This window comes from Cricetulus griseus (assembly GCF_003668045.3).
Source record: "Cricetulus griseus strain 17A/GY chromosome 1 unlocalized genomic scaffold, alternate assembly CriGri-PICRH-1.0 chr1_1, whole genome shotgun sequence".
Classification (NCBI taxonomy): domain Eukaryota; kingdom Metazoa; phylum Chordata; class Mammalia; order Rodentia; family Cricetidae; genus Cricetulus; species Cricetulus griseus.
In genome coordinates this window covers 148,045,505-148,189,683 of record NW_023276807.1, presented here as the reverse complement: position 1 = coordinate 148,189,683, position 144,179 = coordinate 148,045,505, and the positions used below count along the sequence as shown (strand labels likewise).

At 36.0% G+C, this 144,179-nt stretch overlaps 1 long non-coding RNA gene and 2 pseudogenes across 1 annotated transcript; all 3 read left to right on the top strand.

Annotated features, from left to right (window-relative positions):
• The first annotated feature begins 29,549 nt into the window (after nt 1-29,549).
• Nucleotides 29,550-103,620, top strand: LOC107977384. The gene is made up of 4 exons (XR_003480227.2): nt 29,550-36,393; nt 93,581-93,699; nt 98,878-98,964; nt 103,554-103,620. It is a non-coding gene; the product is annotated as an uncharacterized LOC107977384 (long non-coding RNA).
• LOC100767220 lies at nt 46,314-48,663 on the top strand (annotated as a pseudogene).
• A 14,651-nt stretch (nt 103,621-118,271) lies between the features above and the next one.
• LOC100772036 lies at nt 118,272-118,827 on the top strand (annotated as a pseudogene).
• Nucleotides 118,828-144,179: the final 25,352 nt, after the last annotated feature.

The following is a 144,179-nucleotide window of genomic DNA, read 5'->3' as shown; positions in this document are numbered from 1 at the left end:
AAGCTGAAATAGACACAATAAGAAAAAGAGAGTATGAGGGGATGCTGGAAATAGAAAAGCTGGATAAATGATGAGGAATTAAAGATGTGAGTATAACCAATAGAATTCAAGAGATGGAAGAGAGAATCTCAGTTGTTGAAGACTCGCTAGAGGATATACAGTCAGCGACCAAAGAAAATCTCAATTCCAACAAATCCCTAACACAAAATATCCAGGAAATATGGGACACCATGAAAAGGCCAAACCTAAGAATAATATGTATAGAAGAAGGTGAAGAAACCCTGCATAAAGTTACAGAAAACATATTCAACAAAATCATAGAAGAAAACTTCCCAAACCTACAGAAGTATATGCCTAAGAAAGAACAAGAACCTTACAGAACACCAAAGAGACTGGACCACAAAAAGAAGTCCCCTCAACATATAATAATCAAAACACCAAGCATACAGAATAAAGAGAAAATATTAAGAGCAGAAAAGGAAAAAAACCAAGTAACATATAAAGGCAGACCTAGCGGAATCACACACAAATTCTTAATGGAAACTTTGAAAGCCAGAAGGTCCTGTATAGATACTCTACAAACACTAAGGGAGCATAGATGCCAACCCAGTCTACTATACCCAGCAAAACTTTCAATCACTATAGATGGAGAAAAAAGAGATATTCCATGAAAAAAATACTTAAACAATACATATCCACAAATACACCACTACAGAAAGTCCTAGATGGAAAACTCCAACCCAACGAAGATAACTACACTCACAAAAACATAGGCAATAGATAATCCAATTTACCAAACACGAAAAGAAACAGGAGGGTGAAATACACACACAATGACACCACCAACAATAAATCCAAAACAAACAAGAACCAACAATCATTAGTCATTAATATCCCTCAATGTCAATGTTCTTAACCTGCCCATAAAAAGATACAGGGTAACAGAATGGATATGAAGACCTTCCTTCTGCTGTGTAAAGAAACACACCTCAACTTCAAAGACAGGTGTTACCTCAGAGTAAAATTTGGGAAAAGATTCTCCAATCAAATGGGCCAAAGGAACAAGCTGGTACAGCAATCCTAGTATCTAACAAATTAAACTTCAAATTAATCAATCAAAAGAGATGAAGAAGGGCATTTCATACTTGATGGAAAAGTCCATCAAGATGAAGTCTCAATCCTGAACATCTATGCCCCAAATGCAAAGGCACCCACATTTGTAAAAGAAACATTACTAAAGGTCAAACCACACATAAAACCACACACACTCATAGTAGATTATTTCAACACCACCCTTTCACCAATAGACAGGACCACCAGACAGAAAATTAACAAAGAAACAAAGGATCTGACAGAAGTTATGACCCAACTTGGTTTAACAGATATCTATAGAACATTCTATCCAAACACAAAAGAATATACCTTCTTCTCAGAGCCACATGGAACTTTCTCTAAATTGAGCACATAGTTGGCAACAAAGCAAACCTCCACAGATACAAAAGAAATGAAGTAACAACTTGTATCAGGTGGTTAATTTTGTAGCAGTATGCAAAATTAACTCAAAAAATCAGCAGACCTACTATATATAGATGACAAATCCAATGTGAAAGAAATCAGAGAAACACCACCTGTCACAATATCCACAAGTAACATAAAATATATTGGGGTAACACTAACTAAAAAAGTGAAAGACCTGTACAGTATGAACTTTGAGTCATTAAAGAAAGAAATTAAAGAAGATACCAGAAAATGGAAAGATCTCCCAGGCTCTTGGATAGGTAGGATCAACATAGTAAAAATGGCAATCTTGATAAAAGTAATCTATACATTAAATGCAATACACATCAAAATCCCAATACAGGTCTTCACAGACCTTGAAAGAACAAAACTCAACTTTATATGGAAAAACAACAAACCCAAGATAGCCAAAATAACTCTGTACAATAAAGGATTCTTCTGAAGGCATCACCATCCCTGACTTCAAGCTCCATTATAGAGCCATAGTTCTGAAAACAGCTTGGTATTGGCACAAAAATAGACAGACCAATGGAATCAAACTGAAAACCCTGATATTAACCCACACACCTATGAACACCTTATTTTTGACAAAGATGCTAAATCTACACAATGGAAAAAGATACCATCTTCAACAAATGGTGCTGGCACAATTGGATTCAGACATGCAGAAGACTGCAGATAGATCTATATATTTCACAATGCACAAAACTTAACTGTAAAGTGATCAAAGATCTCAACATAAATCCAGCCCCATGAAATATTCTAGAAGAGAAAGTGGGAGATACCCTCAAATGAATTGGCACAGAAGACCACTTCCTGAACATTACACCAGAAGCAGTCATTGAGGCCTGCAATTAATAAATGGGACTTCCAGAAACTGAGAAGTTTCTCTAATATAAACGACACAGTCAGTAAGACAAAAACGACAGCCCACAGAATGGGAAAAGAACTTCACCAACCCCACATCTGACAGAGGGCTGATTTCCAAAATATACAATGAACTCAAGAAGCTAGCCACTAAAACACCAAACAATGAAATTAAAAAGTGGGGTGCAGAACTAAATAGAAAATTCTCAACAAATGAATCTGAAATGGCTGAAAGACACTAAAGAAAGTGCTCAAAATCCTTGGCCATCAGAGAAATGCAACTCAAAATAACTCTGAGTTACCATATTACACTGGCCAGAATGGCTAAAATCAAAAACACCAATGACAATCTATGTTGGAGAGGATTTGGAGAAAAAGGAACACTCTTCCATTGCTCATGGGAGTGCAAACTTGTAAGACCACTTTGGAAATAAGTATGGCAGTTGCTCAGAAAAATGGGAGTCAGTCTACCTCAAGATATAGCAATCCTTTTCTTGAGCACATACCCAAATAATGCACGTTCATACAAGGACATATGTTCAACCATGTTCAGAGCAGCATTGGTTGTAATAGCCAGAACCCAGAAGGAACATAAATGCCCCTCAAGGGAAGAATGGATGGAGCAAATGTGGTACATTTATACCATTTATACAATGGATTACTACTCAGCCAAAAAAAAAAAAAAAAAAAAAAAAAAAAAAAACAATGGAATCTTGAAATTCGCAGGCAAATGGATGGAACTAGAAGAAACCATCCTGAGTGAGGTAACCCAGTCACAAAAAGACAAATATGGTATGTACTCACTCATACTTGAATTTACACATAGAGCAAAGGATTACCAGCCTACTGTCCTCTTCATCATAGAAACTATGAAACAAGACTAACTCTAAGGGAAAAATGCATGGACCCCAGAGAATGGGAAGGTCCAGGAACTCCTGAGCTAATTGGGAGCATGAGGGTAGGGGAGAGAGAGCTGCCAGAATGAGAGGAGGAGAAGAGGAGGGGTGAGGAGGAAATGGAAAAGCAGAAATGTTGAGTTGGGGGAAGAATAGAGGAGAGCAGGATGAGAGATATCATATCAGAGGGAGACATTATAGGTCTAAGGAAAGATATGGCACTAGGGAGATTTCCAGAGATCTACAAGGATGACATGGACTGACAAGCTAGGCAATGGTTGAGAGGATAACCTAAATGCCCTTCCCTTATAATAAGACTGATGGTTACTTTTTATGCCATCCTAGAGCCCTCATCCAGTGGCTGACAGAAGTAGAGGCAGACACCCCCAGATATATACTGAACTGATCTCTGGAACCTAGTTGCAGAGAGGGAGGAATGTAGATCAAAGGTACCAGGCTGGTGAAACCCACAGAAACACCTGGCCTGAACAAGGGAGAGCACATGGACCCCAGACTGCTGTCTGGGAGGCCAGCACAGGACTGATCCAGACCCCTGAACATGGATGTCAATTAGGAGGCCTTGGCACTCTAGGGGGCTCCTAGTAGTGGATCAGTATTTTTCCATGATGTAAGAAGAGACTTTGAGAGCCCATCCCATGTGAAGGGATGCACCCTTGGCCTGGACACATGCAGGAGGGCCTAGGCCCGGCCCAGGATGATGTGGTGGACTTTGGGGAGCCCCCTTCAAGGGCCCACCTGCCTTGGGAGTGGAGGGTGGATTGGGGTGGGGGTCTGGTGAGGGGCTGGGGGAGGGAAGGGAGAGGGAGAAAGGATTACCATGTGAAGCAAGCTTGTTCCTAATATGAACTAATAAAAAAATTAAGAAAAAAAAACAAGAAAGTATAGTTTTATTATTGAAAGTACAGTGACAATGAAAGGGAGAAATCAGCACAGCAGACGCTATGCCACAATCACTTAGCAATTAATATAAGTCTTATCTCTTGCTATAATTAATAGGAGTATCTATGATGTAAGAGAACATGCTTGAATGTACAGTCCAGATAACACTGAAATGTACATACATGGAGGAATAACAACATATTTTAAGGAAAGAGTAAAATTATTAATTTCACAAAAGAAAATTTAGTAAGAAGGGAGACAAATGAGTAAAGTAAAATTAGAGTACTTCAGGGATGTTTCATCCACTTTTTCTCCTTTCATATGCCTATTTAACATCAAACCTGTTAAAATGGGCATTAACATGTAAAGATTGAAGAATATGTGAATATATAATGCTGGTGAGATACTGAAATGGATCAACATTATTTAGAAGGAATGTTGGCATAACATTAGACAGAGAAAAGGTCAAGAATATTCCTTCCTGTATTTGGATATTAAATCATTTCATTCTATTATTTACATTTCTTCCATGTACTAAAATAAGAACACTATTGTAAATAAGGGAATGGGAAACTGACTACATGCATGAAAAAAGGACAAAATTTTACAAATTTATTTTATGGGATATTGTATAGAGTATTCTCTATATAGAAAAGAAAATCGTAAAAACAGACCATGTGTGAGACAGCCATGAGAGGATGTTCAATGCTGGAAAAAAATGTGTGCTGTACAGTGCTAGACAGAGTCCACTGAGAAGTGGCAGTCAACCAGAATAATGACAGAACTTAGAGTGGAAATGACCCATTTATTCCATGTACTGAACTCTTCAATAAATGAGAGGGAGTTGTAATAAACTTGATAAAATACTAGTGACTGAAATTGAGTAGTTGAAAGAATAGGTACAGCCAGATGGCACAATTTCCAAAGGAACAGATGCTTTTAACATGAAGCTAGGATAGAAATGATCCTGAAACTGCATTAGAAAAGGAATTGGACGTAATCACAGTCTGCCAGCACTAATGTAGGTGGGATAGAGGGTCTGGGGAAGTTGTAGCTTTTCTAGCAGATAGCCAGCTTTTAGACAGTTCAGTGAGATAAAGCAAAATACTATGAAAAATGTTCAGATGCAGATGTTTGTAGTTGAGATTTTAGTTGAGATTACAAGTTCTCAAGGCAGCAACTGAGCAATGCAAGTGGTGGAATAATGGAAGGAAACCATAGAAAAATATGTGATTCTTGAGTCTATTTTAATTTGCCATTACTAAGGGAGAGAATTATTAATACTCTTAAAATTATCTGGACACAGTTTGTCAAAACCATTTAGTTCCACCCACATCCTAGAAAAAGTGGTTGAATAAGCTCTCCTTGGAAAGAGCCAGAAGCAAATAGTGAAAAGAAAGGTGTTTACATACTTGAAGAAGAGTATGACCTGCCTCATGGCTAATTCATTCCACTTACAAGGCAGCTTTGACATTAGTAAGCACATCAATATCAAACATGCAATAAACTATTGCAGAATTGGGAGGAATCACACACTGAAATTAAGTAACAAAAATGTTACCATTCATGGACATTTTCATTTTTATTGATATTTTAAAATCATGAAATGAACCAACATGATCTGTGAAGATTGATAGACAATACAGAGGACACACACAATATTATTCAAAACTGCAGATAAATGTGTTATCAAACCAGGAAATGACATGAAGGAAATTAAATATATACAAGTAATTGAAAGAAGCTGATCTTAAAGGTAACTGTATTTTTTGATTCAAATTAAAGGGTACTCTATAAAAAGAAAAAAAACACAGAGATTGTAGAAAAGACAACAAGATATGGATTGACAGTTATAGCAGGTAAGGCAGAGAAAGATGTCTGTGATAATCACAGGAGAATTTTAAGGAAATGAAAATATTTTTATGTGCTACTTTAGCCAGTAAGTGGCATTGTATGTTTCTCGAAATCCATCAAATATGATTCAGACAACAAACATGTATGGATTTTAGGTGACAGAGATACATCAACTTGGGTTCATCAATGGTTATGAATGTACCATAAAGCAAAGAAATGATGTTGTCAGTGAGAGAGAGAATACCTGTGTTGGCAACAAGTAGATGTGGCTTATTTCTGTCTTCCTTTTGATTTTGCTGGACCTAAAACTGCTGTAAAAATACTATCAAAACATTTTTACTGGCATAACACTGGTATCTCCCCAAGGGTATGTAAGCTCTCACTCTTGAAAATCAGAGAAGTAGATATTGTACATCCTATGAAATACATAAACTGTTTCTTTTCTTTTGTGTGTGTTATAGATTGTTACTATCCCACAGGACTTCTCCATCCACAGACAGATTTCAAGTAGGAAAAAGTAACATGAAACAAAAATATAAGGATTTCAGTGTTATTTTTTTATATATCATCATTTATTAGCAGAAGAAAAACATCTGTTGTCTTCTGGGGTTACAGCTGGATTTTTAATGGAAGATAAAAACAGAAAATCAAGGCAGCCCTCACTGACAAATGCTGCACAAAGTAAATCAGAGATGTTACAGTATGGAAATTGCATTGACATAATACGCAACCAAGTCCATGCAATAATTCCCAGTGCCACAAGGAGGAAACAAGCACGCTGCATTTAGGAATTTACTTAATGTGAATCTTACTGAGGATTATTAGACATAAATTGAGATTTTGCTGTTATTTTCTATATCTAGGCAATGTTAAATAGTCATATTAAGGGTATTCATTACATGTTTGCTATGAACCCAAGAGAAGATACTAAAAGAATTTACCTTGGACAAAATAATAATCACCGGTGTCAGAGTTTGAGAAGCTGTTGAGAAATTTGATTTGCGTAAGCTCAATGTATATTGAAGTTACTTAGTGTTATTTCTGTGAGACTGAAAATGTCTGGACTGAATAGAAAAGCAACAAGTATTAAAACATAGGAGATAACAGCATTACCATATGCTGAGATCCCAAGTTCAATCACCAGAGAGAGAGAGAGAGGGAAAGAGAGAGAGGGAGGAAGGGAGGGAGGGAGGGATGGAGGGAGGGAGGGAAGTATAAAATTATATACAGGAAAAAGTATGCAGAAAAATTATGATATTTATAATGTTTCTTACTTCACACCCATTAATATAAGTCAATAATTGATTCATAAAAAGGAAGCATTTGTCTTTCTTAGCTAAAAACACATTTGTTCTGTGAATGGAGACTTTCTGGCAACTTCTTGGGATTTGTTACAAGGCACTAGAAAACTCACAGTAAGTTTGTTTGTGGACCCATTCTGTAACATATTGTTTGGGAAGCTTTCATATTTATTGTGCTCTTGTGACACTAAAGCTTCTGTCTTATTTTAGCTCACCCTTTTAAAGTCTCATATAGCCAGGTGTTGGTGGCCCATGCCTTTAATCCCAGCACTCGGGAGGCAGAGGCATTCAGATCTCTGAGTTCGAGGCCAGCCTGGTCTCCAGAGCGAGTGCCAGGATAGGCTCCAAAGCTACACAGAGAAACCCTGTCTCGTAACAAAAAATAAAGTCTCATATACTATATGCAATTATATTTATTCCATTAATTAATTTTTGACCTTGACCTTTTCTATCTTATTCTAAAATTGTTTGGCCCAAAGTTCTGATATACCACAGACACTAATTTCAGTTGATCTCTCTCTCTCTCTCTCTCTCTCTCTCTCTCTCTCTCTCTCTCTCTCATTATTATTATTATTATTATTATTATTATTATTATTATTATTAAATTGCAGTGACTTTAGTGAATGCTCAAACTCTAATCTTTATCCTAGTATTGGTCAATTGCAATATGTTGTTGTACTTGAATTAATGCATAATATACTACTTGCACATATTTTTTGTGAAGGTGGATATTTAGCCTCCTGGCTAACTTCATTTTTCTTCTCTGTGATTCTCTTTATTATTATTTCATCATCCTTTTTCTAATCCTATGAAAAAACAAGAAAGGGGGATTGCATAGTGGAGACAAAAAAGGAAAGTATAAAGCAATGTCTTAATTAATTACAGATTATCCTGGTCTTATGATTGTTCAGCATAATACATTTTTGAGCATATGAAGCATCCTGCAATTAGTATGAAGGATAAAGAGTTTTCTTCATTTCCTAGAAAAGTAATATACAGCTGCTGGGCCTACTGCTACATCAGCTGTGTGACCATAGGCTGAGTGGCAGAGATTTAGCAGTGTGCTCCATTGCTAAGTTATGAGTTACAGTAGGTTAGATGCATTCCTTATACTTTATATTTTATAGAAATAATGTATACTTAATAGTAGGTTTATCAAAATGTAGTTTATTGGTTAAGTGTAAGGGCACTTGTACAGCCCAATAGACTCCTAGAGAAAGTTGTCTTACCCTAATTTCTTGCTAAATTTTAACCATGCTACTTTCCAAACCTACTTATTTGATTATTGATTTTTAACTGGTTTTCATTCCTGGAACAGCAGAGTCATGTACAGAAAAGACAGGCACGCAGGCAGACAGACAGACAGACACAGACACAGACACAGACACAGACACACACACACACACACACACACACACACACAGGGAAAGAGAGAGAGACAGAGAGACAGAGAGACAGAGAGATGGAGAGACAGAGAGTGACACAGAGAGAGAACAAGAAATCATACCCTCAAACAGAACCAATCATCTAGAAACTTGATTGCTTGAAAAACATCTCAGACTTCTTAGGATCACCACATACAGCCCCAAAATGAGGTAATACCTAAGATTACTAATTATGCATTCCTCCTGGCCCCAGTTCTTGCTCCATTTGAACACAGATAGCACGTCAACTTTGAAAATTGAGAGTTGGAATCACTGGACTTCCCAATATGACAACATTGATTGAAAGCTTTTTTTCTTAGCCCATCACCACTGCTAGTCTCTTTACAGGATATGTTGAGGAATGCAGACTAAGCTCCTTTACAATAAACACCACTGATCTGTAGTTTTGTCTTAAAACTTCAGCAGTACAATGGTATAAAAATAATAATTGGTGTAAAACACAAGACACTGTTTAAAAAGCATGAAATGAAACCAAAAAAGTCAATTCATTAGTAAGAAAATATCCTAGTTAATAGTTCCATAAATATTGATATACATAATTAAACATACCTTGAAAATCACAGCCTGAAATTTTTCTATTAGATCTATGTCTGATGTAGCTGACAGCCACACTATGTGTGGATACTTTATGCATTACAAGTTAAATTTCATATTTCAACAGATATTACTGTATTTTTTTCACTGTCTGTGTTTCTGTCTGTCTGTCCATGACTCTGCTGTTCCAGGAATGAAAACCAGTTAAAATCAATAGTCAAATAAGAAGTAGGTTTGGAAAGTAGCATGGTTAAAATTTAGCAAGAAATTAGGGTAAGACAACTTTCCCTAGGAGTCTAGTGGGCTGAATACATGCCCTTCCACTTAACCAACAATTGTAAGTGAAGGGACAATACAGCATGTTTTCCCTGAACTATGGTGTTTTCATTATATAGAGTAAAATTAAAAAAAAAAAAAAACAGAGGTTTCATTAGCATTAAAATACAAGCAATTCTAGTCAAAAGTTCACAATAAAAGAAGTTAGAATAAAAGATTCGAACCAAATGCCTGTAGTCATTAATCTCTGACAAACCGAAAGGACAGAAATTATCTTGCCTCAAAACATACTTTATTTATCCAGATGCCCAGCCATTCTAAATCAGATAGGCTCAGCAGGCCTACTCAAATCCTCTATTTGAATGCAGATTATTACATGTCACATTTCGAATATCTCTTGGATGCTAATTTTCTCTATTTAAATATCATTTTACTTTCTGAAGTCATCTTGTAATTTTACAACTTCCTTGGAGGGAAGTCTCTATACCGTGACTTTGAAAAGTGTTCCTTGAATAAACGTTCTAAAGCTGGATACAAAAACTCTCATTTTAAGTGGGCCACTTAGTGTATGTGTGTGAATGTGTGTTTATGTGAGTGTGAGTGGTTGAGTGTGTATGTGTGTGTGTGTGTGTGTGTGTGTGTGTGTGTACTTTGAAAAACATTTTTGAAACATAATATTCCTTATTTTAAAATACTTGTTTTCTGGGAATAGTAAATAATCAAAATAACAACCAAAAAAAAAAAAAACCCTATAATTTCTTCTGTAACTGTGTTTGGCAGCTTTCCCTTTCAAAGAATTTTTTCCTTCTCTATAATTTTGCAAGTCAATACCTGAAACTACTTTAAAGGAAAAAAAGTTTCTTTTTAAAGGTAGAGTGTTGCTTGTAAATTCTATCACAAAACCATGTGACTAAATGTGTAGTACTCAGTCTCAGTAAGGGAGTATTTAGTGAAGTGCATGCTTTCTTCAAATGCCCTACAGAAATGGCAAGAAGTCAGAGCACCTAAATTCTTAAATTTGTGCTTGTTTGATTTAGAGTTGTGTTTGTTTCATATATAGATCTGAGTCCCAGAACACTTAACAATGTGTCAAGGTTATTTTGTCTCAGGGAAAAAGATGGAACCAGGGACAGAAGTTTAGAAATAGAAACAGAGAGAGTTTATTTAGAATGAGCAAGCACTCCAGAGAATAGAAGTAGGATAGGGACCCCACGAGAAAACTAAAGGGTCAAGGGTACATGACAGTTAGAGGTCATTTATGTAGTACTCCTCTGTTCCACTGTCATATACCAAGGGTTTATTTGAGCATATTCTGTTCTGTTACTCTTATGAAAACCAATCTGATCTACTTCTGGTCATCCCTACTGATTGCCTTTGTCCATTTATTAGTCTTGATTTCTTTTTCCTGTGTCTCTTCTGCCACAGTCTCAGATGGCTTCAAGTCATTTGAATTATTCTGTTGTCCTCATGGGCTACATTTACTGTTTCCTTTCTAGTATGAAATATTACAATCAACAAGGAAGGTACATATTTTGGTAATTAATCAATACAATTATTGCTGATAAACATTCAGCAGGGTTGTTATAAGCAGTAACTATTTATATATTAATGTATACTTTCAAAAGGGTAAGGATTTGCACAAAGTTATATCTACATGCACCCCATTTCCCCAAAAAAGCTTATTTGTTAATTTTTTATTTCCAGCTGATAGGGCCATTGAGAGGTGATTGGATAATAACGTGCCAATTTTATAAATAGGTTATTCCTTTGAAGAATTCGTAATGAATGGACTATTAGGAGGTTTGTTTAGTTTGGAGGAATGGAGAAATATAGAAAGTAGGTCAGTATATATAGCCTCCGATCAATTCTCTCTCTAGCTATTTTATCTTTCCTCTCTGTTTATTGACCACCTTAAGGTGAGGAGTAGCTTCCTCTGACGCATGAATTTCACCATAATAGTCTATTTTACTTCAACCTATAAACAACAGAGTCAATCATGATCTAAGATTTCTGAAACCATATGGCAAAATAAATCTCTCTTTCATATGTTGTTTATTTCAGACATTTTGTTAGAGTGAAAAAGATCTAACTCATATTGATCTCATGAGGAACCATTAATTTACCAAGAAATTAATACTAATTGTGAAGTTTCAAACAGAAATCAGAATATTGACATTAAAATGACTGTGATCTTATTAGGAAACAAGGTCTTTGTAGGTATAATCAAGATGAGATGAAGTCATGCTTGCTGAACTAAAGTATATAATAATTAAATATGGCTGATACCCTCATGAAAAAAATGGAAACAAAAATTCACATAGCAGAATGCCCTGGGAAAACAAAGATCAAAATGCTGTATTTGTTAAGTGAAAAATTTGGGTAATCTTCAGAGTTTAGGAGAGATATGAGGAACAGACTCTTCAAAAATTCACCAAATTGTGACAGAAAAGCGTGAATGTTTACCATACGCAGTTCATGATAATTGGTCAGAGCAGCTCCAATAATATAATGACATTTCCCAGTTGTCCGTATTGAGTACACATAAAAATAACTATTTGATATATACTCTTGCTTCATAGAAGATGCCTAGAAAATAGAAAATATATAAAATGACTAGAAAAAAGTATTTCTTTTATTTTTATGAGAAGAAATAAAATTATGAAAAACAAATACTTAACACAATTCAAATATAGCACAAGATGCATATACATCGACTTATATAATATGTAATACATAAATTTTATAGAATATCTAAGTTAAAATTATTTTTTAATTAAATAACAATTTTTATTTATTTTACATACCAACCAATTTCCACTCCCGTTCCCCATCTACCCCCTCCTCTCCATTTACTCCTCCTCCATCTCCATTCATGAGCTAGCACAAAGCATGGCACATCAAGTTGAGGCAGGACAGAACTCCTCCTCTTATGTCAAGACTGGACCAGATAATTGTCCATGGGGAATATGTTACCCAAAACCAGCTAAGCACCAGGGAGAAGTCCTACTCTCACTGTTAGAAGCCTTACTAAGAGACCAAGCTAGATGATTGTCTCACACATGCAGAGGACCTACGTCGCTCACATGCAGGCTCCTTAACTATTGGTCCAGCTTCCATTAGCTCCTATGAGCTCAGATCAGATGTCTCTGTGGGTTCCCCCATCATGTACACCTCTGGCTGATACAATTTCTCCTCCCTTTCTTTTGTACGACGTTCAGAGCTCAGTGCAGTGCTTGTCTGTGGATCTCTGCCTCTGCTTCCATCAGTTACTGGATAGAGTATCTCTGATGGCAATTAGGGAAGTCACCAATCTGCTTACAGTAGATGCTCAGTTCAGGCACCCTCTCTAGCATTCATAAGAGTCTTATCTGGAGTCATCCTTGTGGGTTCCTGGGGGTTTCTGTTGCATCAGGTATCTCCCTAATTCTGAAATAGACCCCCTCTCCTACCAAAATACCTCTTTTGTTACTCTCCCCTTCATTCTGTTTCCAACCTACCTCTGCACCCAGACCACCCAACCTGCTTCCTCTAGTTCCCATCCCTGCATTCTCCTAACCCTCACTCCCACCAATTTTCCAGGTTATCTTTTCTATTTCTTCCCAGGAAAATTCATGTATCTCTCTGTGGGTTGTCCTTGTTATGTAGCTTCTCTAGAGCTATGGATTGTATCATGGTTCTCCTTTACATTACATCTAATATACACTTATAAGTGAGTATATAACGTGTTTGTCTTTGTGGGTCTGGGTTACCTCACTCAGGATGATTTTTCTTCTAGTTCCTTCCATTTGCCTATAAATTTCATGATGCCATTGTATTTTTTCAGCTGAGTAATACTCCACATTTTCTTTAGTCATTCTTTCTTTGAGGGGTATCTAGGTTGTTTTTAGGTTCTGGCTATTATGTATAATTCTGATGTGAACATAGTTGAGCAAGTATCCTTATGGTATGATTGAGCATTCTTGGGGTTTATGTCCAAGAATGGTATTGCTGAGTCTTGAAGTACATTGATTCACAATTTTCTGAGAAACCAGTATAATCATTTCCAAAGTGGCTGTACAAATTTGTACTTCCACCAGGAATGGAGGAGTGTTCCCCTTACTTTACAGCCTCTCCAAAATAAGGTATCATCAATGTTTTTGATTTTAGCTATTCTGACAGTTGTAAGATGCTATCTCAGAGTCATTAAACTTGCATTTCCTGGATGACTAAGGGTATTGAGCAATTCTTCCTGTCTTTCAGCCATTTGAGATAATTCTGTTAAGATCTCTATTTAGATCTGTATGCCATTTTAAATTGGATTATTTGGTATTTTGTTGTATAACTTCTTGAATTCTTTATAAATTTTGTAGATCAGCTCTCTGTCAGATGTGGGGTTGGTAAGGATTTCTTTCCATTCTGTAGGTTGAGATTTTGTCTTATTGACAGTGTCATTTGCCTGACAGAAGCTTTTCAGTGTAAAAATAGCAGCTTTTCAACATAATAAAATGGAATACTGATTAAATTCAGGTGTCATGAATGAAGAAGAATACATATACTAATGGACTATATCATAAGGTATTTTCTACATACTCATTCTGTCTTCATGTGATAATTCAACCCAAAGACAGTCTTACATCTCTTATTTTCTCATCATGTGAAATTTTTATTACATTATCTTAGAGGAAATATATCCTAACTTGAAGAGACCTAACATCTCCATTTGATCAGTACAAAGATTAACTGTCTTTAAACAAATCAATAGAGTAGCCATCTAAGAATTCTTTGAGCAAAGCAACTTGTAGTAACTGAAAGCATACAAATATTTCAAATTCCTGAACCACAGGGTTTCTAACCTGTAAAATGAAAAGTGTGTATTGAGTTTCTACATACTTTCTAAACCATTGATGTGAACAGACTACCATTTTATACCATCTTCACCTTTCAATGCACAAAGACAGGAAAGAAGTTAGCTTTGTATAACTGTCAACTTCTCCTTGTCCATCTTTAGAAATACAGACTCTTGAAACTTTTTTAAACAAAATTTAAGAAAATTTCTTGAAACTGCTTTAAGATAATGACTTCAACCTTGGCATTTCCATTGAGCCTCAATGTCTATTTCTATATAATAATTTTCTAAAATTTTTACTCCTTTAATTTTTTTGCTAATTCTTAGTGTAATTTTTACTTTTTATTTTACTTTTTTTACTTTACCAAAGTTAAAATTTCTCTAAAGGGACAAGAGAATTTCAGTCTTCTTTTCAGACAGTGCAAGTTTATATTTTGTGTCACTTCTACATAAGACCACCTTCCATACTCTTAATTCTACTTTTCAAACATGTTATTTAATTTTCCTGATGACACCAGCAAACAGATTTTGTGTGAATGTTAGGTATTCTTCTAGAAAATATTATAATTGCTTCTAGAAGTACAGCATCCACTTCAAGTAAATACTGACTTTCTACTTAACATTGTTTTCAGAGAGTTGGAAAAGATACTCCAAAGTCCACTGAATATCAAATATTATTATTGCTCATATGAATTTCTTGACATTTCAAATTAAAAGTGAATGAGCAAGCACTCAACAATTGTCCTGTTTATAAATACTTTAACAGATTGCTCTGAATCAGTTTTTCACTTTAACTCAAGGTGTTTACTGAACATTTTTTTTTGTACATGGGCCTCTTGGAAGATTTTACTAAGGTTTCGAATATTTTTATTTTTTTTCATATCACTAACCAACTCTGGACAAAGTGTTATATCTCTATCAAACTTAGAAAAATTTTGGGTGTAGAATGTAGCTACCCCTCTGACCACTGGCCCATTAAGGTTCTGAAAAAACAAAAAACACTCTACTTATCTTAACCAAACCATAAGCTAAAAGTGTTAAACCAACCAGAAAAGGCTTTCTAATATTATAGAAACAAAACTTAACTTTCCACACACTTTTTACTGAACACTTTTAAGAAGAGGCTCCTTAAGGCATTCTTGCATCTGCTGGGAATTTCCAGCAGGAGGATTCATTTGCTTTTAACCTTGTTCACTTGCCTCAAGTTCAAGTTCTCTGTTCGATTTCCTTATTCAAACTTCATTACAATTTATTTGTAAGACTTCTTTTGGGAATTGTGCTTCACTCCTAATTCAATATTGTGTCTTGAGGTATCATAATGAGTGCAGACTTTTTTTTATCTGATACAACCAAGTTTACCACAGTTGTTTTCTCTTGTGCAGAGGACATGGTTCTACTTCCAAATGCAAACATTAATAAGTCATTCTGTGTTTATTTTTAAAAATACTTCATCTAGGAAATCAGCTTAATTTCCAGTTCTCTCATCAAACTATCACTAATATAAACAACAACCAACCTACCTGGGTCAAATAAGATAGTTTCACTATTCCATTAGGGACAGAGCCTGGAACAAAGTCATTCATAAAATAAGTGCACACTTATCCAACAGGAAATCCAGTGGCAGACAGTTCATAATTGATTCAGTGACTTAATGATGCCATTAAAGACACAATCCTTTACATTGTCTTGTTTCATCATACACCATTTTATTTGTGTTCTTTTGTGTTGAGCAGTTCCATACATGATAAATTCTAAGGCAGACAAAATATCTTGTGTCATATAGAAGATTATTAAAGGTGATTCTGGTGACTTGTTAACCATAGATAAGACTCATGCCCTGTTCTGAACCAAACACAAAAAAAGAGTCTTGACTTTTGTTCACCAAACTAGATCTGAGGTAGGTTGGGAGAATCAGCTTTTGTTTGACGTACCAGTTCAATGTTAAGAGGATAGGAATCGTTCTTAGATTAATTTATGCTATGACCTGAAGAGGTTTTCTGTTCTATTAAAATAAATAATGGTCATTTCTGAACTCAAACAGACAAAGCGTCACTTTTGCAAGTTGTCCTCACATTAGTCATAGCATTATCTTCCCCTTGTTGAGCAGTCTGTCTTTCTACTACTATCCCTTCCTCAGGCTCTTCACTCCACTCCTCTAACCCATACTTCAGTAGCCTCCTGGCTTGTTCATTGCACTTCCCACTAGTCACCAGAAACTTTATCTACATTAATGTCTCTCCATTTTAATAATGGTGAAATTTAATTCTTCTTAAAATAGCTAGCTTGAATTTCACTATACAAAAGATTCCTCCCCAGAACACTAACATGTGTAGACTTCTCAAACCATTAATTTCTGCTCACAACTCCTTATTCTACTTTTATGTTTTTGAGATGATATCGATAATTGTAAAACACATCAGTGAATGAAAGCTTCTTCTTGATTGCTGGTTTGACATTTTCCTAACCCATCTTATATGTAAACTACTCAGAGAAAATAATGTTCCAGTCTCATTTACAATTTGTACAGGGACTAGAAACAGAAAATAAAGAGAAACGCTAGCTTGTATACGTGCTATGCAGCCAAACAGATACCCGAATTTTAATGAAGGCCTCAGAAAAATCATTTCTCTCAGGTTTCCAACCCCTTCTCTGCTGTCTTCTTGTAAATCACCACTAAGGTTTAGAGGCAGGGAGGATCATGCTCATGGCTTGTGTATTTGTTGTGGAAACATTACCTGTTTGCTGCAGTATCCAAATGCTGCACAGCTTCCCACTGATTTTCACTGTCTTTCCATTAGAAACAGAACAATGGAATTTATAGAAATAATATAAAATTCTTCTAAATTCTGAAAATGTGCAATTTTAAAGAATTGCTATTATGAAGAAGTAAAATCATTTGTTTCATAAATTCATATTTTTCCTTCTAGAAGATTAAAGCGCTGTGATCAAATATGTTAAAGTAACACTCAGTAATACCTAATATAGGGGTATAAAAGAGATGATCTTTGTGAATGGACCAGATGAGTGTATAGCCAGGAAAATGTCTAGCCTACAGCTGGATTCAGAAATAGAGAATTGGATAGAAACTCCAACCCCTAACCCAGAAGTTATCTTCAACTGATAACTACTTCTAAATGAAAAATTTGGTTTCTCCTTCAGAATCTCACTGGGAACAAACCACTCTGAGGGGAAGACCAACACCAAACAAAAAAACAAAAACAAAAAACTTATTGACTTCTACAGAGTTTCTTTGGCTTAAATGTTCAGTTAGGGAATTTTAATTCTTTCTTATTTTTCTATTTTATATCTTCCCTCTCCTCTTCCTTCCTTCCTTCCTTCCTTTCCCCTTCCTTCCTTCCTTTTTTCCTTCCTTCATTATTTACTTTTAACTTAAAGTTCTTTGTGGATATAATATAGCCTGTGGCTTTTTGTTTTTATGGATTTGCTGTGTTTTGCAAACTTGTCTCTGCATCTGCATGTGTGCCTTGTGCTTTTTCTTCTTTTTGCTTATTTTGTCCAATGTTAGTTTAATTATTTTGTTTTATCTTATTTTATTATTACTCTTTAGTTGTCTGCTTATTTTCTAATGAGATACAGAAAGGGCATGGATTCTGTTGGGAGGAAAAGTGTCAGGGGAACTTTCAATCAGAATATAAAGGTGGAAATGTATTTTTAATAAAAGAAAAATAGAAAAAACTTGCAAAGAGTACCTAAGGAATGACATTGTGGCCTGCAAATGTGCATGTAGACATACATAGACATCTCACACACATTGTTTCTTTCACAAAGATCTGGACACATGAAATCTATTAGGTTGATTTTCAATAGATATTTAACAATAATGTGACTGGATAATTTGCAAAATAGCTAAACTATCAGATTTTTATTATATTTGATATAAACTATTTGTCACAAAACACACCATCAATAATGGTAGTTACTAATGAATTAGGAAGAAATCACTCAAGTGAATGATTAGTTGTGATTTCATCATGAATATATTTGGTTCTCCCCCCTTTACATCTAGATATAAAGCATCAGGAAACAATGTAGGCTTAAGAACAGAACTGAATTTATTATCAATGATGTATGCAAAACCTTTGATATATTAAATGAGCCTCAAAGTGGAGTAGAGTCTTTCTTGTTTAAAATAGCATTCACTGTATATTGAGTTCAGATATAAAGAACATTGCTTTTAATTTAATGTATATTAATTTTTCTTCTTCTCCTCTTCTTTTCCTTCTCCTTCTTCTTCACTGGATTTTTTGAGACAGTTTTTCTCTTTGAATCCCTGAAAGACATGGAACTCCCAAGTGCTAGGATTAAAGGCTTGATGCAATATTCCAGGATATAAATTTTAAGCAATAAAGAAAGGAGTGAGTCAAGCCCAAAATTTTAACAGCTGTCCAATTCCCTGGTCCAAAAATACACAATAATGTTACTTAAGACTGACCAGATAGTTGTACTTGGATACAGATAAGGAAGAGATGTGCAGCACCAACCTATAGTATAAAACTTTCACAATACTTAGACAGTTTCACATGCATAGAACAAGCAAAAGTAAATTTCCTTGAAATATTTCTGATTAATGATGAACAATAATATATGCAGTATTTTATTAATATGATCAAAGCTACTTCTGTAGATAATTATTCTAGATGCAGCTATGCCAAACAACAGAAACAAATCTAAATGTAACAGTTGGCACTCGTGAGCCAGCTCTCATGTCAACTATGGAAAGCACAACTTAATTAAAAAATTTACAATAAAATATCCATTTACTGAAAACAGGGCATAAGCCATGCATATTATAAGTTTACACAATAATCAGTCTTCCCAGATTTTTACCAGAGCAGCACAGAGGTACATATTCAGTATACAATATTAACTCAGATGGCTTAAGAAAGATCATAAAATACATAAAAGAGACTGAAATTTATTTTATCATAAAACTGGGATCCTTTATTTAATCATACAAGTGATTTTTAATTATGTTAGGAAAACAGCATATATTATATTGAACTGTCAAATAAATAATGACTAATATTTGCAAATTGTGTTCTGAGGGAAAATATATAAAAATTGGATGAGACAATGAATTTAAACAATATCATTTTATATGACCAGAAACATTAGCTATGAAATATAAAACATGATAGCAAATGTATTAGGAAAGCATAGATATATTAGAAATGAGATTATAACTATATGGTTGTCTTCTGTGATATAGAGGACATATACTAGCTGCTAAAAAAGAAAATCCACTGGGTTAAAAGTGTCTATCAGGACTTATTTAGGCCCTCTACATATTTGTGACACTTGTGTAGCTTGATCTACTTGTGGGACTCCCAGAGATGGAAGCAGGGCCTGTCCATAATGCTTTGGCTGGCTTCCAGGAACATTCTCTTCATACTGAATTGCTTTGCCCAGCCTTAATACTTGGGGAAGAAATGAGTCTCACCTCAATTTATATGCCATGCTTTGTTGACACCAATGGGAGGTCTTCCCTTTTCTGACCATGAACAGAGGAGAGATGGATGGGGGGATGGGAGTAAAGGAGGGAGTGTTGTATTTTTTTTAAGTGGCTCAAGAGAGAAAGACACCAAGTGACAGAGTTCAAGAGGAGGGGATTTTTATTAAGGGTAAAGGATTGTAAAAAGGGAAAGGGGAGTAGGGAGACAAGCCTCAGGGGACAGGAGCAGAGAGAAAGAAGAGAGAAAGGCAGAGAGCGAGAGCGAGAGCAAGAGAGAGAGAGAGAGAGAGAGAGAGAGAGAGAGAGAGATGAAGAGTCAAACAGAGAGAAAGAGATGGGAGATAGGCGGTGTCCTTCTAAAAGGAACATAATGAATAGACACAGGTAGTGCTGCTATTTTGTTATTGGCACAGTATCCTTTAAGAACTCCAAATGCAGGCCAGTACATGCCTAAATACTAACAGGGAAGGGAAACTGTGGTCAGGTTCCAAAAAGTGTAAATTTCATTAATAATAAAAATTTATATGGCTACATTATGTTATATGTAGATAAATAATATATAAGTATCATTTATATATTATGAATGCACTTAGTGTGTATGTACATAGTGTAGACACATAGTGTAGTATATGTTTCTGTCTTCAGAGAAAAGGTAAAGTATACGTATAACTTCTACAAGGGTTTTTAAAATGTATTTTCTCTTAAATCCATACCATGCTAATTATTCATTTTAAAATATATAGTAAGTTGAAATAAAATTGAGCAACCAATATATGAATGCATGCACATACTTTCAAACTGTGACTCAAGAAATCTCTTAAATGGTTTCATCAAATATTTTGTCACAGCTTGGAGAAAATAACTAATACAGCATTTTGCAACTATAAATCTATGAAAAACCATTTGACTAGATGAATCATAGGTCCCACTTAGGAGGCTAATACTATTGTTCTGTTCAATGGATATAATGTGCTTGCCATCTTGTCATTTTAATATTGGGGCTCCTGCCTATTGATTTATAAGCTGTAAGAAGCTTTTATATGTAAAGAATTCCAATGGATATGTGCAGTGAATTCTAAGAAACTTATAATTATCTGAACATCAGTTATGTCTGTTGTAGTCTTTACTGTTGTTCTGACAGAGGAACCCACTTATAAGCCATAAATAGTAGCAAATATGCCCCTACCTAAATTATTCCCATTCTATGGCTAAGAGCACTCATGGAATGGGGGAGTATATGATAAAACAGTAGAAAATAGCTATGTAGATGTAGCTACCTTAAGAGAATATAAGAGAATCATAGCATCAGTCCTATTAATATAATTTGTTCCTCAGTGGTTTCACAGGCCTTCTTGAGATTCTTATGGGTTATCACATCTCCATGAAGTTACACAAAGAAAAATTCTGGTGACTTAGTTTTACATCATTTGCCCACAAAGGACTTAACAGTTGTGAGTTGTGCATGAGGCAAGAGGAACTTTTCAATGGTATGGTTATCTGTTAGTGAGACCAATGATGTCCATGTTAGTAAATTACTCTCATAAATCAGCCAATTCATCTCCCTTGTTCTGCAAATTGGGCTTTGAATTCTTCCTTTGTTCAGTTAGTTCTCTCTTGAGTTGTGGTTAATAGACATTTCTTCCCATCTTCCCAGGAAAAATCACCATACTCTCAAACATGTCAGAGTGAGTTCAGGGAAAACTGCCTTTTCTTCACATAGGAAAAATGTCCATTGGTATATATGAATAATAAGTGTATATATGTAATATTTTGAGTCTAGTTATGGAAAACTACATATAAATGTCAGAGTAGCTAAATCCATGAAGTATCATCAAAAGGATGTACAAGCAAGACCCAAAGAAGGAAAACACAGTCCCCTGGAGAAGGGGAGAGGGTCAAGATCTGCTGAGCAAATTGGGAGCACAGGAAGAGGGGAGAGGGAGCTAGGAGAATGAGAAGGGGATTAGAAGAGGGATGCTGAGGACATGAGGGAGCAGAAAGGTTGAGTCAGGGGAAGAAGAGATGATAACAAGAATGGAGATATCATAATAGAGGCAATATTTACAGAGAAATCAGGCACTAGGGAAATGTCTGGAGATCTACAAAGATGACACCAGCTAACAATCTAAGCAACATAGGAGAGGCTACCTTAAATGCCCTTCCATGATTATGAGATTGATGACTGACTTATATGCTGTCCTATAGCCTTCATCCAGCAGCTGGTGGAAGTAGAAGCAGACACCCACAACTAATCACCAAACTGAACTGGAACCCAGATGCAGAGAATGATGAGTGAAGAGCACATGGGTCCAGACCAGGCTGGTGAAACCCACAGAAACAGCTGACCTGAACATCCGGGAACTCTTGCTCCCCAGTCTGATAGCTGGAGTACCAGCATGGGACTGATCTAGACCCCAGGAACATGGGTTTCTATGAGGAAACCTCATAAATCTATGGGACCTCCTGTAGAAGTTCAGTACTTATCCCTAGCATAGGTGCAGACTTTGGGAGCCCATTCCATATAGAGGAATACTCCCTAAGCCAAGACACATGGGGGTGGGCCTAGGCCCTATCCCAAAGGATACAATAGACACTGATGACTCCCTATGGAAGGCCTCACCATCCAGGGGAAGCAGAAAGGATATGTGACAGATAGGGTTTTAGTTGGGGGGGGGCGGAAGGGGAGGACAGGTGGGAGAAGGGAACAGGGGTTGTCTTGTAAAACAATGCTGTTTCTATTTCAAATAAAAAAACTGGAAAAAAAAAGAAGGAAAACACTGGTAGACTGGTAGACTTTCTAATATGAATTGATGAGGATTTAAGGAGTCTCAAATCTAGAAAAATAATTATAGATAAATAACAAATGCTGAAATGGGGAAAATCAGTTTTCCCTAGGAAGAGTTCTTCAATTGGTTATAAAATACCAAGTGGTCAACCCTGAATCACATACATCAAAGCCATACTAAACAGACTCAGCAAGTTGTGTGTGTGTGTGGTGTGTGTGTGTGTGTGTGTGTGTGTGTGTGTGTGAGAGAGAGAGAGAGAGAGAGACAGAGACAGAGACAGAGACAGAGACAGAGACAGAGAGACAGAGAGAGGAATTAACATGCTTGAATTAGAGAGTAATGAGTGAGTGTACATAGGTACATGGTATAGATTTGAATAACAGGAGAGAATAGGGAAATAATAATATTTTAACAGCAAAAATTCATTAATCAAAAGAATTTGATAATAATCCCATAGGCCCTTTAATCCTTATGTTCAGACAAAAGGCAACATTTTTATACAAGGCATTTCTAGTAAATTATAATGTTTTAAAAATATTTATTTTATGTGTGTGTCCCTGAGCATATATATATATATATATATATATATATTATATATATGTGTGTGTGTGTGTGTGTGTGTGTGTGTGTGTGTGTGTGTGTGTGTGTACTACACATGTATAAGATAGAAGAGATCATTGGATCTCCTGGAATTGAATTGGTATTATGGATATTGTGTGCTACCATGTGGATGCTGGGAATCAAACCCTAGTTCCTATCAAGAGCAGTGTGATCTCTTATCAGCTTAGCCATCTCAAAGGCTATGCATGAGTAAAGCCCTAATAGGTTTTTAATCTATACAGTCATAGAGATATTACTTCATGTAGTATAAGGTGATTTTAATAGATTCTTTAAAGTAACTAGAGTGAAATGTTCACAAGGGAATGTATACAGCCTGGTATGTTATTGAATTGTGCATATGCTATGTACTAATAGAAATTGCCTTCAGATCTTCAGTAGCAATAAACAGGCACCTAGTGTGCTATGTATTACCAGAATTCTGGATTTTTGAATGCTTTCCCTGCCATGCTTCTGGATGATGCAACATGTTAAGATGTTATTGTCATCAAATTGGCTAAGGTGAACCATGTAAGGTAAAAAGACAAAAATTGAAGCTATATACACATACATTATTGGGCAGCTTCATCTTAGAAGTCTTTCACAGATAAGAAAACATATAATTGATGGGGAATGTATTGTGTATGTTTATCTTATTGATTGCTAAATAAAATACTGTTTGGCCAATGAGACAGCAAGTAGACAGGACTAGGAGTCAAAGAGGATTCTGGGAAATGTAGTAGCGAAGTGGTGATCCAGGCAGGAAGTGACATAGCAAGGAGACTCATATTTAAGCTGAAGAGAAACAGGAAGGATCCCTCTTTTCCCTTCCGCTCCTGCTCCAGCTGCACAATGTGAACCACCAGCAAGGAGGGACGCCAATAAGACGTCCGATAAGATAAGTCTTAAAATATATAGATTTATGATAATTAAGACTGAGCTAACAGATGAGAACTCCTAGTCATTGGCCAAGCATCTTTGAACCTAATATAAGTTTCTGTGTATTCATTTTGGCTTACCTCAGCAGGCGGCTGACATAAGCACACACATGGTGGTGGGGCTCAGGCAGCTTTTGGCAGAAAGATTTATTGTAACATATAATAGCCACTTTAACCTAGATTCCTGATTTTACTTTCCAATTTTCATTTCAATGCTACCAATTAATTGAAATCATTAGACTGAGAATATTAGAAAAGTATGTAAATTTGGTCTTCAATGAGTGTATGTTTACAGGTGTGACCTAGAATAACACTGAGAAAAAGAATAAAATGAGAAATAACTTCTGTTTCAAATTCAGGCTCAAATAATTGTATGTTGTTATTATCTAAGAGATATAATACCCATAATGAAATGCTCTCCACAGTAATAATGAAATTCTGCTAGTAAACTTTGATGTATATATGATTCTGTTTTATGTGGATCTGTGATGTATTTCAGTGATTTAGTAAGTAGAAATACTCAAAACATTGCACACATTCTTGAAGTGTATAAATCTTTTCCTTTAGATAAAGTGTTTTTAAACATATCAGATGGGGTTTCTCAGGGTGAACTTCTGACAACCCAAACACTAAATTGGATTTTATAATGTAATTGTGTTGAAAATATGCTTGCTTTATCAGAATTTCAAAATGTCAGGATGAAAACAATAAATGAATAAATAGTGCATATTTTCAAGTTTTGTCAGCACCCAAGGAATCTTTATGTTTTATTAATCCTCCTTATCCTCTAATCATATTAGGTATAATATTGTTGAGTTTCCATATTGATGGCTTACTTAGATTTTTTAAAATATCTTAACATAGACTCAGGGAGCTACAACATTTCTCATGTTTTCCTTATGTGAGCTGTCAGATAGATAAGATAACACTGTGGTAAGGAGAGCAAAATGCTACTGAATATATCTACAGAAACTGCTGTAAGTAATGCTTTAGAGGGCACTTGATGGCTTTAGAACTCTACAGTATCCACATTTCAATTTAGCCAGATACAGAGGTGGCAAGAACAGAGAGTTTATTTTCATGTGTACGTTGTCTGTACTGCAGGAAGGAGGCAGAACACTTACATTTTTCCTCATTTATAACTCTGTCATTCCCACTAGAAATGTATTATAATTCTTCCACCGTCTTATTTTCTACTATTTTTATCCATTCTGCTTACATATTTCTAAAGAGACTCAATTTATATTTTACCTTCTTTGGTGGATATCTCCATTCTCACATGTCCCCTCTGTAAATATCTGCCTGTCTTAGTATAATAATTGTAATTTTACTAACTAATAATGCTTGTGAATTTTCTCCATTTTACTATTATCCGTGATGGATATTTTATTTTGGATTTTGAGTTATAATTTAAAAATGCAGAGTCTTTCTATACAGCCATTTCCTATTCATTGTTGTTAATAAATGTTTTATATGCAAGGAATTACTAGTAAAGGTGATAAATTAATATTAATAAGAATGTGAATGAAATTTTTCTAGAAGTTGAAACCAAACTCAGAGACTTGCACATGCTCTGACAGTGCTCCAACCCAGAGCCATCTCTCTAGTGTTGATAAGGTGTCTTCAATGTCATTATTTAGGAGCTGGTAATACAAAGAAAATCTTACTACAAATAATACAAAATAATCATGGCTTTTCTCAGACAGATGTATTCCATTCATTGAGCAGAAAGAGAGATTTGCTTTTTAGATAATGCCTCTTTTCCTTTTTAAAATTAAATCAGAAACAATCTTATTTTATATATCAATCCCAGTTCCCTCTCCCTTCCTTTCTCCCATGCCCTCCACCAACCTCAACCCCATCTCTCTTCTGCTTCATAGAAAGGGTGAGGCCTTCTATAGGGCATCAAAGTCTATTCATACACTGGGGATAAATATTGTTCCACTACCAGAGGTCCCATAGATTGCCCAGGTCTCTGAACTGATACTCACGTTCTGAGAGCCTGGTTCGGTCCTATGCTGGTTTCCAAACTGTCATTGTGGGGTCCATGAGCTCCACTTTTTCAGGTCAGCTGTTTCTGTGGGTTTCCCCAGCCTGGTCTTGACCCTTTTGCTCATCACTCTTCCCTCTCTAAAACTGGATTCCAGGAATTCAGCTCAGTGCTTAGCTGTGGGTCTCTGCCTCTGTTTCTATCAGCTACTAGATGAAGGCTCTATGATGGCATATAAGGTAGCCATTGATCTCATTATAGGAGAAGGGCATTTAAGATAACCTCTCCCCTATTGCTTAGATTGTCAGTTTGAGTCATCCTAGTATATCTCTGGATATTTCCCTAGTGGCAGATTTCTCTTTAAACCTATAATGGCTCCCTATATTAAGGTATCTCTTTTCTTGCTCTTCTCTATTTTTCCCCTGACTGAATCTTCCTGGTCCCTCATGTCTTCCTCCCTGATGCTCTTCTCCCCTTCTCTTTCTCCTAACTCTCCCCTTGCTCCCCCAATGCTCCCAAATTTCTCAGGAGATCTTGTCCCATTCCCCTTCTCTGGGGGGCTATGTATGTCTCTCTTAGGGTCCTCTTTGTTTCCTAATTCTCTGGAGATGTGGATTGTAGGCTGGTAATCCTTTGCTAAATGTTTAGCATCTATACATGCATTTTTATCTAGGCCTTGCATCTCCCATATTTCTCTTTCTTTCTCTATCTGTTCCTCTCTCTCTCTCTAAGTATCTCTTTCTCACTGTCTCTGTCTCTCTGCCTTTCTCTCTCTCTTCCCCCTTCTCTCTCTCTGACTCTCTTTTCTCTTCTACTGCTCCTGTCCCCGGATGGTGGTCTTCCTCCTCTTCTCCCCTTCTTTCTATTCTCTTTCCCCTAATAAAAAAATCCCTTTATGTGAGCTCTATCTCATGGCATCTTTTTCTCTCAGGCTGCTTGCTAAATTACAACAATTGCTACTTCTCCACATCCCACTTCTATCAAATATACACAAACTATGATTCCTTATTCATCTTCATTCCATGTTTTCTTGAATTCCCTCTGTGTGTGTGTGTTCTCTCTGTGTGTGTTCTTCTCCATTTTATATAAATATGAAAATACACCATTTCTTGCTCACTATATTAAATTAAAAGTTCATGACTATACCAGGCACATTCAGGGTGGTATGGGAACTAGAAGAAACCATCCTCAGTGAGGTAACCTAATCACAAAAAGATAAACATGGTATGTACTCATGCATTTTTGATTTTTAGACATAGAGCAAAGGATCACTAGCCTACATCCCACACTGCAAGAGGAGCTAGGAAACAAGGAGGACCCAAGAGAAGATTGCATAGTCCCTCAAAGAAGGGGATAGGTACAAGAACCCCTGACCAAATTGGAGCCCGGGGACAGGGAGAGGAAGGAGAGTCTTCATCCAGTTGCTGTTCAAAGCAGAAACAGACACCCATAGCTAAGCACTGAACCATACTACTGGAATTCAGTTGTGGAGAGGGAGGAGGGTTGAGCAAAGGAGCCAAGACAGGGATGGAGAGACCGCAGAAACTGTGGACCTGACCTACTGATAGAATGGAGATCCTGGTCATAAAGCCATGGAAACAGCATTGGACCAAATCAAACCCTCTGAATGTGGGTACCAGCTAGGAGCCCAAGACAGTCTATGGCTCCTCTGGCAGTGGAGCCAGTCTTTTTATCCCTAGAGCACAAATGGACTTTGGGAGCCCATTGCCTATGGAGGGATACTATTGCAGCCCAGATACAGGAAGGAAGGTCTAGACCCTCCCCCAAACAATATGACAGACTTTGAGGGTCCTTGGTAGAGGGCCTCACTATCCCTGGAGAGGAGTCGGGGGTGGGTTGGGGTGGGGAACATGGGAGGAGGGGATGATGAGGGAATGGGGGGATGGATATGTAAATGTAATTAAAAATAATAAAATTTTTTAAAAATCTCATGACTTGCTCACATTTAAATCCAAAGCCTTCATATGGGGTAGAAAGATATGTTTAATTTAAATATTCTCACTAATAAGTTTTGGAATTCCTGATTATGAATACAAAAACAAAAATGTTCCTTATTTACTACATCTGCAACAATTAAGAATAATATATCAGTTTCTTAGATTTCCATTATTCTTACATCAGGAACAATATTAAGTCATATTTTCTTACTCATTTACATTTTTATAAATTGTTTGATTGTATTAACAACTATTTTATGTCATGTGAATATGGAATAAAAATTAAAATTTTGACTTGTCACAATTTGCTGGATAAATTATGCACAACTTTAAATTATTTCATCATTTGAAACAAAATAAAGGTTATACATTCTATAATTACAGAAAGAAATTTTCTACTATTTATAAACACAGCAAAAGAAGCTTTTTTTTTGCAGTAATACACACTAAGCTTTGACAAGTTCAATGTACAATTTTCCTGGTTATCCAAGCACATAAAGTAAAGAAACCCTGAACTTCACATTCTGGAGACTTTACAAAACTCTAGACGATAATGATGTATTTTTAAAGCCATCTAATAAGCATCGGGCCACATTCCTTTTGTAAAATAAGCTTCTTCCAATTAAACTAGAGAACTGAAAATGGTTTACACTTTCATCTGATGTGATAACCCCATATGTCAGAGTTATGGCATACAATTCCAGCTCACAGAAAGAATTAAAGACTAGCTAGAGGGCAATTTTTATATACAATTTTATGATTATAATATCTATTCCTTCAGTAAAATCTAGTGTTGTCTGTTTGTTTGCAGTCCACTAGCAAACAACTGGGCACCAGAAAAATCTTCTGCAGATGCTCAATTGGTTAGTTACAGATTCTCCACTGAGGCAAATTCTGGGAGTATATCTAGCAGCTGTTGGATGCTGAAGCAGGCACACATAGCTAAACACTGAGCTGAAATCTGGAATCCAGTTGCAGAGACAGAGGTGTGATGAGCAAAAGGGTAAACACCAGGCTTGAGAAACCCACAGAAACAGCTGACGTGAACAAGGTATTGTTCGTGGACCCCAGACTGATAGCTGGGAAACCAGCATAGGACTGTTACAGACCTCCTGAATGTGGATATCAGTTTGGAGGTCTGGACAGTCTATGGTGTCTCTGGTAATGGATCAGTATTTATCCCTACTACATGAATGGACTTTGGGAGCACAATCCACATAGAAGAATACTCCGTCAGCCTAGATACACAGGGGAGGGTCTAGGTCCTGCTCCAAATGATGTGACAGACCTTGAAGATTCCCTATGGAAGTCCTCACCCTCCCTGGAGAGCAGAAAGGGGATGGGATGGTGGTCGGTGTGGGGCAGGGAAGGAAGGGAAGTTGAGGGAATGGGGATTGACATGAAAAACAATCTCATTTCAAATTTAAATTTAAAAAAAGGAAAAAACATTAAAGGAAACTAAATTTATAAACATAAATACTACTTTGTTCTTTGGTACAACTTTCACTTTTTGGTTAAATATTTTCGTAACTGAAGGCATTATTGTTTGTTGACTTTTTCTTTCCTAGGCCAATAACAAACATTTTGATAAAGAAAACCTAAGAATATAAATGGAAGGTTATGTCTCAAAATTAGATTATTCTTTGTCTAGGTTATCAAAATTGTTATTTGGGCAGGAGGAAGTCAATAATTTTTCAACATGAGCACACACACTGTTTCTGAACCATACTGGTGATAGTGATAATATGAATGATACCCCAATAATGGATCGAAAATATACTTGAGCTACCTTATATTGGCATTCAAAATCTACTAATGAATTTCCATAGATATTTTAATCAAGCATAGTATTACTTAAAAGTTGATTCATACATTGAAATGAAATATATTCTATTAAGGTGATTACAGTGAGTAGTCAAATCTCTCCACTTCCAAATTTTGTCATTGCATTTCACCAAAAACTCTACACTCAAAATTACTATAATATTTATAGGGTATAAATTTGATGCACTCATTCTCTGTTATAGTTGCATGACTGCTATGTAAATTTCTAACAATGTGGCATAAAATCAATCCTACTGGACACATTTACTTCATATAATTTGACAAGTACTGTAAACCATGATTTGGTACAAATGTTTTGTTTTTGTCTTCTATGTCCCTAGTTGTTAAGCAATAGTACCTCTGTTGATCTGTGGGGTCTTTTGAACCATTCTCAAAAAAAAATTTGCAAAAATTATTTTCATAAGCTACATAGATCTTTAATTGCATAAATTTTATACCATTAGTTAATAATAAATATGAGCTCTTTTAAGAAAAGAACAGCATTTCTTTTATAGAAAATTTAGGAAGTATTTTATTTGAAATTATATGTGTGAAATATTGAGCAATAGTAAACATCAAGAGTGATTTGGCTCATAATATTCTGCACTGAAAGTATACAAATTTTCCTGGACAAAGTAAAGGTATGTGCTGATTATTTTTCTGTCAACTTGACTCATGTTAGGATCATCTGAGAAGACAACTTCAATTGAGAAAATTCCTTCAGCAAATTGCCATATAGGCAAGTCTGTGAGAAATTTTCTTTATTAATGGTTGATAAAGGAAGAAGTCAGCCCACTGTATGAGAGAAATAAACCTTGGGCAGGCGGGCCAGCAATGGAAATCTAAGAAATTTGGTTGAACAGGCTATGAGCAGTAAGCCTGTAGGAATGTTTCTCCATACTCTCTGCTTCAGTTCCTTTTGTGACTTTCCTTCAAGAACAACTACAAGCTGAAAGCTGAAATAAGCAAATTGGTTTTGGTCAAACCATGTGTCATGGTTTGAATGAGGAGGACTCCATAGGCTCATATATTTGAATGTTTGTTTTGTCAGTTGGTCAGACTGTTTTAGGAAGGATTAGAATATGTAGCCTTGTTAGAGGAAGTAAATACTGAGAGTAGGCTTTGAAGTTTCAAAAGCCCATGAGCTCTTTTACTCTGCCTCATTTTTACAAATGAGATGCAAGTTATCAGTTACTACATCAGTTCCATGCCTGCCTGCCTACTGCCAATCTCCCTGCCATGATGGTCCTTGCCATTACAGTTATTTGAAACCTATGTTTCCAATCCAATGTTCCCTATGTTCATTAATAAACATACTATGTACAATGTGCACTTTCTATTCCTTCATCCTGGAATGTGCTTTCCTGATATATACTCAAGGAGTTCTGAACACCAAGTTTAACCTCATCATACAGCCTATAAATTAGTCCATTAGTCTTTATCATGCTATTCACTCTAAAAATTTCATATGACCACCAGCCATAGCTTCCAATAATCATTTTTCTCCAACCAAAACACAATTAGCACTGGAAGTGATCTTTTCATTATTTGATTCATTGTGCAACTTCAAGACCTATATAGGTATTTGATGCTTAAGTTGTTATTATTTTGGAGGGAATTAGAAATAAAAATGTCAAGTCTAACTAAAGATCCAAGTTCTTCAGTTCACTTCTAAATTCAGGTTATTTTTGTTTTCTCTATTGTAAAATCTTAGAAATCTGCCTTACCATATAGTTCAAAAATAATGTTTCTTTTATATTTATTTATTCTTTTTTTCAAGTGGAGGGGTCTCTTATGAGGGGAAAAGGAATGTGAAAAGAAGGGAGGGGAGTGGGAAGAAGGGCCTCTGGGGCAGGAGTGGCAAAACAGAAGCAAGGAGACAGGCAGGAAGGAAAGGCAGAGAAGCAGAGAGACAGAGCGTGGGGGGATGGGAGCTGGGCAAGTCTCTTTTAAAAGGGAACATAATGAAAGTGCACAGGTGGCTGCAGCTGAAAGAGTATCCTGTCAGAACCCCAAGGGCAGGCCAGTAAAGATGCCTGAATACTAACACACACAGGTGGCCTTCAGTACTAAGTCTTCAACCATATTTCTAGGTCCTTTATCCAGGAAATTGTAGACTTTGCCCAGGCACCTGAAAGTCTGAGGAAGGATGATCACTTGAGTCCAGCAATTCAAGAATTCCTAGGAAACAACAAAGAGACAAAAACCCTCTTAAAGTCAGCTCCTCAGAGAGTACTCAACCTTCATCAGAGCGAGGAACAGCCAGAGCAGACAGGATAACAACTGCCTGGCACTCCAGGAGCTGAAACACTTGGTGTCACAGGGGGCTCACACACTCAAGTCTTCTACAAGAGAAGGCTCAAGGGAGAGAAGATCTGAAAGAATGCCCACCAATATGACTCGCCACATTCTCCCGACAAACAGAGGGAAACAATTTCTACATGCTCTTCGATGCTGTCCTGATGAAACAATAAAGAACTAATACCCTGGGATGACTGTACCCTGAACACACCCATCTAGAATGCCTCGTCCTGCATTCCCTACACACTGAGCAGTGAGTCTGGCCCGCCCGGGATTATGCTCTCCTCCAGGCCCTGGCCGTGTTTTTCTGACCAGTTTTGTTCTGTGCATGTTGAGAACTATCAGCCTGCAGCATCATTGCGCCCAGGTGTGACTGTTCAATTTACCGGCATTCCTATAGGGAGGCTTTCCGTTTTCATTTGCAATTTGGGAAGGCTTCCTTTACAATTCACCTTTCAGTCTCAGGAAAAAAAGTACCCAGAAAGCCTTAATTAATTAAACCACTCAGCTCTTTGGAGAGATTTGCATCTCTGACAATGGAGCAGTGCCTGGGCGACAGGGATATTTGCTCATGTTCTAAATCATGCTTCAAAGGAGGTTTATCTTCAGCCATTTGGACTCTAGGTCTCCACTGAGGGGTATCAGAGGATCAAGTGACTGTGAGGATGACAAAGAAACCCCCACTCTGAGTATCCTCCAGGCTGTCCCTACTTTAAAGCATTAACCCCACATTAACTGCAGCACACAGGCACATACAAAGCAGTCTGGACATTGTTAGTGGGCATCTTGTGACTGCATCTCAGTACCTCCCAGGTGACCTTTGCCGGTATGAGATTGGTAGTAGCAACTCCAATTTAAGAGATGAGAGGTCTCTGAAAGACTATAACTTCTACCACTAATAAAAGATTTAAAAACAGTGTGGATTTAGGTTTAGTTTTCCCTACTGAAGGATATCTCAGTGGCCATTGCACAGAATCCAGGCATGGAAACATTGTCAGGAGATGGGGGCCTGTAAAGGACCATAGGAGGGAACTGTGGCTTACCCGGGCATGGTGGTATATACACTTGTAAACTCAACACTCGCTGGCAAAGGCAGGAAGACCAAAAGTGTGACAGGTCTCAAGTCATTGAGTACCATTATTACCCTGAAGGATCTTTTTTATATAGTGTGTCTAAAGTTTAAGGGGAAAAAAGAATAGGCTAATAATCTTCAAAGTGGTTTTGTTTTATTTCTTAGTTCCTATATGTGTGCAAGTCTTCTGACTTAAATTGCAAGTCTCTAACATGAAAAGTTTGACTTAGGAGACAAACTGGAATAACAGCTCAGAAAATTGCTTAATTTTAAGAAAAAATATTATGCAAGTTCACTAGATATCTGTGAAATGAACAACTGTTTTGTGTTTTGTCATTACTCTTAGATTAAGGTTGAAAAGTAGTTCAGGCCTAGAGTGGCCTATGGTACTTTGTGCCTGCAGAGATATATACTGATACTCTAGAGTTCTTCAACATCACATTTATTGTCATCTCAATTGGATCTTGAAATCCACTCCAATAGTATTTACACCAAAGGAATTATACAGTAGTGCTAAATAAGTTGTGAATAAGAATGAAATTAGAAGAAAAATATCAATGTTAATTTGTTTCCTAAAAAACAATCTGCAAAATACTGATAAACCTCTCCAATTTGGTTTTAATACAATAATCTTTAACTAAGATTATGTTTTAAATTTGCTTGTGTTTTAATTTAGATTATGAATTTAAGGTCAATAAGGGACAAACATAAAGAGATGCAAAAAAAGGAGAAATTATTTGCTAGCTTTATATTACCATGGAAATATTTGATTTTCCCTACAAATTACCACTAAGTAAAAATGATTCCAATAATTTAAAGTATAACCCATTTTCAAATCTAAATAATGCATATGAATAATAAAGTCATTATTTTCCAAACTAATAAGAAAAAGTCGATTCAATAATCCTGGTACTAGTAAAGTACTAGAATAAGAGTAAATATTCTTGTTTTATGGGAATGGATAAAGTGTTATCTGAACAAGCATGGGTTTCTGAGATTGGAATCCCAGCACCCACATAAAACCTAAACAAGGAAACTGGAGCCTATATGTCCAGTGCTGTAGAGGAGAAAGACACATAGATCCCAGGAGTTGGCTGATCAGACTGGTCAACATGAAAATCTCCAAGTTCCATAAAGTCCCTGTATCAAAATTAAGATGAAGAATTAAAGAGGAAGACATCCAGAGCCTAGATCTGTACATGCCACATACAGGTGAGCACATGCTCACACACATACACACACACAGAAAATCAAACCCACATATACACACAAACACTAACACACAGACTATTCCCCCATAAGTGTTTACATGATCATATCACAATGAAACCCATTTATTTGTATAATTGTATAGTATATAAAGGTAAAATTGTTACAATAAAAATAAAATAACATTTTATTTTTTAATAATTTTTACATTTTTTATTTAAATGAAAAACATTTTCATTGTATATTAGTAAATAGAAAGTGACTATATGGGATCAATTGGAAAATATAAAAGAAGTACAATATAAAATTTTAAAATGCAGTGAAGGAAAAGTAGTAGTAATTTTGTGTATGACTCCTACCCAAGCATCCCAAATTGATTTCCAAAGTTTAACCTATTAATAAGAATCTCTCCAATATTACATTAGTTCATCACACCTGTTGGCTGTGGGCACACTACCACTTTCTCACAGACAACACTTCTTGGGTCTTGGCAGTATATACAGGAAATATTAGCATTATTTGTTGTCTCTAACTACACATTTAGAAACTACAAATTGATACAAACAATTTCTGCCTCACTTAATGAATCAGGCTCATGAGGATTAATAATTATAAGTAAGGTAGCAGCGTATGGTATGTCCTGTACATAAGAAAATGTTTTATTGTTTTAAAAAATAAAAGAAAATATTTTATATCACAGAAATTTTATTCTTAGAGAGCAGTGTGTCAAATTCTATCACTCTGACTGGGAAATTCAATAATAAATGGAAAAAAAACCAGACATTGAATCCTTCATGAAATCAAGGCAAATAATATTTGATTTGTAATCTCTCTATACAAGAATACCTAAAGATAACTTATCCTAAAGGAATTTGTGTTTTTGTACAAAATACTAATTAATATTTTGCTGTATTAAAGTGAATTTCTTTTGTATAGAAATGTAATTGCTTTCTCTGTTTCTCCAGTTATAGTCATTTTGAATTTAAGGATACCATTAAGTATTTGGTGTATCCCAATGATCTCTTTCTTTGAATTTATTAAAATACAAGTATCTAAAAGAACCATAACATATCTGGGAATTAAAAGGCCCTATTGCAAAATGCATAAAGAATAAGTTAAAAAGAAGAGTAATATTCTTCATGGTACCTGTAAGGAAAGTAGTTCACAGTCCAGTATGCTATAAGCATGACAAACACATTCTACAATTAGGAATGTCTTCACTTTTTTTTATAACCATAGCCAAATGGCAATTGATTCAAGTCTATACTGAAATGGTGACATGACCAAAAATATTAATAATATTCTCTACCATAAAACTAAAAATGAACAAAGACTTTACAGTAGGTTTTTCTTTCAATATTGTGACATTTTAATTTAGATACATGTAGAAATAAAGATAGACAGGAACTCCAATTATTTCAAAGAATAGTTTCTCATTTAATTTGAAAACAGTGAGAATGGGGTCTGAATTTTCCATGTAAGTTTACCATCTGTATTTAGAAAAACAATTTCTGCTTATGAGGCTTGTCTATTATGCATGGATAAATGTTGGAGGAAGTCCTTCTGTGTATGTTTATCTTCTTACTGGTTGTTGAATAAAGCACTGTTGGCCAATGAAGAAGCAAGTTGGGCAGGACTAGGAGTCAAGAATGATTCTGGGAAATGTAGTAAAGGAAGTCTTGTGATACAGGTATGAAGTGACATAACAGACAGACTCATATATAAGCAAAAGAAGGAAGTCATTCCTTTTTCTCTTCCTCCTGCTCTCTGCTCTGAAGCTGCTGTTTGATCCCAGAAAGAGAAGACACCAACAGCTGGTGTACGATAAGGTAAGTCTTTATGGTTGATAATTAAGACTGAGCTAGCATATAAGAATTCCTAGTCTTTGACCAAGAAGCATTTGAAACTAATATAAATCTCTGTGTGTTTTTTGGGCCCTTAATATGGTGGCGGGCATAACTCAGGCAGCCTGGAAGAAAGCACCCTCGTGTAGGCGGGGCTTGGGCAGCTTGGTGGAAAGACTTATTTTTACAGTTAAATAATGAAAAGATCTAATTAAACACACACACACACACATACACACACACACACACAAATTTGTATATCAAAGAACCCTTGACCTACCACTAGTTATGTCTCATTAAACTAACTTTTAATTCTTTATGAAAATCATGTGATATGTTAGAAACTAAAAATGCCAGCCTCAACAGATTGAATTGTAATTATAAAAATATCCCACTAAGGAAATGCCTTGCTACTGAAACTCTCAAACAAGAACTGAAATTTCAGAGATTGACCACAGAGTTTTGCTTTGTAATTCAAAGCTTTCCCATCAAACAATTCAGAAACTCCAAGGTAGGCACATGGTATGTTCACTTTACCTATCAGGCTTATCCCACAATTTCCTGTATGACAAACTCCCTTGCAAATTGACTTTCCTAATACCCTGAATCTCAAATTTACTTAAATATTTCAATATTTGATGACCAAAAATCTTTCCTCTTTATGTAGTCTATGAATATTTTTCCTTTTTCATGGCATTTATTTCCATTTCACACAGTATATTTTATCTATTTAATATATTCATTTCTATCTGCAATTTCTAGATTATATACCTCAAATATCAGAGTCTTTTTGCCATTTTGTTCACTGATAACATCACAATCAGTATGAAGCCAGCTCTGCATTATAGACTAAAAATAGTTAATTTTTGCTTAAGATAAATAATTAGGCGACCTATGCTTCTGAGCTAAAGAATGTAAAGAAGTCATTTTCTAGGAATATTGTCTTTTTATGTTCCTTGGACTTTCTGCCCTATAGCTTTTAATAGTCTTTCTTTGTTCTAGATGTTTAGTGTTTTGGTCATAATTTTTCTGTCAAGGGGACTCTATTTTCTGGTCCAATCTATTTGGTGTTCTGTGAGCTACCTGTGCTTTTATATTTAGGCATATCCTTTTTTAGGTTAGGAAATGTTTGTTTTGGGCTGGAGAGATGGCTCAGCAGTTAAAGCCTGGACTCACAACTGAAAATATAAGGAAATGTTTCTTCAATGGTTGTGTTAAAAATATTTTCTGGGTCTTTAAGCTGAGAATTTTCTCCTTCTTTTCCTATTATTCTTAGGTTTGGTCTTTTCATAGTGTTCCAGAATTCCTGCATGATTTGTGTCAGGAATTTTTTTTTTTAGTTTGTTTATTTATTTATTTATTTATTTATTTATTTATTTATTTATTTATTTATTTATCATAGCAATACCCCATTGCCTTGTCCACCCATCTTCCCACGTCCCCCACCAAGCCCCCAACCCACCTCCCACCCACTCCCCAAGGATAGTGAGGCCTTCCACAAGGGATTATCAAAACATGTCACATAATTTGGGGGAGGGCCTAGGCCCTCTTTCTTGTATCTGGGCTGCAATAGTATCCCTCCATAGGGAGTGGGTTCCCAAAGTTCATTTGTACACTAGAGATAAACACTGGTTCCACTGTTAGAGGTACCATAGACTGCCCAGGCCTCACATTTTCTTTGACCTAAGAATCAATTTTATCTATTGTATCTTAAACCCCTGATATTCTCTATTCCATCTCTTACATTGTGTTGGTTATTCTTGTGTCTGTGATTCCTGTTTGTTTACCTAGAATTCCCATCTCTAGAATCCCCTCAGTTTGTGTATTCTTTATTGCTTCTATTTCTATTTGTAGGTCTTAAAGAGTCTAATTTATTTCTTTCAACTGGTTTTATTTCTTAGCTTTCTTTAAGGGGCTTATTCATTAACTCCAATTTTTTGTTTGTCTTTTTCTCAATTTCTTTAAGATAGTTATTCATTTCCACTTTAAGGACCTCTATCATCTTCATAAAATTGTTTTTAAGGTTCCTTTCTCATGTTTCAGCTATATTGGAATATTTAGGACTTGCTGTATTTGGATAGCTAGGCTCTTTTGGTGACCTACTCTTCTGTCTGTTGTTGATTGTCTTCTTACACTGGCATCTAGGCATCTGGGTTTGGGGTAATTATAGATCTAGGTGACTAAGACTGAGTTTGTCTTTGTTGGGTGGTGTTTTCATTCGTTGTTTTGTGTCCTCTATGATCTGTCTAGAGTGGCCATTGTTTGAGTGGAGGTTTGGGGCTGAAGTTCTTGCCAGCCTGGCCTCTGGTTCCATTAAGGATCCTCAGCAGGAGTTGGGAATCAGGATATGGTGAAATGGATGGGGAGGGCCATTTGGGCTGGTGGTGCAAACAGTGAGAAAGTGGGGGCTATCTGCTAGCAAGATGCCTACCTGGAATTGTGGCTGCTGGTCTGACCTGTGGTGGGGCAGAGTGCTTCCAAGAGAGTTGTGGTGTTGGAATTTGTTACAAGGGAAGAATGAGCAGTGGTGGTAGTTTTAGCATTCAGGCATTACATTGCCTTGCCCTAGGGTCCTCAACTGAGAGCACTCCTTGTGCTCATGTGCCTGCTAGTACTTAGGTGTTTGTATTGGCCATCGCTAAGGGTCCAGACAGGATACATCATTAGCTGCAGCCACTCCTTGTGCACATTCTCTACATCCCTTCATAAAAGCTGAGACCCTCTCCCATGTGAGCTCTGTAGTATGGTGTTGCTTTCCTTCCTAACACCATCAAACAACAATAGGTAGGCTGGGTAATTTGGCAAGTCTGTAGGGAAGGAGCTTACTTGGGCTTATACTATATTAACTAAAGGAGGGGAAAATTGACCTCATTTAAGCAATTAGAGAAAACAGTAGAATGGCAAGTTCCTAAAAATAAAAATACAGTAATCCAAAGTGGAATTGCCTTTTATTCCCCTGTCTTCCAATGTAATTAACAACAGCAACCTAGGCTGTATTTTTCCCTCAATTAATTGATGGATTTTCAACCATATTCTTTACTTCTTTCTATGTGGAGAGTCTATTTAACATATTACCTGTCATCAATGCAGTTGTTCAGAGTACTTGTTCAATAAAATACTGGAAATATTTTTATGCCAAGAACTGTGTGCTTGAGAGCAAGACACAATTTAAAAGTCTTTAGATTCTCAAACTCAGAAATTCATATTCATCTATTTTTATAATCTATGAGATGTAAGACTACTATTCTCTTTGGATTGCATATACCTTATTTTATGTCCTTTTACACAGTGCTGTATCTCAGTTATAATATCTCTTTGAAAGAGAGCACAGTGGGTTCAACCTCATATTTCCCCATGTGAGAAGACAAACACCTAGAGTTTCTGGAGATGTTTACATTTAGAATTCTCCATAAAATATTTTGCTTAGGATGGCTATTCTTCTTACCCCTTACCCTTTCAAATTAGTTTGCTATATTTTATAGCCTGAAGGAAATATTAGCTTCAAATAAATTTTAGACAGATTTTTTAGTGAAACATATGTCATAGAAGTCCCAGAATGGGCTGATTCAGAATCTCTTTAGTCTCTGAATCTGACAGAACCCAAGTTCAAATAAATGAGAATACAGGCATGGATTGCTTTATAGAGAATAACATAGAAGCTGACCTCTGTCTACAGCTTCTCTGATAACTATGAACAATGAAGTATAAAATAGTTACTTGAACATTTCACTTTTTATAGTTCAGTTAAGTATACCAAACAAGTTTATAAATAAATGCATTTTATATGCATTAAAGTACAATATTGAATGAACAGTAATTGTCTATTGTACATAGGGACTCATTCTATTCACACACTGGGGAAAGGAAGTAAGAAACAATCCTGGTCTTGGAAGAACATAATAGTTTGTATAAACAAAAACAAAATTAGATGCAAGGAAAACACAAAGAAGTGATTTTATAATATTAATAGTAGAAATGAATGATGGAATATTGAACTCAACCACCTATTGAAAATCTTAGAAATTATTAAATCAAAGGAAATTGCTATAACCAAAGAAAATAGTAAGCAAGACCAAGCTAGAACATAAACACTAGCACCATCCTCCTTTAAAATTCATATGAGGAAACTAATTCATATTAGTGTGAAAACGTTTTGTCTTGTGAAATATGTAAGTCGTGATGGTGCTATAGTCATGGATGTCATTAATACTGCAACAGAAGAAGTCCAAGGGATCTCATTGTCATCTCTGAAATGTGAGTAAACATAGTTAATATCATTTATTATGAAAGCAAAGAATTTACTGGTTCCTTGATTTTGGATAGAGTAGCTTCTAGGATTCTGTTGTCTTCTACATTTATATAGTTGAATAATACAACTGTGATATGATGTCACCTGTAAATGGAGGTATTTCTCCTGCCTGCCAGATCCTGAATAAACACTTAGAGGTTTAATATTTGTCCCAACTGAGGGAAATCAGCCTGGGGCAAGAGAATAAGGGATAGGGAATGGGGACAAGATACGCAGAAAGAACAATCACAAGACAGTGTTCTGATCAAGTGGCAAACATTATTTTTCTCAGGCTAGCTTATATAGTCAGCAGAGCAGGATATGGGGAGGGATAGAATGGGTTGTTTGTGCGCCAGGTGTTAGTGAAGCAGGATATTAGGAAACCACAAAGAGAAGATGTTTGGCAGGGTAGAGAGTTCATGAGTAAGAGGTCTACGAAGGGTTTCCTAGGTGACTGAGCCTGTAGGTAGAACATAGGGTGGAGGACTGGGTCAAGTTGTTTCTTTTCTTGAGCTGAGGTTCTAAAGAGTTCTATGTAAATGTTAATATATAACTATGTGGCCTGCCAAGCATGGTCTAGGATCTTGTGCCATGCCCTGAAGTATTTGTCTCCCAAAAAATATTAATTATAAATATTTGGCCAAGGATAATTCATATTAATGAGTAACTCTCCCAATTAAATTAAGCCATTCAGTGTATGATTTAGTATGATGCTTGTGGCTTATTATCTCACATATTGCTCCTCCTGCAAGTATAGGTTGTCTACCTGATTCTGCCTATTTTATCTCCATATCTTTGTTTGGATGTCCTCCTTGGTTCTATTCTGCCCTCCATTTTCCAAATCAGTTTATTTATTAACCAATAAAAGCAGCATACAGAAAGCTATCCCATATTAGTCACCACAGTGGATGGGCCTTTCCATTCAAATTAATATGATATAGTTCCTCAATGGTCAGGACAGAAGTTCTGTCTCCCACATTCTTCCACATCTGTCAAGTTAACAGCAAACAATAACCATCACATGGTTACCTCTTGTCAGATAAAATGCTAGCAAACAGTGTTTTCTTTTTATTCTAAGAACAGACTCTTCATTGTGTTAATTGTTTCCTCTGCTGGGTGGAGTTTGTTAAATTCATTATAAATTAATCTATGTATTTAGTGCAATCCCTATCTAACTTTCTAAATACCCCTAAAATTCATATCAAAACTCCAAAACTTAAACAAAAAGGGCAATATTATAAAAATTTTAATACTTGATTTCAAATTATATTATGGAGTCATAGTAATCAAAACAGCATAACACTGTATCAAATATATAAACTACTGGAACTGAACAGAGCACTCAAAAGTAAATCCACATTGCTGTGGCCAAAAGATACCTTGTAGAAAAAAAAGTGTCTCCAAACAACAATAGTAGAAAACTTGAAATCCCCATAACAGAAAGGAATATAATTCTATCTCTCACTCTGCATATATATCAATTCTAACTTAAAAAGTATCATCAGGGCTGGGCTTTGGTGGTCCACTCCTTTAATCCCAGCACTCGGGAGGCTGAGGCAGGTGGATCTCTGTGAGTTCAAGGCCAAACTGTTCTCCAGTGTAAGTGCCAGGATAGGCTCCAAAGCTACACAGAGAAACCCTATCTCGAAAAACAACAAAAAAGTATTAACAGTTTAATAACTCAAAGTTGAAACTAATATAGAAAAGAAAATGAAAAATATTTTAAGATACAGACCTGAAAAATGATTTTCAGAATAGGACCCCCAATAAGCAAAGAAATGATTACATTGGTTGATGAACAGGATTAAATGAAGTGAACACCCTTCTACACAGCAGGGGAAACAAATCACACAATAAGAGACAATCTTCAGAGTCAATAGGAAAACACAGACACACAGACACACAGACACAGACACACACACACACACACACACACACACATTTCTCTGACAAGAGGTAAGGTCCATAAAATGCAAATAATTTGAAAATTCAATAATATAAAAACAAATAATTTGATCAGCAAGTGGAAAAATTAAAAATACAGTTTTAAAAGAAGGTAAGTAGCCAATAAACATATTGAAAATATCAACATCATTAGCCATCATGAAATTGCAACCAAACTGCAAGGAGATTCATCCCAGCCATTTACAATTGCTTTCAAATAAATCATGCAAAACAAAATGGTAACAATGACACATTTTAAAAGGTATTATTAAACACTGTTTGGGAAATATAAATTAGTTCATACACTATAGAAATCATTTGGAGATTCTTAAAAGACCCATAAAATAGAATCAGTTTATGATCTAGCTATCTCACATCAGATACAAGCCTGAGAAATTTCAATGTAATAGCACAGATCCTTACACTTTGTAGTTTGTTGTCTTTCCTTTCATAATAAAGACATATAGAATTAGCCCAGGTATCCATTAACAGTCAAACAGATGTTTTTTTTTTTTTTTTTTTTAATGTGGGATATATAAAGTATGTAGTGTTTGGCCAATAAATAAAAAGAAAATCACATTTCCAGGAAAATGCATGGAATTATTAAGGAATATAAGTTCGACTCGAAAGACAACCATTGCATATATTTTGCATATGTACCATCCAGGCATGAAATATAAAACTGGAAATCAGAAGGGGGATTATTTGAGAGGCTGAGACCAGTGGGAGAGGACGTGAAGAGAAAGAAAATGAAACATGTGATACACAGTGTGGCCACGACTCATTGGCCAACATAAAACTAACTCAATTGTATTTTTTGTAGGCATTTTGTCTGCTTTTGCTTTTGTTTAAATAGCTTTTGTCTAAGATCTTTTGCTTGTAGATTTTAATTTTCATGTTTTTGTGCATATGCGGAAGGGTTATGTGCAATTTTTTTTGTTAGTTTGGTCTTGTTTGTACTTTCGGTGAGACAGGGAGAAGGGGCCTGTAATCGAAAGTATGTGGAGGTGGAAAGAATCTTAGCAGAGGTAAGGGAGGGGGAAGAGAATGATCACAGGGCACTTGAAAATGCTTTTCAAAAAAGAACAATGAAATAATCTAATTAAAATTAGGTAATATAAGAATAAAATATATTTTATGAATCAACAAACTTTTCAAATAATTTTATTAGCATATGCTAATTTTTTAAAAAATCATATTTTATCCTCACATATTACCATACATACAATGTACTTTGATCATAGTAACCTTCTTCTTTGCTTTTGTTATCTAACTCAGTCCACCTTTTGGCTCCCTATTCTACTTCTACATCATTTAAAATTTCTTATAACTATATTTCAAGCATAAGTAAAAACTGACCATAATTTTTGTTCTTGTGCTGTATAAGAGTTTCCTCTAAGAATCAAACATTCTAACTGCCAGGAAAGCTCCTTAATATAGAAATTAAACAACTTAAAATTTCTTCAAGGAATTTTTGAAACTGATAAGAATCACTAGCTTTTCCCTACTAAGAGTAACCAATAAGGATTCCTGAGACCCACTTTTAGACAAGCCAACCTGCAAAGAAAAGTCTGAAACCAGGCCAGGAAGAACTAGAAATCATCCAGACCAACAGCACCACCCGAAAAGGACACCTCCAGGCCTGATAAGTTGCCTGCAGGCTTTTCAGTGTGATTCAGTCCCCAGCTTTGTGGGGTGGACTTTGGTGATGCAGCTGTCTTTGAATCATTTCTGCTTCTATAAGCAACTTTTTACTGATATTCCCATAAGAAATCATGATAAAACCCATTGATTTACCAGTTGGACTTTGGTGGGATCCATGATTTATTCTGTTATGGGCTTCTGATCTAGGGTGAGTAGATGTATGTGTTGTATCTCCCCAGGAAATATCTTGTCACACAGCTTTTTTAATAACCGAGAAATGTTTTCTCCCACTCTGTGACTCTTAACTCTGGTAATTGTTGCATGTGCTGTGTGTAATCTTCTTGACCTGATGCAAACTTTTCATGAATTCTTGCAATTTATTTTCCTATGAATTATTAAATTTCTACTCAGAAAGTAATTTTGGAGTGTATATTTTAAAATGTTTTTCTTACTTTTTATTCTAGTAGTTTCAAAGTTTTAGTTCTTAGATTGAGATAATAAAAAAAAACGTAATAAACTATCTACAAGCTACTGCTTTGTGGAGGAAGATGGACATTGAAAGAGAGTGTAGCTTTAGAACTGTATAAAACAATGAGAGTATTGAATTAGAAATTTTATGTAGAGAGCCACAGTAAAGAACTGAGCCAAACTCCTGGAATCCAGTTGTAGAGAGGGTTGAGTGATGAGCAAAGGAATCAAGACCATGCTGGAGAAACCCACAGAAGCAGCAGACCTGAGTAAGTGGGAGCTCACGGACCTCAGCCAGATACCTGGGGAAATAGCATAAGACAGAACCAGGACCCCTGAACGTGGGTGACTGCTAGGAGGCCTGGGCAGTCTATGGAGCCTCTTGCGGTGGAAACCATATTTATTCTTATTGCATGAATGGACTTGGGGAGCCCATTGCCCCATAGACAGATATTCACTCAGCCTAGATACACAGGGGAGGGTCTAGGTCCTGCCCCAAATGATGTGACAGAATTTGATGATCCCAATCACTCTCCCTGGGGAGTGGATGGTGAGTGGGACAGGAAGGTTTGCATGGGAGTATGGGAGGGAGAGAGAGGGAACTGGGATTGATTTATGAAATAAGATTGTTTCTCAATTAAATGAATTAAAAAATAAATGAGAACATAAAAACAAATAAATAAAAATTTAAAAAAGAAATTTATATAGATTTAAAAGCTAGTACATTTTTATATTATTAAAAGACATATGCTTTATAACTATATGGAAAGAAGAGTGACATAAAACTAATGTAAAATGTAACTCTACAAAGGTTAATCATATAAAAGAATCATCAATGGGTAGCTGGTAAATTCTTTGGTGTTTGTGCAGACATTTGCTCTGTAATAAAACATGTATTTCATAGGTGTCTGTATGTGTTTAAAGTACTCGACTGTATGTGTATTACCCTCCAGGGTAAAAGTCCGAAACATTCTGAAATTACATCCCTCAACTTTGGAAAGCCTATAATTACCCGGTATCTTATTGTCAGTTAAGTTCAAAGTATTGACAATAGTTTTCATGAACTGAAGTATCAACACTTACTTTCCTGCTTCTTATGCAAACTTCTACTGTACCATTATTCTTCCTCTACTGTTAAATATTCACTTCTACCCCTTAGTCCATGTTTCTTTTGGTTATTTTACCTACTAAATACCTATTTTGTATGTGGACACTGCTGTATCCATATGCATGTTGGCTTTAAACATCTGATATAAGAACAGATGCCACTTTATAGCAGAGAATTAATATTAAATCAGCAAATAAATAATAGTCAATATTTATGACACTTTTCATGTCTTTTAAATCTTTTGCTAAGATTTATGAACATAAATCTAATGATCACCATGCATTTATTCTCAAGTGCTTGCAAATTCTGTTCAGTAGTAATTTTTAGGGATGTGTTTTTATATAAGGTTATTCTATAATCAGTCCATTATGCTTATATTACAAAGCAGCTCAGTCATTAGTATTCTAAGCCAAGATTACTAATTGAAAATTTCTCCTTTCTTGTTGCCGTGAGAAAAATATTTCTGTGGCATGATTGTGTTGCTGCTCCACAACATACACTATCTCTGTTTACCAGGGCAATAGTTACAATAGATTCCTTCATCCATAGAAGGCAGTTAGAACATGAATTTAATGTGACACTCATAAACAACAAGGGCTGGAAACTTTTGAACAAAAAGTACTCTGCTGACTTTCCTGCTGAAGGAAACCAACTTTGACAGCTTGACACATTTTAATTGGCTGAATACTACAGAAACTGAATCAAGTGAAAGACAATGTAAGAATAAGAGGAAATTGAAAATATAAGAGGAAAGCTCATTCAAAGAAACATTCTCACAAAAGTTGGAATGATGTATGTGTTCTGCCAAATGTTGAAATGATGAGCATGCACTTGGAAAAGGAAAGATGTTACAAAGTAGAAGTTCTAAAGGTTAAAAGGAACCAAAGAAGCTGGCAATCAGCAAATATGCATATTCAAAAGGATAAACAAGATTATGTTTAAAAGTATTAGTTTAGGTCAAAAACACTAAACAATTCAATTGAAAATAAAGACTGACCTCTTAAGAACAAATTAATCAGCCTCAGTCATTTCCCTTTGTTTAGGATGCTATTTGAAAATAATGGCAATAAGGATAGTAACAGAGAATTTCCTTATGTGCCGAGGTAGAGATAAATATCTGCAATACAAGCTAGTCAGATAAATTGTGGTAAAGTCAAGTGGGAAAAATGAGGCAGAGAAATGTTACGAATTGCTGTTTATACTGACATCTTGATGCATTGCAATTTCTAGTAGAAAATTAAGAAATAAGATCTGCCAATGAGAATACAGATATGTGAAAGTCTATGAGCATGTGGAATTCATTCACATAAGTGTGTAAGAAAGGTGAAGATGGGTTGTACACATAGACATATGCACAAAGATATACATACAAAAAGCATACACATGTTTACAAATATATACATACAAATGCACTCAGACTTAACATAAATTCGGAATTGTCCTTTTCTCTCAGTTACTGTTTTGACTGAGTGATACATATCCTATAGAGTGCAGAAGAAAAGAGTGTGAGATTACAGCAGCCTAGAAAGTCAGAGATCATTCTTATCACTATATGTCAGATAAAATATCAATAAAATGGTCAGCCATTAAAACTTAAATATAAAGAACATTTCAGAGACTGAAAGGTTGTATTTATATACATAGGAATTTAACAGAGAAAATGAGGCCACAAATTTGAATGAAACCCGGCTAAGTAAGTAAGAGCATTTGGATAGAAGAAAGGGACAGGGATGTAACAAAATTTATAATATAATATATTTAAGGAGGGTCTCTTTTTATTTCTGATTGGATCAATGGAGACTATGCCAGAAAAGAAAGAAAAGGTTCCTGCTGTGCCAGAAACCCTTAAGAAAAGGCAAAGGATATGACAGACTCTGAAATTCCCCCGTGGAAGGCCTCACCCTCCGTAGGGAGCAGAAAGGGTATGGGATAGGTAGGTTGTTAGTGGAGCACAGTGGAGGAGGGGAGAGGGAGGGAACTGGGATTGACATGTAAAACAATCTTGTTCCTAATTTAAATAAAAAATGGAAAACTAAAACAGGCAAAGGAATTTCACAGATTTGAAAGTGAAGAGCCTGCAGAAGTTTGCCCTCAAGACACTTCGAACTGTAAGTAGGAAGGTTATTTATGAAAAGGCAAATAACTATCACAAGGAATATAGGCAGAGATATACAAGACTCAGATTCTGATGGATAGGAACGCAAGGAAAGCTGGAAACGTCTACATGTCTGCAGAACTGAAGTTGGCATATGTCAACAGAATCCAAATAATCAATGGTGTAAACTCCAAAGTCTGAAAGGTATTCCAGCATCTCTGTCTTCATGTCATCTTTAAGATCATCAATGACACCTATGTTAAGCTCAACAAGGCTTTAATTAACATGCTGATAACTGAGGAACCATACACACCATAGAGATACCCCAACTTGAAGTCAGTACATGAACTCATCTACAAGCATGGCTATGGAAAAATTAGTAAGAAGAGAATTGCCTTGAGAGACAATTGCTTGATTGCTCAGTCTCTTGGTAAATACAACATCATCTGCATGGAGGATAAAACTCGTGAGATCTATACAGTTAGACAACACTTGCAGGAAGTGAATAGCTTCTTAAAACTCTTCAAATTAATATCTCCACGAGGTGTAATGAAGGAAAATACAACTCATTTTGTGGAAAGTCGTGATGCTGGCAACAGGGAAGACCAGATAAACACGCTTATTAGACAAACTAAGGTTTTGCTCATGGTATTTTTGTAATCTGGTCAGTTAATAAACAGTCACAGCTTGGCTAAATAAATACATATAAATGTTAATATAAAGGTGAAAATAAAACCTAGGAAATTGTATTTTTCAAAAAAATTCTCCATGGGAGTCATAACATTCTTTATTCATACATACTGCTAGTAAAATAGTAGAACAATTTATATCAAAGAATACTATCAAGCTCTCAATAAATTTTGTTTTGTTGTACAACAAATAATAAAAAGCCAGAGTCAAATATTGGGGTTCAGCTAAAGATCAAAAAAGCAAGGCAGCCAGACAGTTGTTCTAACCTCTACCATGGCTGAAATGGAGGTCCTGTCTTCCCTGTGACTAGAAACTTCATCTCACATGAGACCCTTTGCTTCTTCCTTATATATCTCCCTAATGCTTGTATTAAAAGTGTAAGCACTGTTACTCTTTTAGAATGATTCATTCCGGTGTAACCCAGGGTAGTCTTGGACTCACAGACATCCATTTGCCTCTTTCTTTTGAGTTATGGGATTAAAGATGTGTACCACCATTGTATGACATCTATAGCTAACTAGTGTGGCTACCTTTGCATTCTGACCCCCAGGACAGCTTTATTAAATCATAAACAATATATCACCAAATTTCATTTTGTTTCATTTTGCTGAGACAGAAGAACTCACTCTAGTCCTGGCTAGTCTGGAACTCTCTATGAAGACCAAGCTAGCCTCACATTGACAAAAATGACCTATCGCAGTGTTCCCAGTGCTAAAACTAATAAAAGTGTACATTATTACACCATTATGTCAAATTACATGCTTAAGAATATTTAAAATGAAATTATTCTCATCTATGATATTATGTCTTACTTTATTTCTATTAAATACCTAAAAGTAGATATTTCAATGACTATTGCTTTATTAGCAAATGTAATAGATGCTCTAGAAAAATATGTGTATAGGTATTTGACATAACATTATGGAATTAAAAAAACTACTGCCCAATATACTAAGAGTGCATGCATATGTGCACATGCAGAAGAATTCACTGAGTTATGAGTATCTGTAATTCAATTCAGAACATTATTTAGGTTCTCTCATGCAGGTAAAATTACACTACAAAAGTTAAAGTTAAAATTATACTACAAAAAAAAATACTGCTTCCCAAACCCATACACACACATATACATACAGAGAGAGAAAAAAATCTTTGAGAATTCAACATAGGAAAAGGCATCTGAAAAGGGTAAGCTATGATGAATTATTGTTTACACTTGAAGAGGAGATGCATGAGCCAAAAAATAAAGCATCTCATTAGATTTAATATACAATATTCTCAGCAAATATAAAAATGGCTCAACAGAAGGTAGGGAGAGAAGAGGAAGAGGAAGAGAGAGAAAGACACACACATAGAGGGGAGAGAGAGAGAGAGAGAGAGAGAGAGAGAGAGAGAGAGAGAGATGGTCAATATGGATATCAAAAATTAAAAATAAAAATGAAGACTTTAGACTGTTTCAAATTTGTCATATTCAATATTTGAAGCCATGGAATTGTATTTTTTAACTTTTCTTGTCCTCTTTTTTTATAGTGCGCTGAAGTGCATAATCCAGAATGTAAAGTTTTTTCCCATTATTTAAACTATCAGGTGTAAATATAGTCAAAACCATATATTCATTAATTCTTTGTATATCTGTAAAAATGCACAACTATATGCAAAGATATGTGTGTCAAACTGACCTTCTTTTGTTTTATTTCTGCTTTACAAGATGGTTTTTAATTACTATTGATAACAAACCCATGGATTTTCAATTGAAGAATACAATCCATAAGGACTTTTGTTTTCAGAATCCTATTTCATCAAATAGTAGTCTTTCTTCATGTAGCTAAAATGGATATTCTCTGGTAATCATAGGAACTCAAAGTTCACACAAAGTTCTTTCCCCTTGAGTGACAATACAAACAGACTTGTTATTAACCAACAGAATAAAGCAAAGGTGAAAACATTTTGCAGATATAACTATGATCCTGAGTTACTAAATTTTGAATTCATCAAAGGAACATTATCCTAGTTGAGCCTGACTACCAGGTGGAAGCTCTTACAAGACAAACCAGTGCCTTCCCTGAGATCAAAGACTCACTCTTCTGTGGGTCTCATGGACTATAGCACAAGGGAATAAATTACTACAGCAACCCAAGGTAGTTTATAAGCTATTTTTCCCCATGATAAACTTTTGATGGGAATCTAGCCTTTCTGACACAATCATGGCAGCTGTGTGAATTCTGAGAATAGGACCATGCATTTTCACCCCTAAGTAACTTTGAAATTATCAGTCTGCTTTTTGTATCTTGTGAATGCCTTTGCAGCCTTTCTGATTTGTAAAGATGATCACTTCCTCTCAGGTTATTCTACATCTAATTCTGATCCCCACTTCTGAAACTCCCTGAAAGTGAGGAAGAGGAAGAGACAACTCACAGTAATAGAACCATCTCTTCATTCTTCACATTTCTTGTTTAGTGTTTTCTTTAAGGCTTTATTTTATAATTCATAGTTTATATATCCACTTGTTTAGATATTTGATTTATATGTCAAATAATTTTATATTTAAGGATCTACTCATCTAAATGTTTAATCAAGATGTAAGTAAGTAAAGAGCAAGGACACACTAACTGTATTAGAATCCTTAAAGGAACAGAACTTACAGAATAAATCTCTTTGTATATTTATAGAATTGGGATTTATTAGAATGGCTTACAGACTCTGTCCAGCTAATCCCCCAATGTCTGACTATGAATTCAAGTTTCAAAAATCCAGTAGTCATTCACTTCACAAGGCTGGATGTTTCAGCTGGTCTCCAGTACACTGTAATCCAAAGAAGTAGGCTCTAATGCCAGTGAAGGAACGGACTTGTTAGCAAGAGAATCACACAAAGAGAGTTCGCTTTTCCTTTACATAAGCTTCTAGCAGAAAATGTGGCCCAGATTAAGGTGGGATTTTTCCACTTTCAAAAATATGGATTAAAAGTTAATCTTCCTACATCAAAATTCAGATTATAAGTGGATCCACTTCCAGTAATTTAATTAAGAAAGTATCATTTAAAGGTGTCCCCAATCTCTTGGGTTTTAATTAATTCCAGATGTAGTCAAACTGACAACCAAAAATAACCATCACACTAACAAAAGGAGCAAATAAAAGTAAAGAATATTTTAAATCCACAATGTAAATTTTAATTAAAATGTAATTACATCACTTATCCCATTTCACTTTTCTCCCTCTAAACACATCCATACTTCCTCTTGTTTTCCTCTCCCATGTCTACTTCTTTCCCTCTAAAATGAATAGCTTCTTATTCTATGATAGGTATTGTTATATACATACACACACATAAATATATAAATATAACCTTCTAAATGTTTGAAGTTACTTGTGGGTATATGATTTCAATGTTGTTCAAGTGTTTATGGATAAAAAATTAGGGTGCTCATCCTTACACAGACTAATTCTCCCTCTCTCAAGACAAGGGTTGCCTGTAGTCCTTTGCTAAGGGGTAAGAACCAGAAACTAAGGAAGTCTACTGTGGGATTATGGATCCTAGAAATGACAGTGAAGATCCACTCTGAAACATCAAAAATACAGTTAGCTAAATGAGACCTGAACAACATCCCTAGCGAAAAAAATGCTAATGGGGGGCAGGCAGCATTTATTTACTATTGAACATATTTTGATAATGTGTGTGTTAGTTAGCTCTCCATTAGTAAAGGTGATTGTGGTGATCAACTTAACCAGAAGAAAAGATGAACTGGGTTCACAATTTTCTTCACTTCAATGCATTTAGTTCTTAGTTCCCAAAGCTGTTGTTGTATAGCACAACGTGACACAAGTGTGAGATGGAACAAAGCCACTCTCCTCATATCCAGGAACAGAAACATCAGCAAGGAACTAGCAACACATAGTCCTCTTAGATGAAATGTAGCCAGTGATTTAAAGACCTCACGGCAGGTGTCTCCTCTTAAAGGCTTTCATCACCTCTTAATAGTTCCAAATTGGTGATTAAGCCTTTGGGTAGAACTTAAAATTTAGAACAATTAGGCAGTGCCAGTTGTTGATAAAAATTGTCAAGAAATGTAATTACTTTCAAATGTAAATACTTTCAAAATATACCAAATGTATTAGAAAAAAACTGTGTCTGCCCACAGTTTAATCAAAGTGTTTAAACTGATAAAACTACAGCTTTTAATTCTATAATTTCCCTGACTTACATGCATTGTTTGATTTGGTTGTATCTGGAATGAGTTGTTGAAAGTTAAATATATCCTACGGAAATGCATTAAACCCAAGAGACAAGAGGTCCCAGGAGAGTTGTGAATAATAAATAACAGCATTTCATGTTTTTTAGTCTCTCATGATTGTACTTACTAAATATCATAGCAAGTATCCAAAAAAAAATAAAACCAAAAAATGAAAAAAAAAGTAAAGGCAACCTTTTTTTTCATGAAACATATACAAGATACTATGAGTCAATGTCAGCCTGACATCAGAGGCCATCTTACTGTACCACCCAGACAATCAAATCACCTGGAACATAATGCTGAGAAAAATGAATTGGATTTATTTTGTTTTCACTGTATGCTAAGGAATATTGGGCATGTTGTGTGACTCTTGTGCCTACATATAAAATTAAATATGTTCTATGGTGATCCAGTATATGTAAATTTAATTTGTTGCCCAGCAAAGGAACTTAGAGGGACAGAGGAAGACTGTTTTCAGCACCTGAGGCTATTATAAGTGGTTTAATTTATATTATAAAATGTGCCTTCATAATAACACCCCATAGGGAATTTTATTTCACAAAGTTTGCTAATAAAAACAATAATTCTAATAATGTTCTTTCTAAATATAAATTATAGTCACAGTAGTATGTTAACTGTGACAAATCATATTTTCCAAGGAGGATCACATCTTTATCCCCCACCAAACAGACCAACCAATAATATAGTGCTGTTGCTCCTTCAAGGGTAGTTAAACTTTTCTCCATCTCTTTTATCTTCACTAATCTATAGAATTAAATAGAACTGATGTTGTGCCGCTTAAAGCAGGGGACACTAGTTAGTCTGGAAGCTCAAGTTGCATAAAATAGGAGAGCTGCTTGGCTTTATAGATTCGTGTTTCCCTGACACCAACTTTCTGTGAGAAGTTTCACTGATTAAGAAGCTATGGGAGGCTGTATTTACTTTACTAAAGAGAAAGAGAGAGAAAGAAAGAATAACAGAAAGGAAGAAAGGGAAGTCATCTTGAAAGACAGGTCTTGGGTAGGGGAGGGTCATCTTGAAGGTAGATTTTCAGTCTGTGGTTGTCTTAGCCAATACAAACTGTATGAAATATAAACCTGGAAAAATTCTATGAAACACTGACTCAAATATTTGAACAAAAATAAAATGATTTCCAGGTGGCTAACTGTTCAAATATAACATGTGAAGTGGATGAAGGCCACTGATTCAATAGGTCTGTCAGAGAAATGGAAAGGTCTCAGGATACTGGAAAGGCAGACTAGATAAAGGAAAGTAAAATTGAATTTAGAACACAGAACGATGAGTAATGCATACTGAAAGAAAACCAGGGTGACTGGTGCCTATGATTACTTGGAAAAAAGAAAAAAAAATGAAATAATAGTCTTAGAGGAAGGTATTCAAACAGAAGTTAAAAGTTAAAAGTATTATGATGGGAAGGTCCTTCTGTGTATGTTTATCTAATTGGTTGTTGAATAAAGCACTGCTCAGCCAATGAGGCAGAAACATAGGTCAGATTAGGAGTCAATGAGGATTCTGGGAAATGTAGTAAAAAGAAGTCTTGTGATACAGGAAGGAAGTAACATAGCAGGCAGACTCATATATAAGCAGAGACAAGCAGGAAGTTGTTCTTTTCCTCTTCCTCCTCCTCTTGTCTCTGGAGCCACCATATGACCCCGACAAGAGAGGATGCAAGATGCCTGTGTCCTCAATCAGATAAGTCTTTATAAATATATAGGTTATGGCTATGGTTGATATTTAAGACAGAGCAAGCATATAAGGAATCCTAGTCATTGGCCAGAATCATTTTAACTAATATAAATCTCTGTGTATTATTTGGGTCCTAACATGGTGGGCAGAACTCAGGCCAACTGTCAGAAAGAATTATCGTTACAGTATTATATGATGTTTTAACAAAAAAACTCCATCAAGTCCAAACAAAACACTTAGGTCTCAGAGGATGAAGCATGAACTATGCCAACAAAGAATTTGTACAAATAGATTCACAGTACCTGACAAGAATAAAGAACCACCTTAGAAGGGTATAGTCCATCCACAGCTTCAGCTGACACTGTATTCAGATTACAGTCATCCAACCACACACATTCCAACCATTGCTTCATCACACTAGAAGCAAAATGAGCTATGCTTTTAATCTATTTAACTTAATGTGTTTCCTTTTGTGCAGCAATAGACTATTTTCCTCTTGTAGTTTTAATTTATGTAGATAACTCAGTTAATTTTTTAATTGCAGAAAGTAACAGTACTGGTTTAAAATTAGTAGTTATGGTTACAAAAACTGCAAGATGATAAAGAATATTTAGGCTAAACAACTAGATAACTAGATTTTCAAGTGGTTTTGGGTATACTAAATACTATGTTACTTATATATAGAATTTTTGTTGTTGGTATAGTTTTATATGTATTCAAAAGTATTTTGGGCTTGGAAGGAAGATGAGAGTGATACAAAGTAATCACAGTATAATATAAAAAAATAAATAACTTTAAAATTATATTATTTTGTAGAGATTTTATTTTGTTGACAGTTTATTTTCTTTGTTTATAATTTATTGTACATAAACAAAAGCATGAGGTAACAGCTAAAGCATGTCATATGAGACACTTTATATATCCTTGTACACATTTATTCCTACTTCTTTGACTATTGCCTTTCAGTACTTCCTGGGAATCACTTTTTGATGATAAATTCCTTTTTGGATATTCATTCTTAATTGCTAAAGGCTGTACCCCAAAGGAGTTGAACTGTGACCACATGATTGATTACTAGGAATCCTTCAGACTGGCTCACTCATGGTAATAGCATAAACTTGTGAAAACTCCTTTTACCCTTTATTTAGTTTCATCATGTTTAGAAGTAAGGTAAAGTGAAGCACACTCATGTCATGCAGAAATCCCTCCTCAGCATAGCTAACCTTCCTCTACCTCAGATATATATATATATATATATATATATATATATATATATATGCAGCATACATCTTTCTTAATATTTTTACCCAATCATGGGCCTTGAACCAAGCAGTAGATGTAGTATGTGGAAAGTAACCATTCAATAAGATTTTCTGTCCTTTTATTGAAGTGTAAAATTTACTGTATTAAAGCTATATAAAAATAGTAGTGATAAATTGTTCTAATAACAGTTTCTTCTACTTATTTCAAAAAAATGTTTTGAAAGAGATAAACTAGTTGAGCTCGGAGTGTTTTTGGAATTAGACATGTTTGTTGTACCTGTTACCCTGTACGAAAGTTCAACATTAATCACAGACAGTTATCAACATTTTCTTATTAACTTTGGTATGGCTGTAAGCAAAATGGTTCCTTTTCCCTGTCTGTCCTGAGGACCTGAAATATATTTTTTCTTATGATCTGCACTTCTACTGTGTTTCAGACAAGTGAAAAACTTTAAAATACAAGTTAGTATAAAGTATCACTTCAAAATAAGGTCCTTCTATTACCTGAAACAGCTAAGGTTAACTCTCGTGATTTTCTACAAGTTACAGAGAAAGAAGGAATTTTGTGCTTTCTTATCACTTTGTTGCTTTGCTTCAGGGAGAAATAATGAAACAGTGTCTGTTTGGCTACTTTCTAATTTCTAGATCTTCCATAATATATATGTCCTGTAATTTTGGCTTTAGTGTTAATTAGCATCTCTCAGGAGCTAGCTCTACAGCGGGAGTAACTTTAGAAAAATCAATTGATTAATGCTCTTCTCTGTACTTGTGTTGTTTTCATCTGGAATTTAACCTTATCAAGGTATCATGGTGACATGCAGTAGCACTAGCTATATCTAAGTCTAAAATGGCCTCAGAAATGATCTCTTTGTAATATTTTAGGCACTTTACACAATGAAATGATTTTTCCGAGTTTTTTTTTTTTTCTTCAAGAAAGTAAGCAAAAGAGAATTAGAATTGTATGGAGATTGGCATGCACAACCATTTCAGTTATTTCTTATCACTGTTTTAGCTCGATCTGATATTTTTCAAGAACTTCTGCAACATCGCAAGGTAACCACAGACTGGAGCCCAGCCCAGAGTCCTCTGACTCTGAGCAGCAGCAACACACAATGGCCTCTGTCAAGAGTTCAACTGAGAATTCCTTAACACTGGGTGGCGCTATATACCAGCAGAAAAGTATTTATTTCACATCAACCTGATTTCTTAGCTTTAGGTCATTCTTGCAACCCTAAAATCAGCTACAATGGACTTTATTTCATGGGTTCTCTTGCTATCCCATTAGCACAGATATCTGGCCTATTAGCAAGGGAATATCAGGCATTCTGCTTCAATAGATAATATGTTCACAGCAACATGTTCATGACAAAGAGCTGCAACAACCCGGAAGAGCAGCACTTTTCCCCCATGTTGAATTTAATATATTTGTTGGGTGGAAGCATGAAGAAAATTAGGAATTTTTGTAAGACGTGAATTTCACAGTGCCAAAACTCTGAGAGGCAATATGCATTTCACTCACCTGCTTCTTCCAACATCGTGCACGTTAACGGAGGGGTAATTGTTGTTATTTGGTTTTTAATAAAGTTGGACAGGAAGGATTCTATATTCATGTAAGCATAAATAAAAAAGAAGGCTGTGGGAAATCCTTAATATTTGCCTATAAAGTTAAACACCGAATTGGGAGAATTTATCAGCGAATCATTAGACTCGCCAATTACATTAAAAACAAGCGGGGCCTGAAAACCATGCCTGAACTCACATAGTTTAAGCAGAGAGCTGGCTTGTAAAAGTTGTTCTCACACATATATGTACACAGAATAAAATATTAAATGTAATAAAAAATTTAAAAGATAATAACAGAAGCAAGCATAAAATGTATGCCCAAAGAGGAGCATTTCACTGTTTTCTCGTGTAAGTTATGCATAACTGACATGCATCATGTTCAGCATTACTTATTAAAGAGTGCATATTAGCATGAGTTGCTGGTCCTGGAAACTTCTGCACTCTCACCATTTGTACTCCACACTTAATAATACATTCCTTCATCTATTCAGCCATCTTAAACAATAAAAGTGTGTTGATGAACCCAATGCTAGAGTCTTGGCCATGAACATGGATTCAGACTACACATTGTTCAATAATTTTCTCCTTCAATTAAAACGATTATTAAACATCCTTCTATTCACCATAAGGGTTACTTGTTTGTAACAAAATTATGACATCCAGTATTTTGAATCATATTATAAATTCTTAAACCACTTTTCTAATTAAATCTTTAGTGCTTTGATTTTTCATTTTCTATTTTCTTTATTACAGAAAAGTTTCTTGTATGCACACACCAGGGACACACACAAATTTTTGTTGGGTGACATCTGGAAGGAAGTTTACTAAAATAAACTAAATGATGTAGGAGTGATGCTTCTTTGTGTCCTTCATTTGCTCTTGGCAGCACAGTATCTATCTTTTTCCTAACACTTATATTTGAAGGTTAGAACATTTTGATTACTATTTTCACTGTTTATTTTACAGGAAAATTTGGATAATTTTATCATTTTACTAAAATTTACTAGCTTGTCTTTTAAAATTGTGAAGTTATATGATCTTTCCACATAAACTAGGGCTATTCTACTTTTTTATGTGAAAGATGTTCATATTGTATGTATCTAACTTTGTCAATTATACCTATTGCTTATATCTTTCCTGTATGACATCCATTTGTCAACAGTGTTTACCCTGTATCAGTCACCCAAAATTTAATGTTATTATTCATGAACATTCACTGTCTGAAATTCTGACTTTGGGTCCTATTTAACAAATCACTTGATATTGAAAAACATTGCACTTGTTTATTTTGTTAATAGTACCTCTATTTAGTAGATCATGGCATCTACCTCTTTAATTTGATTAAAATTCAATTTTGTTTATAGGAGATAATCAAGCATTTTCTCTAATTAATACATTTCCCCCTACCTTTCTATTTAAAAGTTTATCATTTAAAATGAGTTTGGAACATTGTTGTAAGTGACAATTCCAGAACCATCCCTTGAGTTTGGCTGTCTGAACTGTATTCCTTCATAGGATCATATATGTATGCCACTTATTTCATAAACCTGCTTCTGGTGATAGGCACGGTGCACCCCTGTACTTTTCTCACTCCATAGTAGAAACTGTAGGATCTGGAGGACTGTGAGGTGGATGCCAGCTTGAGCTCTAAGTAGTTTTAATCAAATAGTGCTTTCAATACCATTGATAGGATAATGCTGTAAAACTATGTTTGGGGGGCTGAAGAGATGACTCAGGGGTTAAGAGCAGAGGTGCTGAGGTAAATAAATTCCCAGCAACCACATGTGGCTCACAACCATCTATAATGGGGTCTGATACCCTCTTCTGGAATTTAGGCATAATGCAGACAGAGCACTCATACCTAAAATAATAAATAAATAAAAATATTTTTAAAAGTCAGGTGCTACTGCACCTGCTATAAATAAATAAATAAATAAATAAATAAATAAATAAACTTTGTTCTTAGCACTGGATGCATTGAAACATGCACTCAAGATGTGGAGACCGGTGGATTCCCACAAGGGTAAGGTCAGCCTCCTATAAATTGTGCGTTAGGGGCCAATCCAACACACATAACAAGAGCCTTCTCAAAATAAATAAAAACACAAAAAAATGAATACATAATTTGATAATCTATGTGAGGACTTCCTTTCTGAAATTGCAATACATCAGAATTAGGCTAAACAAGATTAACCTTTGTTTTTTAAGTGGCAACATTTTATTTATTTTGTATGTGTGTGTGGCCATGTGAAAACCATTATATTGATATGGAGGTCAGAAGCCACTTGAAGGCATCCAATATGCAGCTTCCTTCTAATACATGGCTTCTGGGGATCCAAATCAGATCACTATGCTTGGCGACAAGCACTTTGTCCACTGACCCATATTGTCAGCCCAATATCCACATGGTTAAAATGCATATGTACACAATGGAGTACCAATAAGTCTAAAAAATAAGGAAGATAATATAATATGTTACAATAAAACTAAAGCCACAGTTGGAAAATATGCCATGTAAAATAAACCAGATAGACAAATTTTGCATGTTCTCACTTGTATGTGAAATTGCTGAACATGAAGAAATGAGAAAACAAAATAATCATCCTCGGGGGCTGGGAAGTAGGAGGATGGAAAGACTTTGGTCAAAGATACACTATTTGAATTTAGATAGAAAAACATCTTCAATAACTGCTAAGGTTATAGTTGTGTTACCTAGCTTGAATGTATTATTCTCCATTCCATATATATTATAACATTACTATGTGCCCAATGGATATATATATATATATATATATATATATATATATATATATACAAATTCTGGCATATTCAGTAACAAATAAGTTAGCAATGTCAAAGTCACTAAATTTGATCTATACTTAATTTTATATAAATTGAGCAGGATGGAAAATAAGTTACTAACACACCATTAGGAAGAATAAACCACAATTATTTTGGAATTGCTGTGCCTGTTTGCAGTGCCAACACTACATCATGACTGAATAGCCTGGCTAATTTTAGATTGCAAAGCTGAACACACAAGATATTTACTAATGGGGAACAATAATTTGGGGAAGAGGCAGTTAAGATGTGATTGTTATCATTTTCATTTGAGGTATCTTCAATAACATAATCAGTACTTCACATGTGATTGTGTATGTGCATGTGTGCCTGCATGCACATTGTATGCGCGTGCATGTGAGGAGGTGCACTCATGAATGCTCATGTATGTTGACACCAGAGATTGTTGGTAAAATATTTTCCTTGATCACTGCTGCATCTTATGTTTTTGGACAAAGTTTCTCACTGAATCTGAACCTCACCTTTTGGCTAGAATGGCTGGCTAGCAGGCAACAGGCATCTGTCTTTTTTGTCCTCCAGCAACAGGTTAGAGAAGAACTTACAGCTAAACCCCAATTTTACCTGGTTGCTAGCACTCTGAACTCAGGCTTCTGACATGTGCGGCAAGCCAGTCAACAAGTCACCTCTCCAGCTCTACATATGTAATTCTTGATAAAAGCAAAAAGTTTATCTGGATTTATTGTGACATATTTTCACTAATAAATATTTATGACATCTTATATCAAGCAATGCTCCAATTCTCTAATACCACTCAAAATTCTACAATTCAATTTACCTGCAAATAATGGGATTTATCTAAGACTCTAGAATTTAATTGGGTCTCATAACTCTCCGCATTCACTTTTCAATTACAAAGCTTGGGCATTATTCTAATTTACTAGCTATAAATCAAGGTCTCCCTTGATTTAACTTCATAACTCCCTCTTCCAGCATCCTTGCTGGAATGACTCTTATTTGTAGAATTTAGGACAGTGTTTTAACATTTGTAATCAGTTTTACACAATCTAAATAATAAACAGTCCAAAGAAATGCATATATAGGACAGGATACTGTAAGGAATACCATGCCCTCTCTCGGTACACTGCCTCCCTACACTTTGTTCTGTTCACCAGCTAACCAGCTCTCCAAATCTCAGCTTCTGTTTTTAAATGGGAACATCTCTATGTAGAAATGATTCAGTTTGCAGTTCCTTTCCCTTCCCAAAGGTGGAAGAGTAAGATTGAAAATTGCAGCATTCTATTGATGCTTTGCTCTTTCAGCAACTTGTTCCCAGTCTGATGTTATCTACAGTCATCTCAGCAGCATGAATTTAGGGGCAGCTCATAGACTTCTAAATGGCAGATAACCAGGCTATCAAGTTTATCAATCAGAAAATTCCAGAGCTTTGGGAACTCTGGGAAAAGAACCAAGGACAAAAGTCAAATATGTTTCTTACCATAGCTAGCAATAAATGTTGTGCAGTATTTCAGTAATGCATTCAGGTTTGTAGTATGCATATTTCTACTTTCTCAGATTTGCCCCACTCTACAGACCAGGCTGTTTTGTAACTTGTACTTGCAACTTCCTAGAGAGCAGAAGTTCGTCTCAAACTTCTGTTTCTTTTGTCGTCCTTCCCAAGTACTGGGCTGACATAATATGCACTATCATACATGACTTATTTAAACCTTATCATTTACATAAGCTCAAATAAATGTAACAATAAGTTATCAACATTTAAAAGATTTAGAGTTACTAGAGCATTAAATCAACTTTTTTTTACAGTATGGTTTCACTATAGAGTATAATAAAAGCATGTTATAATCTTTATGATAAGTATTGATTGAATAATGAAATCAATTTAACTATTGTTTGAATATTTTTCAATTCTAAAATACATCCATGGGGATTCATAAAAGAGTGGACTATAATCTTCTAATTCACGATTCATACATTTCTTTTGTTCTCAATTGCTATCATTATGTTCTTGCTTTTAACTAGCAAGGACATGGTCAAAGTGGCATCCAAACTTTATAGTAGAAAATTATTTTTATTTAAATTCAATGTATTGCCTGGAATATTCTTAACTGAAAGTAAAAATCCTTATATTGGTGATTATTTCTACAAGAATTATTATTTTCTTAAATATATTCATACATATGCCATTGAAATACATTTGTTAAAATTATTTTTAGTGCTTAGATACACTTATGATAAGTTTTAGAGCTCATCCTGCATCTCATATACAACTTTTAAAATTCTATACTGAATTCCTTTAACTTTAAATTCAGGTTTCTTTGTATTAATAGCACATTTAGTCACTTCATTCAACTATGCAAACTATTAAACAGAAAATTGTAGAACTAAGTTATTTTAATTCATAAGCACAATTTAATTTTACATTTATTATTTCACAAGGGAAATAAGAATGTTAATTAAAATAGTTTTATTTTTATTCATTTTTGTTTTAAAACTGCATTGTATTTACTTTGGCTTTGGATTAGGTATAATTTGATGACAGACACAGATTTTGTCAAAGTTTCACATAGTTATTCTCAACATTCTTACATGTTGCCAATATTTAATAAGGAGATTTGATTCAAGTTTTCATCTTTTTGATCAAATTTTAAAAGACTTTAATATAAACTACTTAACAGAAGACTTGAGGCTATGATATGAATATGCCTACATTTGATCTTGTTGAGGAATTTCCACAGCAATTTCTCATTTCTACAAATATTTATTTGTCTATATTAATATCTCTGGTGATATATTATTTATGATTTATTAAAGCTTGCCTGAGGATTCAGATAGCAAAATAAGCCACAACCCATAGAAGTCAGACAGTGATTATATTAACCTTTAATCCCAGCAGCCATAGAGCTAGTCAGTGGTGGTACATACCTTTAAACCCAGGACTCATGATCAAGAGGGAGATGATTCTTTGTTAGTTCAGTGCCACACTTACTACTCAAAATTTATCCAGTCCTAAAAGAAACAGCTCATACAAAGTTGATCTCAGCACTTGGGATCACATATGTTTAATGCCAGCACTAGGGACATGGAGACAAGAAGATATGGTTGGCCAAAGAAAGGAATCTAAAGAGGAGGAGAAAGGAATACAGAGCCTTTTGCCTCTGAGGATTGGTGGGAAGAAGATGCCATTTCAGCTGGGTAGAAGTAAGATCTACTGCCTTTTCTCAGTTATGATTTTCAACATTGTAGCTAGGACGTTCTGCCGTTGTTCTACTTTACACTGAGATTCACATGGATGAAGCACACCAGTGTTTACTCTTATGTCTGTACCACAGATCCAATGTTTGATTATAAATTAGTGTAATGAGAGAATGAATGTATTTGAGGATTTGTTTATATAATGAATTGATAAATAAGTCATACAATATCTTAAAAATCTTTAAAAAGTGAGTTCTGTTTAGTTTTTTATCACAGCAATCAGTAAGGAAACAAAATTAGTTGCTAAATCAAGCTTTATGTTTATCTTGAAAAGTAAAGAATTGGCTACAATTTTGTATCTAAATTGTCTTCGAATCTCACGTGTTACAAGCCTGGTACTCATCACTGGTAGATAAGGAAGAGGTGGAAATTTTTAAAATTGGGCCTCATTGGAGGGAGTGTCTTACTGGAGGAGCATACTTTTAAGGGTGTATTATTTTGCTGGCTCCTTACTCTGATTCTCTGCCCTTTCTGGATGCCTAAGGGTGAACAGCTGTGAGCCACCACTTACTCTACACCATGACATCCTACTTAACAGTAGAATTTTAAATGACCCATAGGATGACACTTGTGGCCAGGAGCCAAAGTAATTCCTCACTCATTCAGAGTTGCTTATTGCACATTTTTTTCATGGATCAGAAGCTAACATGGACAATATGATAAAGATGCACAATTAATATATGCAAAGGCTTATAGTAGTGGTTCTCAAATGTCCTAATGCTGTGGCCATTCATTGCATTTCCTCATGTTGCTGTTGACTCCCATTGCTACTTCATAATTTTAATTTTAGTGGTTTTATGAATTATGTAAATACGTGTGCTTTCAGATTGTCTTAAGTGACCCCTATGAAATGTTCATTCAATCCCCAGGTTGAGAACACTGCCTTCGAGTATGACAGTTCACAACATAGCACCTTGTGTTTGACTGCTATTTTATGAAACCTCTTTGAGAGATTCAGTCAATTCCAAAAGGATCTCGCATCAATAAGAAGGGAATTAAAATTCGTTTTAGCAAGAAGTAAACATTTATGTAGTTAATTGAAGTAACAGACAAAAATTATCTAGACTAATAATAATTGATGCTGCTGCTGATAATAATAATAATAATAATAATAATAATAATAATAATAATAATAATAATAAAGCATTAGGACAGGTACCAGTGAAAATAATAGAAGCAATTCAGAGACATCAGTTTTTGCTGAGAATTTTACAAATTGCTTCTGTTTTGCACTTTGACACACTACTAGCCTGATAAATTTTCAGTTGTCTCTCAATTTCCTTTGAAGGGAACAGTATGTGCACATATGTAACTGAACTTATACTGATTATATTGTTTACTATGTTAGGTGGAGAAAGGGTACTAGGTGAAACATTAAAGATATAGTACAATATAAACTAACAGTAATGAGCAGCTAATTATATATTGTATTTTAGAGCAGGTATATTAGATCCATTTAATTTAATTTGTTCTTATAGTCATTCATTTAGTACATATTCATCATGTTGTTGTTTGTGCTTTGTGTGTCTGAAGATTCTTTAAACAGTTGGAGTAGGTAGACATAGGCTAATCACTTTCTTGGAGAAGATAATACACCAATGTCTGACAATAAGTGAGGAAACAGAACAGATTCAGATAGTGATAATGCCAAGAAGGAAACAGAAGAATTAAGAAAGAGGTGTGATTCATCTGTAATGTCAACAGTCAAGTTCTCCTGAGACATACCTTTACAGATCTAAGAAGTGTTGGAAGGAAAGAAGTTATTACTTGAGGAGCAGGAGAGAGGAAAATCAATGACAAAAAGTTAGAGGACATGAATGTTAGAAAGAGAAAGAAGGCCAATACAAATCTACCTAGTAGATAATAGTGAGAAACACATAAGGCAAAGTTCAAAACTCAGTAGGATAAAATCCACATTTGAAGTCACAACAGAAAATATGACGAAGAAGATCAAAATGCTAGTTCAAGAATTTAGCAGCAGGAAAAAGTGTGGATTAACTCGTATAAAAAATAAATGAACGAATGTTGAGAACTTGTTTGTGAGAAACTATGGTATATGGTAAGTGAAAGCAAGAGACATGGTGAAAAGATTCAGGCAACAACTTGGCAGCATGATGGATGAGTGAAAATTAAGAACTCAGGGAGTGTTCTACAGTTCTGCTCTATGAAGATAAAAATTGGGTGTTATTATCTAAGGGATAGAAATATATATATATATATATATATATATATATATATATGAAGGCACATTAGATATATAAATTATAGTTGTGAAAGACAGTAAAGTCATTTAAAGACTGTCATGATGGAAAGTTGAGTCCAAGTTATCTTCAAGACAAAAGAATATGGTGTAGTCATGTTTTTCCTTTCCAATTCTTCAGTTCTAAACTTCATTGCCTTCAAGTGCTTTTTAATTTATTTTTATTTAAATTAGTAACAAGTTTGCTTCACGTGACAACCCCAACTCCCTCTCCCTCCTCTCCTCCCCCAACCCCCACCAACCCCCAAAATCCACCCCATGCCCCCTCAGCTCCCCAGGCAGGGCCTAGGCCCTCCCACATGTGTCCAGATGGAGAGAGCATCCCTCCATGTGGAATGGACTCCCAAAGTCCATTCTTCTGCCAGGGATAAATACTGATCTACTACCTGAGGCCCCATAGATTGCTGAGGCCTCTTCACTGACATCCAGGTTCAGTGGATCTGGATCAGCCCCATGTTGGCCTCTCAGCCCTCAGTCTGGGGTCACTAAGTTCCTGCTTGTTCAAGTCAGCTGTTTCTGTGGGTTTTGCCAGCCTGGTCTTAACCCCTTGACTCATCACTCCACCCACTCTGCAACTGGATTCCAGGAGTTCATTTCAGTGTTTAGCTGTGGATGTCTGCCTCTGCTTCCTTCAGCCACTGGATAAAGACTCTAGGATGGCATGTACATGTTTGTTTGTTTGTTTTTAATATATAATGATCTTCTAGTCCAGTATTTTCCTTTAGTAGAGATACTCCCTTAGGAGAAATAATAGAGATAACAAGTAGTTAGAACCATATGGATCAGTTGATTTTCTATTTTGCTATTAATATTTTTAAATTTTTGAATTAAAATATAACACCTCTCTTCACTTGTCTTCCTGCAGCCTTTCCCATATATTCTCCTTATAGCCCCTTCTATGCCCCACTATCACTCCCTCTCAGATTGATAGCTTCTTTTCCTTTGACCGTAACTACACACACACATATATATGAACATACATATGATTAAATATATCCTACTGAGACTGTTTAGTTTTGCTTGTATGTATGTGATTTAAGGGCTCACTGCTTTGTATTGGATAACAAATTAGTGCTCTCATCCCTGAAAGAGGCTAATTCTCCCTCTCTCAGCAGACATCATTTGCCTATAGTTCTTTGTCTAGGAATAGGATCATGATGTATTCATCTATTCCACATTAGCATGTCTATTATTTTTCTCACTGGTCAGGTCTTACTTATGCCAAAATATTGTTGAGATTTCATGGATGTAGCTTCCCTGTCATTTCTAAGAGTGTCAATTTCATAGCAGTTTTCTTGTTTTTTTTTTTTTTCATAATTAGGGTGACTTTTTCCATTTTTTTATTTAAATTAGAAACAAGATTGTTTTACATGTCAATCCAAGTTCCTCTACCTCCCCTCCTCCCCTGCCCCCCATTAACACCCTACCTATCCCATACCATTTCTGCTCCCCAGGGAGGGTGATGATGCTTTCGATGGGGAGGTCTTCAGAGTCTGTCATATCCTTTGTGATAGGTCCTAGGCCCACCCCCTGTGTCTAGGCTCAGGGAGGATCCCTCCATGTGGGATGGGCTCCAAAATTCCATTCCTATATTAGGGATAAGTACTGATCCACTACAAGAAGCCTTATAGATGCATACCTTCACACATGTCTTTGTACACACAGGAAAGCACACATGTACAAGCAAACACATTTGGCAAGAATGGTTGATACCAAGTCAAGTAGAAAATCTGTCATTGATTGCTGGAAATTGAAAGAAAAGTCTTCACATTTTAATTTGTTGAGGCAACCAGGAAAAGATTTGTCTTAAAAGAAATAATGATTGAAAATGTGGTAGAAGTAAAATTTGTTAATTTGGTGTGACATATATTGATTGATTTAATCATTATTGAATGTTAATATGTCAAAATTAATTTCTGAGAAAAATAATATTGACTAAGAAAGAGAATAAAATAATTAGTTATGCTTAACTATTAACTATTTACCCACTGGGAAATTTCATTGGTTTGGCATCATTTTGAACATTTGTAGGTCTTGATATTTTTTCCTCCAAGACAAGGTTTCTTTGTGTAGTCCTGTCTGTCCTACAACTCTCTCCATAGACCAGGCTGGTCTCAAACTCAGAGAACTGCTTTCCTCTGCGTCCTGAGTGCTAGGAATGATGGCATGCACCACCACTGCCTAAGTTTGTGTTAGCATATTTTGTAAGCTTGAAGTCAGGTTCATCCTAATTTCAAGGATAATTATGTTACTAAAATTGTGATGTGATAATAGTAAACCGGTATTTTAATATAGCTATAAAACTCTGCAAACTTAAAATAAATAAGTACTTTCAAAAGTGGTTATTTATTAATACCAAATATACATGATTTATTTGAAATTATGATATTCTACTCAATAAAACAGAAGATATGAGGATATTACTGATTTGTGTCATCTTTAATATTTTAGTGGTTGACTTTCCTTGGGCAATCAAATAAGATACAGTGATTATTTTTTAAAAATGGATAGGTGAATAGAGAAAAATAATCCAATATAATTGCAATAAATTTTCATAAAATATTAAGCTTAGATTCCAATTAACCATGGGTTTGCTGTATTGCCAACAACAACTACTTCTACTAATTAAAATATTGCTAAACATGAACAATGTTTAAAAATGACTGAGATAAAATTCAACCATGCTTCTATATCTTTTGTTTGACTCAGTGTGATTGACTGCCACGATAACTACCTTAGTCAAGTTGCAAAACTAATCTGTAAAGGAAGAACATTAATGAATCCCGTTGCTTGCTGGACTTCAGGAACACATAATGATAAGAGCTATTCTTCTGGGCAATGACTGCAGTGCCAAGGAAAGAAAAGCCATTAATCAGAGTATGAATTTGCAGAAAGAACTGGAAGCTATGCAACATTATTGGTATCCTAATTACTGATTATCTCCAGCAACTGCTTAACAAGAGGAGAGACTTTCAGTTTACAAGTGATACAAGAACTCACTGGATTTAATAATGCTGAATCCGTTTCTGCATCTCACATAAAGTGCAAAGCAGCAGAATTTTAAAGCATGTAAACACATCTGCAGCATGAACAATTTCAGCGTCTTCTTCAGGTGCCTTTAAAATCAATTCCAAACACATTAACATTATGTTTTGAGCTGATATTATAGTTGAGAATAGAAGCATGAATATGACTGGACTCTGAATGTATTAACCACTGTCAGCCTCTTTTCTTTGCATTTTTTCAGAATTAAATTTTCAATAAAGTTCTTCAAAGCTAACTCCTTTGTTCTGCTTATGCTAGCTCCCCTACCTTTTACTTAACATTTGATGTAAATTTTATTAGTTTCATAACTCAGGAAGTACTACAAGAAATGACAGATATTATTTCAATCTGAGTTAGAAATAAAAAGGGAGAGACTGTGTTTACTAATATTGCTACCAACTATGATTTGTATATCTAAACAGTCTAATATTGAGCTCCATAAGCTCTAATTCTTAGTGATTTTTCTCTGCCTATACACACAAAGGCTAGATGCATGATACTCTTTATTTAGTGCCCTGAGGAAAAAAATTAAATATTTATTAAAACTATGTATTTTTCCTTAATAACAAATTCAATAAACAAGTGATTTGATTAATGTATATTAGTATTTCTTTTGTAAAATATATGGATTACTTTGTAGCTTGAAGGCAATTTTAGGCAGAGTTTTTTGCAAGAGGAAGTCACATTTGTTCTGGACTTATAGATTTTAGGGGAAAAAAGAAAAAAAATGGATCTTGACAAACACTAAAACCTTCTGTGTAAGTGTCCTTGAACAAGTCCTCCAACTCCTTTCAAACATATGTTTTTTTATCTCAAAACTCGGTTTAAATTATAGTTAAAATGGAGATATAGCAAGTGTGCAACTGTGGAATGTAGAGAAATAAATCCATATACAACATGGAGTTGTGTACAACATTATGCCTTAGATAAAATAATCAGAATTGGCTAACAAAATTTTTTGGAGGGCTTCCCCCATTGTCTTCCATTTCTTCAACATTGTGCTCTCTGCACAGAGCTAAACATGAATATATACAGTAATTTTGTAGATATGTTTCAAGTGACTTTACATATTTAAATGAAATGCTCTTTTCTTCCAATAACTGGAGAAAGAGTGGTGTATTAGTTCATTATTTGTGTGGGGGGTGGTTCTTATTCAATATTTAGTTTTGTAAAACAGCAGAAAACAAAAGGAATACTAATACAAGTTATTAGTACTCATCATCCCACTTATTAACAATATGATTTTGACCCAGTTATCAATTCTGACCTGGGTTTAAAAGTTTCATAAAATAGATATGACTAAATTTTTAATGTGGATGTGAGGGTGACATGAGAGCATTTTCACTGACTAGTTATGTTCATCTATGAAAATCCCAACTACAGTGTAATTTTTAGCATAGACATGCCCTGTCAGGAGGGCATTAATATTAAGCATTATCAGAAAGGGAGGGCTCTGATCCCATAATTAATACAAAAGTTCATTCCATTATATGTATTCTATATTTTATATTTTGCTTTCAGATAACAGATGAGAAGTTGGGAAGAGACATCTTCCTTTAAAAATGCAGCTCAAGTACCTGGTTTTTCTTTTTGTCATTTTGAGTTCATTTTAGCAATAGATGTAGAGAAAAATCTGTAACAGTGAACAACAGTCAAGTTGCTTACATTCTCTATATCTAGAAAGTAGAGAGAATTAAATGCATGTATTTTTTATTGCTCAGTGCTTGAGGTCCTTTCGTTCATTTATTTAAAATATATGAGCTAAATTCTTATGTCAATTAAACATTAGGGAAGTTCGGTCTGAATGTAGTTGCATGATACAAGTATCTTACCACATAGAACCCTCAGAAGGACCATTGCTATGCTTATAATGAGTCAAACATTTGTTGAATTATATACTTTTGATATGAAAACTGCACTTTGTTTCTTCAAATTAGAATACATTTGATGACTCTATCTAGCATCTTTGTCATCCAGTACCTTATATCAAAGAATTTGTATGTACCTCAATTTAATTATTTCTTAATTTATATTTGATTCATTACTTAGTATTGACTATCCACAGTGTACACTATGGGTAAGGGGATAAAGAAAGGGAAATAGCTGCAATCTCAAGAAAATTGTTGACATATCTATAGGATGACCTATATAATATACACTAAACAAACAAATAAAACGTAAAACAGGTGGATAGGGAGACAAAGCATTAGCTACAGTAAGATAGAAAACAATTGTACAAGGAGAAAAATCAAAACTGGTTTGAATTAAAAAGAATTATAAAATAAGTTATAAGACTTCTCTGTAATGTTAAAAGGTTAGGAATTTCAAATGTGGCAAATAAGCTCATTTTGTTCTAGATGAAAGTATAACAAACAAAAATTGTACTAATGCTATTTTAAACTTGCATTCATTTTAAGATTTTTTTCATCATTATGATAGAATTTTGATTTTCTAGCTAAGAATAAATGTTTTGATTAATTATAACAAATATCTACTGTTAATCACATAATAAAATGGAGATTAAATACAGTATTTATACAATTATATTATTTGGGGAAAAATATGAGATGTGCTGATATGAGTATCTACATGTGTGTCATGCATTTAATGCATATTTAAAGGTTGTCCAAGTCTTTTCCAGTTAATGAATGACATTCCATCCATATTCGATATTTAAGATTATTCAAGATTATTCACTTTCCATCACTCTTTGTTGCTTCACTTAAGAAAGGAGGAGCTTTAGTTATATTAAACAATATCATATAATTAATGCATAATTTCAAAACATTTCCTCCCAGTGGAGAGATTTATATGGCACCAGACTGGTCACCGGTCAAGTGAGAAGGGAGATGGTATAAAAGGGTAGCAAATTAAATATTTCATTTTTTGCTTGGGAAATGAAAACTGTGAATCACTAATGGTCATAGTGTGGATATCAACCAATCTTAGGGTATGCAGACACAAAAGAAACATCTACAGAAAATAAACAAACAAACAAAAAACCTACTACATATAAGATGCAGAGACCTTCACAGAATGGGGAAAGGTTGTAAGAGTCTCCAGAGATCTACAAGGATGATACCAACTAACAATCTAAGCAACAGTGGAGAGGCTACCTTAAAAGTCCTCCCTGATAATGAGATTGATGACTACCTTATATGCCACCCTAGAGCCTTCATTCAGCAGCTGATAGAAGTAGAAGCAGACACCCACAGTTAAAAACTGAGCTGAAATGGAATCCAGATGCAGAGAAGGAGTATGGGGGCAGGGTAGGAGGGGATGGAGAGGGAAGTGGGATTAACATGTAAAACAGTCTTATTTCTTATTTAAATTTAAAAATGGAGAAAAAATTTAAAAATGTAACTTCAACAGACCATTAAAGAAAAATGTAAATATGAAAAAGAAGAAAATGTCATACCTACATAACTTGAAAAGCTACACAAAACTTCCCTCAGACATTAACTATTCAAAAACCAGAACCTTAATAGTTGCCCCAAAATTTGAAGATTCCTTTAAATAAATGTAATTTTAAAAATTAAACACATATGCACACGATAAAATAAATTGATAAACACCAAAATGTTCTATTAATCATTAAGATTTGATATAATACTAATCAAAAGCTTCAGTTTAGTAAAGAACTGATTCACAGAATCCATGAAAACACCAACAATATATTTGTGTGTGTGCATGTAAGTTTTACAATCTGTTTAATGTCTTTACTAATTCATAGGGAAATTAAGTGGACTAAGGATATACAGCACAATAATGAAGAAGAACAATTCACAACACAAATTATTAAATATAAAGATATATTGTAAAGCTTTAGTAATTGAAACTGAAGCTTTTGGTTCAAGAATGTTTTATATTAACTAACAGATCATGAAAATGCATTCTTATGTTGATATTGCACTGCAAATGGGGAAAGTATAAACAGCAAACAATGTTGCAATATTTAAGTACATGTACTAATTCCCTGTCTCACAATAAAAAAATTAAATTGCGTGTGAATTTTTTATAATGGCGAGAATGTAGAGCACTATGGCTGTACACAATAGTGGTCACAATAAGAGTAATAATTACTGTGTGAATACGAAATACTTTAAAACAAAATCGTCATAAAATGTAATTGAGAGTGCAAGTCAAAGAAATATATAAAGTATTATCAAAATATGTTTCCACAAATGATATAAAGAAATGGGGGAGAATGTCATTTGGATAGAAAGTAGACTAAGGCAAATGTTTTGTTTGGCTTTGCTTGCTATTGGGGTGGGTTGAAGAATGACAGTTTCATTTTGGTGCAATTCACATACAAATTGTTTATCTTTTATGTTGTTCAGTTTTATTATTTATGAGTAAATGTTCTTCATATCAAAGCATTTTAACTATAGATATAGACTATAAAAGTTATGAAATTGTGATCAAATATTTGGAATGTGAAAAACGAAATCAGAATGAAAAAGGTTAATTCAATTATATGTGATTATATGTACATGTTTATGTACCAATATTTGAGTGTTAAAATACATATATTTTCTAATAAGCTGTCCTACAATGGAAACAAAGCTCTGTGAACCAAAATTAGAAATCAATATGAACATGTGCTCATACGTTAATTTCAAACAAAAATATGCTTAAATACATTAGGAAATGATTATTAACACCATACATTTGAATCTAATATGCAAACATCAATGCAAAAAATATAAATAAGTAATAGACAAGAAATTAAATAAGAAGAATTCTTTTCTATTTTTATGAAAGAACAAGTTTATACCAGACATTGGGAAGCTGGAGGTGCACTGTAGTTGAAGTATTAAAGCTGATGACTGCATTTATCTTTCTTAGTATTTACTTAAAAGAACCAAAACAGATGTCTTTGAAGTGCATGAAATGCTTTTCATAACAACAAAAAAATCAGAATTACTAATTAGCCATGCATAAGAAAATGCATAATTAAATAGCATTGTTACACAATGGCCCATTTTAAGCCAACATAAATTAATTACATTCAGGTACTGTGGAAAAATGCTTTGGTCAATAAAGGATCATTAATACAATGATACCCCTCATAAGGCAGAATGGAGCTCAAATTTCACTATGATCTACTATTGTGACAGCTGTGATAATCATCATAACATTATATAGGAAGGCATTACTCTTATGTTTGACTTGAGGATTCCTGGTTTCCCACTTTTTCCAGACAAGACTTGCACCAAGTAATGCTCTTGTCTCAGAAATTGCTACCCTTCAGTTGCTAAAAATAAGACTGGACCAGTACACCATGGTTTGTGAAAATGCCTTGCTGGTATAGCAAACCTATTGTGCAAACCTATTGTTAAAATGCATGGTGCATGAACTTAGTATATTGTGTTAAATGTAATATTTGATACTAGTAATAAAACAGAGCAAGATAAGAGATAATATAATAGATGGAGTCATTATAGGTTTAAAGAGAAATCAGGCACTAGGGAAATGTCAGAAGAGCTACAAAGATGATACCAAGTAACAATATAAACAACAGAGGAAAGGCTACTTTAAATGCCCTCTTCTGCTAATGAGAATGATGACTAATTCATATGCCATCCCATAGCCTTTATCCAGCAGCTGGTAGAAGTAGAAGCAGACAACCACAGCTAAACCTTGAACTGAACTGAAATTCAGTTACAGATGAGCATAGGGGTTCATACCAGGCTCATGAAACCCACATAAACATCTGACCTGAATAAGGGAGAGCTCTTGATCCCTAGACTGATAGTTGGGAAACCAGCATGGGCCTGATCCAGACCCCTGAATGAGGGTGTCAGTGAGGAGACCTGGGAAATCTATGGGCCCTTGTAGTGGATCAATACTTATCCCTAGAATAGGAATGGACTCTGGGAGCCCATCCCACCTGAAGGGATACTCACTGAGTCTAGACACAAGGGGGTTGGCCTATCCCAAAGGATATGACAGACTTTGAAGTCCCTCCTACAGAAGGCCTCACCCTCCCTGGGGAACAAAAAGGGTATGGGATAGGAAAGGTATTAGTTAGGCAGACAGGGGAGGAGGGGAAGGACAGGAACTTGGGATTAACATATAAAATAATCTTCTTTCTAATTAAAATAAAATGGTATATGTACTTAATACGCCATTTGTGAATCTTTATTTTAATGTATAATACCATTTACTTTTCAAACGTTTATATTTTGCAGATGTTTTTATTAATTGAATTACAAACAAGATTATTTTGCATGTCAATACCAGTTACCTCTCCCTCACCTCCTCCCCTACCACCCCCCCTCAAATAAATCAATACCTATCACATTTCCTTTCTTCTCCCCAGGGAGAGTGAGGTCTTCCACAGGGTGCCATTAGACTCTATCATATCCTTTGCAATAGGGCCTAGGCCCACCCCCATGTGTCTTGGCTCTGTGAGTACCACTCTATGTGGAATGTGCTCCCAAAGTCCACACCTACGCTAGGTATATGTACTGATCTACTACAGGAGGCCCCATGGATTTCTGAGGTCTCCTCACTGAAACTCACTTTCCTGGGGTCTACATCAGTACTATGCTGGTATCTCAGCAATCAGCCTGGGGACCAAGTTCTCCCCGTTGTTAAGGTAAGCTGTTTCTGTGGGTATCACCAGCCTGGTCTGTAGCCCTTTGCTCATCAATCATCCTTGTTTGCAATGGATTCCAGTTCAGTTCAGTGATTAGTATAGGTGTCTGGTTCTACTCCCACCAGGGGGCTGGATGAAGGTTATAGGATGGGGTATAAGTCATTCATACATCTCATTATCAGGGGAGGGCATTTAAGGTAGTCTATACTCTGTTGATTAGATTGTTAGCTATTGTCATCTTTGTAGATCTCCAGACATTTCCCAAGTGCCTGATTTATCTGTAAACCTAAGATGTCTCCCTCAATTATGGTATCTCCTTTCTTGTTTTCTTCTATTCTTCCCCAGACTACAACTTTCTGCTCCCTCATGTCCTCCTCACCCCTACTCTTCTCCCCTTCTCATTCTCCTAGCTCCCTACCTATTCCCTGCTCCTCCTATGCTCCAAATTTACTCAAGAGATCTTCTCCCATTCCCCTTCTCCAGGGGACCATGTATGTCTCACTTAGGGTACTGCTTGTTTACTAGCTTTGCTGGCAGTGTGGATTGTAGGCTGGTAATCCTTTACTCTATGTCTAAAATCCACATAGGAGTGAGTACATACCATGTCTGTTTTTTTTGTGATTGGGTTACCTCACTCAGAATGGTTTCTTCTAGTGCCATCCATTTTCCTGCAAATTTCAAGATTCCATTGTTTTTTCCCACTGAGTAGTTCTCCATTGTGTAAATGTACTACATTATTTCCATCCATTCTTCAGCTTGAGGGCATCTAGGTTGCTTCCAGGTTCTGGCTTTTGTAAATAGTGCTGCTAAGAACATCATTGAATAGATGTCCTTGTTGTATGAAAGTGCTTCTTTTGGGTAAATGCCTAAGAGTGGAATTGCTGGATCTTTTGGTAGACTGGTTCATTCCTATTTTCCTGAGGAGTCGCCATACTGATTTCCAAAGTGGCTGTACAAGTTGGCATTCCCACCACCAGTGGAGAAGTGTTCCCCTTTCTCTACATCCTCTACAGCGTAAACTATCATTGGTGTTTTTGATTTAACCATTCTGACAGGATTAAGATGGTGTCTTAGAGTTGTTTGATTTGCATTTCCCTGATGGCTAAGGATGTTGAACACTTTCTTATGTGTCTTTCAGCCATTTTAGATTCCTCTACTGAGAATTGTCTGTTTAGTTCTGTACCCCACTTTTTAATTGTATTGGGTGATGTTTTGGAGACTAGCTTCTTGAGTTCTTTGTATATTTTGGTGATCAGCCTCTGTCAGATATGGTGTTGATGAATACCTTTTCCCAGTCTGTGTGTGGCTGTTTTGTCTTCCTGACAGTGTTCTTTGCCTTACAGAAGCTTCTTAGTTTCAGCAGGTCCCATTTATCAATTGTTGATCTCAGTGTCTGTGCTACTGGTATAATGTTCAGGAAGCAGTCTCCTGTACCAATTAATGCAAGGGTATTTCCCACTTTGTCTTCTAATAGGTTCAGTGTGGCTGGATTTATGTTGAGAGTTCTTTGATCCATTTGAACTTAAGTTTTGTGCACAGTGATAGACATGGATCTATCTGCAGTCTTCTACATTCCAACATACAGTTATGCCAGCACCATTTGTTGAAGATGCATTCTTTATTCCAATGTGTAAATTTAGCTTCTTTGACAAAATCAGGTGTTCATAGGTGTGTGGGTTAATATTGGGGTTTTCAACTCTATTCCATTGGTCTACCTGTTTATTTTTGTTTCAATACCAAGCTGTTTTCAGGACTATAGCTCTGTAATAGAACTTGAAGTCAGGGATGGTGATGCCCCCAGAAGTTCCTTTATTGTACAGGGTTGTTTTGGCTATCCTGGGTCTTTCCTTTTTCCATATAAAGCTGAGAATTGTTCTTTCAAGGTCTGTGAAGAATTATGTTGGGATTTTGATGGGGATTGCATTGAATATGTAGATGGCTTTTGGCAAGATTGCCATTTTTACTATGTTGATCCTACCTATCCAAGAATATGAGAGATCCATTTTCTAGTATCTTCCTCAATTTCTTTCTTTAGAGACTCAAAATTCTTATGGTATAGGTCTTTCACTTTTTTGGTTAGTGTTACTCCAAGGTATTTTATGTTGTTTGTGGCAATTGTAAAGGATGATGCTTCTCTGATTTCTTTCTCCACCAATATCTTATCTGTATACAGTAGGGCTACAGATTTTTTTGAGTCAATCTTGTATCCTGCCACTTTGCTGAAGGTGTTTATCAGGTGTAATAGTTCCCTGGTAGAGTTTTCTGGGTCACTTATGTAGACTATCATATCATCTGCAAATAGTGAAAGATTGACTTCTTCCTTTCTGATTTGTATCCCCTTCATCTCCTTTTGTTGTCTTATTGCTCTAGCTAGAACTTCAAGGACAATATTGAAGCGGTATGGCAGGAGTGGACAGCCTTGTCTTGTCACCGATTTTAGTGGAATTGCATTGAGTTTCACTCCATTTAATTTGATTTTGGCTGTTGGCTTGCTATATATTGCTTTTATTATGTTAAGGTATGTTCCTGTTATCCCTGAACACTACAAGATGTTTACCATGAAGGGGTGTTGGATTTTATCAAGTTTTTTTGGCATCTAGTGAGATGATCATGCGTTTTATTTTTTTCCCTCAGTCTTTTTGGTGGACTACTTTGATGGATTTTCCCATGTTCAAACAGCCTTGTATACCTGGGATGAAGCCTACTTGATCATGGTGGATTATTTCTCTGATGTTTTCTTGGCTTCTTTGTGTTTTAGAGCTTTCAGTTGTGTTGTTAATTCTCTAGTGTGACTATTCTCCAGTTTCTTCATGTGGGCACTTAGTGCTATGAACTTTGCTCTTAGCCCTGCTTGCAAAGTGTGCCATAAGTTTGGGTATGTTCATTCTCATTGAATTCTAGGAAATCTTTAATTTATTTTTTTATTACTTCTTCAACCCAGGAATTGTGCAATTGGGCGTTACTTAATTTCCATTAGTTTGTAGGTTTTCTTCAATTTGTGTTATTGTGGAATCCTAACTTTACGAATGGTGGTCTGATTCAGGGGATTATTTTAATTTTTTTTGTACCTGTTGAGGTTTGCTATGTTGCCAAGTATGTGGTCCATTTTAGAGAATGTTCTATGTGGCACTGAGAAGAATGTATATTGTTTTGTATTTGGATGGAATGCTCTATAGATGTCTGTTAAGCCCAATTGGGCCATACCTTCTATTAGTTCCTTTGTTTCTTTTAGTTTCTGTCTTGTGTTCCTGTCCATTGGTGAGAGTGGGGTGTTGAAGTCTCCCACTATAAATGTGTGCAGTTTTATCTATGATTAATTTTTAGTAGTGTTTCTATTACAAACAAGAATGCCTTTGTCTTGGGGGCATAAATGTTCAGAATTGAGACTTCATCCTGATGGATTAATCCTGTGATGAGTAGGAAGTGTCTTTCTTCACCTCTTTTGATTGATTTTAGTTTAAAGTCCAATTTGTTGGATATTAGGATTGCTACCCCTGTTTGTTTCTTGGATCATTTGATTAGTATATCTTTTTCCATCCTTTAATTCTTAGGTACCATCTCTCTTTGAAGTTGAGTTGTGTTTCTTGTATTTAGGAGAAGGATGAATTCTATCTTCGTATACATTCTGCTAAGCTGTTTCTATAGTCGAGTTAAGACCATTAATATTGAGAGATATTAATGACCATTGATTGTTCATTCTTGTTTGTTTTTGATTTGGTACAGGTGGTGAAACTATGTGTGAGTTTCCATTCTTTTTTTCTTTTGGCTGTTGGTAAAGTGGGATTTCTATTGCCTAAATTTTTTCTGGTTGTAGTTAACTTCCTTGGGTTGCAGTTTTCCTTTGAGAACTTTCTCTGTGGCTGGATTGGTGGATATATATTGTTTGAATCTGGTTTTGTCATGGAATATCTTGTTTTCTTCATCTATATTGATTGAAAGTTTTGCTGGGTATAGTAGTCTGGGCGGGCATCTATGGTCTCCTAGTATAGGTAGAATATCTATCTATCAAGGACCTTCTGGCTTTCAGGGTTTCCATCAAAAAGTCAGGTGTAATTCTAATAGGTTTGCCTTTATATCTTACTTGACATTTTTCCTTTGCTGCTCTTAATATTTTCTCTTTATTTTGTATGTTTGGGGGTTTGATTATTATATGGCAACCTTTTTTTTTTTTGGTCCAGTTTACTTGGTGTTTTGTAGGCTTCTTGTACTTTCATTTGCATGTCTTTCTTTAGGTTGGGAAATTTTTCTTGTATGATTTTGTTGAATATGTTTTCTGCATGTTTGAGTTGGATTTCTTCACCTTCTTCTATGCCTATTATTTTTAGGTTTGATCTTTTCACAGTATCCCATATTTCCTGGATATTTTTTTGTTAGGGATTTGTTGGTCTTAAGATTTTCTTTGGTTGATGTGTCTATTTCTACTAGTGTATCTTCAACTCCTGTGATTCTCTCTTCCATCTCTTGTATTCTGTAGGTTATGCTTGCATCTGTAGTTCCTGATCATTTACCCAGGTTTTCTATTTCCAGCATTCCCTCAGATTGTAATTTCTTTATTGTCCCCATTTCAGTTTTTAGGTCTTGAACTGTTTCCTTGAAAGATTTGTTGATACCTTTTTTTTTTTTTTTTGGTTTGTTTTATCTTCCATTTCTTTCAGGGATTTTCTCATATCCTCTTTGAGGCCCTCTAACATATTCATGAAGATGTTTTTAAAGTCTTTCTCTTCTGCTTCATCTGCATTGTGATGTTCAGGTCTTGCTGGTGTATGGTCCCTAGTCTCTGGTGATGTCATATTGTTTTTCTGTTGTAGAATGTGCTTTTATATTGTCTCTCCCATCCTTTCTTCCGGTGGGTGTAGCAGGAGTCTCTTACTCTCCTAGTGGGTATGGAATCAAGGATCCCTTCTGGTAGAGGCGAACAGTTCCAATACTCTGATGTCTGTCCTCTTCTCTTGGAAGGAGGTGGGACTTTTATTGGGGCCTTGTCAGTCTCTGGGTGTGTTGGCTGCAACTGAGTTCATATCCCCCGAGCACACCCCCAGCATCAGGTGTCCTGGAGCAGGGCGGGAGAACCGAACTGGAAACAGCCCCTGGCCTACCTGGGTTGGTGGATGGAGGCAGGACTCTTACCAGGGGCTTGCCAGTCCCTGGGTGTGTTAGCTCCTGCCAAGTTCGGATCCTGTGAGCAGACCCCCCCGCCCAGCATCAGGTGTCCCCAAGCACGTGCTGCAGAAACCACAAATATTTATATTTTTAAACTGTATTCAACATTATACCAGCAGCAGTTTCAAAAATTGCCTTAGCCATATGAAAGTATGGTTCCTGGAAACTATGTGAAGTGATTGACCTATTCCCTCCATATCTGTGAAAGACAAAAACACTTAACAATGTGAGTCTTAGAACATATACTTATTTTTAAGTGATACATTCCAGTATGTTTATATTTAATGACTTGCATGCACTTCATATTGCAAGAAAAACCCCGATCACAAACAAATACAAACTTTCTCATTCCAGGTAAGGAAAATGCCACAAAGACAATACTAAGCCATGGTTTGAGAAATAAAGTACTCTGCTTTTGTGGAATAAAGAACAAAGGGATCTGTGAGAGTTCTGAGACATGCTGGATATTTTAGCTGCTGATAGCTCATCAAGCTCTACACTTTGGATGTGTTTACATTTCTTTATGTATGGTGCATTGAGATAAAATATTTATTAACATTGATTGGTACTTTTGCCTCATATGCATTTTAAGTTATAACCCTATTAAGTTAATTGCTGTGAAGAAAATTAACATTCATATTTTATGGATCAGTTTTACTTTGTAGCTTTGAGGACTTTCTGGGATAGCACTCCCGCAGTCCTGAAATACCATGTTCAGCAGTTACAGGAGAGGATAATCAAGCTATTTGTAGCTAATGTAAACTCAGGAACTAATCACATGGTGCCATGTGATAGGAAAGCACAATGATGCACATGTGGACCAGTATGTCCTATAAAGTGCCCTACCTTCACACAGACACAGTGTCTGTACGCTTGGGTTTTCCCTAGGAGTCTCTCCCCTTAGCTGTACCTAAGCATGGTGGAAATACTGGAAATACGGAGACAACTCTATTCTGTTACATGGAAACTCAAATTAAAATGCATCATAAGTCATTCCCTGGACAAGAAATAGATGATTCTGGATGTTAGAGTGTGAACAAAGTGCAAAATATGAAGAAAAAAAACAGGAAATTAGTCTGCTGAGTTTCCAGCACATAATCAAGTTAGATCAGTGCCATTTCTGCTGTGGGATCCAATACCATATCCAGTATTTTAAAATATTTTAGAGGAAGGAATTTAGTTATTTTGTATGTATGTGTATGTCTTTTATAATTTTGTGGTTTTTCTTTTTCTTCAAAACAGATGGTCTAACCTAGGGACTAGAGATTGCTAGGAAAGTGCTGTACCATTAAGCTGACTCTCCAGTCAGTAATAACATAATTTAAATATAACTCCATTTACTAAAGATACAGATGTATTTGCATGCATATACTTAGTTCTAATCTGTTATGGTAAAATATAATTGACTTCCTATCTCAAATTAATCTAGGCTGCTCTTGAGTCCATGGTACTCCAATTTCAGCACCATTTAGCTGGGTGTTAATCTGTCTCACTCTATTTACACCAAAATTACCTAAATCATACATTCAAAAGCTTTACTACTTGTTCAAGAGGTTTCTGTTAATGGGGTTAGTGCAATCCAAGTATAATGTAAAAATAACTTTAAAAAAAGAGAATAAAAATAAGTTTAGAAAGAAAACAATTTGTAAGCATATATATTTCAATGTTTTCATATAAATACATAAAGAAATGGGTAAAACAATATGTATAAGAAATAGATACTTAGAAAATGTGAGGGATTAAAGTTGACAAATTAAAAAGAACAGTGAAAGCAGGAAAATAAAGAAAAAGTAGAAAATATATCAATGTCAAAAATAATTTCAAGAAATTAAGATTTAAGGGAATAGTAGGGACAATAAGAAAAATGATTAGAGTCAAGCAAACAATAAAAAGTAGAAATAACTGAAAGAATGAATGTGCCTTATTCCTTCAAGAAAACTTGAAGACAAAGATGAAAGAGAGTGCAAGAATATAAAAAATAGTGCTTAGTTGCAATAGAAGCTTCAGAGATGTGGCAATTTCAATTTTGTCATTTTATCATTATTTTAGTCACTTCTTGACTTTAGAGTATTAACATACTTATGGGAAAAGTGAACTGAATTTGAGATATTAAATGTGTTTGTGGCTGGTGCAACATGAAAACCATATCCAAGAGAGTAAAAATGACACAGATACAGAAGATTGGTATTGTATATACATTAAGGGTAATATGTATTCAGAAGGAAAAGGTAGCAGAGAATCACATGTGCAAGACTGTCATTACTTTAGGCAATGATAGTTAAAGAAATTTCTGAAGGATGCTGGTGCAGCTATAGAAATTCAAACAGTTCCACATTTCTTCAAGAGTGAAACTTAGCTGGGAATGCAGTTAAATGACAGATTGAATAACCAAATCGGCTACTTTGTAAAGCACTGCTCTTCATGCTTAATTCAGAGAACTTCCAGGACTGCTCCTTGCCAAATGCTGAGTACAGATACGGGATTAGGGCCATTCTAGGCCACAAAAAAAAAAAATAATTACGTATACAAGTGTACAATCTTTTCTCTGAGAGCCCCTGTTGATTTGTTCATGCCTTTTCTAGACTACACTGTGATACTATTCCTTTAGAAACCTTCCATCCCTTTCTTTGATCACAGGGACACACCTGAATTGCCCTCTGAAGTGTTTTTCTAATCATTCATGACTGCTCCATCCTTCTTAATCACTCAGAGCAACCTCCTTAGATAAATGATGACTATCTCCCAGAGTCCTGAAATGACAGATTCTTTCTTTGATGTAAGGTTATATTTAAGAATAGATAAGAAAAGCTGGCATAGATTGATTAGTAGATAAGGGCACATGTTCTTGCATAGGATCTAGATTCTGTTCCTGGCACATACATGGTGGTTCACAATAATCCATAATTACAGGTCAGGATATTTGATGTCCTTTAATGACATTGGCCATCACACATGCATGTTGTACATAAAAACAGGCAGAGCAAATATTCACACACATAAAAAAGTAAATCTAAATTTAAAAATAGCTAAGAAAATAATCAAAGTTAGGCTACAATTGTTTTATCTCCTGGATAATTAAATGTAGTATAGTGAAGCAGGCCAGAAAAAGCATTACAATGTTTTCTATGACAGATTCTTATTGTTAAATTTAATTTATAGCTAAGAAGATATCCCAGATGACACCCAATCAGTTTTCTATTTGATCATATTGGTTAAACTCTCAAATCAAATTATGTATTGTATATCATCACAAATGAAACAATGTATTGCATAGGAATTACAAAATGTGTTACTAATATAATTATTTGACTGAAAAGAGTTTTATTCTATCTTAAAGCAATGAGAACATTGTAAAGAAAATCATTAATATTTGATTATAATAAAATTCAAATAGCTATGTTCAAAAAACTTCTCCAACAAAGGTGAAAGCCAAAGAACCAAATGGAAAAAAATATTCAGTAACTACTGAGGTATCAGTATTGATATTTTCAATAGAAGTATTGCATCAGAGGCTTTCTTACATCAGCAAAATATCAGACAATAAATATCCAAGTAATACAATGTACTTTCAGTGGGGAAGTATGAATCATTTTGTATACCATGCATACCTGACCCATATAAGGCACAGCATGTTCTACTGTGTCAAAACCTCCTGTTTGGAGACTTTACCCACATTAGGAAAACCAAAGTGAAAACACATATTTATATGCCATAGAAACCATTACAAAACTCAAAGAAACAAATTAAATTTAAGAAACTGACCTTAAATTATATGGCTTCTATAAGTTGGTCAGTGATGTTTACTAAATCCAGGAACATAATATTTAGAATAAAAATGAGACTGAAATACAACAGTATATAGAATTATGCCAGAACACACTACTTTTCTTTTCTTCCTTGTTTTTGGTTTTTCAAGTCGGGGTTTGTCTATGTAACAGTCGTGTCTGTACTGAAACTCACTTTGTAGAACAGGATGGCGTCAAACTCACTTGAGACCTTCCTGCCTCTGCCTCCCAAGTGCTGGGACTAAAGTCATGAGCCAGAATAAAGTATTTCTAAGCAGAATATTTGAATGACTATATAAGGAAGGCAAACATGAAATTATCATAAAGGGTAGAGTTAGAGAAAAGATAATCATAAATTATTAGAGAGTTAATATTAATTTTATAAAACACTGGTAACATGGAGAGTCAAATAAGTAAGCTGTAGATTCAAATAGTCTAAATAAAATTGAAATTAAAAATACCCAACATTTTAATTAAAAAGTTTTTGAGAGGATATTGTGTGGCATTTATAACAACACTTCATATACTTTTTGCATTAGGGAAGTTTTATCCACAGACCTTAGTTACTCAGGAAATTTGTGTTATTTAGGGAAAATGATCACTATTATTTTATTTTCTTGAAAGTTATTTTTAAGGTTCTGCTTTAAAATTGTGTCTTCCTTTTAAAAAACACAGATATGGGGCATAGAGACAAATACTTTCACTGGATAAAAATTTTGAAAACTACTCACGTCTGCAAAAAAGGCCATTTATGGGTAGATAAACATAGGTTTCTTAGTGAAAATGAAATTTCAAGTTTTTTTTAATTATTTTACTTAAAAAGAAAAAAACAATGTTTTCTATTTGAGTATAAAAATGAAGATACACGTGGAAGGATGCAATGTTTAAAAATTTAGATACATATTTTAAAACAAGTACACCTAATTATAAATATCATTTTTTAGCAATATACAGTGCTGGGTCTCATTATTTAAGGAAATTACACATAGAACACTAAACATATACTGACTAGATTCCAAGGGTCTCATGATAAATTGATTCTTATATTTAAGTATTTACTTAAATATGCAGCAACATGTTACAATGTTGTGGATTTCAAACTTCAAAATTCAAATCAATTAAAAATTTCTACATGAAAAATACTTTAAATGTCTTCTCACACACATTTTCCATGTTCTCTCTAACAACTCTCTCTGTTATTCCACATTTACATTAAAATTGTTTGATATTGTCATATTAGTAATACCAAAATTATCATCTCTAAGGACAAATCTTCACTGAGTTAACTCTATGAACTATGCAGACAGAAAATTTTTTCCCACCAGTCCCCCTGAACCAACTGACAGTCTAAAAGAAGAGTGCTAACTAATGAGGTCTCTCTCAAAGTCAGCAAGCCAATGAGTGAAACTTATCCATACTATTTGCCTCAAGTTCAAACATGTAGCTAAATAACAAGCTTAGGGGCTAGGCTGGAGCTCAGTGATAAAGTAAGTATTCTTCACATTCCATGCACAAAGTACTGATTTGATACCACTATCACAAATAAGAGGAAATAAGGAAATCAACCAACAAACCAATAATTATACAGCTGGAGATACAGTTCCATAGTATATATTGGCATGACATGAACAATACCTTGGGTTTAATTATCAGTAATACATTAGATGATGGACAGACAGGTAGATAGGTATATAGGTAGGTAGGTAGTTAGGTAGATAGATCAAATAGACAAGTAGGTAGATAGATAGATAGATAGATAGATAGATAGATAGATAGATAGATAGATAGATAGTGTAAGACTATTAAATTTGGAAGCCTGTATGTCTATACCTGAATGTGAGCTCTGTCATTTTTTATCTGAGTGATATTTGCCAGACTATACAACTTTTAAACCTGTTTTCTCATCTATAAAGCAAAAGAAAATCCTATCTCATAGAACAAAAGATTTACTTAATTGGAAATGTGTGGGTAATAGAAAAAGTGATTGTTGATGGTTGAGGATTATTATCGTAGCAGTAGTAGCATAAACAGGGGAATTTTGTTTTATTTATCTGAAACTTCATCTCAGTCTTCGGAATGATGACTCAGAAATAAACACAGCACTTCCTGAACATTGGTTCCCACCACAATTATGATAAAGGAGAGTGAAATGGAGACTTCATTAGCCGATGCAGAGATTTAATGTGCTTCTTCACTGAAGTGGTTTCAGAAGGTAATATTTAATGCAGTGAGGTAAAACTGTCCTCAGTGAACCCTGTCTGAATTGGTGGCAGTAACTAAAATTCCTGCTCAAGTCTCTCAGTGAAAACTCGATTTCCTCTACCCCATGGTTGTAAGTTTCTAATTGAAAACCATGGAGAACAGAGATGGGAAAGATTGTTCAGCAAGAATTAAATTGGGTCCCAAGTAGTGCAAAGATACCAACTCTGAGCTCCGAGTGACATCCAAGAGTAGGAAATGGCTTCATATCAGTGAAGGGAGCAGGCAAATCATATTTGGTCAGATCAAACCTTCATGTTTAAAAATATATATACTTGTCCCCTTTAAATTTGCATATAAGCTACAGGGTATGCTGGAGAACAGATAAGGGATCCTTGCTAAATGATCTGTAAATAGTAACTAGATAAGTATCATTATGTTAATCAAAGGCATTCACTTAGCTCAAATCTAAATTAGATGATGGTGAGGCTTTGTTGGGCATTGTGAACAAAGCAGTTGAAAATGTAACTCTCCTTATGGTTGCAGAATAAAGACCAGAAAGAACTGAAGGCATGGAATAAAGAAAAAACAAAATATTTTTAGTTAAATCCTTTAATAAGAAAAGTATTCATGCTATATTATAATCCAGAAATGTAAGGAATCTTTATACCACAAAACAATTTTACGTGAATGATATCTCACTATTCCTTTAAATAGAAATAATCATCAACATGCATCCCAAGGTTGATTTAATCACAGTCTGAAAGGTCACATTAATTACATACAATGTGGCACTTTTAGCTGACATTATCTGAGCACATTTGTAAAGGCTGGAGTTACTATCTAGAGTTGACAAGCCCATAATGTAGGCAGTTCAAAACTGTCCTTCTAAGAATTATCAGAATATAGAGATCTTTATGTATACCTCTAAGATAATGTGAGTTTTAAAGTAATTACATTGATATAACAATATATGATCTGAAGAGAAACTATAGTATAATATCACAATATAATTAACTTGTGGTTTATAAAATCATGGTAGTATAGTGTTACTTTATGTAGGTATGCTTCAATTTCAAAAGAGTAGGCATTTACATTTCATCCTCAACAGTACTGTTACCTGTGGATGTTATGGTTGATGTTTAGATCATGAAGACTCCCACCTTCAAATGAATTATTCTAAACAGGAAAGGGCTAGAGGTGGTACTCTCTAACCCGAGTGCTGGGATTAAAGGCATGTGCAACCAACACCCGGCCAAAAGAAGTTTTTTGTTTGTTTGGTTGGTTTTTTTTTTTTTTTTTTTTTGGTTTTTTGAGTCAGGGTTTCTCTGTGGCTTTGGAGGCTGTCCTGGAACTAGCTCTGGTAGACCAGGCTGGTTTCGAACTCACAGAGATCTGCCTGCCTCTGCCTCCCGAGTGCTAGGATTAAAGGCATGCGCCACCAGCGCCCGGCTTCTAACCATCTTTTCACCATTTCTTTCATTAAATCACACAGCAGCATGGTCCGTGCAAGACCAGCCATCACTTGATCTTAGATCTCTTTTTTTCCTAGAATCAGGAGATGATAAATTTGTGTTCACAAAAAAATTACTCAATATGTGATTTTCTATCATACCAGCATTTTGTGTTAGAATATGCATGCCTTTGTGTATATATGAAAAATAATACACTAAAAGGAGATAATCATTTTCAATATTAAAAAATATCAGTGTCCTCAACTTAAGAAGTGTATCTAAGTTACAGCAACAAATTCCATATGTGACTATGAAAACAAATGTCTAAAAGGAATTACTCAAAAAAGGTTGTGAAATTGTAAATTCTTTAAGAATATTCTCATTAGAAATGGAAACACCCATCACAATTTTCTTGCACACATCAGCCCTCCTGTAATAACTTTAAAAACAGAAAAGTGCACAGATGTTCTCTAACTGCACATGCTTTGCTTTGAAACATTTCTTTTATCCTCAGGTAAAGGAAAGATAGCATCAACTCATCAAGGGAAGAAGCAAGAGCAATTCAAGGAGAGACATTTTTATTGCTAATTTCCAGAGGGAATTAACCAATTTTCTGTATTATGATAGAATCAGCATATTGAGGATTGGACCTATAGATAATGTCAAAGCAGAAGAGGTGCTTTGAGCTCTGTGTGCTTTCTGAATCTTAACTACAAGAGACTGCTGAGCTTCTGTTTGCTTCACTATTTCCGGTCAGGTTTCATCAGATTGGAGCCTGCTGTTTAAGCTGTATTTAGGACATGACCCTAGCAGCTGGCACCACTGAATGAGCCACTTCAAGGTGGTTATTACTATGCATGCAATAACTAAAGAATTTGGAAGGGCTGAGAAAAGCACTAATCCTGTGTATTCTACTGAATATTTTGGTAGATTTGAAATCCAACTAAGCAAGGCACATCTGAAAAATAAGAGTATGGTAATTTACACTAAAAATAACTTTAATATTACCATCTGGGAAAGGAAAATGCCATATGACTATGTCAGAGAAAGTAGAATCTATTTTTTCAATGCCTTCAACTTAAAAGAGTTTAGAAATTTTTAGTGCCTCGTAATTTAAAAGCATAATTCATGTAAGCAACTGATGTTTGAAAAGTATTGAACAAAATAAAATGATGAAAATACACTAAATTTTATGTGTACTTTCTGCAAGGATGGAGATTATATCTTAATCACTACTGCAGATATATAAAGTATATCATATTTTGGTCACCTATAAATGTTTCTTGAATTTAAAATTGTATGTTGGCATTTGAAAATGTAAAAGGGGAGTTTTAAAAAATGTCTAATGAAAATGTAAAACTACTAAAATATGCAAATTATAATCAGAAACATTCTGAATACCAAGGCAACTCAATTTTGTATTTTTTTGAGAAAAAGAAAGAAATTGAAACTGAAGTCTAATGATTATTTTATTTCCAATATTATTAACACAGAAAAGTAATGGCAATGAATGGTGAATTACTTATGTCTTTTTGTCTGATGCAAGAAAAATAGCATGCAATAAAAGCAGTGTTTGTACAAGAAAAATGAGTTGGTTATGACAAAAATTCATTTGATACATTTGTCTTTAAATGCTTATAAACCAATATAAATTGATCACCAAAAACCTCTGATTACAGTATCTATTCCTAAATTTGGAGAGTGAATAATGATACATTGTAAAAATAACTGTCAACTTTGTCCATGGAAGGCAGAGATAGATTTAAAATTTTGCTTAAATAACGAAACACACAGAGATGAGTTTTAACATCAGAAATTCTTGATTTCTAACTAGAATGTATATGTAAAATATTGGAGGCAAGAAATGAAAGGCGTAAGGTAAATTTCTTCATCAAGGAAAATGGGTTATCAGCCTTATTTTATAAAATTACAAGGTAATTTTATCATCATTTTATGTATTAAAATGAAGAGAATTTAAAATATTTGTCTCTTGTTTTTCCCATAAACACAAATGCTTATTGGGAATCTGATTTCTCTGGCTTATCTGGATAGTATGTTACAATCAAATTGTGTCTTGTGGAGTGAGCACTTTTAACCTAATATCTGATAAAAGCCTCTGTTTCTGGATACGTAAATACTTTCTGGATTTTATTTTTAATCTCTACATACTTGATCCTATTATGCTAATGGTCACTTGGTTTGGAGAAGCATAAAGCCCTCCAGAGAATATCATGGCATAAATACCTGAAGGTAATCCATAAGGATGCACATAACCAATTTTATCTCACTTTTACTAATAAAACCCATGTGGACACTTTGTGCAACTATGTACAAACAAAAATAAATATTTGAAGTTAGGCCTTCCTCTCACAACTTGTCTACACTCAACAAAAATTCACTGCTTACGTTCAATTCTTTCCTATTAATTTCCAATATATAATATAGTTCATTAGATTGAAATTACTCAATAAGGAAAAGAATTTAAATTGAAGCTTATAAAACATTTTATAGTATATTAGTTGAAATCACAAAATACATACATGCAAAATATTGTGGTTCAAAATGGCACAGTAAACAGGAAAGCTGTAATTTGATATTGTTCTTCATAAAGATTACTAAAAACATAATATAGACCCGTAGTTCTCAACCTTCCTAATGGTACGACAAGGTAGTTTCTCATGTTATGGTGACCCCCAACCATAAAATTATTTTATAGCTACTTCATAACTGCAATCTGACTACTGTTATGAACTACAATGTAAATATCTGATATGCAGGATATCTAACATATATCCCCAAAAGGGTTGAGATACAAAAGTTGAGAACCACTGATATAGACACCAGAAGCATGTTACAGTTGACCTTTTCTGGTATTAGATTAAAGGGAAAGCATGTGGCTGTCAGGTAACAGTGAATTCAAACTAAGTATTTTATTACAGTTACACATGTACATGTTTGTGTTTCATTTTACAATAATGTGATCAGGAGAGTTAGTGCAAAATAAATATGAACTTTATAAGACAAAATATCATCATATAATAAAACTGAATATATATATATATATATATATGTATATACATATATATATATATATATATATATATTATATATCATGCAAGCCAATCACAAAGAAAAGAACTAGGTAAAAATTAGAAAACATAGTAATTCTCAAAATAGTGCAATTGATTAAGAGGTACTTAAAATTATATTTATCATCAATATTCATCATCAAAACCCACAGCAAGATATAATCTCACAACTATAAAAAATTATCACTGCCAAAATGGTAACAAGTAACAAAAGATAACAATGAACTTATGAAAAGGGAACTCTGATCTATTTTTCCAAGGAATGTATTCGTATTTTAGCATTATGGAAAAAAGAATGGAAGTTTCTCAGAAAACTAAAAGTAGAGCTTTTGCCTATCCAATTGTCATCAGAGAGTTGTCATCCAGCAACTGATAGAAACAAATGCAGAACACAGCTGTAGTGATATATTATTTATGATATATTAAAGCTTGCCTGGGGATTAAAAAAGTAAAGTAAGCCTCATGCTATAGAGATCAGGCAGTGGTGATACACACTTTTAACACCAGCAGCTGAAAACTAGGAGGTAATAATACACACCTTACATCCTTTGACTCAGGATTAAGAGGTAGATGGATCTCAATGAGTCCAAGGACATCCAGATCTACATAAGATTAACCCAGTCCTAAAGAGAAATAGCTCACACAAAGAGGATCTCAGCACCAGGGATCATACAGCTTTAATCCCAGCATTAGGAAGATATATAAGACAGGAACAAAGGCTCAGTATCAGGAATTTATCCTTCAGCCACATTGAGGATAGGAGACATTCATTCTCCAGCCACATTGAGGATAGGAAGACATTGAAGTCTGGATTCTCCAGCCATGCTGAGGAGAGTCATGGTGAGAGCTTGTGGAGCCATTCTACCTCACTCTGAGGTAGAATGAGAGCTAGTGGCCCACTGCATTGCTTTTCTGATCTTTGGCTTGAAGCTTGAACTCCAATACAAGTCTCTGGTTTTTTTGTTTGTTTGTTTGTTTGTTTTGTTTTGTGTTGTTTTTCATGTTACAGCCTGCCAAATATTAGGCAGAGTTCAGGAATACTGCAGAAGAGAGGAGAAATGATTGTAGGATTCGAAGGGCTCAAGGACATCAGAAGAAACCTCAGAGAATCAACTAACCTGGGTACATAGGGGCTCACAGAGTCTGAACCAACAACCAGGGAGTCTGAATGGGACTGACCTACATATATGTAGGCCGTCTACATATATGTTCCAGTTGTATAGCTTGGTCTTCTTTTGGAACTCCTAACAGTGGTAAAAGGGGCTACCTCTGACTCATTTATATGCTTTTGGGACCCTGCTCCTCTTACTGGGGAGATGTTTAGTCTTAACTGCAACTTGATGTGCCATGTTTTGTTGATATTCATGGGTGTACTGCCCTTTCCTAAAGAAAAATGAAGGAGGAATGGATTGGGGGCTGACAACAGAGAGGCCTGGGAGGGGGAACCAGAAGAGGAGGAGAGAGGAGAAACTGTGGCTGGGCTGTAATTAATATGTTATGATTAATAACAGTATCAAAATTGCAATTAGGAACTAGTAACAAAAAAATTTTGTGGTTCAGGGTCATCACATTATGAAGAACTGTATTAAAGGGTCAGAGCATTAAGAAGGCTGAGAAACATTCCTCTATTTATTGACTTGTGTCCTAATGAAATAAAAAATACCAATGTGTCAAAAGATATCTCTATTATGAAATTATTCACAATAGGAAGCTGTAGGAACAACTTAAGCACTCCCTATGAAAGGATAAAGGAAAAATTGTATAGGTAGATGATAGATAGACAGATAGATAGACAGACAGATAGATAGATGATAGATAGATGATGGAGGATAGACTCAGAAATGTTAGATGATAGACAATAGACAAATGATAGATAATAGATTGACTGATACATAAATCTTTTATTTTGCTTATATTAAAATAATATCCAGGAATGATTGCTATTATAAGAATTAGCTAACAAGATTGTATAGAATAGTATATTGTAGATAATAATGTAATGAATGGTAAGCATACTCACTCACACACACACACACACACACACACACACACACACACACACTAGTCACTACTCTAAAGTGCAATAAGAACACCAAATGTTGAATTCCCTCTCTACTTCCCCATTTCCAGGGCTGGATTCTCAATGCTTTGACCATAATTAAGATTTGTTATAACAGAAGAAAATGCCTTGAAATTTCTGCCACAGTTGTAATGATATAATATTAGAATTTTCTAGACCTAATTCACCTAGAAATTTCTAGAAATCTGTGTCTGTGAGAACACCTCTCCCTACCCCACCCCATTTATTCTGCATCAAAAAGGAGCTACTGTTTAGATATGTGCCCCACATTTGTTAAAGGCATGGTCATGAGATGGTAATAGTGTCAGGTTGAGAAATCTTTGTAATGGAACCTAAGAGAAGTCCTTTAGTCATTTGGCTGGGCCCTCCGATTTCATTATGGGACCTTGACCTTAGCTTGTCTTTCTCATTTTTCTCCTGTGGCAGATGAAATAAGGAGTTCTGCTTTTCGAGCTGTAACTTTCTCTTGTCACATGACACCCCCATTTAAGGAATACAGCTACGGGGTCACTTAAACTCAAGAATGGAATTATTAAAATCATGAGGTAATAAAACTTTTCATTTATAAGTTCATTGTCTATGGAATTAAATAATTGCAGTAAGAAACTGACTCACATGCCAGGAAAGCAACTGACTTTCTGGGCCCTGCTGTTTTCCATGTCTGCAAAACCAGACACTTACACAAGCATCAAGGTGTGAATGCAACAGTACCAGAAAGACAAAGCCTCTTTCCCAAGTATTTCTGCAGCCTATCCTACAGCTGAAGGTGTATGTCAATTCAGTAAACCAAAGAGAAATACATCAATAAGAGATAGCAATCAGATAATTCCACCAGACACTTACTTCATAAGTGAGTACGCATCTTTTTCCTCCCTTACCTTCAAAAATAGATATGTAGTGCTGATAGTCTAGCTAGATTCTCTTGTCTTCTTGGTGGACTATATAGAGTATAAGTTCTTGCACCTTTTGAAAATTTGTCTAATTATACTGAATATGGCTTCCTGAAAGCAGTTAGTTTTGCCTTTATACTAGTATCTTTAAATTTTAATAGTTACTTCAATTATGTTGAGCAACTAGTAGTGTTTGCCAATACTTTCTAAATTCTTTGCTTTAAAAATAAGTAACATAGGCTGGAGAGATGAATCAGTGGGCAAACGTGAAGACCAGAGTTCAGACATTTGAAACCCATGTAAAATGCCAGGCATTGTGTTCTGTGTATCTGTAGTCTCGGCACTAGGAGGCAGAGACAGGATGATCCCAGAGGCTTGCTGATCAGCAGGTCTTTCCATGTGCTGAGGTACCTGTTGATTGAAAGACCATATCTGAGAAAATACAGTGGAAAGCCATATAATGAGGAATATAATATCGACTTTTCATCATGACCATGAGCAACAAAACTCAAACATGCAGATATAACAAGTCCACACAAGAAACTATAAATCAGTAATACATGTTGTATAGTAGCATATGGATTCAAAAGTTTTAATTCTTCATTTTAAATGTAAACACTGTGATTTTAAAAGTTGCTGATACACAAAAGACAATTCTGAAGCATCAAGTGCAGTTTCCACTAAATTACTCCTCAGAATTCCAAAATAGCACCTCGATATTTGGAATTTTCAAAAACTTGTCTCCACCTTTTAAAAAACTTTTTTTTTAAATTCATACATGAACAGTTATATCCACAGCACTTCTTCACTTCCCTCTCCCCTCCATGTTTTCCTATGCCCTCACAGTTCATGATCTTTTCTTTATTATCGATAAGTGTGTATACAAATGAATACATGTATCTGCATACATATATATAAATATATACACATTTGAATGTATAAACTATTTAGCTTTTCGCCAGTGCTCGTGTATCCATAAAACCACTTGAGATTGAACAACCTATGAAAGAGTTTGCCCCAGGGTATATTTGCTTTTACCCTTTTCAGCATCCATTGACCACATGTAGCATTTAATCTAGGGATATCTAAATTCTTTAATTATCAAAATAAATTTTCACATTCAGACACAACTTGCTTTTTTTTCTTTTTTATTCCCTTTGAAAGTATCTTTTAAAACATTTCCCCCTAGACACTCCATCATTTTGTATGTCTTCACTAAGCCAGGGCTTTTGGCTAACATGTAACCTAATACATCATATTTTTCTTTTCCTTTTTCTCCCCAGGTTATAAATGGTTGAGTGCTACTTTATAGAAATTTGAGAACAATGCTACTTTATGTATAATAATTTAGTATATGTAATATGCTCAAATATAATGTAACACATCCTAAAATTTAAATAAATTCCAGCTTTTAGTTTTATATTTTTAACTCTGTTCTTCACCTTCATTGTTTGTTATGTAGCTTTGATAAAGTTATTGTGTTTCACAATTGCCCTGCCTTGTATTGATCATAAACTAAAGAATAAGCTAATTAGTAGAGCTGATGCATATGTAGGAGAAATAATAAATCATCTATAGAAATACCAACTCCAGCCCCCAACCAGAACTTTCTTTTAGTCTTGTCATTGCTACTGATCTCTAGACCAGCACTAGACTGTCACTAGAGAAGATTAAAAAGCAATGAGCTGCATGAAGACATATGACCTACATCAGTCACTGTAACTCAATACGATTTTGCTAGACTTGGGCCAACATTGAGCAATAGCACATCTCTAAAACTAGTTAACATAAAGAAACACCAAGACATGAAGGTTAAGGACTAAGGAATCTGAAGAAGTCTCGATGCATGGTGTAGGCAAAACAAAACTTTCTAGTTGTGTTGTGTACAGAAAATATTTCCTACATGAAATCCCATAATTCCAGAAACCCATATTTGGCATCAAATACCAGGGTAATCATTTTAAATTCTGTTATTATGTTTCATCTCTTTTTACTAATCACAATATTTTAGAGACCATATCTAAAGTGTCAGAAAATAGGCATATAATCGAAGATGAAATCTTTAAAAAAAAAAACAACATGAGAAGGACCAGGTTATTTTCTTTTTTTCTATGTAAATTTCTTTATATTGGACACCTGATTTCTTTTTCTTTTTTATTAAATTTTAATTTTTTTACACACCAACCACAGTTTCCCCTCCCTCCTCTACTCCCATTCCCTCCCCCACCTCCTTTTTACCTTCACCCACATCTACTACTCAGAAAGAGGCAGGCCTCCCAGGGGAGTCAGCAAAGCATGGTATATCAACTGGCAAGACCAAGCTCCTCCCCACTGCAGCAAGGCTGAGCAGGGCATCCCAGAGTAAGGAACAGGTTACAAAAAGTCAGCTCATGAACCAGGGACAGATCTTGATCCCACTGCTAGTAGCCCCATAAACAGACCAAGCTACACAACTGTCACCTATTCCCCTTGTCCAACCTGGGACCATGGACTTCTATGCAGATCCCAGCTGTAACAGAACCATGAACCAGGATGTTGTCCTTGCAGAGTCTCAGGCCTGAATGTCACCATTGCCTGGGTGGCAGCACCAGCTACCCGGGTCAGTATAGCTATGCTGGCATCGTTCTCAGGTGGTTGATCAGACCCTGGGCATCTGCAGAGACCTTAATAGTAACAGAAACTATTGACCAAAACCCAGAACCCGGTCTCTGCACAGCCATGGACCCAGGTGGTAGCACAGCCTACCTGGAACATATGGCCCCTTTGGTAGCATGGCCCTAGGGTCCCAACATGTCCCCAGGCAGCATCCCAGGCCCCTGACATTGGTATGGCCTAAGATGATATCAGTAGCTACAAACAACTATACTATCCCTGGCTGTGGTAGGACCAAAATGCCAAACACCAGCTCTGTTCCCAACAACAGCATGACATCAGGTGACAGTGTTGGCGCTCAAATCAGAATGGACCTGGAGGAAGCGCACTCCTAAGACATCTTATCATCATAGGTTGTGAACTAGACCTTGGGCATCTGTCTGGCCTTTGGTGGCATTATGGGCTAACAGATATCATTACAGATCCCTGCTGTGGTAGGACCACAGACCCAGACATGATTATCAGCAGCAGCCTTGGACTGTTTGTCACCATGACTCCAAGTGGCAGCGTAGGCCACTCAGATTGATATGGTCCCCTATGACACTGCAGTCTCCTGTGGCAGCATGGCCCTGAGACACCATAACTAAATTTACACAATGGAAAAAAGAAAGCATCTTCAACAAATGATGCTGGCATAACTGGATTTGGACATGTAGAAGATTGCAGATTGATCCATATCTATCATCATGCACTAAACTTAAATCCAAATGGATCAAAGACCTCAACATAAATTCAGCCTCACTGAACCTCCTAGAAGAGAAGGTAGGTGGCACCTTTGAACAAATTGGTACAGGACACCATTTTCTGAACATAACATCAGTAGCTCAAACATTGAGATCAGCAATTTATAAATAGGACGTCCTGAAACTGAGAAGTTTCTTAAAGCAGAGGACACTGTCAGCAAGACAAAATGCCAGCCCACATTTTGGAATGGGAAAAGACCTTCATCAACCCCAAATCTGACAGAGGGCTGATCACCAAAATACACAATGAACTCAAGAAGCTAGCCACCAAAACACCAAACAATGAAATTAAAAGATGGAATGCAGACCTAATAGAGAATTCTCAACAGAGAAATTAAAAATGGCTGAAAGACACTTGAGAAAGTGCTCAACATCCTTAACCATCAGGGAAATTCAACTCAAAACCACAGTGAGATACCATCTTACTCCTGTCAGAATGGCTAAAATCAATAACACCAATGACAATCTATGCTGGAGAGGATGTGGAGAAACAGGAACTCTCCTCCATTGCTGGTGGGAGTGCAAACTTGTACAACCACTTTGGAAATCACTATGGTGTTTTCTCAGGAAAATGGGAATCAGTCTACCTCAAGACCCAGCAATCCCTCTCTTGGGCATATATCCCCCAAAATACATACTCATACAATAAGGACATATGTTCAACTATGTTCATAGCAGCATTATTTGTAATAGCCAGAACCTGGAAACAATCTAGATGCCCCTTAACTGAAGAGTGGATAGAGAAAATGTTGTATATTTACACAATGGAGTACTATTCAGCGGAAAAGAACAATGAAATCTTGAAATTCACAGGCAAATGGATGGAAGTAGAAGAAACAATCCTGAGTGAGGTAACCCAATCACAAAAAGATAAACTGGTATGTACTCACTCATTTTTTTTATTTTTAGACATAGAGCAAAGGATCTCTAACTTACATTCCACACTGCCAGAGGAGCTAGGAAACAAGGAGGACCCCAAGAGAAGACTGCATAGTAACTCGAAGAAGGGGATGGGGACAAGAACTCCTGGCCAAATTTGAGCCCAGGGGCAGGAAAGGAAGGAGAGTCTTCATCCAGTTGCTGTTCAAAGCAGAAATAGACACCCATAGTTATTTTCATTAGATAAAATGTTCTCACAAATAGTTATTCTCTTAAAAAAAGATTTTAATACAGTAAGCCAAGAACTGTAACAAAATTAGAAGCAGTAGCAGGGAAAATTAACAATTTAAAAACTGGTATGCACTACCAAAAAATGATTCTCTTAAATGTTGAATTAATTCTTCAAATATGGAAGGAGTTCAAACTGTCTCTAAGATACTTATTTTTCTGCTTTAAAAATGTATTCTTTTAAGTTAAAAGTCCATGTGTGGATATGTGCATTCAGAGGGCATGTTGCCAGATATAACATATCCTTATGTGTGAGATTTTTCATATACAGCTGCCTGATGTGGATGCTGGAAGTCAACCTCAAGGTCTCTGCAAGAGCTGACTGTTCTTAACTGCTGAGACATCTCTCCAGTTCCAGGTACTTATTTTTCTAACCTTTCCCCAAAACTGTTACTCAACTTTTTCTTGGCCTCATATTTCCTATTAGCTGTGATTTTGGTGTTATGAAATACATGTTAACCAGGCTTTGTTCAGCAACATTCCTAAGGAATTTTAACAAACATTGCTTGATTATAGTCTATTGTATATTTTGATATACAAAAAAATCAAAATTGAGTAGATAGTATGGATTTAAAGTTTTTCATAGAATGTACCTAAAAATTAAATATCCTAGTATGAGTTTATGGCAGAAAACCTAAACTGTTTTTCTCATGATTTTGCAGTGAATTCAATTCTTGTCGGAACTTGTAAGTTGTGTAGGATACAGAAAGTATTTAGACAAGAAAAATTTAATATCAAGATTGTAGTGCTAATTTCAATATGAATGTAGTTATAAATAGCATTTAACATTTCACTCCATTTTCAAGAATCACTCAGTGCTGACATGGTGCTGTTGTCGATTTTAATAGTTGTGAGATAAGGCAAGGAATTCCATGGTCTTCCAGAGAGGTGAATAGTCTTACTTCAGACAAAAAAAAAAATGAACTAATAGTAGAACACATGAGAGCAGCCCTCTTCAGTATAGATGAAAAAGTCAGCAACAACTGATTCAGACACCAAGGCCTATAAGATTGCAGAACATTTACTGTATGAGAAGTTTTGTACAAGGAATAATTGTAATACTAGCAATGTTTCCCTGGGCAGTTGAAGTTCACTCAACAATGCTTCTTTTGTATCAAAATATGACTGTTGCAAATTATAGTCACTGACAGATATTATTTGGATATTTAACACTCAAAATTTTATGAGTTAAATTCAATTACCATTCCTCCTTTATAGTTAAAACACAGAAGTCAAAAAGATAAAGAAAAATGGTTGCAAAAAGCTTCATAGTTGTTTCAGAGATCTTAATCACTCTAATTCTTTGTGTTGCTGGGCGATGGTGGCACACACCTTTAATCCCAACACTCCGGAGGCAGGGGCAGGAGGATCTCTGTGAGTTCAAGGCCAGCCTGGTCTCCAGAGCCAGTGCCAGGATAGGCTCCAAAGCTACACAGAGAAACCCTATCTCGAAAAACCAAATAATAATAATAATTCTTTTTGAACAGGCCTTCATGGATGCTAGACCCACATGAATATGAGGACTATACACACTCTCTTAGGGTTTCTAGGTTGATGTGGGTAGTAGGCCATGGGAAACAAGAGGTTGACACAAGTATTGGACCCAGAGAGACACAAAGATGACATGGGTACTAGATTATGAAGAACACTAAATTGACATGGATACTAGACCCTGAGGGATAGTAAGCTGACATAGGTACTAGACTCTGACTAGTCAGCCACTAAGCTGACATAGGTACTATATTCTGAAGGGCACTAAGCTGATATGGGTACTAGGCCCTGAAGGATACTGGGATAACATGGGTAGACTCCAAGGGACACTAGGTTGTCATGACTACTAGCTCCACACAGACAGGAAGATGAGAACGACTAGATTGACTTGGATCAGGTTAGCTGGAGATGAATTGTGATGAGGCATGTGGAACAATAAGCAGACACTGCAGCAAAGACAAGCTGCTGCCAATTGTCCATGTGCACACTGGTGCACTGCAGACAGTGAGTATCCAGAGGGATCTGACAGTTTTGTCATCCAAAGGAATTAAATATAGCTATTCCTATTTTAAAGAAAATAAAGGAAACATAAATCCATTATTGCAAAAAATATATCTTTAGGAGTTTATTGAGTGAATATCCTATGAACTGGCTCATAGTTACATTTTCAGGGGTTGATGAATAATTTATTCAACTAATATGGTTTACTTGTATAGCCATGGCTGTCCTGGAACTAGCTCTGTAGACTATGCTGACCTCAAACTCACAGAGATACGTCTGTCTCTGCATCTCAAATATTGGGACTAATGGCATGCGCCAGCAACACCTGGCTTTGTTTTTTACATTATATGTCACAAAATTAATGAATTCTGAATTATTTTAAATTTTTGACACTGATACACCTGTGACTGGAAGGGTCATACACCTGTGAAAATCATTCTTTGTTATTGAGACTGCTTTCTAAACTTCATAAAAAAGAATCATAATACTCAATCTACTTTTAAGATGGTTTTAAGTAACAAAAAAATGACTCTAGATAAGGAAACATAAGTATAAGATTATTCCAAAGAGCAGAGGAGTTTTTCAGTTTTACGGAGATGACCATGAAGACATTTAAAATTACTAGTCCATTTGTGGAATGAAAAAGTTTGTAGTTCATCTCAATTCTCTATCTAATTATATTAAACATATCCCTCATCCATTGCACTATTCCTTTACCATTATACCAAGAGCCTCTTTCAAACTCCAGGAGGGTGCAGTATTACAGAAAACAACAAAATTTCAAGGTCATCTTAGATTTGGTGATGGCAGAACCCAGATCTTCAGATTTCAAATCCAATATAGTTCTAGTTAACTGCAAGTGAGTGGATAATGTCAAATAATATTAGGAAAGTGTTGCAGCCGTTATTGAAGAGAGGTGGTTTGAATCTAAAGTACTTGACTGTGCATCTTTGCTTTATAAATTACTAGTTCTGTGACCTCAAGAAAGTTACTTAATGTCTCATGCCTCTGTATTCTAATCTGTTAAATGAGAAAACAGTTGCACATACTGCAGATGGCTAGGGTACAGCCCCGAAATACTAATTTGTAGAAAGTGCTTTCAAGAATGGGGCATACATCACACATTAAACAAATGTGAAATAGTATTGAAAACTTCTTGTAATTTGAGCTTGTGCATCAATAGTCCTTTTGACCACTTCAAATTTTCATCAGATGGCAACAGATGCAACTATTCCAATTAGAATTAGCAAATACAGTTCATCTTTTAAGACAGAATAGATGTCACAGCATCTTCTACACCCCAGAAGTGAAAAAAACTGACATGTAAAAGTGTGTGTGGATGTGTGTGCACACGCGTGTGTGTGTGTGTGTGTGTGTGTGTGTGTGTGTGTGTGTGTGTGTGTGTGTGTGTGTGTGTGTGTGTGTAGATCAGAAGACAACTATGTGGAGAGGTATGGATCAGAATACAGTCTTGGAGGTGGTTTGGCAGACTGCCTACATTAACTTTATTAAATAATTTATTTTTTTGCTTATTGGCCTGTTTTCTCATTGACTTAAAACTCACTAATACGATATGATGGTTAGTCGCCTAGTGCCAGATGCCTGAGTCTGCCTCCACACAGTGGCCATATAAGCATATGCCTCAATGGTAAGGTTTTGGGTTTTTGTGTGCGTGTGTGTTTATTTTATCCTTGTGTTTACAAGGCAGGCACTTTAAAGCTGAGCTATTATCTTAGCTCCCTAGATTTACTCAGAGAGACCAGAGGAAGGAGTAACACATTTCCTCAGCACTCATGTTCCTGTCTAAATAAAACTTTTGGATAAAGGATTAGAATGAAAGGAGGAAAGAAACACTTGGAAGGTGGAAAGGCAAATGTGATAGCAATAATGACTTTGAAAAGAATGGATATGAAAACTGGAAGGCAGTTGAGCCACTTAGCATATTGAATACTTGTGCAAGACAGTCCTTCAGTATGCACCACCTTAGACTCTCCTCAAGAACAAAGAAAACTAGAACTTCCTTTTCTGTTATAGAATACAGAAACAAACAAAACCAAAACAATAGTAAGAATGTAAACAGCTAGACACTGGTTGGATGAAGTCTCTCTGTAGATACCCATTCTTTCAGCAGGAATTGACTGAGGTTTATGCCAGTCTCTGTGATGACAACAAAAGAAGACTTGAATAAATACATTCGGTGGAGGTCATTTAAGGTAGATTCTCCACTGTTGCTTACATGGTTACTTGGTGTCATCCTTGTAGATCTCTGGACATTTCCCTAGTGCCTGATTTTTCTTTAAAACTGTACTGGCTCCCTCTCTGATGGTATCCCTTATTGTGCTCTCCTCTATTCTTTCCCCTACACAACCTTCCTGCTCCCTTATGTCCTCCTCACCCTTCCTCTTCTCCCCTTCTCATTCTCCTGGCTTCCTCTCCCTCCCCCCCCCCAGGCTCCCAATTTGCTCAGGAGATCTTGTCCCTTTCCCTTTCTCTGGGAGACCATGTATGTCTATTTTAGAGCCCTCCTTGTTTCCTAGCTTCTCTGGTGATGTGGTTGTGGGCTGGTAATCCTTTGTTCTTTGTGTAATATCTATATATGGGTGAGTGCATACCATGTTTGTCTTTTTGTGACTGGGTTACCTCGCTCAGAATGGTTTCTTCTAGTTCCATCCATTTACCTGCAAATCTCAAAATTCCATTGTTTTTGTTTTGTATCCCCACTGAGTAGTACTCCATTGTGTAAATGTACCACATTTTCTGTATCCATTCTTCAGTTGAGGGGCATTTAGGTTGCTTCTAGGTTCTGGCTATAACAAATAATGCTGCTATGAACATAGTTGAACAGATGCCCTTGTTGTATCAGTATGCATCTTTGGGGTATCTGCCTAAGAGGGGAATTGCTGCATCTTGTGGTAGACTGATTCCCATTCATGACTAACTTATATGCCATCCTAGAGTCTTCATTCAGCAGCTGATGGAAGTAGAAGCAGATACCCACAGCTAAACACTGGAATCCAGTTGCAGAGAAGGAGTGATGAGCAAAGGAGTCAAGACCAGGCTGGTGAAACCCACAGAAACAGCTGACCTGAAAAAGGGGGAGCTCCTTGCCCCAAGACTGATCACTGGGAAACCAGCATGGAACTGATTCAGACAACATGAGTGTGCGTGTCAGTGAGGAGGCCTTAGAAATCTAAGGGGCCTCTTGTAGCAGATCAATAGTTATCCCTAACATAGGGATAGACTTTGGGAGCCCATTTCACATAAAGGTATACTCCCTAGACACATGGCGAAGGGCCTCAGCCCTATCCCAAAGGGTATGACAGACTCTGAAGAACCTCCCCGTGGAAGGCCTCACTCTCCCTGGGGAGCAGAAATAATATGATAGGTAGAGTGTTAGTGGGGGCAGGGGAGGAGGGGAGGGAGAAGGAACTGGGATTGACATGTAAAACAACCTTATTTCTAATTTAAATTTTAAAAATGGAGAAAAAATAGATTTAGTGGTTTATAAATCACAGGTTTCACTGATCATACTAGACAATAAATGGCCCTCTTTATAATCCCTGCAGAATATTTTGTACTCTACAGAAATACACTTGAGCCTAACTCAAACTCTTTGACTCCTCCAGAACATGTTCTAAAAATCCCACATCCTTGTTGTCTTGCTGAGAATGCTGGGGCAGTTAAATGACTCTTAAGGTTTCCTTCTCAGCACAGCCCAAGTTTAATAAAATGCTACTGAAAACTGCAACATGGAAGTTACTAACAGACACTTGACTTAGTCTCTCCCTCATCACTCTGAGCTTCCCTAAGGTGCTTCTGAAGAGCCCTCATCTCCAAAGTCTGCATCTGAAGAACACTGGGCCTGTGAAAAATGCTTCTCCTCCCATTTATTAGTCAGGATAATTCCAAGATGCTCCATCTTAAGTACACATGGACAGAAAAACCATTACTAAGCAGAATCACCAGTTTAAAGCATGCTGTTCTTCAAAACCTAACAAAAGAAATCAGAAAAAAATGCCTACACAGTTCTCATAACAACCTAGTGACAACATGCCTATACAACTGGCAAACAAATATCACTCATTGCTGACAGTATTATACAACTAGATTGAAATAATTTAATGTTCATTTATAAAAACTAGCATTTGCTGATGTATAAATTCTTTTAGCAAAACACTCATCTGAGAAACTAGTTAATGTTTTGTTTAATATTTTAATTTATCAAGTTTTCAAGTTATAAGTTTTGCCAACATTTTATTATATTTGTGTGTATTTCTAATGAATTTTGGCAAAATTTAAGAATGAGCATATATACATGTATGTGTTTGCTAATCTATGCATGAAAGCAAGTTCTGTCGAGCACACTTTGCCAGTGTGCATCATATAACAATATATATCAGTTTAGTGTTTTGTCCTGACAGCTCTGGCTGTTTATTTCTGTGCCTCTGCTCTTTCTGCCTCTTTTAAACACACACTATTTAGAAGAAGTGAAGCTATCAGAATACCCACTTTATATTAGCACTCAGAGCGCACAGTAGAGTTGAATAAAGAAATTGGCAAAGGATAAGAGCTTGACAGGGTTTTTTCTGTTCTTTGCAATTTTTCCTAGGCACATGCAGATGGCTGTTTAAGAATGGGCACAGTGTTCGGTCTGAGGTTTGCCAACAATGTAGACTTAGAAGGTAGAATAAAGAAAGTCATCAATGAGCATAGTAATGGCAGGAAATGGTTCAAAAGGGGACTCTGTATTGCACACAGGAATATCCTACAAACCTGAAAGAAACTTGAGTAATCATTAATTATAAAATGTACGTTTGCAATTTTGGCAGACTGTGCAGAACTTTAAAAAGTCAGAGCTGAATAATGTGGTGGTCTAACAGCACTTCGAAACTAATCTTTGTATCTAGGATACCATTAATCCATTTATTTTCATTTGTAACATCAACAAATATTTATAGCATGTTAATGATGTGCCAGACACCATACTAGGAATAGAGATAAAATACTGGGCACGACAGCTTTGGTTAGCTTCACACAGAAATCCTATCCAAGCAAAATAGACATTCAGTTAAATACACAAATCTAATTAAGAATGATGAGTCCCATAAAGTATTTTCTCTGGAGAGCTATATGGAAAAGGGAAGAGACCATAAGCTGTGGAACCACAGATAACTGCTTTCAGAATCCTCACATGTAAACATTCTACTTTTGTAATTTTTTGAGAGTCTGTAAGAAACTGATTTGCTAACTTCACAAAGGGCTTTACCTGTTGGAAAATTATATCCTTAAATGTCCAGTGAAATGGTGACCTGTCACTTGGAATTATTTGATATTTCATATTTTCAGTTCTAAATTTTCAATGTTTATAAACAGGACTTGTGAGGAGCTCGTGTCTATCTGAAATCTTCTTAAAGAAGTTTGCAAACCATTCCAAAGTCATTATGTCATTATGTAAATGCTTTTATTCTATATGTTTGTATATGATGCTATTCTAATGCAATTAGAATTTAATTATTATGTCTTGATTTAATGCCTCCTAAAAGTAGGGAGAAATTAACCTATAAAAAGAAAGACAAAATCAAAATCCAGAGCTCATTCCCAATATTTAGCACCATATGCTGTAAAACATTTTATTAACTTGACTACTGGCTACAATTTGTTTGCAACCTCCAAATAAATAAGTTCAGTATTTCTAGATAATTTGCTGATGGGAAAGGAGAAAAGTATCTTTTCATTGTCCATCACCAGGTCCAGGATTGCTACTTCTGTAACAAAAGTACTAACAAAGTGATAGCTCATCAAATTTTTACTGGATTGACAGCTTACAAAAGACCCAGGGATAACTGAGTTTTGTGCCAAGGATGTTTGAAAATTGCAGAGTCATACGGATGCATGTCCTACAGATAATGATCTATAGAAAACACAGCCAGACTTTGCTCATATTCCTTTGGATCTCTGGTAGATGGAACACATGGAATGACAGTCTTACGATACTATCATGCAAGGTGGGTCAGACACTTATGCTTAAAGGAGAAAGCTAAGACTAAGAATTACCCTGCTTTTGAACTTTCTCAGGTGCCAGGTCCCATATTTTGTGAGGTCATGCTCTGAGAATGTAGACTAACCTGTACAAAATGAAAATCAGAATTGGTCACATCATGCCTTTTAAAAAATTTGCTGTTGTTTCTACATAAAAACAAGATGTTATTGCAGAAGAGAGAACAGTGTGTTACAAGGAGCTGTTGCTTTGGTACTGGTGGAGGATTTGAACCCCTACTATGGAATGCCAGTAAGACAATCTCATCCAATGCAGCTAATAATCTGTTCTTGTTTTCTGTGTGTGTATGTCTGTGTCTGTGATAGCAACTATTAAACAATAACCTGCTCCAGAATATATGTCATTTTAAATTGTGAACTCTTTGTGTTCATTTTATTCTGTAACAGAAAATAGCATTAGGGAAATTTGTTGAAAATGAGCGTGACTCAGAGATAAGTTTACTGTCATTATAATCTAATTAATGTCTTCATATTTAAGGTATATTAAAGGGATTAACAATGTACTTGTTACTTCAATAGATAATTTTTTATTCAATAACATGGCAGGAAATTTTCATATCTAAATTGTCAAAATACGAATTATGACTCTTCACTACATTCCAATAACTTTAATCAAAATCCAAAATGTATTTATAGCACATACAAAGCACCCTCAATAGCCAAGTGTAATTCATTTTGAAGATATAGAGACAATATCTATTGTCATTATCTTAAGATTGATATTAATTATAACCATATAATTATAAATAACTAATGTGATTTAAAGCCCCATTATATCAGATGAAATATTAGTAGTCCTATTGAGGTTATCTGAATTAAAAGAATAAACATTTCGGTATCAGAATTACAGTCAAAACTAAAACTTTGACTTTTATAGCCCAAATAGTCAGAGAGATGAGTTAAACTTTAAGCTCTAGGGTAGTCAAGTTTATAATCATAAACAATACATTAAAAAATTATGTCATAGGTTATGGTGATATAAAAGTGGTCCTTCTGTGTTAGGCAAGATGTTCTGATAGGGGTCTTTCAGATATTAAATGCAGTTGCAATAACCATCTTCACTGTATTCCACTGATGTGCTAAGCAAATTGACCTACTCAGAGCTAATGTTTCTCTACATCACCTCATATTTTATCTAACCTCATATAAGGACCTGATAGAAGAAAAGACAGTGAAGACATAAAATGATTCAAATTAAATGTCCTCCATTTTGACAAAAATAGCTTTATCTTCATAGTAGCCGGATTGTTACTATTCATTCTCTTCTCCTTCCAAAACTGAATTTACCATATCTTGTAAAAGAGAAAATGTTCCATGGATAGATAATATTTGATTATTTCTTTAGATACTAACCTTTGTTTCCCCTAGAGAATCAGAAACAATCGTATGAGAACTTGATTTTATTAAGTCATATTTTCACTAGCACTGAAAATAGGCAAAAAGCTAAAATATTCACATTGAAAAGACTAATAATAATAGTTAACTTATAATCCAAATGGTAACAAGACAGTATGAAGGTAAATGTATAAACAAAGGAGGTCAATACCTAAATGAAACCATCAGGTAAACCAAGGTTAACTTGTAGAATTTTTTTGTTACAAAAGTAAAAATTATTTCAGGATAACAGAGACTTATTTCTTTTCTGAACTCAACCATAGAAATTGAACTCCATGGCTTTCAATGAAGGAAATGGAACTTGATATTGTTTAAAGTATCTGGCTAGCTCTGTGAATCAGTGAATTTGCCACAGACTCTGACAAAAGGAAAATACAAAATATGATAGTATTAAAAGTGTTAAATAAGGCTGGAAAAATTTTAATAGGAAATTCAATATTAGAAATCTGAAGATCATTTATTAAAATATCTAATATACAACTCATCTGAATCTGGTTCCAGGTTATTTCTATATTGCCATCATGATTCCTTGAAATGACTTTGAAACACAATCACAAATTTCATAAATATATTAGCATTGAATTATAGCAGAGTTTATTATTATGTATATTGAAATGTACCTTGAGTCAAATAATATTCCTTAAAACTCAACCACTAATGTAAGTCTTATGAATAGTAAGTCTATATGGAAAGCATTTAATTTGTGCCCTTAAATCAGTATGTCTATAGCATTATTCCATTCTTCAGAATGATAAACCAGGAGAATATTATTGAAGAAGCACTCAGTGATAATTTTGTGAAACTAGAACCCTTATATCACTGTACGATTGTGGTAGTTTGTATATAAATGGTGGCCACCGGCTCATATAGTTACATATTTAGTAACCACAGAATAGCTCTACTTGGCAGAGATTAGGACATGTGGCCTTGTTGGAGGAAGTGTGTCACTTGGAGTGGGCTTTGGGGTTCTAAAAGCTCAGGCCAAGGCCAGTATATTTCTCTGTAGTGATATATTATTCATGATATATTAAAACTCCCCTGAGGATTGAGAAAGCAAGTGAGCCACAAGCCATAGAATTCAGGCACACACCTTTAATCCCAGCATCGAGAAGCTAGGAGGTCATGGTACACACCTTTATTCTAGGATGCAGAATTAAGAGGTGGAGGAATCTCTATAAGTCCAACCCCACCCAGATCTACACAAGATTAAATCAGTCTAAAACAACATATAGCTCACACCTTAAATCCCAGGACTCAATGAGAGGTATATAAGACAGGAGCAAGGATTCAGTATGAGGTGTTGATTCTCTAGCCACACTGAAGATAGGAAGGCTCAGTATCAAGGAGAATAAGAAGACATGGAAGTCTCAAGATTCTCCAGCCACACTGTGAAGAGGCAGCAGTTTGAGGCTTGGTGAAGTGCTTGTGGATGAATTAGTCCTTTGTAGCTCAAGTTTGAGGTGAGAGCTAGTAGCTGGCTGCTTTGCTTTCCTGATTTTCAGGGAGAACCCCAATATCTGTCCCTGGGTCTTTCATTAATTTGTGCTAGATTTCTCTTCCACCTCCCTTTGCATCAGGTTGTAGATTCTTAAGCTACTTCTCCACATCATGTCTGCCTGCTTGCTGCCATTCTTCCTGCCATAATGATAGTGGACTAAATGTATGAAACTAAATGCAAGCCCCCAATTAAATGTTTCCTTTGACAAGAGTCAATCATGTTATCACTTCTTATCAATAGAACTCTGGCTAAGACAACACTGGAATGTAAACCATTTTTGAATCTACAAGCTTGCTATGTAACACTGCAGAGTAAAAACAAATGTTAAGAAATTGAGGGTTTAAGGGGAGGACATTATTCTGAAATAGCCAACATAATCACCAAGGTTCTTAAAGGAAGAGAGACTCAGAACCAAAATAACAACCTCAGTGGGGGAGGGGTTTTTTCTAACATGGAAAATGATGCATTGGCAACATGAGCCAAGGGATACAGTTGGCATATAGGTCCTGAAAAGGGCAAAATGCCAGAGTCTCCCATAGAAATTGAGAAGAAGCACAAACTGCCAACAATTCAATTTTAACTCATTGAATACTTAAGATTTCTGAGAACATATCAGTGCATTTCTTCCCCCCCCCCTTTTTTTTGTGTGTGTGTGTGTGTATTTGTGTGTGGTGTGGTATGTATTGCATCAAATTAACTTACAGTGAGGGAACAGTTTTGTATCTTCATTTTGTTTGAAATTGTATGTCAATATGCAGTTGTTATACTTCCTAGAACTCTAGACTAGGAGTGAAAATTTCTATGAACAAGTAAAAGGATTTCAAATGTTATTGTCCTTTAATACTGTAAAACAACAAATGGAAATAAAGAGAAAATGAATAGTAAGTAAGGAGAATGAAAACTATTTACATCTAATGAAAGTACAGTCCTTAACATGTTCATAAATGAAATTTGTTTAAGGTTTAAACAATGTCAAGAGTAATTATATACCTCATTGTATAAATACGTATCAGGGCATGATGTCACAAACTTTAAATTCAGTACTCTAGAAAGAGAGACAGGAAGATCAGCACCCCAGTGGTATCATCAGCTTCCTAGGGAGTCTGATTATCAGTCTGGGATGTATGAAATGTCTCAAAAATAAATAAGTAAATGAAAGTTAATGCATAATTCTAAACTTATTAGAAGTCACCTAGAAAAAGAACTATATGCCCACATTCCTTATGAAGAAAGACACAAAAAGTCTCAGCAAAAACACTAACAAGCCAAATCCAGCAACACACTGAAATAGTCATACTTTGTAATCAAATAGAATTGAAGTTGAGATTCAAGGAGGATTTAACATATATTAACAGTGTAGTATATGACATTAGCATAATGAAGGATAAATCCTATGAATACCTAAATAGATAGGAAACGAATTTGTTAAAAGCAAACATCTTTTCACATGAAAACTCACACAAATTAGGTATAGAAGAAATATACAGAAATAAAATAGGATTTACATTTCACAAGAACATACTGTGGTGGCTTGAATAAGAATGGATCACATGGACTCATACATTTGAATGCTTAGTCAACAGGAAATAGCACTATTTGAAAGGATCAGGAGGTATAGCCTTGTTGGAGGAAGGGTGTCAGTGGGAATGAGCTTTGAAGTTTCAAAAGCCCAAGCCAGGCCCAGCGGATTGCTCTTCTTGTTGCATGTGAATCCAAATATCGAGCTATCTGCCTGTATGCCACTATGTTTCTCATCACAAGAATACTGGACTAAAGCACCGAAACTGTAAGTCCCAATGAAGTGTCTTCCTTTATAAAAGTTGGTCATGGTGTCTCTTGAAGGCAGTAGAAAACTCACTGAAACAATACCCAACAGTGAGTCATGAAAAGTATTTTCTTTTTGATCTCATATAAGCAAAAAATTGAACTCCTGTGAATTCTGTTTTGTAGACATCACTGTTAGTCCTAAACAAGAAAAATAATAATCCAACTTGGAAAGGAATAAGTAATGACACTGAGTTTGCAACTGGCTTGAAGCTAGAGACCACAACAAAAGCTGTTTGAAATAAGACATCAGTGTAGTAATTCTGCAGGATATAAAATATATGTACAGAAAATTTACAAATTGATAGTAGCATTAAAAATTAGATATGTAATCATCCCAGGTAAACAAATATATTTTTCAAACTAAAGTATATAAAATAGTGTTTGAGAAATTAAATAAGGGATAAATCAATGGAAAATAGTGTTTCTTCTTTGACTGGGAAAACAAATCTGTCCAGATTATTACAAGCTCCAACACAATTCTCATCAAACTTTCTCCTTAAACAACAGGGTCATTTACATTAAACATTTGAAGCTGCATAAAAATTGATGAACTCTTTGCAGTTTTGATGAATTTTTCAAGTTAAAATAAATGTGCTGTGATGGAAGCTAAAGTAACTAATGTTTATGACTTCCAAGAGCCTAAGATATTAAAATATTAGTAGTACATTAGAAATGAAATAACAATAAAAGTTAATTATTAGTATGCTGCCTGAAGGAATCAATAATAATTATGTTTGATATGGATTACATTGTCCCTATGAAAAGGCATTTGTTGAAGAACCAAGTTCCAATTGTAAATATGATTATAATTGAGATGGGAGTAACTGATGCTTAGTGATACTAAGGGTTGGGATCTAGCAGAAAGGAAGTAGTACTTGTTTCCTCATCACACTTGCCCTTTCCTGTGTGGAAGAAAGACTAAGAGAAAACAGTATTAAGAAGATGGTTACAAGAGAGACTGACCAATGGATCAGACTTAGAGAAAAAAATGTTATAGAAGTGAGTCCAGATGGAACACCTCAGGGCCCCAAGCACAGGACTTTAGTATTTAAAAGGTAATAAAGGTAACAGCCAGAGCTAGCTGGGTCATTCAAACCAACTTCAAGGATGTCTTTGTAGAGGGAACACCAACAACTCTATGCTTTTCCCCTAGTGAATGTTTTAACTTTGGTGTTGCTTTAACCAACACACTCACACTCATTCACACACAAACACACACACACACATACACACACACACACACACACACACACACACACACACACACACACACACACACACACACAAAAACAAAACAAAAAACAGACAATACATTCAATTATAACAGAATAACAGACTAAACTTGGTAAATAAGCTACAATAAACTATGCCACTTTCCTAGAAGTGCCTACCTTCAGGGAGAAATAGGACAAGGATGTCAGGGAAAGGAAAAATATAAGGCCCTTGCCTCAAGAATCAGATGGCTGCTGACAGTGTAACCTTTTACACAAAAAAGTTTTGGTTAGTATCTTTTCCTGTGTTGTGATAAAATACCGGGCAAAAATTCAAGGAAGAAAGGGTTTGGGGAGCACAACAAAAGTGATATATTACCTCATGGTGGGAAGTCCAGGTGGCAGTATCTTGAGACAGCCCACAGATTTTACATCTATAATCAGGAAGTAGAAAGTGACAAATCAGGTAGATTTGTCCAGTTTTGTGCAATTCAAGTTTCCATAATATGGGAAGGTGCTACTGATAATTATGTTGGGGCTTTCCAACATAAGATTATTTACCTTAATCTAGATAATCCATTACAGTTATGTCTAGCGTTTGGCTTCTGTTATGCCCAGATCATAGAGGCCTCAAAGACTACCGCAGAGACTGAATCCCCTATGTAAAAACAAAGAGCATTTATTTCAAGCACAGGCTTGGACCCTCCATGTGTTCGAGATTGGAGAATGAAGAGCTCAGTAGGAGTGGAGTTTTTATCATAGCAGAAGTTGGGGTGAGGGTCAAGACCCCAGATTGGCTGACATTTGCCTAGAGGTGCATTAGTGAAAAGGATAGGAGTGTGATGGACTAAGGGACATCTGGTGATCCTATATACAATGGTTTGAACATTAGGTATTTCTTTGAAATATTAGGTATTTTCCTCTTGGATGCATCGGGGAGGGGGGAGGGAGCTAGGAGAATGAGAAGGGGAGAAGAGGACGGCTGAGGAGGACATGAGGGAGCAGATACATATATGTTATCTATGAACTTAATTATTGGTAAGAATACAGTCAGCTGGTATATAATGCAAAGGATGAGACTATTACCAACGTCTATTTTCATTTCTCTTTTCATGTTGAAAAATATACTCCTCCATAATCTCCTTATAATTCATGCCTTTTTTAATTGCTGGGAATTCAGCATGTATTTACTAATATGTTCCAAAATGCATCCTGATAAGTATGCATATTGCTACTTCATGTATGTTTTCATGGCTGACCATTTGCTATTGGATAGCCAATTGGGATATTCTTCTCTGGAAAAGACTTTTTCTACTACTCACTGCATTCCTTGCTGAAATGCTTCATGTAGAGTTGTAGTTTCTTGGGCTTCCCTGCATTTATTTAGTATGTCTATTGGTGTTATCCTTTCTCAGCTCATGTTTAGGCAGTCATGTTGTTGAGACTTTCTTGTGTAGTTTCTGCCATCTGGTTCTCATAATCTTTCTAGTCCCTCAGGCAAAATGATCACTGAGCCTTTGGTGTTTCTGCCACCCGTTATTCAACAAACACTTGAAATTTTGTTTGCTTTTCCCTTATTTTTATGATATAGAGAATATATAATTGTAAAATCTATCTTCAGGTCAAGAGGGACCTAAGGAAGATTTTTTCCATATTTTTTTCTCCAAATGTGTCTCAGCTTTTTTCCCACCTAGATATCCTCAATGCTAATATCATCATTAGATAAACTTTTCAGAAAGATCTTGGCAGATACACAAATAACCATGCAACTTAAAAAGAATACGAGAGCAACCGGGGTTGTCTACATAGTATATGCAAGCAATTGGGCTATGACATAAAAGCTGTGAGACCAAAGAAAATTATCTATTTGCTAATAAGAGTTTAACTGTGAAAATGTCACTGTATTTTTATTTATTTATTTATTATTTATTTATTTATTTTAAGACAGGTTTCTCTGTGGCTTTGGAGGCTGTCCTGGAACTAGCTCCCATAGACCATGCTGGGCTCAACCTCATAGATACCCGCCTGCCTCTACCTCCAGAGTTCTGGGAATAAAGGCATATACCACCATCACCCAGCAAAAATATCACTTTATTATTATCAATTTCAGGATGAGTTAATGATGATTGTAATCATTTTATCCAAAATATGTATCCATGTTACAGCACTAAGTTATTTTAGAGTTAGTATAAATTAATTTTCAATTTCTTCATCTTTTCAGTCAAGGTGATGTTATCATAAAGGTTAAATGCGACAATGACATCTAAAGAGAATGAGAAAACAATAAGCATTTTTCCTTTCTTTACATTGGAGAGTATAATTTAATTGCAACTTTTTTCCTTCCAGTTTTATTCTCTGAACACTCACATATACACTCCTTCAAATCCAGGGTCCCTTAATTTTTCATATATATATATATATATATATATATATATATATATATATATTCCTAAATATAACACACTCAGTCTGTGTAATGCAGCCTGTATGTATGATTTCAGGGCAGACTGAGTCTCACTGGACAACTAATTGGTGTGTTGTTTTTCTTTGGGGAAAAACACCTCTCACATTCCTAGCCTTCTGCACGTGACTGTATTCTTTGTGGAGAGTTGAGGACTCAAGGGCTTTCCCAATTCAGTTTGGTTTTTGTTCATGTTTTTGAATCTTGCTTAACTCACATTTGGGTTTCATATTGATGGGTCACTATGGACATACCTTCTGATATTACTAGGAGATACAACCTCACAACAAACATTTTGGTTTTCTGACTTTCCTAACTTTTCTACCCACTATTATTCAATGATCACTGAATCTTGGGTGTGGGAGTGTTTTGTACCTGTATTCTTTCTGACTGGTCTCCACAATTACACATCTCTTTTGTTTGTTGTTTTCTATAGTGGTCTCCACTTGTTGCTAAGAGAAGTTTCTTTGATAACAGGTATGTTTTAATTAAGGTTTCTGGTGAAGAGACAGAATGACCTTGCCAAATCTTTATATATATATATATATATATATATATATATATATATATTATATATATATTCCTCCTATGTTCGCAACTGCACCCCCATTCCACCCAATCATTCACTCTCCAGAGAGGGTGAAGCCTTCTATGGAAGAACATCAAAGACTGCCATGTTATTTGGAGCAAGGCCTAGGCATTCCCCCGTGTATCTAGGCTGAGAGGATATCCCTTCATGGGGAATGGGATCCCAAAGTCCTTGGCAATTCTTATAAAGGAAATTTAAAGGGTAAGGGCTAGCTTATAGGTTTAGTAACACATCCTTTTCTTCAGGGATACTACAACTCATGATCCTTTGTGAATGCATTCTCAGTGAGTTTCACTATTATTGCTTTTATCTGCATTAAATAAAGGAATTTTTAACCAATTTAAATGATAAATAGTCTTTTCCATACTTACATAGTAATTAATACACATCATCTAATGTGGAAACATGCATGTATGTGTGAGTGAGACGCTCAGGTAGAAATGTCTCAGTATCAAATGATCAGAAGAAAATTGACATCAATTATAATAAATCTGAGTGTAAGTTTGATTTCCCAAACTTTCCTTATTTGATGTGAATTTTAAGAAATATTTTTTCATTCTGACATTAAGACTGTCAGTCAAGTTTTATTAAGTCAATATCTTGAAATATTGACTTTGAAAATAACAAAATATTATAACAATTAGTTTAAAATTTGAAAGTCATTCTGACTCAAAATATTAGTTAGTTGTATATCTCCTATATCTTATGTAAAATCAACATACAAATGACTTTAGATTTCATCATTGTATTATTTAGTCTCTATTTTTCCAGTTATGTATAAGTGCGTAGAGTTTCATAGATGTAAATACTTCATTATTCTCATAGAGACTTATTTATTGACTGATTTATGGACATTGCAGCTCAGTGTCATTTTATCCTGAAAGCCTGAGATGTTTTCAAATCAAATCATTTCTCAGTTCAATATATTTCCACACGTTCACCCATACTTTCCTCTTTACATATTTCATACAATGACAAAAATACCTTCTAAATTAACTACATTTCAGCAAAGAGGAAAAAAAAGACACTTTAACACTGAATGACCACTGGTCATCACCATGAAAATCACAAACCACTCAATATGCATTGCTATTATTCAGTGTAGAGTGAATTTTTAAAAATATATACAATTCCACTTTGTACCCATTAGAGTGACAAGAAAACAGAGGTAATAACAAAGCACTAAATATTGTACTTTTAAAAGGTGATAATTCTATTGTTGTTTAATTGCATCAGAGTACAGCTATGTAAGTAAAAATGCAGACTGGTACAGTAGTGGAAGACAGGTATCTGTATTTTGAGATATATTTAGAAAGTAGGTTAAAGCCAATTCCTAGCAATATGACAAAGGATCTCACTTGACTTCCATATCTAATGGGAGAAATGAGGCTTTTTAAAACAGAACATTATCACTGAAAGTTAACTCTTTAGAGCCTTAAATCATGCCAACCACTGAAACTGTGTCATTTTTAACCTGTTTTCCCATCAGGGCTCCTATCAAGAAATAAACAGAAAATTGTTTTTAATCATTTAGTTTGCCGTTTATAGGTTTAGTGCTTTCTCTTCATTATAATCTCAATCACCTAATATGTTTTCTTGCTCTTTTGTCATTACCCATTTATTTATATATACGCTGATACATTTCATAAAATATGTATCCTATTAAGGTGTTAGAATCTTGCCCCTGAAATTTTTAAGTGAAAGTAAGGTAAGCCTGAAACAGACTAGTAATATAAACTATTTTATTATTTCCATTATACACATAGGAAAAATCAAGTCACAAATACTGTAAATACAGATAATATGTGAAATCATCAAATTTGAGTTGCCACTCTTAAGGCTTGTTTTTATTGCCTGTGGACTTAACCAGAATTTTACATTATAGAATTATTTGTTTAGTGTTTGTTTGAATTCAAATAAGCATATTAGAGACAAGATGTCAAATACAATTGCTTAACTACAGCAATAAGAGTAGACAAAATTTACTGGAATTGTTGGAATTGGATTAAATCTTTTAATGAGGTTTCACCAAGTTATCTTAAATAGAAATACTATTTTAAGCTGTATTTAGCTTTAAAGGTAAAAATCAGTATATAATGACCAACACTACTACATTTAGATATATCAAAAATCAGAACTTCAGGAGGCATGAGAATTTAATTAAAACTGTCTACTGGTAGATATTTATTAAAGAAGATAAATTTTAGCATTAAACATTCATGGTTAAAGAATAATTCTCTTTTCATGACCAACTATTATCTATCGTTGCTTTACCCTGTCTTCTGGGGAATGCTGTAAATGTTTTTCTTAGTTGAGTAGAAAGCTCTCAAGCTTAAAGCTATGGTTTTGTAATGACACAAATGTTTTCTCAGTCTTTAAAATACTTGGGGGAACAGTTAAAACTGCATCATTGAATGTTTGAAAAACTGAACTGATGATAATTGTTAATGTGCTAGTTCACATTGCAGCTTAGTATATTATAGCCTCTAAGTAAATTCTTGTAGAAAAAAGAAATCAACTTGTATTATGAAGAGGCTGTGTTTTCTCTAAAATATGGGACATAAAATGTAAGAAAGATTCCTAAAAGTTAAGGAATATAACCTGTTGTAGGATAATCTTTTTGTATATAATGAAGATGTTCTCAGGGCAGCCTCCTGGTCCCCTGCCGCCTCCGCCTGGGCTCCCATGCCAGGCCTTGCTTCTGCAAGCAGCGCCCGGAGCTCTGAGACCGTCTAACAGCACTTTAGTGGACGAGTTAGAGTCCTCTTTCATGGCTTGCTTTGCCTCCCTTGTGAGTCAGGATTATGTCAATGGAACTGATCGGGGGAAATTCGAACTGGTGTTAATCAGTGTATCCAGAAGTTTTGGACATTGCAAGACAGACAGAATGTTTTTTTCTTACAAAAAAGGTTGCAGTTGTCTGTCCAGAGACCACATCAAGTTATCAAAGACGATGCCTCAGAACTAAGGTGAACTGCAGCGGAAAGATGCGCTGGTCCAGAAACACTTGACAAATCTAAGGCACTGGCAGCAGGTGCTGGAGGACATCAATGTGCAGCACAAGAAGCCAGCTGAAATCCCTCAAGTCTCCTTGGCCTACCTAGAGCAGGCATCTGCAAATATTCCTATACCTCTGAAACCGAGCTAAGAGCACTCTGGCCTGGGATGCAGCCTCTAGTCCTGTGAGACATCTTTCCTTAAAGACGTGGCCTATGGAAGAACTCCATTGATAATGCGTGGGTGTTAGTTATTTATAAGGTGGGATTTAAATATGAAGCTTGGGCTGATCTTGAACCTATGATCCCCTGCCGCAGCCTCCTTAGTTCTCTAAATCCCTAGAGTACTTTGTAAAATGGCTAAAGCTTTGATAAACCAAGTACAGTTTTGTTTTGTTTGTTTTGTTTTAACTCCTTAGGGAAGTTTGGACTGTGAGGGCAATCACACATATTCTTACTTGGCCTTTGCCATTTGTTTTGACATTTTGTCATTTTGTGGGGGTTTTTAGATGTGAATTTGGTAAAACCTGAAGGAAAAGATGTTTTAATAGTTTGAGAAGGCAAAGGACATAGAGTTTGTGCCAGCCTTAATCATCCATGGTAGTATAGGCAAATCTGTGAATTTGCTGTTTCAAAAGTTTTGAACTACCTCACAAGGAATCTGACTCAATAATGCCATGCTTCCAGAGTGGCATAGCATAAGCATAATTGCAATTGGCTCAAAAGAGGCTAAAATACACTGCCAGTGTATTGTTACAGGAGGATGCTTACCTTAATGTTGGATTTTTATCTGGTGTAAGCTCTGTTTTCTGCGTCATTCTTCACTGTCTTGAAGGCACTCACATCAGGAGCATGTGCTGAGAGCCCTCAGGCTGTGCAGTGATGCTCCATGTAAGGAATGGAGTCCCAGGAAGACACAGGTGAGATCTGAGGGCCAAACGTAGCCTTGGATTCTCTCTGCATTTTATATTCTTGCTATGTATTTTATTTTAGAGCAGAGTACCTCTCTTTACCCAAAACAATTCCATACCTCTTGAACAGTTAGTGCATCTCCAGCTGCTTGGTGTTGGTCGGGTCCATTTTGGTTTCTTGACCTCTGCTTCCTGCCTGTCCTGGGCATAGACATCTGGTATGTGAAGCTCCTGAATGCACCTTCACTGCATCCCAGGGCATAGCTTTTTTTTCTGTTTTTCTTTTTTGATCAACTTTCTTAGGTTCTCCATTATTCATTATGAATTATAGCTGTCTCTTTTACTTGATCTATAGCACGCCCATGAGAATTAGGCATTTCCTTGATTAGGCATTTTATTATTTTCATGTATGTGCTTGGTTGTATGATATTTAGCATATGGACCAATTAGAACCAGCCTGAGACCATCAAGTCCCCTTAATTAAAATGTATAAGTTAAACAGCTGTGCATGGTAGCATGTTTGTAATCTAGCATTTGGGAGGTAGAGGAAGGAGGATCAGAGGTGAATGCCATCTTCATCTGCATAGCAAGTTTTAGGCTCTTGTAGGTTACATGAGTTCCTGTCTCACAAACCCCTGCTGAAAACAAAACAAAACCATAAAACTACCCACTCTATGAAACACTATCAACTTTACATTTTGTGGATTTCTTGGCTAGAAATTAAATAAACTGATTACATTTTGGTTTGTTTTTCAATAATAAAGATGATAGAAAAAATAAAAATAAAAAAGAATAGAAGAGAGGTAAAAAGTCACATGACAGAATGTATGTGATTAGATACAAGTTAGTTTTCAGTTATAAGAGCTAGTTGGGGAGGATGGCCTAGAAGCCCTTCCCCTAGAATGAGATTGATGACTACTCTTTATGCTAACCTAGAGTCCTCATCCAGTGGCTGATGGAAGCAGAGACAGACATCCACAGAAATACACTGAGCTGAATACTGGAACCTAGTTGAAGAGAGGGAGGAATGAAGAACGAAGGGGTCTGTACCAGGTTGGAGAAACCCACAGAAACAGTTGGCCTGAAAAAGGGAAAGCATATCGACCCCAGACGCTCTTTGGGAGGCCAGTACCAGACTAATCCAGCTCCCTGAAAATGGATGCCAATGGGGAGGCCCCTGCACTCCTGGGAGCCTCCGGAGGTGGACTGGCGTTTTGCCCTGGTGTGTGTGGGGGACTTCGAGAGCCCATCCCACTTGAAGGGATGCGCTCTGTCTCTGAACACATGGGGAGGGGCCTAGGCCCAGCACAGGAAGATTTGGTGGACTTGGTGGAGCCCCGGTTGGGGGCCCTACCCTGCCTGGGGAGTGGTGGGTGGATGGGGTGGGGGGTAGGTTGGAGGTGGGGGAGAAGGAATGGGGGTAAGGGGAGGGAGAGGGAGAGGGAGAGGGGAATTAAATGTGAAAAAAGCCTGTTCCCTAACTTGAATTAATAATAATAATAATAATAATAATAATAATAACAATAATAGAGGAAAAAAAAGAAGAAAGCCATAGTAAAAATGAATAAAGCCAAGCCAACCCAGTGATGTTCCCAATAAACATAAGCGATGACTATAAATAGTTTTCATAGAAAGCTACATGGCTGCACAGCTTGGATCAAAACAGAGATAAAGCCCCAACACAAGGATCTGCTATTTCTCTTCCAATTGGAACTCCTAACTCATCAACATTTTGACAAATTTCATCAAGATACTGTTGTTACCAACTTCTCTGCTCCTTGATATCATCCAAGAACTGGTTTCTGCTATCCCAAGTCCTTCTGAAAATCAACCAGTGTAAACAAACCTAAACCTCACAGAGGCCACTCTCTCTCAGTCTTCCCCATGTGTATTCCTAGTGGCCATTAACCCTCACTACTAGATACATTATTAGAGGTCTATGCAGTGTCCTCAAGAAAACCAGAAAGGCCCCAAAAATGGGTTGAAAGAGGTGGTAACTAAGCTCAACACATCACAAATAAATAGAAGCTAACACCAATGTTTATCTAATAAAATGCTTCCATTCCTGGATGTTTAGCAGGGTCAGTGTAGTGGATAGAAGGTATTTTTGACTGAAAGCCAGGGCACACACTCAACCAGTGCTTCTGGCATAGAAAGGAGACCGACTCCCAGCTCTGTCTGGATGTTCTACCCTACTCATGTCATTCGGCACAGCACGAAGTACAAACAGAATCCCCACAGGAATGCACAAGAACAGAGAACAGCCAAGAACTCAGTTTCGGTTGAATTTGAGTATCAAAAGCACCCAGAAAGGCTGCAGCATAAAGTCACAATGGCCCTTGTGATGATTCCGGAGCAAAGAACCTGAGTTCCCTTGAACCTTACATATAGAAAGAGTTTAACTTAGGCAAACAAACAAAATCAAGAACTTACTATGTACTCAAGGCTGTCCTAAACTCACTGTGTATATCAGGCTGGCCTTGAACTTTATACCACCTACTTCAGCCTCCCAAATACTGGGATGACAAGCATATGCTACTGTTACGATAAATCTTACAGCCAAAAGCCGCCGAGCCCCACTGACACCTGTGCGCTTTAAGCCAGCCGCCAGCCCGCATTAGGGCCCAAATTAAAACAGAGAAACTTGGAAAAAAAAAAAAAGAGCTAGTTGGGAACAAGTGTAAGCTAAAGGCCAAGCTTTCATAATTAATAATTATAAGTTTCCATGCCAATATTTGGGGGAGCTGGTGCTCCCTGAAGAAAGTCTAACTCCAGTGTCCCATGTTCAAGATGAAAATATGTTCTCCTTAAATAATCTGAGCAAAGATGCAGCAACATCAGATAAGGTAACCATAGCAACAATGATCAGAGACAAAAGCAACAAAACAATGGAAACTTGAAAATTTACTGGTGGAAGAAAGAGTGACAGTATCACTCCAAAAACAAAACAAAACTCCAGGTATGGAAATTCTTTTCAATGATTTCAGACAAAAAGCAGTCTATATCATTGAGCATATTTTCAGTTCCTGTTGCAAGCTTCCCTCATGCTAGTTAACAGGCATATGAATGCTGCCGCCCACAGAGATCAGAGGTGTCAGATTCACTTGTAACTGGAGTTGTAGAGGTTTATGAACCATTCCCCTTGTGTGCTGTCTTCTGATGCATGAACACATGCATTCACTCATTCATTCATTTAAATAATATTTATTGATTTTACTTTATGTAAAATGTGTCTTAGAAGCTAATATCTGTGAAGAACCATGAACTCTATGTAAGTAAACCAACATTTTCTCCCCGTTTACACCACACCAATTATCACCTTTATTCTATGGTAAGACTTTCATATATTTTAGGTTAAGTTTTATTATTGTTTTAAATTATATGTAGGTATGTGTGCCTGCTTGTATGTGCATAAGAGTGCAGATGCCCTCATCCAGCAGAGGCATTGGATGTCCTTGAGATGAAGTTACAAAAGGTGGTGCTGCTAGTCATGGGTTCTGGGAACCAATTCAGACACTGTGAAAGGGCAGCAAATACCTTTAACCCTTGAACCATCACTAGAACAAAACGACTTTCATGTTTCCATGGCAATTTCATTAACTCTCTTTTCAACTGAATTCTTCTTAATTTTTTTTCTTTTTTGTAGCATTTTTATTAGTTCAAATTAGGAACAAACTTTTTCACATGTCAATCCCTTTTCCCTCTCCCTCCCATGCCCCCTACTCCTCCCCTACACTACCCCCAACCTACCCCCTACCCCATCCACTCTCCACTCCTCAGGCAGAGTAGGGTCCTTGACAGGGACTCCCCAAAATTCCCCACATCATCCTGGGCCAGGCCTAGGCCATCCCCCAGGTGGCAAGGCCAAGAGTGCATCCCTTCACATGGGATGGGCTCTCAAAGTCCCTTCTTACCCCAGGGAAAATACTACTCCACTAACAGGGGCCCCATAGAGTGCAGAGGCCTCCTAATTAAAATCCATGTTCAGGGGTCTGGATCAGTCCTGTACTGGCCTCCCAGACAGTAATCTGGCATCCATGTGTTCCCCCTTGTTCAGGCCAGCTGTTTCTGTGGGTTTCACCAGCCTGGTGCTGACCATTTGATCTTCATTCCTCCGCCACTGCAACTAAGTTCCAGAGATCAGTTCAGTGTATATCTGTGGGTGTCTGCCACTGTTTCCATCAGCCACAGGATGAGGGTTCTAGGATAGCATAAAAAGTAGTCATCAGTCTCATCATAGGGGAAGGGCATTTAGGTTATCCTCTCCACCATTGTCAAGAGGGTGTCAGTTCATGTCATCCTTGTAGGTCTCTGGAAATCTCCCTAGTGCCATATCTCTCCTCAGACCTATAATGGCTACCTCTGATATGGTATCTCTCATCCTGTTCTCTATTCTTCTCCCAACTCAAAATTTCTGCTCCTCCATTTCCTCCTCTTCTCTCCTCTTCCCCTCCTCTCATTCTGGCAGCTCCCTCTACCCTACCCTCATGCTCCCAATTAGCTCAGGAGTTCCTGCCCCTTCCCATTCCTGGGGTCCATGCATTTTTCTTTGGAGTACTTCTTGTTTCCTCGTTTTTTTGGTGAAGAGGTTTGTATGCTGGTAATCCTTGGCTCTATGTCTAAAATTCATATATGAGTGAGTACATACCATGTTTGTCTTTTTGTTACTGGGTTACCTCACTCAGGATGGTTTCTTGTAGTTCGATCCATTTGCCTGTGAATTTCAAGATTCCATTGCTATTTATTGCTGAGTAGTACTCCATTGTATAAATGTACCACATTTTCTCTATCCATTCTTCAGTTGAGGGGCACCTAGGTTGCTTCCAGGTTCTGGCTATTACAAACAATGCTGCTATGAACATGGTAGAACATATGTCCTGGTTATGTGGACATGCATTATTTGGGTATATTCCCAAGAGAAGAATTGCTGGATCTTGAGGTAGACTGATTCTTGTTTGTCTGAGCAACCGCCATAATGATTTCCAGAGTGGTCTTACAAGTTCACACTCCCACCAGCAATGGAGGAGTGTTCATTTTTTTCCCCATCCTCTCCAGCATAGATTGTCATTGGTGTTTTTGATTTTAGCCATTCTGACAGGTGTGAGGTGGTGTCTCAGAGTTGTTTTGAGTTGCATTTCTCTGATGGCTAAGGATTTTGAGCACTTTCTCAAGTGTCTTTCAACCATTTCAGATTCATCTGTTGAGAATTCTCTATTTAGTTCTGCACCCCAATTTTTAATTTCATTGATTGGTGTTTTGGTGGCTAGCTTCTTGAGCTCCTTGTATATTTTGGAAATCAGACCTCTGTCAGATGTGGGGTTGGTGAAGATATTTTCCCATTCCGTGGGCTGCCATTTTATCTTACTGACTGTGTCCTTTGCCTTACAGAAGTTTCTCAGTTTCAGGAGGTCCCATTTATTAATTGCAGATCTCAATGTCTATACCACTGGTGTAATGTTCAGGAAGCATACTCCTGTGCCAATGCGTTCAATGGTATCTTCCACTCACTTTCTCTTTTAGAAGATTCAGTGTGGCTGGATTTATGTTAAGATCTTTGATCCATTTGCACTTAAGTTTTGTGCATGGTGACAGATATGGATCTATCTGCAATCTTCTGCATGTCCTAAACCAGTTGTGCTAGCATCATTTGTTGAAGATGCTATGTTTCTTCTATTGCATAGATTTAGAATCTTTGTCAAAAATAAGGTGTTCATATGTGTGTGAGTTAATATCAGGGTTTTCAGTTTGATTCCATTGGTCTGTCAATTTTTGTGTCAATACCAAGCTGTTTTCAGAATTATGGCTTTATAATAGAGCTTAAAGTCAGGGATGGTGATGCCTCCAGAAGATCTTTTATTGTACAGAGTTGTTTTGGCTATCCTGTTTTATTTTTTCCAATATAGTTGAGTATTATTCTTTCTAGGTCTGTGAGAACTGTGTTGGGATTTTGATGGGGATTGTGTTGATTCTGTAGGTTTCTTTTGGCAAGACTGCCATTTTTACTATGTTGATTCTACCTATCCAAGAGCAAGGGAGATATTTCCACTTTCTGGTATATTTTTCATATCTTTTTAAAAGACTCAAAGTTCTTACTGTACAGGTCTTTCACATTTTTGGTTAGTGTTACCCCAAGATATTTTATGTTGCTTGTGGATATTGTGAAGGATGATGTTTCTCTGATTTCTTTCTCATTGGATTTATAATCTGTATATAGTAGGACTACTGATTTTTTTTTTAGTTAATTTTGTATCCTGCTACTTTGCTGAAGGTGTTTATCAGCTGTAGGAATTCCCTGGTAGAGTTTTGCGGGTCACTTATATAGACTACCATATCATCTGCAAATAGTGAATGTTTGACTTCTTCCTTTCTGATTTGTATCCCTTTGATCTCCTTTTCTTGTATTATTGCTACAGCTAGAAATTCAAGGACAATATTGAAGAGATATGGAGAGAGTGGAAAGCCTTGTCTTGTTCCTGATTTTAGAGGAATTGCTTTGAGTTTCTCTCCATTTAGTTTGATATTGGCTTTTGGTTTGGTGTATATTGCTTTAATCATGTTTAGATATGTTCCTGTAATTCCTGTTCTCTCCAAGATCTTTATCATGAAGGGATGTTGGATTTTGTCAAAGGCTTTTTCAGCATCTAGTGAGATTATCATGTTGTGTTTCTTTTTCAGTTTGTTTATATGGTGGATTACATTGATGGATTTTTTTAGGTTGAACCATACTTGTATCCCACTAATGAAGAATACTTGATCATAGTGGATTATTCTTCTGATGTGTTCTCGGATTCGATTCATCAATATTTTTTTGAGTATTTTTGCATAGATATTCATGAAGGATATTGGTCTGTAGTTCGCTTTTTTAGTTGTATCTTTGTGTGGCTTGGGTATCAATGTGATTGTACCTCATAAAAAGAGTTTGGCAATGCCATGTCTCCTTCTATTGTGTGGAACTGTAGGGGAAGCTGCCCGCTGAGGGGTGTGTCTAACCACGCCTGTGAGGGCATGTTCGTGGCGATGTAGAGTGAGAGTTTCAGGTGGCTGGGTTTCACTTTTGTTTCCCCTTTCAGCTTGCTGTACAGACTGCAGCCCTGCCGGCTGGCTAGGTCCCTCTGTAAGGCTTTTCCCTATTCAATACCCTTATATTTCTACTTGGCTCTGTATTGGTAATTTCCCACTATATCTGGTTGTCAGGAGTGGGATATTGGAAACCTACAACCCATTTGGAACAGGCTGTGGCTTCAACCAGGCCTGCTGGGTAGTCCTGGAAAAGCTCCCTCTCTCCACAGGTGCTCCTGACTGGTAGCCGACCTGCTGTGCCACACAAGCATATTCCCACTGCAGCTGAGCTGCTCAGAACCATCCGCCCAGCTTGGAGAGAGTTTCTTGCTGCCTAGAGTCAAGTAGGCCTCAGCTTTCAGCAGTGGTTTCCCTTGGCCACTGCTGCAATAAAGCCACATCTTTCAGTTGTTGTGGCCACAAGGCCATATACCATCTAAGATAAGCACAGCTGCTATTTGACCTTTCTCCACTGCAGCCACCAACTGCTGCCAAATTCTCTGCCAAGTAGGTGAACACCTTTGCCACCTTTTGGTCAAAGATAGTTACTGCATCTAGAGTAGAAATCAGGTAAAATTATGGCGGAATATTTATCATTTGCTCAAATTGGTAATATTTTTGCTTATTACTTGAATTCAATGTTTGAGGAGGATGCTAATTTGCCAATTACTGGCCTATATGGTGTAATGGCAGTTAGCCTGCTGTACAAATAATATTACCAGTCAGAGGGCTCAGGAACAGGGACAGAGATAACCTCACCACCTGCTTGCAGGAAATAACAGGTTTACACAATGAGGTTTTGGAGAACAGATTATGTCAGAACGCAATTGTGTAGCAAGTGGAACAGAAATTGGATATTAAGCTTGGCTCTGTGTCCAATACGCTAAAGACAGAGATGTCTGGTACCCAAGATGAGATGCAGCATATTTATGATAAGATAAACACGGAGATATCCTCCATGTCTGAGACTTTAGAGGCTAGGTTGTCAGAGGACCTTGATGAACTAGCCAGCTAGAAACTCAGATAGGCGCTGTTACCCAGAAACTTGATGCTAAGTAGCAAAATACCCAAGATAAGGTTGAAGAATTGGACAATGACATTCAATCAATTATTGAAGCATCCAAGGTAGCAGATCACAAATTTGAGTCTAGATTTGAATGTTTGGAAGATAATTTATAGTACATGGCTGATAGATTACATAGGTCCATACAGTCGATTGCTGAGGAATCAAAATCAGTAAATCATAACCTTAAATCTAGACTCCAATACCTAGAAGGCAGTTTCCATAACATCCAGATGCTGCCTAAGGATGTCCTTATTAAAGACCTAGAAAAATGAGTAGAGGATCAGTTAGAGCAATTTACAGATTCACTAACATGCTTCAATATTTTATGATTAAGGAGATTGAAACTTTTCATAAGGATATCATTACTAGGCTTAAAGACTATTGAGATGCCTCAGAGGCAGAATCTCTCCAATCTGAGGCACCTACTCCACCCAGGTATCATGACTATTCCTCTAAGGTTGTTACTCGTACACCATTAGTGTACCCAGCTACCATGGTAGAAAAGCCAGCTTCTAAGAAACACCCTCATGGTCAGATGGCTTATCAATGGCAACCTATACAGCTGAAGGATCTTAAGAATATTAAAGAATCAGTTGTCTCATATGGTCTCGATAGCCCCATACATAAAACAGCTATTACATTCATGGGCAACCTTTAACAGGCTGAACCCACACAATGGGAATGATTGGTAGCAGCTGTACTTGGAAATTCATACCAAATCCAGTGGAAGGCATTGGTGAGGGAAGAGAAGAAGCTCCCTGAGGGGTAGTGCATAAAGGAAGGTTTTGAAGCCCCTCTAGATAAGATTCTTGCTGAGGGTATTTATGCTAACCCACAGGCTCAGGCTGAATATGCTGATGATATACTGTCCCTATGCAGGAAAGCATCATTAAATGCCTGGGATAAGGTTTGTGAGCCAGAAAAATGCCTAGAAGCTTATACCAGAATAGAACAGGGACCTACAGAACAATTCCAGGACTTCTTACAAAAGTTAACTAGGGCAGTAGAATTACAGGTAACAGATCCAGAAACAAGGCAATCAATTATATATACAATAGCATATGAAAATGCAAACCCAATATGCAAAAGAATACTTTTGCCTTTAATGATCAGATCAGCTCCGGTAGAAGAATGGGTTTTGTATGCAGCCAACATTGATTATAATGTGCAAAACACTGGAGCGTGGGTAGGAGAAGTCATTTCGAATGGTTTAAAAAGGCAACAGGAAATTAAAAGTTCTGGAGGTAAGGATGCAAGCAAGGGCTTGGGAAGGAGAAGCAACTTACAGAGGTCAACATAGGTACCAAGAGGCTAGAGGTTACTGCTACTATGAACCAGAATCTTGGGTAGGAAGAGCCTTCCCCTGGAGACCACGAAGGCGCCAGGAACCTAGATGTTTCAAGTGTGGTAAGATGGGACATACTAAGAGAAATTGTAGACAAATGAATTCTTACAATGCCTCAGAGGGTAGGCCACTGCCTTCAGGATTGTGTAGAAAATGTGGTAAGGGCAGACACTGGACCAATGAATGTAAATCGACCAGGGACATGCAAGGAAACCCGTTAAGGCCGGGAAACCCCAAGGGGACCACAAAATGTCCCCCACTTCGAGAAAGGTCAGGTCATTCCCAGTAGCAGTGGGAGACAATCGCTCAGAGGATGAATAGATAGTTGTCTATTTTGAAAAATGATACTGCTCTAGATGGTAGTTTGAATAGTGATGAAGAATCAAATGTAAATGGACAAAATGAGAAACACAAATTTTGGCAATCTTCTATTAATGATAAAAGGTTTCAGTTGAAAGCGAAAATTAATAATAAGGTTATTACTGGCTTAGGAGACACTGGGGCAGATGTCCCTATTATTACCCAAAAGACTTGGCCTCAGAAATGACCTCTTACAGAGGCAAATGTACATATTTTAGGAACTGGAACTCTAGAGTTCTACAGAGTGTTAACTCAGTGGTCTGCATCTGGAAGGACAGAAAGGGATACTGAAACCATAAGTGGCAGATATAGCTATAAATCTCTGGGGTTGTGATCTCTTACAGCAATGGAATACTCAGATTAATATTCCTCCAATGTCCGATACAAATTATGTACAATCTTTAGGTTGTAGGAAAGATCTGGTAAGATGCTATGGAAAATGGTTACCAACCATCCATTCTGAACAGAAACTAGGTACAAATGATGGACCTTCAGAGGAGCCAAAGGCCCTGCCATTGAAGTGGTTCACAGATGAACCAGTTTGTGTAGGACAATAGCCTATGACCTATTGAGAAGCTAGAGGCTTTAGAAAAGTTAGTACAGGAACAGCTAGATGCTGGACATATAGTGAGATCTACTAGTCCTTGGAATTCTCCTGTATTTATTATCAAAAAGAAGTCAGGTAAGTGGAGAATGCTAACAGACCTGAGAGCCATAAATAAGGTAATTCAACCAATGGGCTCTCTGCAACCTGGAATGATATTATCTTCCTTGATACCCAAAGGATGGCCGATCATAGTCATTGATCTGAAAGACTGTTTTTTCACAATACACTTACAGGAAAATGATAGAGAAAAATTTGCATTTACTGTACCAACTCTTAATAATTCACAGCTAGTTAGGAGATATCAGTGGAGGGTTTTGCCACAAGGAATGCTAAATATTCCTACTTTGTTTCAGCACTTTGTACAGCAACCCTTGGAAAAAATTCGTGAGAAATTTTCACAATTTCTTGTTTATCACTACATGGATGACATTCTTTTATCAGATTCTAATAAGGAAACTTTTGAACGTATGTTTGAAATGGTCAAGGAAGTTCTGCCTCGTTTGGGTTTACAGATTGCCCCAGAAAAGATACAAAGAGGAAATTGTATTAACTATTTAGGTTACAAGATAGACTTACAAAGAATCAGACATCAAAAGGTACAAAATAGGAGAGATCGTTATCAAACTCTTAATTCTCTTCAGAAATTATTAGTGGAAATTTCTCAACTAGACGATTATGGTGTGGAAGGACATGACTTAAAGCATTTAAAAATGGCCCTTAAAGGAGATAAAGACCTAAAGTCCGAGAATATTATCTGCCTAGGCAGAAAAAGAGTTACAATGGGTAGAAAACAGAATATTGGATTCGCATGTAGATTGGATAAACCTTAATTTAGACTGTATTCTGATTATCTTGCCATCCAGAGAATACCCTTCTGGGATTTTGATGCAGAGGGAAGACACCATATTGGAGTGGATGTTTCTGCCACATAAACGGAATAAAAAGTTAAAGACATATATAGAAAAGATTTCTGATTTTATTTTAAAGGGAAAATTAATACTTTGTCAACTGACTGGAAAAGATCCAGCAAAAATTATAGTACCTTTAACTAATGAAGAAATTTCCTCATTGTGGAAAGATTATGAATATTGGCAAATAGCTCTTACTGACCTTTTGGGAGTGATTAGCAACAATTATCCCAAAACTGACAGAATTAAATTCATAAAAAAGACAGTCTGGATTCTTCCACATATTGTAAGACAAACTCCCATTTCTGGAGTTCTTACCTTCTACACTGATGCTAACAAATCAGGTAAGGCAGGTTGTATAGCAGGTGAGGTAAGTAAAGTAGTTCAAATGCATATACATCTGTACAGAAGGCAGAATTATATGCAATTCTCTTGGTATTTATGGATTTTCCAGAACCTCTTAATATAGTTATTGATTCTCAATATGCAGAGTGTCATGTTACACATTGAGACTGCAGAATTCATTCCTGATAATACAGAATTAACGTCTCCATTTTTACAATTTCAGGAAACAAAAGAAACAGAAGTAATCCTATATATATTACACATATCAGATCCCATACGGGTCTGCCAGGCCCACCAGCACAAGGCAATGATGAGATGGACAATTTATTAATTGGAACTGTGCTAGAAGCCTCAGACTTTCATAAGAAACATCATGTAAATAGCAAAGGTTTGAAAAAGGACTTCTCCATTACTTGGCAACAAGCCAAGGAGATAGTAAGAAACTGTCCTACTTGTTCCTTTTATAATCAAACTCCATTGCCAGCAGTTTGTAATCCTAAGGGCATTCGGAGAAATGAGGTTTGGCCGGTGGATGTCTTTCACTTTGCAGAATTTGGAAATTTGAAATGTGTGCATCATACTATAGACACATTCTCAGACTTCCAATGGGCTGCTGCTCTTAACTCTGAAAAAGCTGATTCTGTTATTACATACCTGCTAGAGGCGATGGCAGTTATGGGTATACCTGCACAAATAAAAACTGACAATGCTCCAGCATATGTCTCCACAAAATTGGAACAGTTTTTCAAATATTATAACATAAAGCATGTTACCTCTACACCACACAATCCTATAGGACAAGCAGTGGTTGAGAGATCTAATAGAACACTAAAGGAGATGCTCAACAAACAAGCTTGGAAGACTATACCCCCCAAACATAGGTTGCATAATGCTTTATTAACACTAAACTTTCTTAATGCCAATGATATAGGACAAACAGCTGCAGAAAGACACTTGACTATGGAGAAAACTGCTGAACTGAATCAGCTAGTATACTTCAAAGACGTACTAACCTCTGTATGGAAACCAGGACATGTGTTACATTGGGGTAGGGGTTTGCATTCATTTCTACAGGAGAAGAAAAACTTTGGATACCATCAAAGTTGATCAAGATTCGAGTGGAAAAGGAAAAACCTCTCGACAAGGACAAATAACAGGTATTTTACTAAGGTAAATCTCATAAACTAAATAGAAACCTCCCAAAGGAAAGGGAAGTGTTTTGCTTTTATCTTCACAGGAAAACTCATCTCCAGAAGGCAAAGGACACTGCATGGGTAGATACTTAAGAAGAGAAGGTAGCTATAGCCATCAAACAAAAGGAATGTGTGATACCGTAAACATTACAGCTGTCTCACAGAGAACTCCATTTCTCTTTTTCTAGTCCCTATTCAATTAAATCAATGCTGGATTTAGAGGTGGATTTGGCTTTCCTCCTCTAAAATCCAAGCACGTTGTTTGACTACACTTTAGAGTGTCTGTGTTGCATGAAGAAGCCACTTGATGTAATACAGAACAAAAGAAGATTTTGTGGACTGTCTTTGTCTTTTTTTTTTTTGGATCTTTCAAGGTGTATACCCTCTCATAATCGTTATTCTCCCATGGTTGCCTTTCCCAATATGTGTACATTACAAGCAAACATTTCTCTGCTGTTTATGTTTGAGTTCCAAACAGCCAATGAAAACCTGCCTGACAGAAATCCCTGGACACCCGTGAAAGAAAATGGGCCACACCTCCTTAACTGCACTGCATCCAACTTGCTCCATTTCAACTGACACTCTGGCTAAAGCTTAGGGTACTGACTTCAATCAAGTTGAGGATTTCAAGCGAGATCTTCAGTCAAGCGAATCCCATCTAATATGGACTGGATACAATCCATTCAAGACTTTCACTATACTAATATTTTCTTCTTACAGGACCCCATAAGGCTATTGTCATCCCATTTCAGCAGGTAATAACTTGGAGGATGTTACACCCCTTTTCCCCATTGTTGTCACTTAGGATAGTGTATATACCTAGTTAGGGATAGCTTCCTATTGTTTATGGTTGGGATTGGAAGGAGGTGTTCAGGCTTGGACACCTCTTTCAGATGACTTAAGGGTTTAATTAAAATAGATGGTTAGGATGTGACATAAGCAGATTGTTGTATCTTATTAAATTTCTCCTTTCTGACTGTTAATTTTGGATACTTTACACTGTTAAGTTTTTATTCTCCTTTAGACTAAAAGAGGAATTGTAGGGGAAGCTGCCCGCTTAGGGGTGTGCCTAACGATGCCTGTGAGGGATGTTCAGGGTGATGTAGAGTGAGAGTTTCAGGTGGCTGGGTTTCACTTTTGTTTTCCCTTTCGGCTTGCTGTATAGACTGCTGCCCTGCCCACTGTCTAGTTCGATCTGTATGTAAGACTTTTCCCTATTAATTACCCTTATATTTCTTCTTGACTCCATATTGGTAAATTCCCACTTCATGGAACAATTTGGTAGCATTCTTCCATGAAGCCATCTGGCCATGGGCTTCTTTTGGGCGGGGGGCTTTTGATGACTGCTTCTATTTCAGTAGCAGTCAATTTAAATTGCTTATCTGTTCTTGGCTTAATTTTGATAAGTGATATCTATCCAGAAAATTGTCCATTTCCTTTAGATTTTCGAATTTCGTGGAGTACAGGTTTTCAAAGTATGACCTGTTGATTCTCTGGATTTTATCAATGTCCATTTTCATATCCTCCTTTTCGTTTCTGATTTTTTTAAATAATATACTCTCTGTTTGCCTTTTGGTTAGCTTGGATAAACGTTTGTCTATCATGTTGATCTTCTCAAAGAACCAACACTTTGTTTCATCGATTCTTTGTAATGTTTTCCTAGTTTCTACTTCATTGATTTCAACCCTCAGTTTGATTATTTCCTATCGTCGTTTTGCTCTAAAGCTTTGAGTTTTTCTGTCAATTCACACATATGACTATTCTCCAGTTTCTTCACATGGACACTTAGTGCTATGAATATTCCTCTTAGCACTGCTTTCAAAGTGTCCCACAAGTTTGGGTATGTTGTGTCTACATTCTCATTAAATTCGAGGACGTGTTTAATTTCTTTTTTTATTTCTTCCTCAACCCAGGAATTCGGTGCAATTCGGTGTTATTCAATTTCCACGAGTTTGTAGGTTTTCTGCAATTTGTATTGCTGTTGAGTTCTAACTTTAAAGCATGCTGATCTGAAAAGATACAGGGGGTTATTTCAATTCTTTTGTATCTGTGGAGGTTTGCTTTGTTGCCAACTATGTGGCCAATTTTAGAGAAGGAGCCATGTGGTGCTGAGAAGGTTGGAATGTTCTATACATATCTATTAAGCCCAGTTGGGTCATAACTTCTGTTAGATCCTTTGTTTCTTTGTTAAGTTTCTGTCTTGTGGTCCTGTCTAGTGGTGAAAGGGGATGTTGCAGTCTCCCACTATAAGTGTGTGTTTTTATGTGTAGTTTGAGCTTTAGCAATATTACTTTTACAAATGTGGCTGTCTTCATATTTGGGGCATAGATGTTCAGGATTGAGACTTCCTCTTGATGGACTTTTCCTGTGATGAGTATGAAATGCCCTTCTTCATCTCCTTTGATTGATTTTAGTTTGATGTCTAATTTTTTAGATATTAGAATTGCTACACCAGCTTGTATCTTGGGCCCATTTGATTGGAAAATCTTTTTCCAACCCTTTAATCTGCGGTAACGCCTATCTTTGAAGTTGTGGTGTGTTTCTTGTATACAGCAGAAGGATGGTTTCTCTTTTCATATCCATTCTGCTAGCCTGTATCTTTTTATGGGAATTTAAGACCATTGACATTGAGTAATATTAATGCCCATTGATTGTTGGTTCTTGTTTGTTTTGATTTATTGTTATTGGTGTCATTTTGTGTTTATTTCACCCTGCTGTTTCTTTTAGTGTTTGGTAAAATTGGATTATCAATTGCCTATGTTTTTGTGAGTGTAGTTATCTTTGTTGGGTTGGAGTTTTCCTTCCACAACTTTCTGTAATGCTGTATTTGTGGATATGTATTGTATAAGTCTAGTTTCCTCATGGAATATCTTGTTTTCTCCATCTATAGTGATTGAAAGTTTTGGTGGGTACAGAAGTCTGGATTGGCATCCATACTCCCTTAATGTTTTTAGGATATCTCACCAGGACCTTCTGGGTTTCAACGTTTCCATTGAGAAGTCAGCTGTGATTCTAATGTGTCTGCCTTTATATGTTATTTGGCCTTTTTCCTTTGCTGCTATTAATATTTTCTCTTTATTCTGTAGGTTGCGTTTTTTGTTCATTGTGTGTCAAGGGGACTTCTTTTTGAGGTCCAGTCTTTTTGGTGTTCTGTAAGCTTGTACTTTCATAGGCATATCCTTCTGTAGGTTGGGGAAGTTTCCTTCTATGATTTTGTTGAATATGTTTTCTGTACCTTTGAAATGTATTTCTTCACCTTCTTCTACACCTATTATTCTTAGGTTTGGTGTTTTCGCTGTGTACCCTATTTTCTGGATATTTTGTGTTAGGGATTTGTTGGACTTGAGATTTTCCTTAGTCAATGACTGTATATCCTCTAGCGAGTCTTCAACAACAGATTCTCTCTTCTATCTCTTAAATTCTATTTGTTATACTCACATTTTTAGTTCCTGATTGTTTATCCAGCCTTTCTATTTCTAGCATCCCCTCATTCTGTGTTTTCTTTATTGTGTCTATTTCAGCTTTCATGCCTTGAACTGTTTTGAGTCCTTCCTTCAGTTGTTTGGTTGCTTTTTCTTGGCTTTCTTTAAATTCTTTAAGAGAATTGTTTACTTCTTGGATTTTTTGGTTTGTCTTTTCCTCCATTTCATTTAATTTTTTTGTTTTTTTTCTTCCATTTTTTTAAAGGGATTTTCTTGTTTCCTCTTTAAATGTCACTATCATCTTCCTAAGATAATGCTTGAGGTCCATGTCTTCTTAGTCCTCTGTGTTGGGCTTTTCAGATCTTGCTGGTGTAGAGTCCCTAGATTCTGGTGGTGTCATATTGGTTTTTCTGTTGTTGAGTGTGTTCTTATTCTGTCTTCTTCCCATCCCTTCTTCCAGTGAGTGCAGGTGTGGTCTCTCCCTTTCTCAGGTGGCAGGTAAAGAGCTCAGCCTCTGGTGTCAGCAGGATGGCAGAGGGTGGTAGTTGGACAAGGATGGGGTGTGTCTTGATTGAGGGTTGGCCTTCCCAGTCTGGGCAGGACCACTCTTGCCCGGGTGAGCTCAGGCAGAAGCAACCAGGTGATGATGGAGGAGGTTGAGGAGCAGAGCAGTGCCCAGAATCACCTGAGGCTTGGTCGCCTACAGCAGGACAGAGGGCAGAGTGTAGAAAGGGGTGAGGTGTGTCCAGACTCAGGGTGGGCCTTCCGGTCTGGGCAGGTTCACTCTTGTCAGGGAAGGGGCTGCTTCAGGCAGAAGCAAGCATGGGTTGTTGGGGGAGTCTGGGGATGCAGAGCACCTGAGGTTCGGGCACCTGCCACAGGACACAGGGCAGAATGTAGACATTCTTATTAATTTTTAAAAGTAAGATGAAAGGTAATTGTAGTACTTATCAGATTGCAGTTGTATTTTCAACTAGTTATTCTTAAATGGTTTCCTTTGCCAGAAGGTATCAATTGCAAATAACAAACAATCCCCAAATATTAAATAACACTCAGATATTTGCAATTACTGGAAGCTATAATCTGCATCTGTGGCATCAAGACAAATAGTATGTTCTCTTAAAGACTTTTAGTTTAACGGTGAAATGTATACTAGTTATGCAAAACCTGGTAATTTTATTTGGAACAAAAGTTTATGAACTTTCTGTGAAATGTTTAATTGGCTTTTCCACACTCTGTCTTTTTTACAAATTGTGGTTATTTCCATTTCCACTTGGGTGAAGAAAAAGTTTATGCTGCTGTTTCAAACATTAGCTAATAACCCAAAGAAACAACTTCCTGTTTTCTGCTGAGAAACGTAAATTGCTTGGAAAGATGTCAATAATAAAAAAAAAAGTCAATAACTTTTTTTTATAGTTGTTCAAAACATTTTTATATTTGATTGGTGTTTTGAAACAAATCAAAATGCACTCAGAATTTATGAACTTTGAAATAAATATTTGTATGGTAAGTAAATTCTTTCTTATCTAATTATATTATGTCTATTTAAAAGTATTCAAACTCTAGATCTCTGTGATTATATTGTTATTGGCAATTTCTGTGAGGGATTTTCTTCTTTTTAGCACTATATTACTTTATTATGAACCAGCAGGTATATCAGTGGAAATCAAGGCCACATTCACCTTTAGCCTTGAGTAGGTCTGAGCAGATTAACTCAGACCCAAAGAGTTTATCAGTTGTGGAGAAATAGTGGGAGGCTCCATGGACGAGCTCAGAGATATGGATACATAATGGCTCAGAGAAATGGTAAGGATTGCAGGAAGCCAATTGTTTGCACCTCCTGTTCATGCTTTGTACCCAACCTCACTCTATGGGAGAAGCAATTGATAAAAATGGGTGGAACCATTTCATGGTGAATAGCATAATTCCCAAGAAATTTTCTGTTCCTAAAATGCAATAACAAAGGAAAGCTTCTGAAAATGCGACTCAGTGAGCCAAGTGGATAGCGCAAGCACGGCAGTGCCATTCACATGGTTCTTCCTTTAGACTTATGAATGATATACAAGTAAAGTAGAGGTAAAATCTTACACAGTTAAGCAGTGCCAGTGAGGCCAGGCATATGGCAGGGGAGTCTCTGCATCAAAGCCCGAAGAGATTACTGGATGAGGCTGTGAAAGCAAAGTCTGTATGCACTGGAGACCCCAGTGTGTTAGAGGTGCCACAACTGTGGGATGTCTGCTAAAGAGAACTGCACACAGAAAGGGTGGAGCTTTCTAAGCACTTTATTACTAGTCATGGAGCTACAATATTTGATGTGTCCTGTTTGATCCAATATTTATGAACTATCCCTTGACTGCTCCCTTTTGGAATGAAAATGCATGTTCTGTGACTTTGTATGTTGGAAGCATGTAATTTATTTAATTTACTTTTTGCCCCGGCCCGCAGGGCTCCAGTAATTCATGAGTCCGAGGTGGATCACGCCTGCAAATAATGGGGGAGAAAGAAGGAGCGGGACCAAGCAGATTCCATTGTCAAGGCCAATTTTATTGAAACCAAGGAGCTTTTTAAAGAGAAAGGAGGAGCAGATAAAAAGGAGGTGGGGGGAGGGATGAGTTAATTGTTCTCAGGCAGGTATCCTGAATCTCCTGTGTTTATCTCAAGCACTAACTAAGGAAATGGGGGAGGGGATAGGTGTTAGTTGCTTCTCAGGCAGGTATCCAGAATCTCCTGTGATAAGGGAGTGGTATGCTAGACTTGCTGGCATCTGTCTAGGCATGGGGGGGGGTCGCCAAGGTTGGTTTCTGACAACTTTTGCTTGTTTTGTTCTTAATTACATGAGATTACTGTTATGATAAAGCATGAGGGAAAACTTGGATGATTCCATGGCAGGCGAGGGTGACTTAAGCGGGAAACAAACATGCCACGCAGACAGAGCTTAAGTGAGAAGTTTTATTAGAAAGGGAAATGGGAGAAAAGAAAGAGAAAAGACATAAAAAGATACAGAGACAAGGAGGAAACAGAAAAGAAGAGGGAAACTGCTTCAGGGAAACAGCAGGAAAGAGGCGGGGGAGAGCAGGAAAGACATCTCAAGTGGGCAGGGGACTTTCCTTTAAAGGGGTCCTTTACACCTGCATGCAGGCCATGCAACCTTGGAACCCTGGACTGACCAGAGTACTTACTGACCGGGAGCATTCTGCCAGGTGACAGGGGAAGGCCAGCATAACACCTGAATCCTTAAAATTACAGCTAAGAGATTGCTTTCAATCGCAGAAGAGATTTTGAAATTTGAACTACTAAATAGTGTTGAGACTGAAAGACGATGGAGACTTTTGAAGCTGTACTAAACACTTTTTGCATTATGATGCAGCTACAAGTCTATGGGGCCCACAGAGAAGAATGTAGTAGACTGTAAGAGAATGATCCATATAGGCCCATATGTTTGAGTGTTTTGTTCTCAAGTTTAAGATTATCAGGAGTTAAAGCCTTGGAAAAAGTGTGCTACTGTGGAAAGGCTTTGAGTTTTAAAAAAGGTGTACCAATCCCACTGTAAGTTTCTTTGTCGCATTCTTGTGGATCAAAATGTGCATTCTCAGCTATTCCTGTCACTATGCTTTTGCTCTACCACCATGGAGTCTAACCCTGTGACCCTGTGAGACCCATTGAATGCTTTCTTTATAAGTTCTTTTGATCAGATTGTCTTATTGTAATTGAAAAGTAACTAAGATTCTCTCTTAGGGATAAACTTTCAGGAGACTGTCTTCTACTCTAGACATGCTCAATGTTGATATTTATTCATCATAACAGGAAAATGAGATCAGCCTACATGTTTATCAACAGATGAATGCAATTATGTTCAGTCATAAAAAAGTAAATTATGAAATTTTGTAGAAAATTCATGTCTGGTAATTTTTGGATTAAATTAACTGACAGATTCAAATGATAAATACTATCTCATATGAGGAACCTTGCTTTCAATTTTACATGTGTGTATGCATGTAGATATGCATATGCATATAGTTCATGAGTTTAAAAAGGCAATCACAAGCAGGAAAGAGATGGTTAAAAGTAATAAATGGATTAATAAAACATATGTGACATGAAATCAGGGAACAGCATGAGGAGGAGGATATGGGTAGGACAGGGTGATAGGCAGAAGAATGGAGAGGATATTTTTTTAAAACGGTTATGTATAAAAATGTCATATTGAAACTTGAAATAGTATGCTTTGTATACTAGTTAAATATTCTTTAAAATGAGTTACATTTTTAGTAATAATTCATCTTTTCAACTACTGATAAAAATTCTCAAAGTTGCACTTAGATCCACTACAATTGACAATTTGCAGTACTTCTTTTTCAAAGGGATGAAGATAATTATTTTCTAATTCATTTAAAACAATTTATTTCTATTTGTTTTTATCATTTTAATACACTGGCCATTTTAGTTCACCTCTCTTCTCCTTTTCTTCAATAATAATATATTAACCCCTTCACCCTGCCCCTGTTTAATGCTCCATGTGATAAGCGTTAATTAACAAAATGTTCTTCCCACTTGTTACATATATACTTTTCATCTATCTGTACCATTCATTCTAAGGGGGTGGGGACCCAGGAAGAGTGTGATCTTACATGTTTCCAAGAACTCATAGAGCAGAATTTCAGAGTGTCCGCATCCCTATAGTTGATGAATCATGATAAAGTTACTCTCATAAAGGACAGAATTTGGAAATGGTAAACTGAGAATTTTTGATGCTTCCCAAGAAACAAGCTTTAATATGAAATAGTTTTACATTATTAATAAGCTGATGATTAAAATCATTTTTTTCAAATTCTTTCCATTTGATATTAAATGGTATAAATATTATTTAATTTGAAATTTGGTGCCTTTTTAGGACCTTTCTTGTTTAAATTCATGTGATTGTTTGTTCAAGACTTTGGAATCAGAAATAAGGGTGGAAGAGACAATGAGTAATGATAAGAAAGATTACTTTTTTCATAGTGTCTTTGCTATATCTGAATATCTCTAAAAGAACAATGTTCTTCCCACAAAGTGAAAAACATGTACAGATTATTTTTGTTTTGTTTTAAGCAACATTAAACAAGTCTGGCAATGCTGTGAGAATATTTTATAAGATATATCAAATAAGATGAATATGTTTGCTTGATTTCTTATGAAAATTTTCTTAAGTTTTCTGAGTTATTCCATATTATTGTACTTCATATTTTCCATTTATTATCTATTCCTTATATTATATTTCATATAATACTTTTTAAAAATTTTACAGATTTCCAAATTGTTCAGAGGAAATATTTGGCATACATTTATGATGAACATTATAATACTTCCTGCTTCTAGGCTTTTGTCCATCAATATTCTTTGTACTCAAAAGATTTATAGCATTGTTGAAATGAGTTCTACAAATCACTAATTTACTAAGTATTTTCTGTAAAATATATAAATATTTCTTATATATATGTGTTTTTTGATTTTTAAATATATTTAAATGCCATATTGACTGATGAACCATAACTCAGGAATACAATTTTACTATAGTTATTGTGGTTTACCTTTATGTAATATCTCATTCAATGTATGTAAAGAGCATTTACTGTGATACATGAAGTCACCCAAAGTTTCTATTTGATATTCAAAAGTGTTATATGTGAACAATTTTAAAAGGTTTTGAGCTAGCTCTTTCTCATAGAAGATGCCAGACAAAAGAAGAAAAATCAAATGACTTGGCAATAGACAAGAAGTTATTGAGATGAAAAAAATTCTCCCAGGAAAAATATTTATATATATTCTATATACTTATATATCCAGTAGATAACAATTGAAGCAGTTACTAAAACTTTACACTCAAATACAATTTTTGATTTTATATTTTCAATATAAAACAGGCCATAGATAATATTCAGCTCTTTCCAAAGACAGAGTCCCATACTCATAATTACTGTGGCATATCCCAGTGACCTAATGAAGAATGAAGTAATGTGCATTAACTTATATTGTGGAATTTTCCAGGTTGTACATGAAAATACAGAGATGTATCTTTCTAGGAACCACCATGTACCATTTCCGGTAATTTCAGACTGGAAAGACCATGGCTTTCCTCTTCAACATCTGTATAACCATGAAAATAACAAATTAAAAGTGGCCATATTACTGACATAAGAAATATTGTAAAAGTTTGCATATTCTAATTTATTGATGCATCATTGGGTCCTAAAGTAATTTTAACTTCCACTTGCAAAACTAATATCTCCATATTGTCTAAGAATTATGATTAATTTATTTTTAAAAGAACTCGAGGAGTCCAGTTGAAAAGAGTGTGGGGGGATTTTAGGGTGCAGGGACAAGTTCCTGATTGAGAAACCAGCAGAGAGAGCTGACCTGAGGCTAAGGGAACTCACAGCATCTAGATGAACAATGAAGGAACCACCATGGGACCGGTCTTGTCCCTTTCCATCTGGGTGACAATTGTATAGCTTGGTCTTTGAAGGCCCCTTAACAGGGGGACCCAGAAATGTGCCTGATGAATGAGTTTTTTGTTTTGTTTGATTTTCTGTGTGTTTTGTTTTAAAAATTATATAATAGGTGCTGAAGAGAAGGCTGAGAGGTATAGAGCACTGGTTCTTCATGAGCAGGATTTGATTTTGGTTCAAGAACCCACATGTAAGCTCACAACTGTAACTTTATTTTCAGCTAATCCAAATGACCATCTATTATCTAAAATGCACCCACATAGAGAAAGGCAAAACACTTAAACACATAAAATTAAAAATAAATTTAAGAAGACAATTTATTAATAAAAACAATGTTGTTACTTTCTCTTTTAAATTAGATAACTAGTCATATGGATGAAAAATAACATTAACCTATTTTTACATTTTAGATACACTGAAGAATATACTGTCTGGAGAAAACATTGTATCTTTTTTTTCTTTTTCAGATTTTTTAATTTGAATTACAAACAAGATTGTTTTACATGACAATCCCAGTTCCCTTCTCCCTCCTGTCCTCCCTTACCACCACCCCCAACTAAAACCCTATCTATCACATATCCTTTCTGTTCCCCCTGGATGGTATGGCATTCCATAGGGTGTCATCAGAGTCTATTCTATCCTTTGGGATAGGGCCTAGGCCCAACCATGTGTGTCTTGGCTCAGGGAGTATTCCTCTATATGGAATGGGCTCCCAAAGTCCACACCTATGATAGGGATAAGTAATGAACTACTACAGGAGGTCCTGTAGATTTCCAAGGTTTCCTCAATGAAATCCATGTTCCTGGAATATCAGTAACATGCTGATATTCCAGGAATCAGTCTGGGTAGCAAGAATTCCCTGATGTTCAGGTCAGTTGTTTCTGTGGGTTTCACCAGCCTTGTCTGGACCCTTTTGCTCTTCACTCATCCTTCTCTCCATCTGTATTCCAGGTCAGTTCAGTGATAAGTTGTGGGTGTCGAATTCTACTTCCACCAACTACAGAATGAGGGCTATTGGGTGGCATATAAGTCAGTCATCAATCTCAGTATCAGAGGAGGTCATTTAACATAGCCTCTCCTCTGTTGCTTAAATTGTTAGCTTGTGTCATCTTTGTAGATATCAAGACATTTCCTTAGTGCCTGATTTCTCTGTAAACCTAAAATGTATCCCTTTATTATGGTATCTCTATTCTTGTTATTTTCTATTCTTCCCCTGACTCAAACTTTCTGCTCCTTCATGCCCTGTGCATCCATGCTCTTCTTCCATTCTCATTCTTGTAGCTCCCTTCCACCTCTTATCCTCAACCCTTCTTCCTGTGCTCTCAATTTGGTCAGGGGAACTTGACCCATTCACATTCTCCAGGGGACCATGTATGACTCTCTTAGGGTCCTCCTTGTTTACCAGCTTCTCTGGCAGTGTGGATTGTAGGGTGGTAATCCTTTTCTCTATGTCTAAAATACACATAAGAGTGAGTACATATCATGTTTGTCTTTTTGTATTTGGGTTACCTCACTCAGAATGGTTTCTTCTAGTTCCATACATTTTACTGCAAATTTCAAGTTTCAATTGTTTCTTTGTCTGAGTAGTACTCCATTGTGTAAATGTAGCACATTTTTTTCTATCCATTCTTCGGTTGAGGGGCATCTAGGTTGCTTCCAGCTTCTCCCTATTAAAAATAGTGCAGCTATGAGCATTCTTTAACAGATGTCCTTATTGTATGAATGTGCTTCTTTTGGGTATATGCCTAAGAGTGGAATTGCTGGATTTTGTGGTTGACTGATTCCCATTTTCTTGAGGAGTCATCATACTGATGTCCAAAGTGGCTGTCCAAGTTGGCACTCCCAC